Consider the following 143,612-nt stretch of genomic DNA (forward strand, 5'->3'; position numbering starts at 1 on the left):
TCCCACTTCCCAGCCGCATGAGCACACAACTGTATTCAGCATTTTGAGAAGACATCACTGTTTTGACATCTGCTATTTGTTGGACACTCGTAAATTGAAATATCTATGGTATAGAATTAGACTGAGATCAAAAAACTGAAAATCAATGTTAAATTTATTTATTACAAGGGACAGGTTAAATATCCTAAATGGAATGATGATGGAATCAAAGCGTAAGTTCCGAAGAATGACTCTGTTGACAGTTCCAAAGAATCCTCCCACTGTCCAAAGGAGGAAACAGAGGAAGGCCAAAAAAGACCCACAGTGAGCAACACCTGCAGGCAGAGCAGGCATTTCCCATTCACCACCCAGTGCCTAAGCAGGGTTGGGACAAATCAGGATGCTTCCAGACTGGGGCAACTCACCCTGTCTAGACATCAGTGTGTTCCTCAGATCTGACAGGGAAAGACAGGAACAAGTGTTTTATGAACCACTTCCACCAATTAAACCCAAGTTTGAGCCAAAGGAAGTTATTAACATTCCTGAGACCACTGAACTTGGACCATACGAAACACTGGCCATGCTGGGACAAAGGTTTAAAAAGGCATTAATCAAGCTAGGGCCCATCAAATCTAGCAAGACTGACCCTGACACAGACATCAAGCTCTTCTGCAAGGCATATGCGAAGAAGAAAACTGTCTGTGTAAACACCTCTTGCCTCTAAAGTAACTCAGGTCAAATGAGGCTGCATCGAAACGAGTCCTGAGTCTGAGGAGAAATTCAGTGGCTTCAAAGACAAAATGATTTGAAGGCTCTGAGATGGAGATGGAGGAAGCCTGAGGATAAGCACACACACACAGAGGCAGAGAGAGAGTAAGAATAGTTTGATAAAAAAAAAATATTGAACTCTATTTCACTGTCCTCCTGTTTTAATTTCGTCACAACTTTATATAATTTGATAATGACATTGGCAAAAGAATGGCATTAATCCTGATACCTTGGTCCTGTAAGAACTGCTATTAGTAAGCACAGCAGTAGGCCTATCATACTATGAAACTGACTGATCATCAAATTGTATCAACACAACTTGACTTGTGTGTAGTTTGTTTCAGTTTTAGCATGAGCCTGTCACCTGGTCACAGGGACAAGATGAAGTTCTATTCACAGAATAAATATCTGCTTCATCAATTTTGAACCCTGAAGAACTTATGTTCCTTGTCAGTGTCTGCAAATCATCCCACACTTGCAAGCTGACAAGTGAACTCCTCTCAATCATGACAGTTTGTAGTAATTTGAAATATCAGTTGATGAAAGTTGATACTTTTGGAAGAAAATGCAGAAGGCCCTTGTATTGTGATTGTAGATATGGCTTTTAGTTTCCAAAACATGACAGGTCACTCAACAGAGGTGAAATAGTAAATGAATAGTGACATTTGTGAGCTTGTAAGACATAAAGTTATTTTTTTAAGTGTTTAGTGAACATGAACACACCAGGCAGTAATGCAGCATCTGCAGTGAAAGATAGTATCTTTATTTTTTGTTCTCACAAAAATAAACATTCATGTAACAAATAAAGTATGCACAATGACTTCATGAAATACAGCCTACTGTACATACTGTACAAAAGTAACAACATAACATTTAGTAACTTAACCAACAAAATCTAGTGAAGAGTATTAGGACCGTTAATAAAAATATGTCCTCTTGTTGCATGAGATTTTTATGGAAGCTTGTTATTGCCACCACTTTAAAAAGACAACCACAAACCGCAAAACCACAAAAGTAAAAATTCTTAGATAGATCTAAGCCAAGATTTTGATCAGTCAGAATTTTGAGATGTAAAGTGAAAATGTTAAGATACAAAATCAATATTTTGCATCTCAAATTTCAATAAAATGTTGACGTATAGGCCTACTAAGTCAACATTTTGAAATACAAAGTCAAACATTTGAAAGAGTGCTATAATAAACATTTAAATCTTCAAAATGATTAGGACTGCCCTTCAAAGGAACGCCTCTTCATCAACCTTCAAGCCATCAATAGGTCTGAGGTGAGTAATCTGAGGAGTCTGAATGATCATTTTGGCCTGTGGTGAAATCAAAATGATAGTTTTTAAATTTAGTACAGTAGGGGAATTATGCAGTGTTGATTACTCTCTAGTCTGTGATGTGACACTGACAACCTTTGGCCTGCTATTCTGCCCTATATTCTTTATAAATGTCATCCATAACAGAATCTAAAATTACTGTAGTAAAAGTAAAAGCACTTCTTTATTTGTAGGTGACTATATTATCACTGTTCATATGATCTCAGTATAGAGGAGATAGCTACTGGGTTATTATATGATATTTACCTCAATGGTCTTATTCTCTAGATCCCAAAAGAGTAACCCTGGACTGATGGTATTCCTTTTGGTTGGCCCTGTGAAATGTAACAAATTACCAAGATTAGAATTCTTCGCAATAAACTTGTAGGCAATGTTATGTTGGATTTATGATCAGTGCTACAGTATGTCTAAGACCAAAGTGAGAGTTCTCATAGTGCTTATAGTTTATATCCTCCTCTATGGCAGTGTGACCTCACCTGTTGCGTAGCTAACTGCAACTCCAACCAAAACAACAACAGTTGTTGCCAAGGCCCCAAAATATAGGTAGGACATTGAATAGAAGTCGTGCACACCTCCAGAACTGTGAACAGACACACAGATTGAATTTGCACACATAACCTAATATCCTTAGGCTATATGACCTTCTTTGAAGTTCTTTAAACTAATGTTATTTTGAAGGGGAAAAAAATAAATTAACAGAGCCTTCTTGAAGAAATAAAGAGCCGATTTGGAAGATATATGGACCTATTTTGTAATCAATTTTGGACTGAATATCTTTTTTTTGACTATCATGCGCTGCTGTTATATCCAGATTGTATGACAGTCGGTACCTCGACTCACTGTGCTGTTGCTTGCTCTGGTGCCTTACCCATAAGGTTCAGAGTAGAGTGGTGGCCTGGTGTAGTAAATGCCTCCTGTCAGGCTGTTATTGTCTGTTGTATTAATGGACAAACAGTGTTCTGCGGAGGCTGGCAGAACTCCCATCATTTGTGGTGTAGGGGGATAAAGAGTAGATCCAATTGCAAGCCATACAGAAATGCCGAATCCCACAGCTACACCAGCAAATACTCCCTGTGTAAAGCATCACAGGGGCATTAAGTGAAAGTAGGAGTACATTTGGAGAAAACATGATGGAGGCCCAGCTTTGTGTGTTAACAAACACATCAAATCAGGTTTGAACTGTGTATTTAGCAGAAAACCTTGGGGTGTCAATGGGTTTCAGTCAGCGGATACTCACTGTCCTGTTTGTTGCTGGTACAAACATTCCCAGTATAAATGCACCGAGTAGGGGACCACTGACCACCCCCATGATGGTAAAAGACCCCTACAGCAGAATAGAATAAAAGTGAAGACAGGGATCAAGAAGAGAAAGAAATTATTTACAAATGCTCTCGATATACAAAGCTGCAGGCAAACTTGAAGGCAAATATACAAGGCGCAAATATTAATCTTCATGAGAACGAACTAACATACCTGAAGAACTCCCCATTCAAGTAGAGAAGAAAGTGCAGCAACAGTGATGCAGGCAAGGCCATAGAATAGAGCTGCAACACGCAACGATGAACGTTTATTTAACTGAAAACAAACAATATTAAGATGGCTCATGTGACACTGGACATTTTATCGTATTACAAGCTTAAAGCATTTACAACATGTGTGTTTTGATGACAGAGGCTCAAAGCAAACCCACACAATGCCTTGGAGATCAAAACCAGTCCTCTCTGGGATGTGTTGGCCAAACGTGACTTCAGCAAGTCCTCCATAGTCACAGCAGCCATGGCATTTATGCTGGTTGAGACAGTACTAAGGGAAATGAAAGCAAGCAACATCCTTACGATGTACTGTACTGCCAACATCATGTGATGGACCTGTCTATGTGATGCATGCATGGATTAGGCAAATACCTGAGTGTCCCGCTGTATGCACATGCTAAGAAGAGGCCAGGAAAGCCAGGAAGGTCTCTAAAAATATCCAGGACTAAATAGGGCATGTACTGTTCCAAAACAGAAAAGAGCATCCATGACTTGATTATGATAGGGATAATACACATAGGCTACACCGTCCCAGATCTGTCAACTGGTTGCATGATGCAGGCAAACATGGTGATGAAGTTTATAAATCAATAATAATATTCTCTTATGCCAATAATCAATCTCGCTATCATGTATCCTGGAGATATTAATTAGAATAACCATCATTAGATTGATTACCTGATCAGGTGTGGATATGTGACCAGCTTCCAGAGGGTCACAGGTTGAATAGAGAGCAAACATGGTAATTCCACAAAGGGCAGCAGTACCCACCACCAACCACAGGCCCAGCTGGTTGACGAACAAGGCCCTGCAGACACAGACGAAGAAACATGCAAGATGCAGGAGAAGTGATGCAGCCATTATAGAAAAGTCCTTTTAATAACATGAGTTGTAATTGGTCATTTAAATCATTTAACAGGTCAGTGATATGACCTCATAGTGCTTAAGACATACCATTGTGCTTCCCGTTCACTTTTGCATGAGATATAGCGCTGCACCTGTGCTTGGTTCACTCCATACATGGAGAGCCACACCAGTGTACCCCCAACCAAGAAACTCCAGATGGTGTAGCGCTTCCGTGGGTCTACATCAAAACTTAAAAGAACACACTATTAGCCATTTTCTTTAAGGTACCTGCAAATTACTGTATACATGTCTTTACTGGTAGCATGGCAACTCATTTAATTTAAGGTGGTACAGTTTGTGTGTATCGAACATATTCAAATCGCTTTGATTGGGTCAACCCTCACTTTGTTGATACGCTCACTCTCGTGTCTTTAGTCTTATTAATGATTCAAATGTATACTCACAGCTGTAAGTTTGGGTGACACAAATAAACACACGTCATCCCATTTGCTATGACTGTGGATGGAGGAAACCCTACTCTTTTCTCTAAAATGTAGAAAACACTCAAAAAAGTTTAAAGTGAAGTTAGTCGAAAGAGCTTACTCATTAAAGATGAGCCGTGAGCCATTGTTGGCAATCTCAAACACTTTGGCAGGTCCTCCCACAAGAATAGTCCCCTGGATAAAGATGGCGATGAAACCAGACAGCATGACCACAATTTGGAACACATCTGTCCAGATAACTGCCTTCATCCCACCCTGTTTCATAGAAGTACATTTTAATTAACATGTTATTGTATAAAACACCGCCATTAGATTATTGCACTTGTGCTGATACAAAACTATTCACCAGAGATTATAGCACATGGCATGGCTTGTTTATCTAACAGTGACTTCTCTAACTATGTAGATATCAACAATGTGGACAGATAACACGCTATCATAGAGACTGTTCACCCATAACAAACTGCATGAATCACTTGTTGTCACAGTATTGCCTGCATACAGTACAAGGTTGCATATTGTGTATACAATCTTCAGACTGGCGAAGAGCCTTTAGCAATGGCATCCAGGCCTGACTGCCTCTATCTCTTGTCATGAAACTCCTTCCAGAAGCTACAGTAGATGCATCTAAAAAATTTGAATTTCGTGGAAAAGTCTAAATTTTCCTGTAATTTCTAAGACTGAAACTCTCGTATAATCATAGATTCAAAATACATGAAGTGAAATATGTCAAGCTTTTTTGTTGTCATTTTAGTCTTGATTATTCTAATCTTGATGAAAATCTAGAATCAAAATATTTGAATAAAAATATATTATACAACTGACCTGATACGAGCTCTTATCAGCTAATTTAGTCAAAACACTATGGTTTCCTCAGCCTTTAATCTCTCTGTCTGGGCAGGTCAATTGACTTTTCCATGATATTCTCTGAGATATATTTTTAGATGCACATACATTACTGTCAGGATACAGGCAACGCATCTCACCTCATTCTAACTGAATTACAGTAACATAAACATTAGTCTGAGACATATCCAGTGATATTTCATAAGTGATACACGTGTGATTCTTGTGAGTGGATTTACTATGGTGGTGTAGGCAGTGCAGACGAATCCAGTAGAGAACAGGGAAGCCCACATGTTTAACCCAGTGGCTGAAACAAAAAAAGAGTTATCAGCCTGTCATTGACCAATAAAAAATAGGTGTTATTTATTAACCATTCGAAAAGGAAATAGACATCCTTTTCTTTTAAAAAAAATGAGTCAGACTTTCCCCACATCATTTTGAACAATGTTGCATGACTTGATTCTGTCTATTACCTTGATTCAAAATAAGGGCAGGTGCGTAGATAACAACACCTGTGTAGAGAAGCTGGAAAAAAGGGGACTATGATTAATACATTTTTACTCATGCCATTAACTACTTTTACTCATGGCATGGGTAATTTCGAATCAAACAGTTTGCTTCCTGTTTACTGTTAACTCGACTGTGTGAAGGACAGCATGACATGTAAACCCATTTTTCCTTTATCCTGTAGGAGTATGCTATATTGTGACCAACTTGAGTGTTACATCCAACTTTAGAATCCCCTCTGGACACGTCTGAAGTTGAAAAAAAATAGGGAATGAGGGAGCCAAAATTATTAAAACCATTTGACATGAGGATTCATGTAAGGGATAATATTCACTGAGGTGTCTTGATATGCGGAGATGGCGGAGGAGACGGAGGCAAAGGCCTCCCCAATGCAAAACAGACTGGAGTTTTTTCAAGTTCATTAATTCCATTTATTCCACTGCTCGGTTGAGTTCCCCATTGTTCTGCGTTCTATAAGGGTGTGCATTAACTTTGAATAACCGCACGGCTATGAAGTAGTTCCATTGTTTTTGACCGTATTACACTTGAATATTAATTCGCCAAACTTGTTGTGAAGTTTAAATGCACTGTCACGTTACATACAAGCTGTAAAATACAGACGTTCAGATCATAGTAACGTTTAGCATATGACAGAGGTGTCATTTAGCTAGTTAGGTGGCAGTAGGCTAAGAAAAATAGCAATCTTTCAAAGTTAACGTTGATCAGAATCTTGGGATATGCCAGCTTGACAACACCGCCGTCATGTCATCCGGCACAAGCTTCCTTGGTACACTGCTGTCATAGGTATTACGGTTCCCCATTGACTCCCATTGATTCTGACTGACCATTTCGAAGGAAAACGTCAACTATGTGCTGAAACAAACGCCGCTGACATATGATAGTAACCATTTCACTTTGATAATAACCTACATATTTGTCCGACATAATACAGCAAGAATTGCGAAATTTTATCGACGCAACGTGGAGAAACTTAAGGGAGAACAAAAACATTCCACCCGTGACGCATGTTCAATGTAATTCCCCATTGACCCTCGGTCACGAAAAATGGCAGCCGTTATTTCTTCAATGTCAGAGTAATGACATTCAAAATGGTACCTTAAGAATACACCACCATTCATAAAGTAACGAAGTATGAAAAAAAAAACACAATTTATCACATGGATCACCCAAACGACTTTAAGCAGATTGTCAAGGCGCAGCTCAAAAAACGGTAAGAAATGGGTGTTAAATATTCCATGACCACTAGATGGCAGCATGACACAACAAATAAAGCGCGCTGCCAAATGAAGGACGGTGCTCCTGCACTTCGGGCCTAAAAGCGGGTGTATTGTATGACCACCAGATGACGCAATTTCACCGAACCTCGGCCCTCATAGCTGAAGCACAGGTTCTTATATATATGTATTATATATATATATATATATATATATATATATATATATACACGTGTGTGTGTGTGTGTGTGTGTGTTATCTCTCTCTCTCTCTCTCTCTCTCTCTCTCTCTCTCTCTCTCTCTCTCTCTCTCTCTCTCTCTCTCTCTCTCTCTCTCTATATATATATATATATATATATATGTATGTGTAGCAATACAGAAATAAACATAAAGATCAGGTGTATTCGTCTTTACTGAACTGATTATATATATATATATATATATATATATATATATATATATCTCAATACATAAATAAACATCAGGTTTCTTCATCTTTACTGATCTGATGTTATTGCTGTATGTAAACACACTTGTGGTGCTACAGTCATATGTCTGTGTGTGTGTGTGTGTGTGTGTGTGTGTGTGTGTGTGTGTGTGTGTATTATATATATATATATATATATATATACATAAATAAACATATCAGGTTTCTTCATCTTTACTGAACTGATGTTATTGCTGTATGTAAACACACTTGTGGTGCTACAGTCATATGTCTCTGTGTGTGTGTGTGTGTGTGTGTGTATTATATATATATATATATATATATATATATATATATATATATATATATATATATATATAATACACACACACACACAAAATACATAAATAAACATATCAGGTTTCTTCATCTTTACTGAACTGATGTTATTGCTGTATGTAAACACACTTGTGGTGCTACAGTCATATATATGTATGTGTGTGTGTGTGTGTGTGTGTGTGTGTGTGTGTGTGTGTGTGTGTGTGTGTGTGTGTGTTCAGGTTTCTTCATCCTTACTGAATTGATGTTATTGCTGTATGTAACTTCGTCCAATAATACAGACTTCGGCCAATACTACAGACACTACTACAGACATACATACTACAGACAATACTAGTGTAATACTTGTGAAATCCACTAGCCTACTATGTATACATAGTTTCAAAAGGCAATGGATAAACTTACTCAGATTGTGTGGGTCTTGCTACAAGGTCACACCTCCTGGGATTGTTCTGTTGGAGATTGTGGTCACATCTGGCAAAAAATGTGGGGCTGGACCTCTGACATCTCTTGTAGGCTATAAGTAATAACTACACTGTTGGCTCACAGAATTGCAGACGTGGTGAATCTTACATGATCTATTTCTCTCTTCATGGTGTGACTACCCTACTTCAACGGAATTCAGCCAAATGCTACTACCTATAGCTTAAAGGTATGCTTATTTGCATGTATAGGCTTGAACATAATTTGAGCCTTTTTATTATGCAATGCCATATTGGCATGATAGTGTTTGGAATAGTAGCCTAATTGTGTGCAAAGTTGTCAGATGTAAACCGTCAACAGTATGATGCATGATGCTTGCATGACAAATACTTCACAAAGCAACAGTAATGATTTGAGTGACATTATGAGTGATGAGAATGAGTTTTCCATTTACTCTTGTAGGCTATTTGTATGATGCTTGCATGAGGTGAACATCTTCGCGTCGGGCCGTATCACCGTCTAGAACGTGCATTAACTTTGAATAACCGCACGGCGTGTCGTCCATTATCCCGTACTTATCTCCCTCAACCTGCTACCTTTGAAGTAGTTCCCGTAGCACACTTGAATATTAATTCGCCAAACTCGTTGCGAAGTTTAAATTAACTGTCACGTTGCATCCAAGCTGAAATACAGACGTGCAGAACCATAGTAACATTGTAGCATATGACGGAGGTGGATTGTAGCTAGTTGGATGTCATGTAGGATATAAAAGTAGCGATCTTTCAAAGTTAAAGTTAATCAGAATCCTGGGATATGGCCGCTTGACAACGGTAGAGATAGAACTAACGACTGGCTTTTGGCCGTAGCAACCAGCCATTTAGAACTAACGACTGGCCTTTGGCCATAGCAACCATCCATTTTAGAACTAGTGACGGCAGTTTTGTCCTGCAAGTAGAAAGTTGATATGTGGCGGAAAGTAGTCCCACAGTCAAGACAGTTTTAGCGATGTTAACGGACGCAACGGTGGAATAAATGTATGTTCTAAATATACAGGTTATGAATACAAACGGGAGATAAGCGGGATAACGGCCTTCGAGGTCGACCGGTTCGATGGAAATAATGGCACGGCGGAGGTAACTCCGTCTCCGTGCTTCGCACGTCGCCGGAGTTCTAGACCTCCACCTAGCCATTATTTCCATCGAACCGGTCACCTCGTCGGCCGTTATCCCTTACATATCGGGACACCTTCCAGAATGTTATTCTGTTTCTCCCTGGCTATGATGCTGATCTTGCAGGCAATAGGAATGCATTTACAGCACAAAAAGGGAAATAGTTCAATTGAGGAGGCTGATCTGTCCAATTTGTTGTACTTTCATTGGTTACAGAAAATGATGGTGGGTAGTTTGTTTCTTTTAAAAGTTGGAATGGCACCAACATTGTGTGGGTATTTTTGTATTTTCAAATGAGTAATTACTTTATTTTTATTAAATACAGTTTTTTTTCACATCAGTGTTTTGTGAGCCAACATTTGTAGTTCGTCTCAAAATCATTTTTGATGTATTTGTGCCCATCTCTGCTTGTAAGTAATCCCTTTATACCACATTGTCATAAAACTCGCTCTGTGGATTACCATGAATTCACTATGGAGCTTAAAACATAATAAAACATACAATACAATAAAGTGTATTAACCTGTTCTCTAGAGGGTCATGTTAATGTGTAACGCAAGTGTGAAGACGTGTGCTGTTTGGCAAGAGTGTCTTACTGTCGCAATAAGAAACTGCACACTCCCCAGCAGCTGCATGCCTCTGCCAAATCTCTGTCGGAGATACTGTGACAGGAACAGATGGTCAGAACACAAGGAATGTGTAGGACTTCTCCACATTTTCATCACATGAAAGAGCCTCTTTGTCACTGGTCACTCTTCACCTCCACATTACGCCTGTTGCAGCGGTGATAATCGGACCCTATGTTTGATATAAAAGACCTCCGCAAACATTTGTGAGGAATTTTCTCACACATGCCCTCCGCACCTGTCTCTCTGGAGGGGCTATTTTTAATGCTTTAATGCTACACATGTTTCTTTTGTTGTTGTTTTTTTTCTGGCGAGATGGAAACAAACCTGATTGGTGCTGGTGATCTTGAGACGGTAGAGGACAGGGACGAAGAAGAGGGCAGTGATGATGGAGTTGATGCTTTGCCCAACGCACATGTAGAGGAACTTCAGTCCATGCCGGTAGGCCTCGGACGGCACGCCTAACACTTGGACAGCTGACATGAAGCTAGCGCACAGCGAGAGCCCAACCGGCACCGCGCTCATGCCCCTTCCACCTGTGAAGAAGTCGTCCACGTTGGTCTGACGGGGGGCCTTCTTCAGGGCTTGGTAGAGCCCGACACTCAGTGAGACGGCCAGCATGGCAGCAAAAACAGCATAATCGGCAATGGAGAAGCCAGGCCTCTTCATACCACTGCCAACTGAACTTTCCATCATAAGCCTCTTTGAAAGAGCCTTGGTATATAACAGCCCTTCGGTTCCGGCTTATACCTGATGCAAAATAAACAAGTTGCAACATTCCATTAATGGTTGGCCAATTGCTATTTGCGAGAAACATATCTTCATGTGTGCTTCAACTGAAAATATGAAAAACACAAATTGTGAAAAAATACACCATGCATCATTTGCCAGAGCAGAGAGAAACATACACCACCATCCCTATTTTACAGTGTGTGTGTGTGTGTGTGTGTGTGTGTGTGTGTGTGTGTGTGTGTGTGTTAGTGCGTGCATGTGTGCACGTGTGTGTGTGAGTGAAATGCATATGTACTTTCTTTTAAATGTTTGAGATGTGTGCCTTGCTCAGTGCAGCTTGTTTGTCTGGGGGGATAGCAGTGTATTCACCGCTTGCTAGTATGAAGTTAGAACTCGTCACCTTTACAATGGCACTTGACCATAATAATCAGGCCATGTTTGATATGAAAGACTTCAACAAGAACAGAATAAACACCTCTTTAGTGGCATTTGCTTGTTGCTCTGGCAAGGTGACCCAGAGAAAACCTTAAGTTTAAAATAGCGCATAATGCTCAGTCAATCTTCCCTGAAAAACATTATAGAACAGTTCATTCCTATGGATATGAAGTATGTAATTCAAGGTTATTTAACCATGTAGAAACCTAAATGAAAGAGATTCATGATAACCAGTTTATTTATTAATTAATGTAGGCTATTTTTTTCCTAAATGACACTTATCCTATAGTCTATGTAATGTAAAAGAACCCCAATATTAACATGGGCAGAGCAGTCAAAGCCTATTTAACATGTTTAATACAATTATCTTCACTCCAGGCCTATACCAGGTTGGGACATTTCTTACAGATAATGAGCATCTATTTTAACGAATGTAGTCACGCATGTGCAAGTTACAAACAAATCTCAAGCCTTAAACATAAAGTCTCAAGTCACTGTGGTGAAAATCAATCAAGTGGAATCCTTGATATAAGTCAAGTATTTCAAGTCAACTGTTCAAGGTAAGCAAGTCACAAGTCAAGTCGTGCAAAAATATTGATGATCTACAGTTTCTAAAACCGAAGATTCACGCACGTCACTCACAGACGTCAAGTGTTTTCTTCATCAATTGGTCGTCTTTCTTTCCTGATTTATGTAGATTTTGCTTTCCAATAGTCTCAATAGTCTGGTTTTTTTTTCAGTTTGCTTGAACGCATACTGTAGGCCTATTTTGTTAAGCAATAGCCTAATAGCATAAAAAAAGCTGTAGCTTCAAGTGATTTCAGAACAGGGACTTTACAGTGGCAGTACACGAAGCAGAGAAAACGGAATTATCGCACTAAAATTCACACTGTGTAAGTCCTGTTTTCTTTTGTTTTTACCTCAGCACACACTATTATAGGCTAAGTATAATAACTAACAGGGTTCGATTATGAATGTAGATCCACTTTGAACGAGTCCCATTTAAACTGCTTGGCTTCCCTCTTCGTGTCATACTGTAGCCTAAATGCCAGGTTTTCGCGTATATTGCATGAATCACTCTGCCACTTTTCAAAAACAAAAAAAAAGACTCGAATCCACAACCTTTGCCGAATGATGCCTTCAATTTCACAAACAAGGCATCTCAGTGTTGCTTTCCAAATTGCGCAAATTCGAACTGCTGTGGAAGTGCTGCTGCTGATAGCCTCAAGTACCCTCCCTCGCAATGCTGAATGATCACACGCGCACAGCGTGCGTAAATTAGAAATGGTTTCATTGAGGTATGCTAACGAGTGACCTGTCTTTTTACAGGATGCTCACTCTGACACATACTCATACTCATACTTATACACATACACATACACACACAACCAATACTAATGCTAAAATGTTACACATTTGAACAGAATTTGTACTTGCCACGGAGACGTTTTCAACTTCTGATTTTTGATTTTCAGGTGAATATTTACCATTTTAAACCTCATAACTGGCTACAGGCCTGAATTTACCTTGTCAGAGAGATGTTGGCTCCTCACTCAGTCTCCTGTATCAAAAGGAGCTGTGAGTTCCGCAGGCTGTCCCCTGAAGTTCAAATCCACTTATGGCAAAATGGCAATTTTTGAAAATACTTAGGGCCCACTGCCATAGAATTATTAAAGAACCAAGCAGCGAAATTGGATTGGATTGCATTGGAAACTATAAGACAAAGGGAGAGCAGTGAGAGTAGGACAGACCAGATGAAACCAAGAAAAAGTGAAGAGGGAATGAGTGCTTCTCCAGGTGTAAGTGCCCATAGAGAATCAAATCAGCTGCAAGAGCATAGAGTAAATAGCTAAGCTCCACCCCACCACCCCCCACCCAAGCTCTCTCTACAAGGATGTCCAACAGTAAGTAAGACTTTCAACTGTGTCAGTCTGCAAGGCTCTTGACGCTTGGCTGCAAGAAAAAGTTATTATGTTTGTGATAATCACAATGGTGAGTTCCACGAGGTTAGCGTGTTTAAGGTACAACAGGACAGTTTCCAGAATTCCAGAACAGCACCTGCATTAGCATGTTGAGGAGGAATCAGAGGAAGTATGCTGATTAGTCAGAGGGACATCATACAGGAAATACTATCATTACTTTTTATATTGATAAATAATTGACAAAGCTCTGGGTTGTGACATACACATGTTTACACCCCCCATTTCCCTCTGAAAATAGAAAAACAGAAAAGACTTACTGTAGCTATGTGTGTTGTGTGTCTCCTACATCCTGGTGATTGTTTGATCAGCATTTCCACTGGCAATAGATATGTTTTTATCTTGTTTCAAAGTGAGAGATCTGAGATAATAGAGCAAAGAATTCATCTCTCACCATTTTCTCATGAGGAAGCAGAGCGAGGTTTAGTTGGAAGGAACCAAAGCATTCTTTCTAATACCGGTGAATAAAAATTAGCCATAGTTTTCCCAGTCATTAGATTTCAACCTTTGACCTTAAGCTTTGGTCTTTAATGTATGGGAGGAGGTTATTTCAGTTATTCTACCTGACATACATTAGGATATATAAGAATGAGTCATAGTTTTCCCAGTGATTAGATTTCAACCTTCGACCTTAAGCTTTGGTCTTTAGTGTATGGGATAGATTGGGGAGGAGGTTTTTTCAGTTATTATACCTGACATACATTAGGATATATCAATTTGAAGCAAGGGGAGAAATCCTGCGTCCTGATGATTGGACCAAGATATGATGACCCCTCTACCTTGTATAAATCTGATCAATACAGTGGACAACACATAGACAGACAGACAGACAATTGGATCGAATTGCAACACTCTCTTTCCCCTACTGGGGCTGTGGATTAAAGGAACCGTATGTAAGATTGTGGCCAAACTGGTACTGCAGTCGCTTTCAAATTACTGTAGAGCGTTGACTCGAGGTTGCCAGCTAGGCTGCAAGTCAAGATCCAGCAGGAACGTAGACTGCTACAAGGAGCTTCCAATGGCAAGCGCTAAAATGTTGTTTTCGTCAGCATCTCAGCATAATGACAGAGAAACAGGCTCTGATAATGTACTGATAATGTTAGCAATGACGACTCGCTGTTTTTATTTCCCAAACAATTCCTTACCTTTTAAAATGGATGACCCACCTCCTCCATATACGCTAATGTAACGTAACTTTACACAAACATGCAGAACTTTGTCTGACTGTCATGAATATTTGAAATGTCCATTTACAATAAGTAAGTTAGCCAAACATATGAATCTTACAGGAGAGAATTAGCAACATTGGCGTCTATCTTCGAATTCTTCTCCGTTTTCAGCCGTCTCCATCTTTCCAAGGCATCTCCTATACAAATCCTTGTTTTATTTTGGACATTGTCACGACATATTTCGGATTCATAACGAGGTCTTTTGGGTTTCATAGCATTAAAATTGTTTTATCCGACACGTTTGTAGCTGCAGGCAGCTGGTGGAGCAGAGCTGGCAACCCAAATGCCAAAATACTACTGACTTGGTGATTAGGTAGATAGGTGGAGGGTGGCGCATCAGTCCAAAACAGACAACATCAACATCAGTTGAGGGCTGCAACTTTACTTTTAAATGTGACCCTACAAGGCAAAACCAGTCGCTTTGTGCTTAATGCTGTATTGAGAAAATTCACAATAAACAAACATACGGGCTAAAATGTTGAATTTCACGTTTTCACTTAATTTGACAGTATACGGTCTTCAGTCTACTCTTTCATATCATGAACAAATTTCACGGAAAAACATACCTTTTGACTCTTAAACTCGGTTAAGATTCAACACATTAGTCATTACCGTTATCCACGCCGTTTAAAGAGGTGATTTTCTCCTCTTCTGGTATGTCGTGACGGGAGCTTTGAATGTGGTTATCTTAGTGATAGTTTTTGCAATACCCTCGATATACACAGTGTTGGGGAGTAACGCATTACATGTAATTGAGTTACGTAATTTAATTACAAAATAAATGTAACAGTAATATATTACAGTTACTGTAGAAAAAATTGTAATTCAATTACAGGTACTTTTGAAATGTTTCAAAATTACAATTTGAATTACATCTCAATATTGTCAGCAAAACCTTGCAAAGAATATTGTATGTAAAAATAACTGTTTCCCTCCACAGCCATAGTTTGATACTGGACCTTCTGATAGGCTCTATCACGTCTACAGCGCCATCAGCGTAGGCCTACATGCCTGCCTGTAAACGTGTTATGATTATCATTATATTATCCTCAGAAAAAAATTGATGCTAATTCATGCATTGAATGCCCTTGCTGCCTTGTGCGCTTGTACAGAACTGCTCGACAGCCTGTAGACCAAGGCCGAAATCTTCGCATGGATTTGGGGACTATATATATCATTAAAAAATCGGAAAAGTAATCAAAAAGTAATCAAAAGTAATTAGTTACGTTACTCAGAAAAAGTAATTCAAATAGTTACACTACTATTACATTTTAAACAGAGTAACTTGTAACTGTAACACATTACATTTCTAAAGTAACCTTCCCAACACTCGATATGCATATCATTGGAAAGCTTAGTTTATGGCCGCTCATGTGAGCACAATAACTTCATTTGGTAAATTTTACCAAAGCGACTGGTTTCGCCTTGCAGGGTCGCAAGTGACAATATCCTGCATGCCGGACTACAGTTGTCACTTATGTTTTGAAATTAGCATGATATCTTAATGTCTATGACATATCATGAATATGCATATCTGTCTCCTAAACAGGGTCATTGCTTGAGATTACAGTAACACATCTTTCACATCCAGATGTGTTCCTCAATGCCCCTCATGCTCCATCGTTTGTGGCCAGCTGAAACTAACTAACATGGAGGCACTATTATGTCCACTGATTGAGTCCAAATACAAATTTCAATCTGCATAGCTGCTGTGCTTCGCTGTTTGGAAAAACGGACTGTTTGGTCTCCAACGGCTGAGAGTGTTCATAAAGGCCAGGGCTCTTAGGTTTTTTGGATCATTGTTTTTATACTTTTGCAGCTGGCTTATGTCTCCTGCAGTGCTGGCTCATTTCACACAGGGCTTGTTTCAAATGGTGAGCCTTGTCCATCCCAAAACAAACAATGTTGACAGTGGGCCCAGCAGTTTGCAGGCTGTCACATGTACAGTATGTTTTCATCATCAGCTTGTGCTTGGGATGGGACTTATCAAATGATTGTCCACAGCTATGGGGGTCAGTTCAGTTTGGCCATCGTTTTGTGTTGTAGTTTTTTGTTTCAATACCTCATGATCAATACAAGGGATTAATGAAGTACAATAAATGCATTTATCTGCACTGTCATCAACATTTTTGCTTTGAGCCATTACATTGATTATGACATCAGACAGTACCTTTTTTAAGATGGAGGTGCCACACGTGCACAAGATATATTAGTATTGTAGTAGTAGCCTACAGTTAAATTTGTTGGTGTTGATTGCAAAAATGATTAAGGACATGTGTAATATACATGTGTATGAGTAATACACATGTAATGTGTAATATAATGACTATAAATAAAATAGGATTCTACAATAATATGCAAGTGACTGAGAAGCCTATTTGGAAGCACCTGAGACGTAATATCAAAAACCAACAGAGGAGGGAGCTCACATCCCATCTGATGTATTCTCCATTGCATTCCGATTTATTGAATTGGTATGAGCGTATGACATATAACAGATGTATATGACAGATATAAAAGACCTGACCAGAAAGATTGAAAATGTTAGCAGGTCTTACACAGTGTGCTAAATATATTAAAACAACAATAATGCACATCAGTTCTTACAGTTAATAGCCAAGCATCAGTCAATAGCCATTTCTATCAGGCCAGTGAAAGTTAGGGTGATATTCTTGTTAGTTGGGGCCAATAGCCTTGGTCTTGAAACCATATTAATGAAATAGAATTGCATATCCATCACTGGGCATCTGAAACCTGCCCAAAATATGCTGTCTTCGTGCAAACAGCTCTCACAAAAAAAGAGAGGCAGGCTAGAACAGTTAGACTCTTGCCCTCTTGCATTTAACATTTCTGACTTTACCATTATTTTGAAAATCTCATGTCTCTATTATTTCTACGCAAATTATCAGATTTTTTTTTTTTTTTTGTCTGATATTTTACTTTTGTCTTCATTACAGGGCTCTCAAGTTGCTTAGCGATAGTTTTACCCGTTGTTCTACAGGAACTGGTGTTAAACCACAGAATGCAACATGCCACACTACACAAGAAACCACAATTTCAGCACAGAGCTATAACCTGCAGTAGTTTCACAGATCTATTACTACTTCTATAGGTCTGTGTATTTAGAAAGTACGTCAATGCGTGTTTGGGGAGGGGATTTTATGTATGTGTGAATGTGTGCAGAACAAACCACAACCTTTTACCATCACTCAGAGGAAGGGGAAATGATAACTGATGACGCCATAATGAATTGAAGAGGAACAGGCATTGTAGATACAGGAAGCCTGGTGTCAAGTAGTCTTCACAGACACATGCACGCAAATACACACAGACACAGGATATACAGAGACAAACAGAAACATGAGCATATGACGGTAAGACATCACCATTTAAACAACAGCCAATTAAAATATCAAACATATCAAATATAGCTGTTACACCAAAATGATTTCATTGTAAGATATGGGCAAAATGGTGTATTTCCGGCAGTATGTGGTGTATTTGTATGAAGAATAAACTACTTTGTTAGATCAAGCTAAATCACTTGTGTTACACTTTAATCCAGAAAAAATTCTGGTAATTGAAACAGACAAATTAATAAGTGTGTGTGTGTGAGAGAGAGAGAGAGAGAGAGAGAGAAAGAGAGAGTGTGTGTGCGTGTGTGTGTGTGCGTGTGTGTGTGTGTGTGTGTGTACTGTATGTGTGTATGTGTGTACTGTATGTGTGTGTGTGTGTGTGTGTGTGTACATACTCATGTTGTTCCCTGAGTGTATTTCCCACCATACATTTGATAAAAATCCTTTATAAATTAGAAATGTTTATTTGATGTATTGCCAAGAACGACAGTATGTCTTGGAAAGTCCCTGAGCAGGAAGTATTAAGCCTGAGACGTACTTGCACAGTATCGTAACTCCAATTTAAACAGCAATAGGGAAGGATTAATCTCATGCTGTAGGCCTAAGCAAAAAAGTGTTATTATAGAATATACATTTATACAAATTGAGACACTGAACACATATTTACATAAGCAAGATGACGCCATGTTATTGTTTACAAGACAGGAAAAGCAGGATGGTCTCTTCCTGCCTTTTCTAGCATGTACAGTATGTAACTTCTGAATGCTATGTGTTCTGAGATGTTGCAGGAAGAAGCTTTTGTTTTGTTTTGTTTACAGTGTTTCAGTTTTTTTTAATTATTATTATAATCCCTTTGACGTCTCTACATGGCTGAAAACTGTCTCCATGTGAACTTCTGAATGCTATGTGTTCTGAGATGTTGCAGGAAGAAGCTTATTTAAAAAATAAAAAAAAAGTCACCTTAAGATTCTTTATCTTTATCGTTTTTTTTTCTCTCTCTTTAATTATAATCCCTTGACATCTCTACATGGCTAAAAACTGTCTCCGTATTAGGCTTTCTAGTCTCTCTGTTACTGACTTTTTCCTGTTATTGTCCTGTTCACTGACTTAGGCCAGCGCTTCAGCTATGGACTTGAGTGAGGAGGAAACGACCCCCCTGGTGTACAGGGACAGGGGTGGCAGCCACAGGTCCAGCTGCAGGTCCGGTCTACAGGTCAACCTCCACTTCTTCCCGGTCACCAAAGCAGAGTCAACCTTCTGCATCCCCGGCGGGCAGATCTCAGCCGAGAATGTGTGCATCCAGGCAGCAAAGACATGCGGTGAGACGTGCCTGCCTTGTCCACCCCTGCTCGTTTATTTACTACTGTAGATGTCTCTTCACTGCTGAGTACACTCAATGCAAACCAATGGAAACCAAAACAGGAAGGGAAGTCTGTGATGCTGAAATGGACAGCAATGATCAGCAAACTCCCCTGCTGGTCAGAGTTATGGAAGTACATTAGGAGCTGGAAGTGTTCCTATGACTGCAACTGTGTTTGTAGTGGACAGGCAGTATTTGGCCAATTATGATTTCACCTAATATCTATACAATGCATTTGTTACATAGTGCCATTTCGCTTGCATATAGGTGAACGTATGAGTTGTTGCCAGTTAGTGTTTGTCACTAAATGTGCATCTGTCTGTGTCTTTGTCCACATTAGGCATTCTCCCTGTGTTTCACAGTCTGTTTGGCCTGGCCTCTGAGGATCTCTCTTTCTGGTACCCACCCACACATGTCTTTAATGCTGAAGAGAGCACCGTGGTGAACTACAGAGTAAGGTAAGGTTAATGTCAATTAAACATACCTGTCATTCATCAGAGACCTGATGGATTCTGTTAAAATAACAGCACATTTAAATACATGTTGACAAAACAACTAACAATGACTACAAGTTGTCTCAGTGAACAGATTCTTGTCATTTGTCAAAATTGTCGAGTCCGAAGGTGTATGGTTTGCTCTTTTAGGTAATGCATGAAAACACTGATTAACTATGTTCAAGAAAGTCTGGTGTAAAATTATCTTCTGACAGGATTGTGTACATTCATATCTATTCAGTTGTCATCCATTACTGTGTAGACATTGCAGACATGTATTTGCCAATTTTGTTTTGCTGTTTTTGGCTCTTAAGGTATTTCTTCTCAAACTGGTTTGGCCAAGGCACAAAGACATCGTATCGCTATAGCCTTGCAAGGGGAAAAGTCAGTGCAGTACTGGACTACTGTGTCATCGATTATCTCTTTGCCCAGGTAAAAGACAACACAATAAAATTTGACAATAAAAGTTCCTCCACAGTAAGCGTACAATTATATGATCATTATCTATATGTGCAGGTGATGCATCCACCATAAATCTTAATGGCCAGTTAGACATTAGTGACAAGTATACAGTGGAAAAGCACTCAGAGAGTGCAAACCTCCGCCAAGCGAAAACATAACCGCCTCCTGGATCCAGACAGTGATACAGATCACTCCCAAAATGTAATCTTCCTTGGATCATTTCTGACCTTCCCTGAAAATCTATCCATAACCTTTTGAGTTATCTTGTGAATAAACAAACAGACAAACAAACAAACAAACAGACAGACAGACAGAGAAACAAACAAACCCCGATGAAAATCGAACCTTCTTATAATTTTATTATAATTTTAATATGCATGTATTGCAATTTGAATACATTTTTTTTTTTATAAAGTGGCTTGTGACCTGCAATTCCATTAATGCGAGAGAATCAGACCATTTCTGCAATGAGACCTAAGGGGCTGTAGTTCACAGTGATTTTAGAACAGCTTAGGAGTGTTGCTATATAGCCTTTGTCACAGAATTCTGCTTTTATTCGTATTCAATGGTTTGTACTTTCCACACCTTTCATTTCAGTTTCAGCAGTCTGAATCTAGAGGTAACTCTGTTTTTGTTTTGCGTGTCTTCTTAACATTCCTTGGTTGCCTTCCTGGATGGACTGCAGTCACGTAGTGACTTTGTGAACGGTCAGGCAGGAGTGAGACCTTCCCTCGGTGTCCAAGAAGAGTGTTTGGGTTTAGCTGTACTTGACCTTTGGTGTCATGCCAAGGAACAAGTCCTGAGCTTGAAGGACATCTGCAAAAGAGTTGGGTATGTCACGAAGCCTTGTTTAGACAGGGATAATAGATAACAAAAAAAATGGCTGAATCATCGGTTCAGTTTCGGGAGCATGTATTTAATGTAAACAGTATCTCTATAGGCACAGAAAAGTCAAAGCCAAGGCTTTCATTCTTTCAAGGGATCTTGGAGAATTTCATGTGAATCTCCCAGGTCACCACGCAGGAATTAAGAAGAAATAATATATATAGATACAAGTTACAACAAAGTAACCTGCATGCTGGGTGGTTGTGACGTCAAAACTGGTGCATTCCCAGAAATTTCATGACAGACAAACTGTTAAGTTGTTTAGATATATGTTTCGATATTTACAGTATATGGGCACCACACCTTTTGCCTTCTCCCTCAGGTATAAGTCTTGCCTGCCGGAGGCCCATCGGCAGAAGATCCAGGGCCTGAGTCGGCTGGCCCGCTATCAAATCCGCAAGACGGTCAAGCGCTTCCTCAAGCGGCTGGGCCACTGCCAGGCCAGCGAATGCAACCTAAAGCTCAAGTACCTGATGGAGCTGGCAGCCATCGAGCCCATGCTTGGCACCGAGACGTTCCAGGGCCAGGATGCCGGCTACAGGCAGGGTCAGCAGGCCACCACCAGGCTGATCCGCGTGTCCGGGGAGACAGGTGTCCAGACCAGGACAGATGAGGCTGCGGTATGTAAATGTTTTACTTGCCCTAGCCGTGGCGCGACCGGCTGGGGCACCTGCACCGCACTCCGGCTACCCGGGTTCAATTCCCGCCCCGTGGTCTTTTCCGGATCCCACCCCAGCTCTCTCTCCCACTCACTTCCTGTCATTCTCTTTCTGCTCTCTTGTCCAATTAAAGGCATAAAAAGCCCAAAAAATAATAATAGTAAATGTTCTACTTTATATTTAGGAGATATTGTGTGGAATAAATAACTGGCGATGACAATAGACTCGAAACTAACATTTTAAACTAACTGTGAAGCTGTGTGCTAATTAGGGCATCAGCACCTGTTCTGTTTGAGGAAACTCGCTGAGGAGTCACTTCCACGTTGACAGATACACTGGCAATGAGCAATGATGCACGTTACTTTTACCCAAAGCATCGGGGGAAACCAATCACATTGTGTATCTGATATAGGCGGGCCAGAGGCGAGCTAAACTGATGATGACAGCGCTGCAACTTTCAGTACACATTGGTCGTAGTACTATCCAATTGCGTCGAAGTACGGAATCAGTCAGAGTAACCATTGGTCGCAGTGTTATCCAATTGCGTGCAGTGAAATCTTCAAATGCATGCTTGGTGCTGCCCCTCGAGTTGGGCCATTACATTATTCCTGGACAGACCCTTAACCTGAAAGATTACCAGGGTCTGGATTTTCCAGGCTATAGGTTTACAATCCCCAGGTAAAGAACAAAAAGACACAAAACAGTTTTGTCCCTGCAGCCATTACACTGAGGAATAAGTCATCTATACTTTGGTGTTTATTTATTGTTGCTATTATGCTATTAACAATGTAATATTTTTCATTGTTCAAACTTTATGTATGTTTTTACAACCTAAACTATTTTTACTGATTGATGATTTAGATAGTTGACTGATGATTTAGTCATTTGTTTTTCCCATGTATGAGGACTGTAATACAAACAAAATATACCTCTTCATGAAAATAAAGTAACTTGAACTTGATTGGATTCAATAGATTATATTCAAGTTGAGAGATGAGATTACATTAGTGTACTCTCCCAAAGCCACACACAACTGGGGCACTTCATGATAACAGTAGAATTCGGTTGAAATTCAATGACATTGTGGGTCAAATCTGCAGAAGCTCTGCATTATGTTTCTTTAAACATCGGTCATTTCATGCCATTTGTGCTCCTCAGGAGTGGCATACATTTTGTGACTTCCCCAAGATCACGGACATCAGCATCAAGCAGGTTTGCCACGAGCAGGTGCCACAGGAGGGCCGTGTGGTCACTCTCACACGGCAGGACGACAGGTTTGTGGTGAGTCGAGCAGAGTAAAGAGTAGATAGATCCTAAGACGTGTGTGCATGTCAACATAATAATATGTCTTTCGGTTTGGTGGTTGCATAAAGGAGATGTATGTTCTTTTCACTCCAGGAAGTTGAGTTCCCCAGTCTGACAGAAGCCCTGTCCTTCGTTTCACTTGTTGACGGCTACTTCAGACTCACCACCGACTCAAGTCATTACTTCTGTCAGGAAGTCGCACCCCCCAGCCTGCTGGAAGACCTTCAGAACTACTGCCATGGCCCAATCACGTGAGTAGATGTAGAGGTGTCATCCTCACTTTCCTTTTAAACTCACCTTCGGCCCACTGATGCTGGACAAGATCCATAATCACTCCACCCCCTCTTTGTTAAAACATCCATGGCCACATCAAATATGGCAAAGATAATAATATTCCAGCATCAATCAGGTCATGCTTATTCAACAGTGTTGGTGGTTCAGTGAGCCCATAAGCAGTAGGATGTGGCTTTTCTACAACGGAAGCAGAGTCCTGCAGCAGACATGTGTGTGTGACGGCATGAACTTGTTATCTGTTAACATACTGTAGGCCTGAGTTTGCCGTGCACAAGCTGAAGAAGGCTGGAGCGAAACATGGCACATTTTTGCTGAGACACAGCACTCGGGAATTCAACAAGTACTTCCTTACTGTGTGTGTTCAGGTAGGGCATCATAAATGTATGCTTGCGTACGGTCACAAAGTCTGCTTTGTGACTGATGTTGGTTTTGGCTGCTTGGGTTCTTTGGTTGGCTATTCAGGCTAATGGCAGGGCCATGTTGTGATGAAGGAGGGCTTTGATGGATCCCAGGTACAACATGCAGTGTGTTTGCAAGTTGCAACTGCCAGCCAATTATGCATTGGTGTTGTATTCTATATCATGTGCAATGCATACTAATCATATACTCATGGTGAACACCGCCCTCTGTGCAGACATCTCTGGGAAAGGACTACAAAGACTGCCTCGTCGTGAGCAATGAACAAGTCACACTGGCTGGTGTCCACAATTCCTTTGTAAACCTGAAGTCTCTTGTTGAGTTCTACCAGAAAAATAAGTTTTACCTCGGAGACGATGCCATCAAGCTCGAGACAGTATGTCCTCCTCGCCCCAAAGGTACAGTATGTCTGTGTGTGTCTTGTCATTCTGTCATGTTTAACATGTGTAATTCTGTTCACAGTAGTTACAAAAAGGTAGGGATGAGTCTGACTCGTACATTCTTCAGTTGTCACGTTATCCTTAGAAACACATGACTTTGGCACTGCGACCCCGACAGAAGATGAACATTACTTGGGCAACTAAAGGCAATATTACATTCAGTTGTTTCTAGAGCTAACCAACCTGATGACCATGTGCTGTTTTTCCTTGATGTTTCTAGAGCTAACCAACCTGATGACCATGTGCTGTTTTCCTTGATGTTTCTAGAGCTAACCAACCTGATGACCATGTGCTGTTTTCCTTGATGTTTCTAGAGCTAACCAACCTGATGACCATGTGCTGTTTTCCTTGATGTTTCTAGAGCTAACCAACCTGATGACCATGTGCTGTTTTCCTTGATGTTTCTAGAGCTAACCAACCTGATCATCGTTCGTCAGAGCACCTCTGTAGAGCTGCAGGGGTCTCCGCCTCTGGAGTGTCACAAGCCCAGTCACATCCAGTTCCAGATGATCCGCTATGAGGAGCTGGAGCTGGTGCGTGTGTTTGTGTGTATATGTGCGTGTGTGTGTGTGTGTATACTGTCTATGTGTGTATGTGTGTATGTGTGTGTGTGCGTGTGTGCGTGCGTGCGTGCGTGCGTGCGTGCGTGCGTGCGTGCGTGTGTATGTGTGTGTGTTCTGTATGTGTGTGTGTGTGTGTCCAGACACACTCAGGGATCAAACCCAACACTTGCGTGTCTTGCGTTCCAGATCTTTTACAGCTGTAGCAGCATCCTCTCTGTAGGGCACACCAGAAGCCAAATATGAAGCCCATTCAAATATTATGGACGTGTGCCAAAGCAATAGCAGTCCGTTGTCATGAAAACTATCCTCATGCCACAGTGTAAACATTGTTTGCTTATACTTGCTACAGTCAATATTGACCAAATACATCAGCCTAGTTGACCGTTGACAAAGTACTTAATCGTTACCATCATCACTCGTATAAAATATAGTTTCAAAGGCTTTACCCACTAAACTTGTTTGTTTTTGTTCCACTGGCAGGGTGAAAGTTTAGGTCAAGGCTCTTTCACAAGGATTCATATGGGCCGCAAGATAGGCACCCGGGATGGGGAGAAATACGTCACAGATATTTTACTCAAAATCCTTAATGCCGATGCTAAAACCTACTGGGAGGTAAGGCACAGTTCCTTCCCCATCATTCATCACAATGAATACACCCACAAACTCAAGGCAACTGGAAGGCTGGTGGTGGTCATTCTCACGGCATGCTTTGTGTCCTCTCTTATGCCGGCTGCAGTCTTTCTTTGAGGCTGCCAGCATGATGAGCCAGGTCTCCCATAAGCACCTCCTCCATGTCTACGGCATCAGCGTCAACCAGAACAACAGTGAGTCACCGATGCACCTCAAGGAGTTAGCGGTGTGACGCAAATGTTGATAGACACACACACACACACACACACACACACTCACACACACTCGCACACATACACATACACACTCGCAGACAGCAGTGTATATACAAACAGACATAAGCATGCGCCCCTGTATCCTCTCATGCATGCAATGCAATGCAATGCAAGGCAAAACAAAGACAAAACCTGACCAAGCAATACTTGATGACTCTCAGCTGAGGACCACTAAGGTAAACACACCTCAGATGAACCGCAGTCGAGCCAGCTGACAACCTCCCCAAGCTCAGATGTGTTCTCAAGCTAACCTTCAGCTGTAAGTGCTGCTGACTCGACTGAATGTCCCGTGGCTCGTTGTCTCAAGGCGCTTGTGCATCTCAAAGTGTGTGTGTCTGTCCTCACATCACCCTGCAGATATCATGGTGCAGGAGTTTGTGAAGAGTGGTGCCCTTGATCTGTACCTGAGGAGAACTCCGTCTGTGTCCGTGAGCTGGAAACTAGAGGTGGCCAAGCAACTCGCCTGTGCCCTAAATTTTCTGGTGAGACGTCTGCGAACTCAGTGAAGTTTGCACTTTGATATTGTTCTGTGTAGAGTGAAAGGTGAAAGACTAGGGTGACCAGACGTCCCCAGTTTTGGTTACCTTTTGGTTACTCACCTTAAAGAGTGTGGTGTTCGATGTGAAAGGGTGTAAGGTGTAGCATGCCGTGTTCATTAAGTAGGTGTTTTGACATGTCTCCTGTCATGTCATGTCCTGTCCTGTGTGTAGGAGGAGAAAAACCTTGTCCACGGGAATATCTGCGCCAGAAATGTACTGCTGGCCCGGGGAGAGCCCAGCCCATTCATTAAACTGAGTGACCCAGGGATCAGTGTGACAGCGTTTGGGACAGATGGTGAGGGGGTTGAAAACAGCGTGTGTGATTTTGTGTGTGTGTGAGTGTGTGTGCGTGTGTGTGTGTGTGTGTGTGTGTGTGTGTGTGTTTATTTGTGTAGAAGAGAGAGAGAGAGAGAGAGAGAGAGAGAGAATCTGTGTGTTTACAGTATGTATGAGTGTGTGTTTGTGTGTGTGTAAAACTCAGAAAAACTGGGCAGAATCCCTTGGGTGGCACCTGAGCTGCTTGCTGGGTTGGACTCACTAGAGCTGGAGAGTGACAAGTGGAGCTTTGGGACGACTCTCTGGGAAGTCTTCAACGGAGGAAAGGTGCCCCTACAAGGCTTTGACCCCCACCAGGTAGAGCAGTAGAAATCAGCTACTGAAAAAAGGCAACTTCCCTATGTAGAATTTCAGCCATTTTGGATCCTGCATTACCAGTTAAATAAATCTCATTGGAGTTCAACGTAATTTCTAGAAACTGCACTTCTATGAGAACAACCACCGGCTGCCATCCCCAGAGTGGACAGAGCTAGCTGACCTTATCAGCCACTGCATGAACTACCAGCCCGCTCTGCGCCCATCCAGTCGAAGCATCATCCGCCACCTCAACAGTCTCATAACGTCAGGTAACCCTGACAAACAAACCTGTCATATGCTACTGGAAGACACATCAGTAACAGAGAGATGTTTTAAAATCAGGAAGAAACAAAACACAGGTCCTCCTGTGTGGAGTTTCATGTCTGACTAGGTCACCCACTGCTAAATTTCCTACGCAGATTATGAGATTCTGCATGCAGCTGGCACAACCAACAACAGCGACACCTTCTGGAGAGATCTGAGCCTGCAGTCGTACCACCCGGAGCAGACAGTGTATGAGGAGAGGCACTTGCGCTACATCTCTCCCCTGGGAAAGGTAAGGGAAGGGGGGGATGGAGAGGGCTGAGAGGCTGGTGGAGCTATGAGATGAGTTTATACGAGAGCAGGTTATTTTTATGTATTTATCAAATAAGTCTTTTATGTAGAACGTTCCTTTATTCAGAACAAAGTACAGTGTAGTGGACGGTATTTCTGCCTGTCAAAATCGAAAGATAAATTGGTGAAAGCAAAATAAGGATGAGAAAAAGGACAAATACTTCCTGGATAGGGGAAAAAGCTAACATTCCATCTGTCCAGTGCAAGGTAGAAAGGTAGAAGTATGATAAAAGGACACCATGAATGCGAGGCTTATTTATATAGCACAGGTCATACACAAAAGCCATTCAATGTTCAAAAGAATGGAGGAAACAGGAGGAAATGATGGAAGAGAATTGTGCCTCTGACACATTGTTTCCCAACCTTGGGGTCGAGACCCCATGTGAGGTTGCCTCAAATTCAAATGGAGTCGACAGAGATATTGGGTATCTTACAATTGACCCCATTATATCCAAGCCAATGTTTTGTGACAAAATAGGGTCACCTGCCAAAAAAAGGTTGGGAGCCCCTGCCCTTAGAGGAAGCACCTGTGCTTTTAAATAACCTCACTGCAGACAGTGAGACAACTACAGGCCCTAACCACTAGATGGCACTAAGCTTCTGTCTGTCCAGCAGCACTTGTTGCCTCCCATCATCTATGGCCTCCCATGAGTTGTACGAGTACGATCAAAGATTATAAATAGATAGATCCTGCCCCAAATCCACATTCCTAACTCTATAACCAATTCTGAGCTATGGCCATAAACTTCAATGGAACAATTGCTGCCTCTGCTCTGCATAAAGGGGGATTTTGACCCCTCCTCGGGTTCCCGGAAGTGGCTCCTGATGAAATATCTTGCTCAGCCATTTTGGTAGAGATGTTCACCTATCTTTGCAGATCCAGGTGTTAATTGAAGCTAATTACCTATGGCAAATTGCATTGCAAGTTAGCTCTGGGGTAGCAAAAATCAAAGTTAATGTATTGAGGGTCAAAAACAAGCGAACAAAACATCTGCATTTCTGATGTCTTTGTCCCCGCGAGAGTTAAACAGGTGCGATAATTCAAAATCCCCCTGTTTTTTTCCCATAGGTAAGATACCAGACTTCCTTGGACAAAGATAGATAAGTAAGATACTGTAGGTTTTTTTGTAGCCCTACTTCAGAGGTCTATTAGCGAGAGGGAAGATGGTTTGGAATAACACATGGGAGGATATATTATTTGGGAGAAAAAAAGATGCACACAGTACATGAAAATATCAATAAAGTATCAAAGACTAAGACACTCTCCATATATCTATGGAGGACTGGTGTGGGAGCTGGGTCTGTTGCTGGGTTTTGTAATGAGCTGTGTTCCTGTAGGGGAATTTTGTCGGCATGGAGCCTACTAAAAAGTAGTCTACCGGTAATAAATCTGTATCAGGTGAAGTTGTAGTTCTTCAAAGCTTTATTTTTATGACCCCTGCTGTCTGTTCATTACATACACTGTGATCACGTTTACCACTGCTACCTCAAGATCCATTAAACTATCTGTCTATCAACAACTTTTAAACTACAGTATCTGTCTAACACTCATTAAACAATCTGCCTAACAACAGCTATTTAAAACAATACCAATATACATTCATTAAACTACTGCCTATCAGCATGCATTAAACTACTCTATCAACAACTTTTTTTGTACCCACTTTTTATTGTATTGGTGGGTTAAAGGGACACTTCACCGATTAGCATTGCGCTTGGACTTCCTGCTTTCAATGATGTAAAAATCATCATTTTACATCATTGAAAGCAGGAAGTATATTCATGGGTTTCATTGAAATCCGTATTTCTCCCATCTCAAGGCAAACTGAGGGAATGATGCATGACCATTCAAAAACATGACTGGTTTTCTAAAGATACAAAGCTTAATGCCAATCGGTTAAGTGTCCCTTTAACAACATATACTGTATGAGGCATTGTAAGAATAGAGATACACCTACCCATACATAGTTCAAGAGAAAGAATCTATCGACACCTTATGGATGTTAATAGGTAGATTGTTTTAAATGGCTGTTGATAGGCAGATTGTTTAAGGAATGTTCAGTTTAAAAGTTGTTGATAGACAGATAAATGAATGTTTATACTTTAAAAGTAGTTCGTTTAAAAGTTGAATGTGGATAGTAGGCCTACATACTGATGGGTGCACACATAGCCTACTGTGAAAACCTAAATCTACAAGCCTACCTTCTTCCTTCATCCCCTAATAGTCTTCAGCACAATGAGTGCGAGCGCGAGCTCATCAGATTCAGCAGTCAGCTATCTATTCCTCTTCAGGCTTGCAAGAATGTCTGTGTGGTCGTGTCATCCTCCATCTGAAATAACTGAAATACAGTAACAGCAAAACCATATGAATATAATCCTTAACTTAAAAAAAAAATTAAAAAAAACTCAAATCACAAAACTACTGACACACAGAAGAAGAGGAAACCTAAACTATTGAAGCATGAAAAGTCATTCTATTACACAAGGGTTACCCTAAATCTGATTGACTCGCCTGCATCAAGAAATATACAGATTACAAATTAGAACGATCGGGCACATGAGGCACATCTACAGTAGACTTTTAAACGGTCTACTTTTACACTAACTTTCATTAAACTATGCAACCACAATATAGACCTAGCATAGCAACACCATCTCTGCATTATCTGTTTTAACTATACATGATATTTTGCATCACAATGTTTGCATTTTCATGTAGGCCTACTCGTAATTCGCCAAACAACAAATTCATAGCAAATTTTACATTTGTCTAAGGCTCGTTTGGGTATTCCCAGGCTAAATTATCTGCGTTCAAACAGGGAAATTTCGGTAGCGTGGAGCTGTGCCGCTACGATCCATTGGGAGACAACACTGGAGAGCTCATCGCGATCAAGAGGCTGCAGTCCAACAAGCAGGGCAACCTGGCAGACTTCCGCAGAGAGATCGAGACCATTAGTTCCCTGCACTGCGACTTCATCGTCAAGTACCGGGGAGTCTGCTACAGCATGGGTAAGGACACATGACACATCTCCATTCGCTTACTTGAGCACTGCTGGTGCTGATGGGGTTTTGATTGAATTTGTTGGAAACTTTGAAAGTTTCACAGAGCAAGGCCCGGGGGTAGGCCTATCACAAAACAGATGCTCCAGACAGTGCCGCCACTTGTGCGTGGGGCAGCAAGGGGCGTTGAGGCATCATTTGGTCAATAAACTTGACTTCAAACTGCTTTTCATTCTTCCGAACGTTACAATATTAAGATACAGCAACAACATGGTACATGTAATGATTATATGGATCTTCTTCTCAATCTACACTATGCAGCAAATATAATTTCAACGTTATGCTAGGCCTACTCCATTTAATTTGGAACGCATCTTGAGTGCACACGAGATGGAGAGAGACAAAGCTGCCTCGTCACTGTTGATAATTTATATCTCCTTTTGGATATAAGAAACTTTTTTAGTCCTCTGTGTCTTTCTTCAAGTTCCGTTTGGTTTACCAAGTAAAACTAGCTGAGGAGACAATTATCGTTGCTGCAACACACCGTCAGGTGTCATGTACAGTAGTTGCAGTCACATAGCCGTATCTACCACAGAGGTCTCCGACTCCGACATTTTTTTCTTCATTTTCATTTTCTTCAAGTTTCGTTTCATTAATTAAGTGAAAAATGCCGACGAGACCATTATCCTTGCAAGAATGCATCGTCAGGTGACACGTAGGCTCTGACATGTCAAAACGAATGAGAAAGCTAATGGTTAAAGATGCAATAGGGTCAACTGGTGCTTATCTGTTCTGGATATGTTATACTGAAATTCAGTGGAGGTGCACCTAGCTAACCTGCACTGAAAATTACGCTATATTACTGTTATATGATGGATATTTCATGTTGTGAGGGATATTATCTAAGCATGGCCCAAACATTGTCAAATGATATCAGCTATTGGTTATTTAGACAAAGGAGGCAGGAGAGATACATTGACACCCTGACACTGGTACAGCCTTGATTGTGAGAAGGCACTTAAACAGGCTGCACTCACTGTGATTTGGAAAATGGACTATAACATAAAGAGTGGCCTTAGCCTTTGTGAAATGGAATTGGTGAGTCCTCAATAATTAATTTCCTTAATTCACTTTTAATTACAAACAGAAAATGTCTAGAGAGCAGCTTAATAGACTGGATGGATATGGATCAGAGTGTGCCTTCAGGGGGCATAAGTGATAGCGGTGTGGTGGTACAGGCTCTTGTGCCATTTTAGACAGTTCAATAGCTGTTTCACACACACACACACACACACACAAAGAAAAAACAGCCACTGCTTTAAAGCCAGATGGGCTGAAAGAGGTGACATATTTGTGAACCACCGCTCCCCAAGAAGTTTTTTTTTCTACATTAAAACTCATAATGAATCATTAATTATGAGACATTACATTGTATGCCCATAAGTAGACCTGCACAGCATTCAATAATGAATATGATATTCAATAATGAAATCATTATATTGGATAATAAACGTGCAGTAAGCACAATTTAAGCAGTAAGCAGGATAAAAAGTATCCTAGCAATTTTATGCTTTACATGGAGTCTAAAGTCAGAGATACACTTAAGTGTAGCATGGGGCAATGGATTTGCCAAATCTGAAAAACACTTCACATTCCTGCCTCCCAGTAATAATCAGTCTGCTGTCACCCATGCACATATCAAATATGCATTTCTTGGTTTGCTTATATCTAGTTAGCCAGTTTGTTGTAGCCATGTAGACCAAACTTTGTTTGTAGTCAGATGTCATGCTGTTCAGATAACCTGAAATATATGTGTAATGGATAATCGTATGTCCACTGTTGTACTTTGTAGCCAAGTATGTACTATTAGAAGAACACCAGACAGAAGAGGAGATTAAAGCATACACTTTGTTCCATAAACTGACCTTAGACCACAATCAGTATACCCAGATGGCAAAACTGCACAGGGACGGAACTGGGCCACATGTACTGTACCACAACATTCGGCACGGATCTTTATAATGGACCTGATCCGGCGTCCAAACGCACATCGGTCCAAAATTGTTTTGGATCTGTTTGACGGATTTGCGGCAGATATGAACTTGCACTCGTCCAGGTCCGTCCCAGATAGCAAAACACACCTACCACGCCATCCGGCACGGATCTGAATAGTGGACCTGATCCGACGTCCAAACGCACATCGGTCCAAAATTGTTTTGGATCCGTTTAACTGATCTGGTGGCAATAAGGGCTGAGACTGCTCCCAACAAACAAGATAACGTCCCGGCGATGATTCAGAGCTTTTTAAAAAACGTATTTTGTCACTGCGACGTAAAAAGAGGAAAAATCGAATTTCACCCAACTACCCAAGTCAATCTATCACGAAGCGTGTGGCGTTAGGATTCTATTTATGTGAGTGAAATAGCTATCAACGTTGTTAAGCAGTAATCGGCATGCAGTAATGATATACAATTAAGCCTATCGTCTACTATTTCAATTCACGCACTTCTTACCTGAGGGTGCGGCTTGGAGATTGATGATCACGTCCAGATGATTATTCAGCTGATTAGTTAGCTGGATATTTATACCCGGTTAGGTCTAATACTTTCACGACTACGGTGTATTTCCCCCCTAATAAATTACTAAGTCAATGGTCATATCTGGTAATGTTGTTGTTCAAAACATCAGTGGAGTAGGTTAGCCTATAAGCTAAAATATCCCAACCACATTGTTTCAAAATTCAAAACTAATATTTGCAATGCATGCTGGGAAGCAGACAAAGCAAACAAACAAGCAAACAAAGTAGGCCTACACAAAATATAATTAAAGTTATCAGAGACTGTCTAGGTTATATTTTATATCTAAACCATGAGGTTTATAAAGTCATAAAATTGTGATAAGCATCCTTAATTCTTCTGCAAAGTTTTTTATAGTGGTGACCAGTTGGGGATGTTGTGAATGTCTGCTTAAAGTCATATGTGATATGGGACCTGCATTGCAGATCCGTACCACACACAAGAAGCGGACCCGTACCACACATAAGAGGCGGAACCGCATTGCAGATCCGTACCACACACAATAGGGCTCGGGCACACGACTTGCATTCTAGGAATATTGCCGCCATGTTGGTAGCGCACTGAACGTGATGTCCATTCATTCAGATGCAGAAGACAAGAAGCAGAAATATAGTATTAGCTGTGCTGTGCCCGCAAAGTTTTCACGTCATGATCCCAAGCCCTATAAGCGGACCCGTACCACACATAAGAGGCGGAACTGTATTGCAGATCCGTACCACACACAGTAAGCGAACCCGTACAGGTCCGCTTCTTGTGTGTTGTACGGATCTGCAATACGGGTCCGCTTATTGTGTGTGGTACGGGTCTGCTTCTTGTGTGTGGCAGAGCCATAGAGAGAGCAGAGTGAGTTGCGACACGCTTTGATGTCGCCGCCACGCGATCAAAAGTTCCAAAAAACCTGCGCTGAATGGCTGAATTCCAGGAGGGTGGGATGTACTTCTAGATGCTGGAAGGTGTAATAAATTAACTCATTAACTACTGACCAAGAGATTGGCTGTAAATAGTTCCAAAAGTCCTATAACGAGGAAATAGCCTGGAAAAAGCACTGCCATTTTTTCCTACGGAGGTCTATGGGAGTGTCGCCACTCTGTTTTATCTACCGCTCTGTTGTGTGGTATACGGATCTGCAATTCATGGGTTTCATCAGGTCCCTTTCCACAGGTGTATAAAGTGAAGCACCTTGATTATCAATTCAGACTGCATGGTGATTGATACACCTGTGCAAAGGGACCTGATGAAACCCATGAATACGGGTCTGCCTCTTGTGTGTGGTACGGGTCTGCTTCTTGTGTGTGGTACGGATCTGCAATACGGGTCCTTTTATTGTGTGTGTGTGGCACGGGTCCTCTTATTCTGTGTTGTACGGATCTGCAATACGGGTCCGCCTCTTGTGTGTGGTACGGGTCCACTTCTTGTGTGTGGTACGGATCTGCAATATGGTTCCGTTTATTGTGTGTGACACGGGTCCGCTTATTCTGTGTTGTACGGATCTGCAACACGGGTCCGCTTATTGTGTGTGGGCCACATCTGGCCCACAGTCAGATACCGTAGGTCCGCTACATACGGATCTAAAGGCTTTCATGCGGATCCGGCCCAAAGGAAATTGCTATCTGGGGTGTCATTACTAGAACTAGCACTGTTAGAATGCACTATTCTTTGCTTCTCAAGACCCCTGCTTCTCCAAACCTCTGTCTCTGACTCAGTCTCTGTAGAGACTAAAACATTGTTTCAGTTTGATGTACAGTACGCTGTTGTTACAGTAATTCTTGAGTTTGGTTTCCTTTTTGTCTTTGTTTTTAAAACATATTTCACAAACAACTAGTGGTTTCCGCTGTCTGAGTCTGCATGGTAGAACATGTGATAGATGAGGAACATGGCAGATTCAGTTGCCTTTTGGTTCTGTGCAAAGGGGAGGATACAATTATTTTTCATTATAAAATCATCCAGTTCTTACAGAGAGACAGTAACTAGTTCTGATATATTTCTACAGGTCATTATTCTGTCTTTGTTGCATTTCATTACCTATTAGCATAATCATTTCACTTTCAGGAATCACAATTTCCCCCTCAATGAATGACTTATTAGCATGAACAATGCTGCAGTGTAACCGGTGACCGTCAAATGTTCCGTTGAGTGTTCCATTCGGTTAATTTTAAAAAGAAAATAAGCAAAAAGAAAACAAGTCTACTTCTCTAACCATTGGCAGTACTATGAAATTATTCAGGTAGCCTACTTAAAATATAAGCTTTTTCAAAAAAAAAAAACTCTCCGAAGTCCGAGGAGAAGTGCAAACATCAGTTGAGCAGCCGCAAGCCGCACGAGAGGAAGCAAAGAACTGCATGCATAAGATAAGAGATTAAAGATAGTAAAATTACACTGAAAAAAGTTTTTGGCTCCGGTTAAAAGAAGAATCAACATTTAATTTGTTGATTTTCAAGGTAGAAAGAAAGGCCTATCATAAAGGCCACAGCCTGCTGAAAACACATGGGTCTATTATTTTGTCTGTGTGATGGTAGCCTAATTGGATGGATTTTATTTTTTACTTGGCTATTCTAGATATTCAAAAAGGCTTATGTACTACTGTGCCGCAGAGATCATGTAGTGTGTGAAGGTTGGTACATGAATGCTACAGAACATCTGAATGAGTCTAATTAGTAACCTATTATAATCAAAAAATAATATAAACAGAGGGCACAGTGTTGTGCTCTCAGTAGAGAATGGTCACATGGGCATGGTAAATGTTGCGGTCAGAGTTTGTCTGTCCTTCAACTACTGTAGGTTATTGGTTTTCCATAACTCTGGTTTTTGCTAACCAGCAGTTTGTCAGTCAGCTCTTTATTTTGCTTATAACTCTCACTGGTCTATGCTTCAATAGCCAATGTCTTGGGATACATATTCAAACTTCATGACATTTGATATTAGTGTCACATTCTTTGGACAGATGAAACACAGGAGGAGATGCTCAATCAGCAATGAAATAGCCATTGATGTGCAATGCATGCAGTGTGGCATTAGTTGGAGTGGTTGGCATGTGTCTTTGTATGGTACTTTGATGTGGGCTCTACAGAACTCACATTACTAAACTGTTTTTTACAAGGCTAGTGTGATTTATAAAAGTCTCTATCTGAGGTCCAGGCTTTGTATAACATTATGATTCCCTGTTGTTTATAACTTAGAAACAGTTGGGTATCATGCATTGCATTGGTCGTTATGAGAAGTCACCCACCAGTAGAACAAAGAATTGAAGAGTTTGGTTCCAAAACTCTATATCCAGTGCCGCTGCTGGCCATTTCAGTACCCTAAGCATAATTCTCAAAAACCCAAAGTTAAATCAAAGACCTATAATTTACACACCGTTACTGTGTGTTTTTAAAAAATGATTTGAATTTGAAATGTTGCTGATATCTGAATAGAATGCATTTCAGTCAGCTCGGCATATCATGTGTTTCATGTAAATGCTTGGAAGACGAATGATTGAAGACTCACCGATTCCATGTGCGTAGTGGTGGGAGCAGCAGCACTGATTTGAATGACTTTGGAAATCATTTTTTTACATTTTGTTTTCCAGTAATTTCAGTAGCCTAACCTAAAACTATTCGGCTGTTGTTCTTTGAGTCATCTTCACTCAATCAAAACTACACTTTCAGGTAATGTCAACTAATTTGACATTAACTGAAATACACAACTAAATGACATGACTTTTTAATGTTTTTCAAAAAAATGGAGATACATGCAGTGTAGTGTTTTGGAACCAAAATGTTTGATTTAACATTGGAAAAACTGTGCAGTACATGTAGTTCGTTCTGCTTTGACCAAAATACTCACTGTCAGTGTGTGAAAGGCAAGTAGCACTTCTCTGTGCACCAGACCTAGCCTATAATTACTTCAGTGAACAGTACAAGGGGCTCTGCCTCCTTTTCAGCTGTTCACACCCATGTACTGAAGAAATGAAGCTTGATTCTCTACAGACTTGGTGGGCCAGACAAACCTGCAGAGCAAAATCAAATAAAGGTTCTCTCAGATGTATAAAAACAACAGTGTGTGCCTAAATTCAGACAAGCGTTCAGCCACTCACACACACACACACACACATTCTCTCACACACACACACACACACATACACACACACACTCACTACTACATCAGACACAGTTGGCTGCTTAAAAATGCTAACCCTGTGTCTTACTCTGTACCACAATTATTTGATATTATTAGGCTATTTTAAGGCAGAATTGTTCTTCAAGCTTGTACGTTTGTATACAGCTCAAATTAAATTAAGTGCTGAATTCTGCCTTGTAGACATACTATCCTATCTTGAACAGCTTTTGATTGGCCAGAATAAAATTCCTGTCTCATTCGATTTTTGCCATTGCATGTGAAGTGTTTGTCGGGATAAGCAAACACACACTTTGTATGCTTTTCAACGAGGCGCAGGTCATAGAGAGGTTATTAAAAAGGAAGGAACTGCACATTCTGTTTGTTGATGCAATGGACATTTTTAATTTGACAATCACTGTGTCTCAATTGGTGCATTTCTGCACTTAAAATACTTAATTTCAGTGCGTGAGGGCGTTCACACTGAAACTTCGAAAACTTCGAACGACATGAAGGGCACTGCAAGTCCCCAGATGGTGCACTCATAACGGTCAAAAAGTTGAGTGTGGAACGATGGACACTTTTCGCCCTTAACGGACGCCATCTTGGGTATATAACGGAAGGGGAGGGAGTATTTTCAAACTCGAATAAATCACGGTAGAGAAATCTGATTCAGCAGCAGTGGAAAACACAATTTACAGAGGTACAAGCAAGTTACAACATAAACTGTTCATGTTTTGACACAGTATGACCATGTCACGGTCGAATTGAGGACACCAATAAAATCATATTTAAACGTTACGATCGTCATTTCCGTGAAGTGCACGGAGGTTAGCGTTTGATATGAGACGACACTATTCTGTTAAAATGTGCACACTATGCCAGTAAGCACACAGGGCACATAGGGTGCTGCACGAAAGTGTACTCACGGAAGTAGTCGGTTTGAGATAGAGTGAATGTTCCGGTTGTGCAGCCATGTTGAAACTGTGTGCGGTCTTTGTAGAAACAGAGTGTGCGATTTCTTCACTTTCTTTTTCACTTCTTGTTATGTGAAATGACACAGTTGGCCTGAGATTGCCAGTGGGAGGGGGAAAGTGGGGAGTGATGAACAAACTGAACACCAACATGATCTTATTGCTTGTATTTTACTCCATGATTTTAGGGAGCATTTAACCCCAAAAGCTACATACATGTAGGCTATTAACAAACATAAAACATAAAGAACTAGATCAGGGGTGGTCACACAAGGGCCAAACAGGGTAAGACAGGGTAGGGGGGCCCAGGATTCCCCTCAGGCTTCCAGTTTGGCGACAGTTGATGGCCTGTCTGTGACATATATGGAGCTTGGCCTTAAGTTTAGAGAGGTTACTAGGGTTCACTCCAAATAATGCCGCAACTTCGTTTTGCGGAACACCAGCTTGAAGTTGCCCTATCACAAGGGCCCTGTCCAGATCAGTCATGGAATGGCAAATGGCATGGCCATTCTTGGAGTAGACAGTTGCTGCGTTTACATGAGAGCTTTAATTCCGAATAAAACCAAGTTAAATCGGAATAAAAGTTAATTCCGCTTTAAAAGAGACCATGTAAACGCTTATTCCGCTTGAAAATGATTATTCGGAATCAAACTTAATTCCGATTTAAGTGGTTGGTTTATTCCGATGTTAAAGCGGAATTAACTCCCCTCCTTGATCATGTAAACCTTTATTCCGATTAAAAGTTTATTCCGTTTGTTTGGCGCATGCTCGTACAAGGAGGAAGAAGAAGCGCATGCTCGTTTCATCACTAATTCGGCTCCGTCTTCTTCCCCCCTTCTCCGACAGTCTTCTCCTCCTCAGCTAGCAAACGTGAAGCTTGACAATATTCTCGAGCTGCTGGTTAAATAGTAGGCCTATTATCAGAATTACTGTGAAACCCGTTTTCATTATGTTATTGTCCATGCTGTTACGTTAACCCGAGATGACAAAAAAGTTGCTAGCCAGCTAAAGTTTGTTTTCTTCCGGTAGACCTTATTAGGCCACGTTCATGCGCCGCCTGTCCAATCGGAACCCTTCCCGACCCCCAGACGTTCAGCGGAATACAATAAAGCATAATTAACGTATGTTCCATGTAAACGCCAATTCGGAATTATTATTTCCATGTAAACTCGAAGGAGAATATTTTAATTCCGATCTATTTAATTCTGAATAAACTAATTCGGAATTAAAAACATCATGTAAAGGTGGCCACTGTCTGTAGCTGTACTTACAGTAGGGCCCATGCAGGTGTTTCCAATCAGGTGTCAATCAGGCACCTGATTGGCAGCATCTGGGGTTACCAGAAGCTCATGTTGAATGCTTTGCGACGACTTGCAACAGCTCGCAGTGAGATGCAACATTTCATTCACACTGCTGCAACTCCTTCTGCCACCAACTGGATTTTCATGGACTTTTGTGTTTTGATCACCAATTGAAATACATAAATGAAAATAAATTCTGTTGCAATTAGTTTTGGGTCAGACCTTACTTCACCTGGACTACCGTAATTTCCTGACTATTAGCCGCGGCTTATACACTGATTTTGCAAGATTTCTTTAGCCAAGAGGTTAATACACAGGGACAGTAGATATGGTATCAATATGGTTTTATTTCTTTTAACTTGCATAAAACACTGTCCTGCGGCTTATACACAATGCGGCCTATATGCGGGAAATTACATAAGCTGTTAGCTAAGTTCAAAAATCCTTATACATTTATGCTATAATGGAGAGGATATTCTGCTCTGCTCTTTTTAAGTTTAAAGAAAGGAATCATAATTTTAATCCCAAGAAGACAGTATGTTGGTGAACGTTTGCAAATAATGGAAATGCATGCACTAACATTTATCCCTACATCTGCTTTATCCTCTCAGGGCGTTGCAGCGTGAGCCTGGTGATGGAGTATCTGCCCCATGGAAGTCTGATAGGTTATCTTGAGAACAGACCCTCGAATGTCAACCACAGGAGACTCCTACTATTTGCATCTCAGATCTGCAAAGTAGCTCATAAATCCACACACATCCTCACAATCTTGTAAGCTTTAGTTGTTTAATAACTGAAGCCTTTGAAAACAATTAGAATAATTACACTATCTCTGCTTTCACAGGGAATGGAGTACCTTCAGAGTATGCGACTGATACACCGGGATTTGGCTGCTAGGAATGTGCTGGTGGCCAGTGACATACTTGTGAAAATAGCTGATTTTGGCCTGACCAAGATCATACCTTATGACAAGGAGTATTACAAAGTGTCCCAGCCGGGCCAGAGTCCCATTTTCTGGTGAATATCTTTCAAGAATTAAATGTCATACCATGTATCTGTTTAACTAGTTCTACCTGTAAACGTGAAAAAAGTCCTGAGGGTTTGAAATGCAGCACAGCAGGAAAAGATAGACTAGTTCTGGAGACAAAATGACATAAAACTGGAGACAGTGAGATGGGGCATATCACCTATCCTTTGCTAAAATGCAGGTATGCACCCGAGTCCATTAGCGAGTCCAAGTTTTCACACAAATCAGACGTGTGGAGCTTTGGGGTCGTTCTACATGAGCTGTTCTCCTACTGCGAGCTCAGTTTGAATCCCAAAAAGGTACTGCAATTTCTCTAAACTCCCTTTATCTTTAATATTCAATTGTTTCCTCAATGGCCAAATCCATAAAGCATTATACAGTACAGATTGGTGCAGAGACGTCCGAGTAATTTCCCATGTGTTGTAAAGCTTTGCATGCAGGGAATTGGCAGTGACATACAAGGGCATTGCACCTCGATGCATCTTTTCAACATACTCAAAGACAAATGGAGGTTGCCAGCTCCACCATTTTGCCCACCAAAAGTGAGTAAACGCTCAAACACATGTGTCTACATGACACAATCAACTACATGACAAGCACTTCATCTGTATAATTTAGAGTAAATGTATTGCACCAGTTGAATGTGTTCTTGAATGTATTCATGTCTGCAACATGTAGGAGTACTAAAAAACTGAAAGGGCCACTCACTCATGATTGTTTTTTATTTTAATTTAGGCTTATTATTAATTAGTATCAGTAATCCTGCATGTCATCCACTTTCCAAATTCAGTCAATCATTAAGCGCAGGATTTAGTGTTCTGATATTGAATCATCAGCCGCAATTTTCCATTTTAAGTCAGTGAGTTTCTATTGCATTAATATGGAAGCAAGAATATTGGATGGTTTATGGCTGAAGTCAAGCCAGGTCAAGGCCACCCATGCTTACTATTTATCTAGCTTTATTATTACAGTGCATGCAAATGCACTGTACTGTTTTTCCTAGGCTTCTTATAGTTACAGTGCATGCAAATGCACTGTACTGTTCTTCCTAGGCTTCTTATTATTATTCCGCTGATCGATTTTTCTAACCGCAATTTCTCTTCAACCGTTTAACTTAGAAACTTCATTCAAACTCTGTAACGTAGGTATTCTAATGGATCGGGTTGCTATGACTTTTCAACTTTGTAACTTTTATACTTTTTGAACTATTAAATAAAAACTATTCAACATTTCCCCATAGACTTAACATTGGCCTCTAAGACATCACAATCAGGTCGTTGAGCAATTAGAATCTTATGCCAGGTGGCCAGCACCACCTGCAGCAGCCCTCTCTCTCTCAGGCTTTAAGCATACAATCTCTCTGTGAAGACTACATATCCTGTTAACTGTTTCCTCTTTCCACAACTGTTTCAAAATAAAAGTCCTCACTGCAATAATACACTATTAAATCATTTAACCACTGAAACTACTCAACTATTTAACTGTTCAACCATTCCAACTGTCAGTTATCATCAACTATGCCTCCAGTCAACTAAATGAAACCTCCATGTACCTAGCAACCAACATAGCAACCATTAAAACTAAGCGTTTTTGACAGTTTCCATAGCAACCAACATGATTATACTACAGTAACTTCTTTATTCCTGATAGTGGGCACCATGGATACCCTAGCAACTACTGTTTCAAAACAAAAGTCCTCAATAGCAAGTTAGCATTGTTAGCATGGTTAGCATTGTTAGCATTGTTAGCATTGTTAGCATAGTTAGCATTTTTAGCATAACTGCTAAAAATGATTAGCTAAGTTAGCTAATCAACCTGGTTAGCATTGTTAAGATAGTTAGCAATGTTAGCATAGTTAGCATTTTTAACATTACTGCTAGAAATCATCAGCTAAGTTAACTTATCAACCTGGTTAGCATTGATAGCATAGTCAACATTTTAGAATACCTGTTAGAAATCATTAGTTAAGTTAGAACAGGAATGTTTAAGCTTTAAAATGTCTACCTTAACACCATCAACTCTCTTTAAACTATGCAACCACCATGTTTACCCTAGCTACACCTTAGTAGCCATATCTACATTTTTTTGCATTTTCATGCACTGGTAATTCCTTGGAATTGCATTTCTAGTTTATATTAGTAGCTTATCAGTAATCCATCATTTATCACAGTCAATTAATGAGTTTCTATTGACGTCAAGCCATGCTGAATCCATTGTATTTGAATAAACTGCATGGTGTTTCCTTCCCAGGTTTACAGCATAATGATGAAATGCTGGGCTTGGGAGTCGGAGGAGAGGCCATCGTTCTCCAGCCTAGCGGAACTGGTTGAGGACACCCTGCAGGAGGACAGGGATGGCTTCAAAGGTTAATAGTCCTTTGGAGTGCCATTGCCTTTGGTGTTGGTGGCAAATTCCATCACCTGTACATTCATGCATTCAATTTTAACGCATGAGAATCACAAAGAATATATATGCTATTTTTGTATTTTTGTGTCCAACTGACAAATTTTCTGATAATTGCCTTCGAAATACAGAGATTTTTGACATGAGAAAGTGTTCAGACCTTGCCTCTGTTTCTGCATGGTCTGAAACTGACTGAACAACAGTGCTAGTGCATTTACACATAGCGGACTGCCACGCCATGCTTACATATCAACTGGTCTTCTGTAGAATATATCACTGATTTATACATGGGTGGAATTGTAAAAGAGAAAAGCATTTGCAATAAAGTGTGGAATGTGAACTGTGGCTCAAGCAAACTTGTTACTCCTACATGATTTATTAGCAGGAAACCTCAGTGAATTAATTCTAAAGTTACTCCCAACACTTGATCAGTATCTTCAGCAAGACAAAATGTTACTTTGGACACAGACACATACGTAAATCCATAAAGACAAAGACAAAATCAACAGACATACAAGCCCACTATCGTTCTAATTATATTTATGATGACACTGTGTCCACACTGTGTTAAGATTTCCACGGCAACCTTGGAATGCACGCTCACATTTGTTATACATTACGTTCGACTGGTTGATAAGTCCCATGGGGAGATAAGCATGTTTTATTTGTACGGGGCAAACACATACCAGACTGGAAGGACAGATCCAGCCTTAGAACATACAAGCTAGAAAGTGTAGCCTAATCCACCAACAAAGGAAGACAAATCCTCAGGCTTTGTGGGTGCTATGATTTAATGTATTTACTCTCCTCCTACAGATTGCTGCTACTTAGTCAAAGTATATGTTGAGCAACCTTGAATGAATCACTATGTTGATTAGAATGAGTAATTCCTAGATGCTCATAATCTGACTGCAGTTGACAAAAAGCTTTTATTGGTCAAACGAACATTCCACATTGTGTGGCCCTACCCAGAACCACTGTTCTTGATCAACCAGTTAAAATAAACAGACGTAAAAACACTTAAAATGACATAAAAACATACATTAGCAATCTCTACCATTCATAATAACAAAAAAAATCAGTTCTGTGGAAAATGTCTTTAGGCACCCATTAGTCTTGATAAGCCATGACATTGCACTCTGGATGGGGATTGTGCTGCAGCGTAGAGTGTGTCTTCACAGCCAATGTGGGAGTGACCATTCCTCTCACACTACACAGACGTGATTTATCTGTCTTGCTTTGGGCCTTCCTCCCATGTCTTCTCGACTCATTCAAAAATATCATTTACTGTATATCTAAGATTTGCTGAGAATTATAGTTAGCCTGAATGACAAGTAGTATTATATCTGAATTCTTCACATATGATATTTTATGTTAAAACCTGAAAATGAATGGGAATTATAAACAGCAGTCAACTACATACTGTATACAAAGATCCAGGAAGGGAGGATAGTGTGAGACTTATAAGGTTTCTATGTGAAAGCAGAAGAGCATTGCATGTGTTATTCTCAAGTGTGCACATACTGTATACAGTTCAATGGAGCAACTGCAAACATGTGGCCTAACCTCAAAAAATCAAAAACAGGTTTTGAATTGCAATGCAATAGACGTTCGAGTTTTTCAAGCCTGCATCACATCTGACAACCTTGTCACCTGTGTGAGCACACAATTCACACAATCGTCACATGCCTGCCTATCCCACCTACAGTATCTGACAACAATAGAAGAGATTTTTCAAGCACAGAAAAGTCCAGACAAGACTGATTCATTTGCTGCGACTGCAGCTGAAAAAAGGAACACCAAAAATGTGTGACTGACCAGTGATGAACCTGCTCAGATAACACAGCAATACAAGAATGCAACAGAAAGGCAGACAGAGGATAAACTCATGGAGTCACGTATGCCGGAATACAGAAACGCACACAATCTCTTAAACATTATCTGATGTATGTATTACTGTGTCTACTCTAAAGTGCAAAGAGTATGCTATTCATAATGATGATTATGGATGTATCAGCTGTAGAGCATTAAAGCTATCCAACTAAAGTTTTTTTTTATTTTACACAACTGTCTAAATACCATTTATCGCTCATGGCTTGCTCCCTTACCCCTAGCCATGTCAGCTGACAGGGCAATATTTCACAATTTCATAAAACATAGGCTATTGTATTATTAAGTAATTCATGATTCTTTGGGTCAGGGGAGAGCAAAGTTGCAAGGCTGGTTCTCTGTAGATGGATAGGCTAGGGCTGGGAAGGTGTGCCATTCTCCCTACTATAGTTTACCATCAAAATGAACCAGCATAAGATGGCTTTAACAGAAAAACATACACCTAGTAACATCTCTGCTGTTTAATGATAAAATGAAAACAGCATCCATAAGGATGGGAGAGGGAGCTGTAAAGTAAAACTTTATTTCACTGTTAACATCTTTCAAAGCTGATAACTTAGGAAACAAGAGGCAAGAACCCATTATTTTGTATTTACATTTCAAATTTAATTTTAAAAAAGAGATCTTCACATTATCAGAAAACACCCTTCCAGTCTTAACACCCTGTCATTTATAATATAATATATTGTCATTCATTATTTTAATAGGGCATGAAAGAAGAGGCCTCATCAAGTTGTCATAGCTACCACAATACCTGCGCCAGACCAAATCTGATTTCTCAATTGCCAGGAGAATAGCAGAGAGAAAATTGATGATCAATTGTTAACTTGAGCTTCCCAGTGACAACGTCTCTGTAAAAGTGAGGCCACAGTGAAAACATATCTCAGCTCAGTTTGTTTCCGTTTGATGGTGTATGCAATCGACCATCCAACAATACAGTTTGTCATATCCACTCAAATCAGGACTAATATCCATTGCCTTTCTTTTTTTTTTTTTTTTTTTTTAGATTATTTTTTTGGGCTTTTTATGCCTTTATTTGGACAGGACAGTAGAGAGAATGACAGGAAGTGAGTGGGAGAGAGAATCGGGGTGGGATCTGGAAAGGACCACGGGGCGGGAATCGAACCCGGGTCGCCAGCATACGGTGCAGGTGCCCCAGCCAGTTGCGCCACTGCCGGGGCCATATCCATTGCCTTTCTAATGGCAATAGCCATCGTCCCAGACAATCATTACTGATTTATTAATGACATTTAGTTCAATCAAATATCATTGTGTTCCCAGGGAGATAGAAACGGAGAAAATAAATTAAATGTTGGTTTCTGCTAAAGTTTCGAGACCTGCGAACCGTCACATTTCAAATTGGGTTCATTTATCCTGTTCCACATGAGGTATATTTGGTGTGGCAGGAATCTATGGACCAGAAGAATCTCCCGGTAGTAGCAGGGGTGGTAGGAGTCCACCTTGGACGAGGGGACAGGGAGCCCTGCCGTTCTGACCCCAAAATGAGACACGGGCTCCAGTCCGGCCTTCTGCAGACACATGCCCATGTAGACGTCGTCGATGGGCAGCAGGGTGATGGACTGAGACATCTTGTATATAATGCGCCCCGTGGAGCCGGAGAGAAGGAAGCCCCCGCCTCCGCAGTACGGCGGGTAGGACTCGGACTCCTGCACCTGCACGGGCACGTAGTACTTGCTCCACTTCTCGCGGATGGGGCCCACCCAGCGGATCAGGTGGCCCACGTACAGGTGCTTGCTGCCGTCGTTGCCGTCGGGCAGGCCGCTCAGGTAGTCCACCATGTTGTCGGTGTTGGCGAAGATGTCGTCGTCGCCGTTGAGCAGGAATCGGACGCCGGGGCAGCGCTGCTCCATCCACTCCAGGAAGAGCATCTGCTTGAGCGTCAGGTTGAAGAAGGTGTCGATGAAATCCCACTGGATCACGTCGCCGTACTCCTGGCTCTCCAGCTTCAGCATCTTATTGAGCCGCTGCCGCTCGAAGCCGGCGTCTACCGTCACGCCCGAGATGAAGACGCGGCGGATCCACTTGCCGCTGTGCTGCCGCTCCTGTGCCCACGTCTTGCGCAGTACCTCCCGCCGGTCGTAGTTGTGCGGCGAGCTCTTGATGACCAGCAGCAGGAACACGTCGGACGAGGCCTCCGGCCCACCGCACTTGTCCGGCGCGTCCAGAATCTTGGGGAAGTGCCGGCAGTGGCGGTAGAACAGGAAGTCCTGGATGTGGGGCGGCAGCGTGGCAAAGTCTGACACGTTGGCCATGGAGTAATTACGCTCGCAGTATGGCTGTGGCGGGAGCTCTGTCTGGGCAGGGTACTGGACGTCATCATCAGGGGAATGAATCATGTCTTCCTTTGGTACACTAGGGAGCTCTCTCTGGGAGATGCCTTGACTGAGGTCATAGGAGGAGTTGTCCTTGTTCAAAATTACAACCAGGCAAAGGGTGGCGACCACTAAAGCCGCAGCACTTATGTTGCGCAAAGATATCCTCATTGCTCTGTAAGAAAGAAAATAAATAAGTTAAGTCAAACAGTCCTCATGCCAAGTCTCTTCGCAACATAAACAGGAAATGTGTGATACATTATTTATATGGTTCTGATGAACCACCTAGGAGAAGTGTGTAAAGAAAATTGATCATGTGCCATGACTGGCCATTTTATCTGTTGCCAGATGATTGTGCTCTGCAAAATATGCATTGTGGGGATGTGAACATCATTGCCATACCATTTATAACTTGTTACGTTTGAGTCATGACAAGCAGTGAATGGAAAATGTATTATGCATTTCCTGGTTATCTGGTGAATTATGCAAATTCTTCATATCCCCACTTCAGCACATTACAATCTAGGTCTAGAAGTAATTCAAATTTGTTCAATGTGCTCATAATGGCTCACTGCTCTGGGATTGGAGTAAGAACATTCATTCCTACATTTGGGCTTTATTAAAGATAAATTTGCCTTTACATCGCTGCTAAATCACGAATATTGCCAATATGGCAGCAGATCCAACTGACTCGCAAGGTCCACTAACAAAGATTACTGGAGCCAGAGCATCAGTGCATAGAAACAAGATCATAACTAGGCTTATATGCAAAAATCATATCATGAATCATCAAAATACAAATCATATCATTATACTCAAAACAGAAGCTCACATCAAGTTAAACGCAAACAAAGATTTCAACAAAGCACTAATCTGTACAGGAAGTTCTTGGAATAATCATCTACAGCCTTCTGAGAAAAACTGACTTAAAATGTCATCATCTACATACTAAATATAGGCATACACTTTAAGAAGAGATGTGTCATTTTGACACATTATGTGTGAGCTCAGGGACGACACGATTTTGTGTTAATTTCGTGTAGCAACAAAACAATAAGCAAACAAACAAACAAAAATGTACATATTTTTGTAGATACGCATTCTGTTTGTTTTGAGATAGCTAAACTCTGGTTTTTACCAAGCTAGCCACACAATTGCTGTGTTGAAATTGACACAAAATGTGTCCTCCCTGAGCACACACATAAATGTGTCAAAATGTGTCACATCTCTTCTTAGAGTGTAGAGAGAGAGAGAGAGAGAGAGAAACTATGACACATCAACAATCAATTTACAATTTCTTGTTTACCCTAAAATCTAAGCTTATATGTTATTTTGCACAATGTACCACTTCCTGTAAGCAGGAAGCATACCAAGTGGGGAAAGCTGTGGGGGGAAATCTGTCTGGCAGTCCAGTGCAACATGCAACAGTGAAGTCAGTGATGAAACTGGTGTCGGCAAAAAAGTAACACACTGTCACCACATTAAGAGTTAGTTAGCCTACTATTTAATGTTGCCTTTTAGGCCTAATGACCATGAAATTCATACCGTTGTCTTGAGGTAGGCTGCCCGTGGACAACACGTTGCTCGATCGCATGCTAAACCACAGCAATGACCTGTATCGATAGTGTCGTTCGTTACATGATCGTACCGGTGTGTGCATATTAAACATATTGGCTATACATATATTGGCGTAACATACAATTACTGTAACGTGTGTTGATACATGTCGGTATATGTAGCATATGGTGTTTAACACACGCATTAGAAATAATATTATTTGAAACAGGAGAGCCGCTGGGTCGGATCAGAAAAGTGACTAATGGAAAGTTATTCCATTTCTCTGGCCAGATGGAGTAATGTCTGGCTACAGTGCGCACAAGAGAGCTGTGAACACCGGCGCTGCCCAACATCAAACATTTAAGAAAAGTTAATTTAAATATGTCTAAAGGGGCAAACGACCAAGCAATTAAACAGGACTGAAGTAGCCCATACATCGCCAACCGCGTCGGTGCCGGTCAACAAGACACAGAAATTGTTGGGGGTCCTCAAATGAATAAAATGTGCTCTAGGCCTATTTCCTTTATTACATTTAGCCATGTCTTTACAACTCTACAGCCGTTACGATTCCGGCTTGTGAGCTAGGCTATTTTTCTGTCAACCAATTCAGAAACTAATTGTTCAAACAGAAATAACTGTTTTGTTAGGCTATATGACTTGGATATTTTGTTTGTGCTTTCATGTAGTTAGCCTATTTGAAATGGTCAGACACATCTTAATTTAAATGACTCAGACCAACAACACTGGTCAATTACAGGTCTGATCATTTCATATGAAAGGCAACAGGATATAGCACTGGAAACCCCTTATTTCCTGTAAAAAAAAAAAAAAAAAAGTCTATATCGCCTGTTCGCTTGCACTTCACTTCATTAGTCTGCCTTTTGCTATCTGATAGCCCTATCTTATCCAATACTTTTCTGGGGTTCCCCCCCCAAACAGATTTGTCTTTTTATGGAAACTATTTAGGCTACATTGCATTGATGTAACTAGCCAGGGTAGGCATATCATATGCACTGACTAATAATTTAACCAAATATTACTTCAGTAAAAATATAACTTCATTTGTTTAAAACAGGCTAAAAAAATATATTTTTGTCTTACTGATTTCAGAGATGTCAGTTACCTGTTTTGTCAACGGTGAGACCACCTCCAAGCAGTTCCGCTATAAAATATTCCCTGATAGTTCCCTAATAGTCCGTTAAATGTCCATTAAATCAGTGCTAAAAAAATGCTTATGACTTCGTTTGATCCGTCATATTCCATGTCTAACCATACTATACGAGTACCATCCCTGTAGCCTAATCCCCGTTGCCAACGAAGTTGTCATGTTCCTGGTCGAAGCACCAACCCAAATCCCCAAGTGCGCGTTGTTACGCCTATGCGCTCAAACACCAAACACGCTCAGGGGGCGGGAGTCCATTGCGTGCGATGTGTGAACAAGATCACACCTCGTGAGTTAACAAGCTCGAGTGACATTTTAGACACTTCCATATTCCCCTCCATTGCAGACGATGCCATATAAGTATTTACACAGTATTTAGTTTAACATAGAGGCGATGTTGGCTAACGGTCTAACGTAGCCTTGTTAACACCAGACTGCCCCGGCAAACGTAACATTTAAACATTTAAGGGAAGGTTCAGTGAAGGTTACCGGTACACAACATTAAACCTTTATCTTACGTCCCCTTAAAGTTGTGCAGCATGAAGACAGGACTCCGGGTTGAAAATATGGTTGGGCCGATCGACGATGCCATTCATCGTGATGAATGACACACACACACACACACACACACACACACACACACACACACACACACACACGGCAGACATGCACTAACTCCAAAGGCCCCGCTGTAACAGCCTGCAACATGGACTAAAAAATCTTTCCCTGGAAATGAAAACGAGCCTAGCACTGATGCATATGCAGGGTAGGGGAGAGTGGGGTAAAGTGAGACATTTTTTACATTTGCTCCCCTCCAAGCGAGCTTAAATGATATATCGGTGAAATTGACACATTTCCCATTAATTCAGGATGTTTCCTTGCAATGGTAATGATCAGAATGTATTTAGGATGAAAGGCAGTGACAATATAATGTTTTTTAAAAAAGTGGTCTTGTGTCTCACTTTACCCCAGCTTCGGGGTAAAATGAGACAGACCAGAAAAGTCAATGGTGTAAAGTGAACCAGCTTGGGGTAAACTGATTCACATAGTTTTTCCACTCTGAAACAACAACAGATGTTGTAACAGTTAGAATCCTGACTAGTAATAGAATCATGGGGATTGGTCAATTAAGCATTTTATTTCCTAAGCACTTGAAAGTGATTCTAAACAAAATCAAATACAACATAATGTAATTCAAAATGTTTAATTAACATTCAATTGAGAGATAGAAATCACCTTGCTGTAATTCAACTTATACACTACAAAATATCCTGTAGGCTGTATAAAAGTCTTAATATAAAAATATTATTGAACACAGCCCACACTCACACACATATAATAATAATAATAATAAAAAACAATTTCAGCCAACAGAACACAGTCTGTGGGTCAGAACACAGGACCCTTAGAGCCAGAACAGCCTGGGACTCAACAGGACTAGATCCTAAATTAGAGCATCAGTCATTCTCTACTCTTGCAGGTGAAGATGAACAATTGCTCTCTACGGGTGGTTCCACCACGCCTCTTAGGTTCAGGCATCTTCTTCACCACATCTGCTTTGGAAACATATGCCACATCTTTTTTTAATCTAATCCAATTCACAGAGCATTGTACATGTACCAACACTTTACTGTGCACAGCATTTTAATGTGTAGCCTACTAGAGCCATACTCTTAACCTAATATGTACCAGAATTTTTAATATGTAGCCTACTAGCACTTTAAAGGAATACGCCACCCAAAAATGAAATTAAGCTAGTCTCGGTCACCCCCAGAGTTAGAACAGTGAAAAAAACCCGGTTAAAATCCGTCCGGGCATTCTCCTGCTTTGGGAGCAGCGATGTTAGCTTTAGCTTAGAACAGTTGCTGTAGTTGAAGGGTGTCAGTGAGCACGTCCTCCAAAAAGTGACCGAGACGTCTACATTTTTTTCTAAATATATCTTGGGAGCCGTGTGTTCAAAACGAGTACAAATCATAATGCAAAATCGAACGAGACTTACCTGGGCAGATCTTTACTTGGAACTATTTTCAGCCTCATCGCCGACGAAGCACCGCTAGCTAGGCGCAAAGTTCTCACGTAGCACCACTTGTGAAGTTCCAGTCGAATCTAGTTGGGAGTTTACAAGACTGCTACGTGAGAACTTTGCGCCTAGCTAGCGGTGCTTCGTCGGCGATGAGGCTGAAAATAGTTCCAAGTAAAGATCTGCCCAGGTAATAGTCTCGTTCGATTTTGCATTATGATTTGTACTCGTTTTGAACACACGGCTCCCAAAATATATTTAGAAAAAAATGTAGACGTCTCGGTCACTTTTTTGGAGGACGTGCTCACTGACACCCTTCATCTACAGCAACTGTTCTAAGCTAAAGCTAACATCGCTGCTCCCAAAGCAGGAGAATGCCCGGACGGATTTTAACCGGGTTTTTTTCACTGTTCTAACTCTGGGGGTGACCGAGACTAGCTTAATTTCATTTTTGGGTGGCGTATTCCTTTAAAGGAACACTTCACCGTACGTTATTCGCTTAATTAAGACAAGTTGATACATACCTCTCACGCTTCAATGCGTGCACTCACTGGCTCTGGCGCGCGGCACAACTTTGATAGCACTTAGCTAGCCCAATGCATTCATTAGGATCCAAACAGAGTTAGAAGTGACCAAACACCTCCATGTGAAACGTGACAGGTATGTATCAACTCGTCTTAATTAGGGAAATAACACAGTTTAATATGAAAAAAACGGTGAAGTGTTCCTTTAATTTGCCCTCTAGTGTCCATGCGTAGCTTACCTGCTGTGGCTTTTGTGCTGTAAAGACACCTGACTCATCCACATTATAAATCATGTGTGGAGGGTATGCATGCCTGTTAAAGATGAGAGGCATAGTAAGAACCATATCAGAATCAAAGATCTCACAGGTAAAGCCTCCGTAAAGCATTTGCAACTAAATGATTAATTCTGTCATCTGTCCATCACTACAGCCAGATTGTCAAAGAACTCCCTGACTGTGGTTTTATTGAAGGCTGTAGCCCTTCCCAGGGATGTTGCCTCTGGAGTTCGTACTAGGCGACGTGCTAGGAAGCTGCGAAACCAATCTTCACTTAGAGTAGATAATTCATTATTATTATAAGATTAAGATAGCTTTAGTAGTTAGGCCTTAATTAACCTATATAATCATGTGATCTCTTGCACCCTAGCTACCTGCACATTGTGTCTTTGACCAATTGGCAGGGACAGGGATATTGTTTCTCTCTGCATATTCAAATGCAAGTTGACGGCACTCAAGTGGAGTCAATATTTCTGTCCCTTGCAGCTGTTCTGATAGACTTCTTTCCTTCCTTGACCTCAGCAGCTGCACTCTCCATCTCCTCGAGGGGTGTTTTGCCCCAGGTTGTCTTCCTGGTGTATTGCCTTGGCATGATGGCTTTTCTACAATGTTCATCACATTTAAAATAAAAATGTAACATTACATATGAATTCATATGTAATAAATTATAATAATAATGATGTATTATTGATAATTAATACATTATATAAATATTATAATATATTATAATATATAAATAATAAAAATAATAATGATTAATTACATTAAAATATGTTTAAAACTCAACTTAACTTGTGCCTCATGGTGGGGTAAAGTGAGTCACTGTATCACTTTACCCCACACCATTTGTCTCATTTTACCCCACCTCCACCATTTTAGAAAAAATGACCTCTCTAAGCAATTCAGGCTAACCTTCAGCTAGCATCATCACATGATTGTATATGTTGTTAGTTCATCAACAGGTATGATATACGTTTTTCTACCTGAATCAATTCGTTTTGGCACAGCAGCTGATTAAGTTGACAGCAAGAAAATTTACTTTTACATGCACAAAAACATTTTTTGGGAAAAAACATGCTTACCTCAGCAAAACGAGCTTCTCTCCTTCATGGCCAAGGGGAAATGGGAAGGGCTTGAAAACAAAATGGTCACATGGGCACCAATGTGTTCTGTTGCCTAGATACAGGGTGTGTCTCACATTACCCAGTGTCTCACATTACCCCACTCTCCCCTACTGGCCGTCGAGAGTGAAAAATGAAGGATTTAGGCCTATATGGGGAACTACTTAGGCCTATTCAAATAATTCCTGACATTGTTATTGTCGTTGGACGAAATATTTAATGTTTTAGCAGATAATAGTCATAATGATTTATTAATATTGTTTTGCCTACGAAATGCTTGCCGATTGTGTGGTAAACCCTGCCTGATCTGCCAGCAATTTGTATTTCACCCTGCAGCTCAGGCTGGAAACCTGCACATCTATCTCTCCTGCTTCCTGTCCACATCTTCTGGTTCCAGTCACAAACTATAGCTTATCCAAAAGGCGCACACGGATCATTGGTCTGATTGGTTGAAGGACTGTCCAAAAGCTTATAGGGTCATTTGAACTATGCTCATTGATCACGCCTCTTGTAGAAATAAAGCGCAGACTCCCCAGACTTGTTCAATCTTTAAAAAAAAATGGTGTGCCTCAATAGCCTCAATAACATCGATATCGAAACAATAATTTTGGTATTGAAACGACACATAGGCCTACACACATTTCTTCTCAATAGAAGTCAATGTCACTTCACATGCTTGGAGAAAATGAATCTCCCTTCCATGTATGGAGTAGACTGGGTGAACCCTGCTTGACCTTCCGGGGAATTTGAATTTCGCCCGGCAGCTCAGGCTGGAAACCAGCAGATCTATTTTCGCTGTTTACTGCCAGAACTTTGGCTCCAATCAGAAACGCCCATACTAGTCCTGGCATGCTATTGGCCGGTGACGCAACAATAACAAAACTTAAGGGAATCCAGTGATTTTTCACATTTTTCATATTTCCAGTGATTTCACAAAAAAATAACCGGTTTTACAGACCTTGAGTTGCTTCCAACAGCGAAAGCAGCAAAGCAACTACAGCTATTCACCAGCATTTAAGCCTGGTCTTTCTGGAATTTCTTTGTCCACTTTACTGGGGCTGTGGCAGGTAACGCTGACTGGAAGAGCAAGCCACACAAGAAATACCAGACATGAATAAGGTGGCAAATTCAAATGGATGTCATTCAGGGTTGGGCGTTTTTACTTTTATTTTCATTAGCAGCCTCAAAAGCTCTAAACAATGAGAATAAATGTGGAATAAATGTGTATGCAAGCAGCCCTGACCATCCCCTGCACCGGTTCTTCACCCTACTCCCATCTGGCCGCAGATACGGAGCCCTGGACTGGAAAAAAGCGCACTTCAAGAAAAGTTTTGCACCCTCAGCCAGCACTGCACTAAACAAACTTCAGTCATCCATCCCCCATTCTTTTGTGTTTATGTTGTCTGCACTGTCCACCTTTGCTATCACTATGTTGAGGAGGGAGGGAAACTGGGGGGGGGGGGGGGGGTGGTGTGTGTTATGTTAAATGTTATATGTTATGTGTTATGTGTTATGTGTTATGTGTTATGTGTTATGCTATATGTATGAGCCTGTGACATTAACATCAGATGCTGCTGTCTTTTTGTGCAATATAAATGACATGTGGAACAGAATATCCTTCAAGGACAATAAAGACTATCTATCTATCCAACCCTCATAACTCATTGCCCTACAGTACTGTGACATTATCCCCATCCTCACGTCTGATGACACTTCCCTGCCACAGCCAGACAGAATATGACGTGTCTAGATATTCGCTTTGGACAAAGGCGTCTGCCAAATAGCCATAACAATAACCATAACCATATAAAATAATGTAATATGTAAATAATGATAAAATAAATCATTATGTTATATTGGTGGTTTACCCTTCTGGCTGGCTGTCTTGCTAGCTACTCTTGGTTTCGGCTGTGGATTCTATAGCAGCAAGGTGACATTATTTTAAGATAACTCTTATTTCCTCCTTCCTCCTTTCATCACTCAGCCATGCTACCCTCTATTGCTCCAACGGAAGGCCACCTGTAAATAAGCCTGCAAAACAGATCTATCTTTGTTTAGGTTACTTTCAGTCAGTCTCTGATAGGCAGTGATCTGGCTGTGTGAATTAAAGTGCAATACATCAGGCAGAAAGCAATGTGTGTGCTGGTTGATAACTTTATTCATTGACAAATGAGTTATGCGTGTCATGTGTGAATTTGACATTTGCGCTCATTTTAATGCAGAGCATGGCATCTTCAAATGCCACGCGTAACCTGCAAACTTTTCAACTGACCAGGTTCCATTGCTAGTCTAACTCACATTTAACAGTCAGAATGAAACCTGAGATCCCTGCACTGATAGGACAGCTGAACGTCATGCAGGATACACCGGGGCTCAACAGTATGGTATGCCAGACCCAACCCGCTCCACACTCATGATGGGTTCTCTTCTCTGCCAACAAATACCAACAAATTGCACAAGTTGCTGTGGCCATTGTGCATGAACAAAAGACCAATGAACATGAAAGGATAAAAAGAACGAAACCTGTTTTAACCACCTTGCCATTTGAATTAAGTGTTAGTACCGGTATTAGCACAGAGTGTATCAAAAGAAAGGTTTTGAACAACTCACTTGGTTGGTGAGGAGTAACTTGTCCTTTTTAGTAAACTATGTGCACACAAACTATGTTCTCAATGCTTGAGTTCATGTTTAAAGTCACTGATGACTTTGGGCCTCAAAGTATATTATGATAACAGGCTTGAATCCCAAAGTGACTGCTCATTGCCATATGACAAATGGGGTAGCCCTTTTTGCTAGTCTGTTTATCCAACTATTGTGAAGTATGCCCATCACCAAGGACACCAGAAAGTTCACTATATATACACACGTTGTTCATACTGTCAGAAAATGTATACAACTAGATGTACCGCAAAGCGGTACAAAATATAACCGCTGTCACATTGCACATTCTCTTCGCAACAATAAATCACGTTTGTCAATTTGTTTCCATCTTCTTAGTTTAGTTTAGTTTATTGGTTTTGTTTGACAGGGACCATGCATAGAATAACTTCTATACCAGGGTTAGCTAAATAGCTAATTTGCACCTGTAGTCCCTGGGCAGGATGTTCAAGCACAGTAAAAACACAGACAGATGAAAAGACAATAGAATTAACATTACAAGTAAAAGAAAAGCTAAATGAAAAACAAAGGTCAATGATCACAAGCTTGATTGTCTTTGAGCCATGTCTTCAAAGACTTTTTAAAACCCCTAAAACTTGAAGAGTCTCTGATATGGAGTGGGATTGAGTTCCATTTTCTAGTTGCTTGATATGAAAATGCTGATTGGCCAAAAGTGGTCTTTTTGAATGTAGTGTAACATGTCACCTCTCATTGCTGCCCTAGATACCCTAACATTGTCTCTACAGAATGACACACATTGCTTAAGTGGTGGTGGTGCAAGATCATGGGTTAATTTGTACATCAGACACATGTCAGAGAAACAAATAAAACTGTCAAATGTTAACAGGCTATGTTTTTTATGATAGTACAGTGGTGATACTTTCTTGGTTTCTTATCAAACACTTTCACAGCCTGTTTGTATAGAGAGTACAAGGGTTTCAGAGTGGTCACCCCTGCCTGAGACCAACTTGTAGCACAATAAGACAAATGGCAGAAAATCATTGAATGCATAAACAGTTTAGCAGCATGCAAGGGTAATTGATGTCTTATATGTCTAAAAGTAATCAAACTCACTCTGACATTTCTGGATATCTTCTTAATATGCTTTTTAAAATTTAGATTAGAATCAATAATTATGCCCAGGTATTTGAAATGGTCAACTATTTTAATCACCTCTCCTTTGACCAGTATGTCAGGTTGTTGCTGTGCATTTATCTTTCTAGAGAAATACATAGCAACTGTTTTACTAACATTGAGAGTCAGACAGCTACTAGTTAGCCAATCTGATACTTTATTTAGGACTGCAGTAAGTTTTAGAGCAGCCTGTTCTCTATTTTTAGCATGCGTAAATTGCTGTGTCGTCTGCATACATTTGAATATTGACGTCTGGGCAAATCAGAGGCAGGTCATTGATATATAAACTAAATAGAATTGGTCCTAAAATTGATCCCTGTGGGACTCCAATGGAACTGTTGGCAAAGGAAGAGCATACATCATTAATTCTGGTGGACTGCTTCCTTGAGTCCAGATAAGACTCCATCCATGTCAGAGCTTTAGTGGAAAAATTAAACTTGGATAACTTTGACAACAGAACATTATGATTCACAGTGTCAAAGGCTTTTCTGAAATCAAGGAAAACGGCACCAACAACACCCCCATTATCAAGGCTGGATTTGATTTGTTCAATAAAGTAACAGTTTGCGGTCTCAGTTGAATGGTTCTTTCTAAAACCAAATTGCATAGGGTGCAGTGGAAAATGGCCCTGATTTAAATGGTCCATCAACTGGTCGCACACTATTCTTTCACTCACTTTAGAAATGACAGGGAGTATACTGATAGGTCTGTAGTTGGTAACATCAGTTACATCACCAGCCTTGTAAACAGGAGTTATTGCTGCTGTCTTCCAGGCCATAGGAAAACAACTATGTTTAAAAGACAAGTTAACCAGATGAGTAATTGGAGTGGAGAGGATACATTTATACTTCTTCACAAATGCACAATCACAACCAAAAACATCTTTAGCCTTTGAGTTCTTAAGGTGGCCTATGGTTTTAACTATAGAGGATTCTGTGACCTCAGGTATGTTAAAATGATATGTTCTATCCCCTACTACACCTTTTATGTGTGTAAATGAGCGTGTGCATGTGTGCACTTGCTTTTGTGTATGCGTGCTTCTCTGTCTGTGAGTTTTCGCTTGTTAGTGTGGGGTGGTGGGGTTGTAATGTCAGTGTCACTGTCAGTGTCCCAGGAATCCTTGACGGAAAATTGCTGAAGAAAAAAACGGAAGAAAAAATAACTGGCTAAACCTGTATGACCGCCGCTTCACTGTGAGGCAATCATGATAATCTTCTACTTCCCCATCAGCCTCTGTTTGGCTGGAAGATGTGATGTGTTTTCTAAAGCTAGAGAAAATAATATTACATTGAGAGGATCTGTGGAAAGGTACTATTTCAAGTGTGGACCGTTTTTGTTATATTTTGCAAGTCTGAAACAGTTGCCCACTGGGTAAGTGTCTCTAATTGTAATTGAGACCCCCTTATCCTTCCCACTGTTTATTCATTGCCTTTGATTTATCTCTCTTTTTTTCAGTTGGTATTTGATCACCTCACAGAATGGTTGACACATTGTAAATAATTACTGTATTTGAGCCACCTAACAAGTTATAGACATATGTGGGTCTATGTTTTGTAAGAATATTGATGCATAGCTGTGAGAATGTAGGCCTACATTTGTAATTGAGAAATGTTTTGTGAACATACTAGCTGCCAAGAGGTGTATGGGGAGGGTGGGTGAGGGTAATCTTGTTCCTGTTTTAAAAAAAGAAAGATAGAAAACCTGGAGGAAAGCACATGTTTGATGTTTGATGTTTCCTTCAATAATACAATATACAAACTACATTTAAAATGATTTATTCCTAAGTGTTGAAACAAGACAAAAACGATGATATATACATAACTCATTTGTACAGGATGATATGTAGTTATATCAAAGCATGAGTCTTTGTACTGCATATGGAACTGAATGTATGGAAGAAACGGCAGTCAAGCATAATCTATTTACAGGATATAAGCCTGGACTTCTGGAGAGTAATGTAAAACCTGAAAATCATGTTTAACTCTAAACCTGTTTGACAGAGACTGTCATTTATCCATCAGCTTTTGCACACCAATCCTTGAGCAAAAAATTGACCAAATCATATTAAAGGACAGCTGATGCAGCAAGAGACCAAGAAATGATTGTCTTCCTCAGGCAGTTACGGCAACAAGGAGGATAAACTGTACATATTACTGATATTAAAAGGGATAAGGATTAACAGACAATATATGAACAATATTGCAATGATATTAAGACAACTGTTACTTTGTAATGCTGTGTAAAACTGCACCTACAGTACATTTAGGTATTGTGTAAATGCATAGATATCAAGACACTTATTAGGGAAGCGAAATCTCATGAGATAGATGAGCCAACATTACAGCACTTTGAGTAAAAATGCCTCATTCAAACACAAGGGGTATAGGTTTTCAGGTCTTCTGGATGGGCTCAGCATTCTGTTTTTTATTCAGAACTTCTTGTATCATTACATCTTTATTAAGATGGGGTTGGTTGAAAGTAGGCTGGCGTGCAAGGGTAGGCCTATATATTTTTTTCAATTCTTTTGGTTCTGTGATAGCCTTTTTCCACCAACAGAGAACCGGTGTCGACAGTTGGGAGCATTTTTACCTCACAAAAAGAAAACGGTTCAGAATGTGGCACTTTGGTTCGGAGCTTGAAACAAAAGAAAAAGAGTGGACGTAACATTCCATTTAAAGGGAGAAGACTAAAAGTATGAGTTTTCTGTCTACATCAACTTTTGCCATGAGTGAACAAAACTATACACCGCAGACATTGAACAGCATTTTACACAGATAATCGTTTTTGTTATACAACTGTTATATTATCCTCCTGTTTATGCATATGATGAACTAATACCGTCATTAACTTGTTTATCCATACAACACCCTCTGTTGGTGACACATCCTGGGTTCTGTTCAAAACTGGTGGAAATGCTGGCTGGTTCACTAGGTAGCACTTGGTTCAAGCAATTCTGAACCAGTTCAAGAACACATTTTCTGTTGGTCGACAAACACCCTGGTGGTCACACTGACAAGTCTGTGTGCTTCTCTTGAAGTTTACTAAAAGTCGAAATGTGTTCTAATTTCTGTCTAATTGTGTTCCCTTCCTTTTCACCCAGGAATCACTTTGCTTTGAACTGTCTATTACTAAATACCCTGCTTTTTCAAGGCTTGTGCCACAGTGGAAGAACAGGGAGACAGAACGAAGGTTGACAGAAAAAAGGAGAAGATAAAAGGAAGATTATGGAGACAAGGCAGGAGAGGAGAAAAAGAAACAGAAAAATGAAGAGAAAGAAAAAGAATATGGTAAAAGAATGGTATTGTGACAAGGAAAAACCGCACTGTGGAGAAAAAAGAGGCAAGTCAATCCAAACTCAGCTGGGGCCACCGCTCTCGTCTGGCTCGGGGTGGAAGCATAGGTCGAGCCGACGGCGAAGCCGCACCTTCAGCTGCAGGCCGCGCTTCACACTCGCCTGCGTGTACTCCTGCGCCTTCAGCTTGGCGTAGTAGTCCGAGAACTTGTTGAAGAGGATGGAGATGGGCATGCCGTTGAGGATGATGCCGAAGGAGATGCAAGCGAACGCCACCAGCCGTCCCAGCACAGACACAGGCACCACGTCACCATAGCCCACTGTGGAGATGCTGACCTGTGATTAGGCACAAAACCACCAGTCTGAATCATCATTCAGATAAACAGAGTAAACTGCTAACTAAATAGCTATGGACATAACTTGTTCAAACACCTGCAGCTACACAAAGATAGAGACGGACCTCATGTTGAAATGTGTATTTCATTGTAATTGCACTCTAGCCTTTATTTGTGTCAACATGATTTACAATTATGGTGGTTGAGATTAGGTTATTCATCTCAACCACTGATTAGTTCATTGTCACTTCTCCCTGAAATTGGGGCGGTGGTTGTGCAGCAGATAAATAACTCATTCAATATAAGTCAGGGGTGTGTCGATGGGCTGGGCTGGGGTGGGCATAGTCCACAGTCCATAGCACGGCTGAAGTGCCCTTGAGCAAGGCACCTAACCCCTCACTGCTCCCCAACCGCCGCTGTTGGGCAGGCAGTTCACTGTTTTGGGTTAGTGTGTGCTTCACCTCACTGAGTATTCACTGCGTGCTGAGTGTGTTCACTAATTCACAAATTGGGATAAATGCAGAGGCCGAATTTCCCTCACAGGATCAAAAAAGTAGATATACTTATACACCCAGATAGGCATGTGCACACCTAAACCAAACCTCGCCAGTAGCTTGCTCAGGGCCTCTACACATAAAAAGAAGCACCAAGCATGTACTTAGCTAACTCAGAGTTTATTACAGAAGACTGTTAAGAACACTTACCAAGAGTCCCCCAGTTCCTCTCGAAGGAAAGTCCATATAAGACGATTATGTCACATGAGATCTTGACTTTCCTTTCTAAGTTCAGTTGGTAAGTGTTCTTAACGGTCATCTGTAATAAACTCTGTTCACTAAGTATGTTGTTGGTGCTTCATTTTATGTGTAGAGACCTTGAGATGAGATCTGCCCTAATCCAAATATTACATCAGCTAATCATAATGAACCAAGACTGTTCTGCCCTAGCCAGTTCATCATACGAATTTTCATTATAAAGAGACTCTTAAATCAGTGCATTCTACTGTAGCCTATAAAGAAAACAGAAGCTTTCATGCAAAGAGTTTAATGCTAATTAAATGCTAATGTAATGCTTTTTCACAGGTAGGATAATGGCCCTGTAATTGTATTCCTTTTGCCCCTTTCTTATGGCCTTGTTTATGTAAAAAAAGTGACTTTTGTTGTTTCTCACCCAAACAATCCAAATGTCAACAATCAAATGCCCACCCAAAGATGCACGCACGCACACACACACGCACACATGCACGCACTTCCAGGCGGCCATTATGTTTCCCACAGAAGACCTGGCTGCAGTGTACAGTGACTGAGGCGGTAAGGATTTCCACAGGGGACACTATTTTGATATTGTTAGAATAAGCTCATTCTCATTACAAGCACATTATTATTTCCAAAAGAAAGAAAACAGGAAAATGAAATGCGTGTGTGAGAGGCCAATCCAACAAGCAGTTTGTGAAATATGCAAATGATAGCCACAGGCACTTCATGTACGCTGTACCATGTCACAAGAAGTTTTATTGTCCTTACAAGTTCATCCAGATTGTATCTAGACGCAGGAGGATATGCAGAATGTGGATGGACAGGGACTACTTGTGACATCAATGGAATACCTGAGACCAAGCTTAACAGGTTTACAGTTTTTGTCACTGCACACTACACACTAAAAAGGAATGCTTAGACCAAAGCCTCAAACCTAAACCAACCAAACCTAAGGCATTCCCTTTACAGACACATTATTATTGTCAGAAGAAAGAAAGAGAAATGGCCATGTTATATGTGGCGTATTCAATGCTTCCTCCCAATGTTCTGACAGAGAGGAGCATTGTCAACGGCCCGGAGATGGGAAGCACAGTATTTGCACAATCTGTGAGAGCCGGGAGTTGGGCAATCAAGTTTACAGTCCCCTCCAAAAGTATTGGAACATGCTAAAGTTGACTATATACTGTAAAATCATCTTTGTGAATGAATAGCCTAATGTATCGTAAATAAATAAATGTTTTCCTTAAAATACAGGGGTCATAAGTAACTATGCCTATACGCCTATGTTAACCCTATGTGTTAAAATTCCCATAGAGGCTAGCATATTTGTATTTGTTTTATTTTTTAAATGCCAGTTATTTCATTTATCCAGGACACTATGCACCCTGATCAAGTCCCTTTGTCCTTTGGAATTAAAATAAACCCACATCAACACATTTGAAATGTCTTAGTTTTTCTAAGCAAAACAATATGTTAATTGAACAATCACATGTTTTTGAGCCATCAAAGTCTGATGTTGTTTGAATAAGAAATGCAAAATATATTGGTAATAATCATACTGGTAAATACATTGGCTTTCGCCACTCTGTAGCCACTCCCCCAATTGTATGTGTGTGTTAACTGCATATCTTTTATGGGATTGATTTCAGAGTTGTGTCTTGCTGCAGGCACCAGTGAGTGCAGTGTCAAGTTTGATGTGTGGGTAAGAAAATTGGTATATTAAGTGCACATATAGCTGCTGACCACTCCCCCTCTCACACAGCACAGCCATAGACAGTAAAATCAATTCACTCACCCATCTAAATAGTCATCAACACACTTCACTCCCTAACTCACACACACCTCACATGGGCACCTCACCCCTCACTCAATTGAAGTTGTTTAGCATGACTGTTGGCATAAGATGACATAAGATTGGCAGTTAGTAGTAAACTTATATTGAAAACCAGAATTCACTCTTACTTTTACTTTGTAAGAGAACAAAGGATACTTTTTTTGTCTTTGGGCTCATAATTATAAGCTTTTACAATATGTAAAGTATGCTATAGGCTATTGATAATAATTATATCGAAAGCATGTTGATATCAATATGCAGTTGCATATGAGTGTCTTGTTTAGGATTAAAATAATAATAATAATAATAACTAGAAAATGTAATTCCATGGAAGGAATTACCATTGCATGTAAATGCAAAAAGGTTGCGCAGCAGTGGCATTTGGATCAAAGATCTTTGATTACTGACAGCTGAGCACTGACGTAACAATTAATCTTTGCTGCCAAAGGGTCTCAACGTTAACTCTATGGGAATTTTAAAATCTTTTATCGTAAATATCTCTACAAGTATAAAGTTCACAAATGTGAAAAATACATTGGACAAATCTCCGTTACAAGACCTTTGTACGAGTGTTTGAATGACGTCAAACGGTTAAGTAGTTTTAGCGTTATAAAACGTGGATTTTGGTCGGAGGAAGAATAATAACTATATTAAGAAGAATAGGGATAACAGTACATTGCATTCACATGCAATGTAAATAATAAAAATAATAATAAGGACTTGGATCGACTTGGCCTTGGTAAGACTTACTTTGGACCTCTGACCTGGGACTTACTTGGACTTCAGTGTTAAGACTGGAGACTTACGTGTTATCTGCCAAACAGTGACTTGGTCACCTCTGCAACAAAGTGCAATTTCGTTTACTGATCAGCACATCATGGTCTCCTTTTCACATCACTGAATTCATCATTATAGGCCAACCTGAATCTGAACATTATGATGTTATACTATACATGAGATCAATGTAGTCCTTGACCATGAAAACATGGGTGTAGACATTACCTCTTCTGAATGTTTGGTTCATATCATATCAACATATAGGATGCAAAGTACATAAATTGGCTAAAGCAAAAAGGCCAGCAGGAGGAATGCATGATATTGTATTATGACTGTAATCCTTGTCTACCAAAATATAGAGGAAGACGTAATCCTTTCTGTGCGATCATGTTCTGTTCAGGACAGATGATGCCAAATACATTATTTGGTTATGGCAAAAAGCAAAGTGACTACAACAATCAGTCATTCTTGCTGTGCTATCATATTCTGTTCAAGAGAGATGATGCAAAATACATGATTTGGTTGTACAGAGGGCAGAAAGCACAGTGGCTGCCACTTTTTTTAAACAAAAGGCATCAGACCAATAATCATACCAAATGCGGTGCTTGTATCCATTTCTGAATGATTATAGCACTTTATTTGCTCTACTATGGTGTGGTACAAACAGTGTCCATACCACATTCGGAGACAAGTGAGGTGCCAACAGGAACCTGGGTTTGAATCAGCCATGGTAATTTCCCAATCCCATCCAATCATATTGCTGTCACTCCTCAGTGTCCTATCTGAACTGTTGCCTGTGATTGTGTGCTCATAATCCATTCTTTCAGTGCAAGTAAGACTGGATCAGCACGGCACTCGGAAGTTCATGCTTACTGCTGCGAAACAGTATTGTGGTGGCCATATAGAGAGGGAACCAAATGAAGAAGGAAGTGTCAGAACAAGAGGAGGAACAGAAGTGTAAAACTTAGGTTAAGGTTAAACAAGTCTAGGGTTAAACTTTAATAACTGTCTGATCAGTCACCCGCATTAACAAACAAGGAACAATCTAATAAAAGAGGTCAGCATCATGAATGATTTCATTTTACCATCTTGACATCATTGGAACAACAGCAAATAGTTGTTGTTGGAAAATGTGAGGATATCAACACCATGTAATTGTTGACAGTATTCATGTTGCTTGTTATTAAACGAAAACGAATATACAGTTAAAAAAAGAGGGTATTCATGTCAGAATCCCCTTTGATATCTGCAGCGGCATAAAACTTGGAAAACCTTCTCTTTGTAAAAAACATTACTAAGATGAAAGGAGGACATCTGTGCTCATAATTATCATTGAAGCACTTAATCTGGGTCTTTCCATATGGTATGCAACCTTTACCACAACATAATATCATCCACAAAAGGATTAATAAACATGTAATCAGATTACAGGCATTACAAACTAAAGGAGGCTTCAAGGGATCAACATGCATCTTTGGAGTAAAATGTGACTTCTTCCAATCTGCCCCCTCTCACACTCACTCAAGGAGCCTTTCCTGTTATTATGGTAGAACTAGAATGTAAACATCAAGTGCATACATACAGTGTGGAGCACATGTATTTGATACCATGCTAAAACAGGAATATATAAAATCATCATTTGACAATTGATCTTAATGCCTTCATTCAAAAAAATGAGTAAAAATCAAACCACCAAGAACACTAATTTTCTTTGTGATTGGAGAATGTATCGTAAATAAATAAATGTTTTCCTTAAATGCTAAGGGAAGGAAGTATTTGACCGCCTATATAACCCTATGGGAATTTAACAAATAGGGTTAACATAGGGGCAGGCAGATTTTTATTTTTAAAGGCCAGCTATTTCATGGATCCAGGATATTATGCATCCTGATAAAGTTCCCTTGGCCTTTGGAATTAAAATAGCCCCACATCATCACATACCCTTCACCATAGTTAGAGATTGGCATGGTGCTTTTTCCAGTAGGCCTATTAGCCTGTTTGATGCTCATTGAGCTCAATGCAAATCAAACAGGCTAATAGGCCTACTGGAAAAAGTGGTTAGTGGCCTACTTAGTGGTTTTATTTTTACTCATGCAAGACATTAAGATCAATTGTCAAATGATGATTTTCTATTCCTCTTTTTAGGCAACTTTAGCATGGTATCAAATACATTTTCTCCTCACTGTATACACAGGAAAAATTAAGAGACCACTGCATATTTTCTAATGTCAGCCTACAGTTGCTGAGTGACATTCAAATGAGTTGACAGTCATATTTCTAAATTAAGACAAAACTGCCAATTTGAATATGAATGTCAACCTAATTTGAATGTCACTCAGCAACCATAGGATGACATCAGACAAATGAGCAGAGGTCTTTAATTTAAAATGTTCCAGATCTGTATAGTATATTTCTGAGAACTTGGGATTATCAACTACAAAGACGGCCCAAGCACACAATGGGAATTATAATTTTAGAGCAATCTAGCGCTACTCACCGTCGCCCACCACCAGGCATCAGGTATGCTGCTGAAGGGCGTGCCAACCACCTCCCGCTCTACCGAGTGCAGAAGGGCTGAGAATGTAAAGATTCCCATGGCAATAAAGAGGAAGAGGCAGCACACTTGCTGGTAGCACTGCCGCAGCGTGAACCCAAACGCCTGCATGCCTGTGGAGTGACGTGCCAGCTTGAGAATGCGAAAGATGCGCATCAGTTTGACGACCTTCAGGATCTTGCTGACCTTGCTGACGCGCGCCATGGTTTTCAGGTCGTCCTGGGCGCTCAGGTCCTCCGGATTGCTGAAGGCCTCGAAGATCAGCTGAATGAAGTAGGGCATGACAGCTACCAGGTCCACAAAGTTCAGGGCGCTCATCAGGAAATGCTTGATTTCGCAGGTGGTGAGCAATTGAAGGAAGTACTCAAAGGTAAAGAAGATGATCGAGAGGATCTCAATGCACTCAAAGTAGGTCTTCCCATATATGGCCTCGCACTTCAATTCCTTGACTGTGTTGAGGGTCATGGCAACTATGGAGATGAGCACAAACAGGCTGGAGAACACAGCAAAGGCCTTGGCTGACAGAGAGGAGTAAGGGTTCTCCATCAGGTCCCAAAGGGACTTCCGAACACCCCCCAGGAACATGTCCTTGAAGCCATCCTCGCTGTGCTTGGGCTCGATCTGAGCCATGAGCTCCTTCTCCACCTTGAGGTAGTCCCTCAGCTCGTCCACCTTCTCCTCAAAGAGGATGCGGCAGCAGCGCTGGGTGTCCTTCAGGCTGACGCCCCAGTACTGCATCTCCTCTTCGAAGTTGATGGGACACAGCTCCTCCATGACCCAGAGCACGCCACTGTGGTAGAACTGGAAGATGTAGTTGAAGAAGACAGGGTCCCGGTCGAAGAAGAACTCGTCCCTCCTGACGCAATAGTCATCACAGAATGTGAGCTGCTTGATGCGGTCCGTGCAAAGGGCCAAAGAGCCAATGCGTGTGTATTGGTACCTGGCAGCCAAATGTTTGGATAGGAGGAAAATCCTGCCCCCAACATTGATGTTCAGCAAATGTGTTGGTTTCCTCGACTTGGTTTTGACACCGGACTTTTTCGCCTTGGGTTGCGTACTCTCAGAAGTAGGGCTGTCCAGGTTCTCCATGGAATTCCATGCCTTAACCGACCTATCCTGGGAGAACGGGAATGTCTGTTCATCTACGGCGCATGAGAAACTATCTGTGAGCTTCAGGTTGGCAAATAAGGTGGAGCGCCTGTTTTTCAGCTTCTTTCCTGGCTCCTGAGGAGTAGCCATTAGTTATGTATCCAAAATCCAAAGTCTGTTTTTGCAAGCAGTCCAATGAATAACTATGAACTCTCGGATTCCTTTGCAAGGGCCGAGTTAACCGCTATGTCAGCTGGGGGCCAACCTCCAGGCCGAGCGCAACCCTCAGCATCAGCTCCATGAAAAAGAAGACCGTAGGGCTATCGGATGCGGAAGCTTCCCCCCTCTCCTTCTCCCGTTAACCTGTGCTTCCGTGGGAAGGAGAAGAAAAAGTCATTCTGGCTTTGCTGGCCCTGAGGATCAAGACTGCCTGTTCAGAGATTTTTTCCCTCCTTTCTCTCAAACTCCCTCCCTCCCTCTCCACTCACACTTAATCTTGTTGCCATCCTTCCTATCCCTGCTAAATACGGTCGGCAGGGATTAGTGCACAAGTTGATTTAGGGATTGCAACCTTGGATAATGTTGATGGCTTTAAAAACATTATTTCAATATTTACTCTTTTTTTTGTAATTTTTTGCTATTCTTATCCCTGAAGTTGAATGTATGTAGCTTTGCATACATTTTTGTTTGCTTTATCAATAATGGGGATATTCATTTTTCAACAGTTTATTTCATTCAAAAACTACAGTACAATTGCTTTATCTCACATTCTGATTTTAAGAGCTTTTAACAGAAAAAAATACTCATATACTACAGAATCTTTGATCAAAACCATTAAATAAACGATAAATATAACACTTTGTTTTCAAATAAAACAATCATATGATGCAACCTGAAAATCTGAAAGATCCAAACAATCTGACATTTCACAATTTCCAAGTGTTGTAGCTTTCAAACAATCATTCCCAATTGTACCACTGAGAATTACAATATAACAGATTTGTTTCTATTTCAGCATTAATAAGCAACCAAACAAGGAAAGCAGAAATCACCAACAGAAACAGAAGAAAGTGCAAATAAAATGATAGCTCTACGCAATGCATAATCATTGCTCATAACTTTTTCCAGCAGGAAGTACAGTATTCACACCAAAGTACTGAATATATTAATCATACTAGTGCAACCTATGATCATTACTTTCGATAAACCAGCTAATAAGCCATTCAGAATATCTGAATAGTAGAACTTGTATGGCCATCAACTTAACAGTGCCAGAGACAAACAAGTTACAGTTAAGGCCAGAAAAGCATGTGTTACAAATACTGAGAAAACAGTTAACTACTTAGCCAACTAAATAGGTTAGCACATAATACCGTAACATCATGGCCATGTTACAGTAATAGGCAGCTTGGTTCAAGTTTGATTAATCCTTAAATGAGGAAGTCACTCAAGCATGTGCCTAGGGTGACTCATCACAGCCTCTTTGTTAAGTAATGATATTGTTCATCTCTCTGATTCAATATAGATCACTGTTGTGCATCTCACAGACGCCAAAAGGTTAGCCAACATTGGAATTTCTTCCTGGAAAGTTTTCAGAAAAGGAGCAAGGAAGAAAAACCTCAGACACACAGAAAAAAAAAACAATTCAACAAACAAAATTCCTTAGTCCTATTGGATACCATCAAGCCAAACAAATTCTAAGTTTTTCTCTGTGAATAGAGACCTGCAGGCACACGAAATGAATGAGTGATTAGATCGGAAGCAGTCAATTCGCTGATAAAACTCTGTGACATTGAGTCAAACGACCTGTTCCAAATCCTCATTTATTTAATCCCCACCTTCCCTCCCCTCCCCCTCCCCCTCCCCTTCGGCCAGACCTCATCTCTCGTCTACAGGAGTTACAGGTTGTGCAGAGGGCTGGCACCAGCACCATCGCCCAATGCTGCTCACTGACCCGGCAGGCAGCAGCAGGAACTTGGAAGCCTTTAATAGTTGAGACGGAGAGGACATGGCAGGAGACAGGATGACAGGTTGACAGGATCACGCTGACTCTTCACAAATCACCCGACCCATCGTCTTCACGCAAGCACCGTCCGTCCCATCACCTCCGCCAGCTTAAGCAGTCTCCTAAGGGGGGGGGGGGGGGTCACACAGCACTATCTCTATCAGTTGTCTATTAAGCCAGCTGATTAAGGGCTGTGGTGTTAACTCAGGTGAGGAGCCAAGGCAGGTCAAGGCAGGTAGAGGACCATGCGCTGACCTGCCTGCTGGGATGCAGGTGCTGCTGTGGTATGTGTGCATGTTTGTGTTTGCGTTTGTGTGTGCGCGCGTGTGTGCGCGTGTACTGGGGGACGAGGCACTCACATTGAGGAGATGGCCGTTGAGGGGGGCAGCAGGCATCAGGGGGTCACGGGACTCTCCAAGAAAGTCATCAGCTTGGAGACTGGGGCTTCTTTGGGTGGAGCTGAGCTCCACCCTCCACCACCACAGCAGCCCCACCAGCAGCAGGCTGAGCAGCACTAGGAGAGAAGGGTGGAGGTTCAGGGGGAAGAAACTGAGTGTTATGCCCCAGCTGTGGCGCAACTTCACTTCCTGTCATTCTCCACAGTCCTATAACATTAAAGCAGAGAGGGTTAAAGCGGAGCGAGAGGCGCAAACGTTCGACCATTTCCGCGTTCTGTTTTCGCAAAGGGGAGGGGGGCCAAATCGCCCTTTAAGCAGACCTAGAAAGTGACGTTACATTTGAACTTAACTGCTTGCCGATCGATATCCCACTATGACGTTTTTGCGACACACCTCTTTAAGCAGACAAGAACTGTTCGAATTTTGCTTCCATAGAAATGCATTATGTTGCTCTATCTTGTCAGTAATAAAGGATCTTTGATTAAAGGCATAAAAGCCCAAACATTTTTTTAAAAAAAAATTTAAAAAAAAGAAACTGAGTGTTATTCCTCAGAAGACATGCAGAAGTCCCCAACCTAGTCACGGCATAACATAAAGTGACAAAAATCATTGAGTCCTTTTTCCCAAGGTTCCCTAAAACACATTAAAACACAGGTCTCAGGTTTCAACATAAACCTGAGTAAGAACATTTGTGTTTCCGTCAAATGGAAATTTTAAGCAATATGACACGAGTGGAAGTGGTGTTGGTAGAGGATATCCTTATGGCTGTAATGTGGCCACATGTATGCCTCATACACCTCAATTTTTATGGGCAATGCAGCCAGTGGGAAAATGACGCTGTCTATGTCCCTTGTAAACTTGCATGTTGCCATAGTGTGAGATATAAAGGATATGCACAGGTAACTACAGGAACTGGAAGCATGTTAGGCATACTTTTTCTGTCTGAAAATGCATATAGGGGACCAATCACAGAACAGGGGGGGAAAGCAAGACGATGATGAGCTATGCACAGACGCATTTGATAGACATCAATAAATCAATAAACCAATAGACGGATCTGGCCATTTTTTTCAAATGCGAGAAAATGAACGTTGGCTCCCAGACAACATCTCATTGAGAAGTGGTGGCGCAAGCCAGGCTATATTCAGCTGGCATTTCTTTTTGAATACTTCCTGGGAGTGACACCCCCAGAACCCCATTTTGGACTAAGTTCCTACAGTTTTAAACTCTTGGTGACACCCTTGTTTCCTGGTCACAATAAGTTAAAGCCAAGCATGTTGGTTTAAGGAAACAGTACATCCTATGATCGTATAGGTTAAACGTACGTTTACCTCCTGCTTAGATAACAAGAGGCATAAGCTCCCATAATTTGAGCAACACAACAAGCAGACTTACGGTATGTGCTTATTAATGTGCATAGCGTTATTGCAATGACCAATGTTCATCCCTACTGTGACCTTGGGTTAGTGACTATAATGTTGGCAGGCCTGCATGAGAGAGGTGGAGATAAGGCCAGGTTCTGACCTTAGGAGCATAACAAACTGCTGGAAGTCTATGTTATGTCCCTGAGTGTGATATCAGTGTCTGCTTGCTGTTCTGAGTTTTCGTGTTTGTTTCGTAAAGTCCCGTGGGCACACAACGCTTAATTGCTTGCCTGCATTTGCTTGCCGCGCGCCCTTTAAAAAGGGGCTTCCTACGTCACAGGGAAAGCACAGTTTCGCATTTTGGGTTGCCGCTACCATGTCACACTACACCGCTCCATGTTCATGTTCCACAACACCCCAGACTGGGACATGACAATCTGGCTGTATGCAAAACTCACCAATGAGTGACACTATCCATGCAAAGCTGGCCTCAGAAAGGTCTGACTTCAGCATAGGTTGGTATGATGAACTCCCTGGAACACAGTCAAAAGTAGCCCCCTCACTGATCTGGATGGCAGTGCATTACAGTGCTCTCTAGATAACATACTGAAACACTGACCCCAAACCTGTGAACAAAGCTTGATTCATACACTTGCTAATTGTCATATATTATACTACAACATTAAACATGTTCCCCATGTGTGAAGTGCATAATATGAAGTAGCTTGCATGCATGAGTACATCTCTGGTTATACAAAAAGGCTATTTTCCACTAAGACAAGCAATATTACTGCAGCTCTATCCAGAAGAGATTAAGTACAACTATTCTTCAATGTAATGTGTACCAGTTGGTGTGGTTGTAGATTGTTATTCTCTCCCTAATTAACAGAATGCTAAACCCTTTGTCAGCTTTCCATCTTTTTGTTAAGAACTGGTTCCAGGAAAACTATCGTCATTCACATTCCAAGAGATAAAAGAAAAGAGAAGGTTTGCTTTTTACTTGTAGGATCTGTAGGAGACAAACAAGTGAAACCAGGCATTCCCTTCTCAGAGAAGAATTCCTGCACACACCCAGATGGACACACCTTCCCTGGGAAGCCACACGCTGCTTGACCTACAAATTTATCAAAGCAGAACACAGAACCACACACAATGTACACAATCTGGCAGACAGAACAAATGTGAACACCATCAAAAGGTGCAACAGCAAAGAGGGCTGAATGCAAGTCAACAGACTTGTATGGAACACTGATCAAACACACACGCAACACACCTGTGGTACAACACATACACAGATGTGCACCAATGCTACCCTGGCCCACGCCTGACTACGTACTTCCGCTCATTATAGTGCATGAAAATCCACTATACTGTTCTTCCAAAGTGTTCTTATTCCACTACTTCTAACGCACGCAATTCAGCTTGAACCGTTTAACGTAGAAACTTCATTCAAACGTTGTTGCGTAGGTCTTGTTTATGCCATGTCTGCTTTGTATTTTTCAACTTTTTAACTTTTATACTTTTTAAACTATGAATTAAAAAACGATTTCCCCATAGATTTAACATTGAGCTATTTTCCCATAGACTTAACATTGCTCATTATGACATCACGGCAGCAATTAGAATGTTACGCCAGGTGGCCAGTCCAGGTGCAGCAGCTCCTCTCTCTCTCTCAGGCACACTGGCTCTCTTGAGACTACATTTTCTGTTCCCCTGTATCAACTGTATCAACATAAGTCTTCCTAATTCCATCCAACTTTCTATCCATTCATCTTCTTCAAACCATTCACTCATCCACCCATTCTAAACAGTCTGCCTATCAACATCAATTAGACGATCTACATTCAACTTTTAAACAATCTACTCTGTCTCAGGCTTTAAGAGCACACCCTGGCTCTCTTAAGACTAGCCAGTTAAATTGATTACACCTGTATCTGTATCCACTACTCTCAGTAGAGCTGTGTCTCTCCATTCTACAAGAATATAAGGCACATTCCATCCAACTTTCTATCCATTCATCTTCTTCAGACCATTCACTCATCCACCCATTAAACTGTCTATCAACATCCATTAAACTCTCTGTCTATCAACATTAATTAGACTACATTCAACTTTTAAATGATTTACTCTGTCTCAGGCTTCAAGCATATACACTCTGGCTCTCTTAAGACTAGCCAGTTAAATTGATTACACCTGTATCAACTGTCAGTTTCTCTGGCTATAAGCATACAATCTCTCTGAAGACTACATATCCTGTTAACTGTTTCCTCTGTCCACAACTGTTTCAAAATAAAAGTCCTCACTGCAATAATACACCATTAAATCATTTAACCATTGAAACTACTCAACTATTTAACTGTTCAACCATTCCAACTGTCAGTTATCATCAACTATGCCTCCAGTCAACTACATGAAACCTCCATGTACCTAGCAACCAACATAGCAACCATTAAAATTAAGCGTTTATGACCGTTTCCATAGCAACCAACATGATTACACTGCAGTAACTTCTTGTTTCCTGATAGTGGCCACATGAATACCCTTGCAACAAATGTTTAAAAATAAAAGTCCGCACTAGCAAGTTAGCTAGTTAGCATGGTTAGCATAGTTAGCATTTTTAGCATAACTGCTAGAAATGATTGGCTAAGTTAGCTAATCAACCTGGTTAGCATGTTTAGCATAGTTAGCATTTTTAGCATAACTGCAAAAAATCATCAACTAAGTTAGCTAATCAACCTGGTTAGCATTGTTAGCATTTTTAACATTGTTAGCATAGTTAGCATTTTTAGCATTATTGCTAGAAATCATCAGTTAAGTTAGCTAATCAACCTGGTTAGCAATGTTAGTTTGAGTTAGCATTGTTAACATTTTTACCATAACTGCATGAAATCAGTAGCTAAGTTAACCAATCAACCTGGTTATCATTGTTACCATAGTTAACATTTTAACATGAATAGAAATCATTAGTTAAATTAGAACTGGAATGTTTCAGCTTTAAACTGTCTACCTTCACACTATCAACTCTCTGTAAACTATGCAACTACCATGTTTACCCTAGCTACACCTTAGTAACCATATCTACATTATCTATCTATTTTTGCATTTTCATGCACTGGTAATTCCTTGGAATTGCATTTCTAGTTCTTCTTCTAACGCATTTAATGCAGCTTCAACCGTTTAACGTAGAAACTTCATTCAAACTTTGTAACGTAGGTCTTGCTTAGGACACCCGTGCTATTTATTTTTCAACTTTGTAACTTTTATACTTTTTAAACTATAAATTAAAAACTATTAAAATTTCCCCATAGACTTAACATTGTGATTATGACATCATAATAGGGCAATTAGAATCTTCTGCCAGGTGGCCAGGCCAGCTGCAGCAGCTCTCTCTCTCTCTCAGGCTTTAAGCATACATTCTCTGTGAAGACTACATATACCTGTTAAACTGTTTCCTCTGTCCACAACTGTTTCAAAATAAAAGTCCTCACTGCAATAATACACTATTAACTCATTCAACCATTGAAACTACTAATCTATTTAACTGTTCAACCATTCCCACTGTCAGTTATCATCAACTATGCCTCCAGTCAACTACATGAGACCTCCATGTACCTAGCAACCAACATAGCAACCATTAAAATTAAGCGTTTATGACCGTTTCCATAGCAACCAACATGATTTTACTACAGTAACTTCTTCATTCCTGATAGTGGCAGCCATGGATACCCTATTAACAAATGTTTCAAAATAAAAGTCCTCAGTAGCAAGTTAGCTAGTTAGCATGGTTAGCATAGTTAACATAGTTAAAATTTTTAGCATAACTGCTAAAAATGATTAGCTAAGTTAGCTAATCAACCTGGTTAGCATTGTTAGCATAGTTAGCATTGTTAGCATAGTTAGCATTTTGAACATTTCTGTTAGAAATCATTAGTTAAGTTAGCTGATCAATCTGGTTAGCATTGTTAACATAGTTAGCATTGTTAGCATTTTTACCATAACTGTTAGAAATCATTAGCTAAGTAAACCAATCAACCTGGTTATCATTGTTAACATAGTTAACATTTTAACATACCTTTTAGAAATCATTAGTTAAGTTACAACTGGAATGTTTAAGCTTTAAACTGTCTACCTTCACACATCAACTCTCGGTAAACTATACAATCACCATCTTTACCCTAGTTACACCCTAGTAGCCATATCTACATCATTTATCTATACATTTTTTCATTTTCATGCACTGGTAATTCCTTGGAATTACATTTCTAGTTTACATTTCTCTTCAACGTCCGTCTGTTAAAGCTTTATCCAGCTTTGTTTACTTCGTTTACAACTTTTAACTTCAACCTAGCATAGATCATTGAATCTCGCCTGCTAGCATCATGCTTAAAAGTGACTAAGATTTAAATTTAAAACGTATCTCTTCTCAAGTTAGAAAGTAGACCAACTGAAAATGAAACCTGATAGGCTGATTCGACATGGAACTACACCCTCATCTGGTGTAATAATCAAGGGAAGTTGCAAACATACCATGGGCGCAGCCTACAAAAACGTGATGTTTCATTTTCAGTTGGTCTTTTTGCATTTTCTAAAATTACCAGAAATCTTAGTCACTTTTAAGCATGATGCTAGCAGGCGAGATGCTAATGGTCTAATCCGATTCAATGATCTATGCTAGGCCGAAGCTAAAAGTTGTATCGCCAGACTCACAGAATGACTGGATAAACGGGAAAAAGGTATTACATTTGCTCGAGGGGAGGTGGAAAATTAGCTTACTTCCAAAAATGGCGGAATATCCCTTTAATGCATATTTAATGCAACGCGATTAAAAAACAATCAAATCATCATTCCACACACACAAACACACACACGCACACATAGGACAGCACTAAAACACCCACCATGCGGCTGCAGGACGGGGTGTACCACAGCTAACCCCCCCGGCGAGGGTGTCTGGTCTAGGAGCACCAGAGTCGAGCTGCCATCGTGCTTGCTGGCACGACTCACAGTGCCGCTGGCCTGGTCAGACCAGAACACATGGCCCTGTGATAGAACAGAACCAAACAGATCAGCACCTCCATCAGCAGCAGCAGCAGCAGCAGAACTCGACTCAGAGGCTTTACATGTTGTCTGCATCAGTGATTCTTAAACGTTATGAACATTGGCCGAGTCAATGACAAGCAGTCAATGAATCCATAACTGGCGCTCATGTGGCAAAACAAGGCTGCATTGTGCTTTGTCACTGGTAAGCTCACACGCAGTATCTTTAAAAAAAAAAAAAAAGAGGCACAGGTGAAGATTTGCATAAACAGATAATCCACTTCTGGAACATTATGGAAACACTGAGTTGTAAGCCTACATCTAGGGCTGCTGAATCTCCCAGTTCTTAAACATGTTTGTCTAAAAACTAAAAATGTTTTGTCTAGAATCATTTTGCAACCCATTCCATGTTTTTGCCCCACAGTTTGAGAACCACTTGTCTACTTCATACATATCTACAGTACATGCAAAACAAAAATGTAACTATAATACAATGCAATACAATGCAATCCAACAATAGTTTCCACAGCATTCTTTAACAATAGACATCTGAAGTTTGCTTACAAAAAAGCTGCCATCTTTGCCCATAAAATGAGATCTGGGTACTTGGGGAAAATAACGGGAATTTTGAATAATCTTCAGTCAACAGACTGAGTTGGTTTTGTGATCTTTGATACGCTAAGAATTTAGATTTTTGGTAGATAGGAGATAAGTTGCAGTACAAAAAAGTAGTTAGCTTTATAGACCAGGAGCCCAGAGGGGTCAGCCTAGTTGGGAAGGTTACCAATTTTTATTGATACTACGATGTCTGGCATGGTCCCCAGATAGAGGAACGGCACGTCTGCCGGGTTCCCTCTGGTGGGTGTGGCCAGGGGGGGTGTAAAACTAGCACCCCAAAAATGGGCTAGATTAGTTGGTGAGGTTACCACTTGAAACCTGTTGCAAATTGTTTGCCATGGTCCCCTGATTGAGGAATGGCCACTGCCAGATGTTTTTAGTGGTGGGCGGGGCTTGCCAGACATCATTAAGTGAGGGGTGGAAAATGGGCTAGATCAGTTGGTGAGGTTACCACTTGAAACCTGTTACAAATTGTTCATCATAGTCCCCTGATAGAGAAATGACCACTGCCAGACATTTTTAGTGGTGGGTTACCCCCGGCAGACGCCCCCGAATGATGACACCCCCAAAAATGGGCTAGATCAGTTGGTGAGGTTACCACTTGAAACCTGTTGTAAATTGTTCATCATAGTCCCCTGATAGAGAAATGACCATTGCCAGACATTTTTTGTGGTGGGTTACCCCCGGCAGACACCCCCATATGATGACACCCCCAAAAATGGGCTGGATCAGTTGGTGAGGTTACCTATTCAAACCTGTTTAAAAAAATGTCAATATGGTCCTCTGACAGAAAAATTACCACAGCCAGACATTTTTGTTGGTGGGTTACACCAGCAGATGCCCCTGTATGATGGCACCTCAAAAATGGACTAGATCAGCTGGTGAGGCTACCAATTGTTAAACGCCTGCAACTGCCAGAGTTAGGCCTATTTCAGACCAGAATGGGGAATTGGGACGAGACGAAAGCGATTTTTACCGGCGGTGGCGAAAATGGAAACAGAACTTTGCTTTTATTTTTATTTTATTTCAAGTTATTTTATTTTACATCATGTTTATCTTACTTTACTGTACAGCACATTGAATTGCATTTATGTATGAAATGCACTATACAAATAAAATTGCCTTGCCTTGCCTTCCACACCAACACGATGGTAGACAGGCGGCAGCGGCGCGGGAGCTGCTCTGCATTTGGAAAATAGAGCTTGAGCAGAATTTTGACGGCAGTGGCAGGTAGTGTCCTGTTGAAATGAATGGCAAAGTAGCAAACTAGCATTGTATATGGGGAGATTTTGAACAGGACTGGCTGTGCTCGCCAACACTGTCGGTGCGAAAGGCCGAGTAGAACACACCGCCTGATACCCGGCTGTCTTCTCGCTGCTGACATGCCACGCTCTTGTGTGTATCTGGCCCTATATCCCAAAAACTTTGGCTTGCCACACAAAGCGACTTCATGTATTATAGAGTACAAACTCACAAGATTTATTGCAAAAAAGGTTGACCATCTAGACAGTGAAGGTCTCAAGGACTGGTGAAAATTCGAGCACTTCTTTAAATTTAATGAGCAAAACATAAAGTCGCCTGTATTAAAAGTCGGTCATTGTAGAAGCCTTGGCCTCCGAAATCAAATCTTTTTATGTACCAATTATAGACCATTAGCACACAAAATTTGGTGCAAATCTGTCCACTCTTTCAAAAGGTAAAGCATTTACACAAAATACCTTTCTGAGTGGCCAGCAAAAAATTATAATTTCAATCAAAAAGATCCATGTCACTTTTTTTCTAACACACTGTACGGGATAAAGGAGCTGATCCTTGCCACATGTACAGTAATATCCCATCATCTGAAGGCCTCAGATCACCACTCCAGATTTTTTTTTTTCAAATCTAAAGTGGTCAATTGATGGGATTGGACTGTCATTTGGATCGAGCTGAAGACTGCTGAAGGTTGGTTCAAACATTTTCTATTATCATTTAATATCATTTTATATCATTATATAGTCCTATCTTTCTTTGCCCCTTATTGTTGAGCTCTACATTTATGTATGTATGTATGTATGTATGTATGTATGTATGTATGTATACATGTATGTATGTACGTGTGTACTAGGGCCGTAATGATATTGTATCGAACCGAGAAATTGTGATACACAGATTCACAATACTGTATCGCGATACAAGGAGGCAGTATCATGATACGCCCTTTTAACGTTTTGATACCGATCAGGCCAGAAAACTACATGATATGAAGTGATAGTGCTTCCAAACAATCATTATTATATAGAAACTTTTAAAAAGTAACAGTAGCCTCTTGTAACCTGTTCTACCTATAAACTATCATAGTTTTTATTCATAAAGTTTATAATGTTGGCAAATGTGAAATAGTGTGGTGTATCGAACTGTAGCTCATGAATAGTGATTCAAACCGAATCGTGAGTTGAGTGTATCGTTACACTTCTAGTGTGTACATATCTCTGTATATCAGAAGGTTACAAAATCACTGCCTGAAAACCCATTCTTCCAGATGGCTTAGGATCTAAGAGACTAAGTATTTGAATTGATAGGCCTGAATATTTAATTGATAGGCCTAAGAATTATGTAAGTCTATAGCCTCCTACAATGAATTCTGTTGGTCATTTGATCATTATCTTATCATCATCATCAAGAATGGGTTTTCAGGCAGTGATTTTGTAACCTTCTGATATACAGAGATATGTACACACTAGAAGTGTAACGATACACTCAACTCACGATTCGGTTTGAATCACTATTCATGAGCTACAGTTCGATACACCACACTATTTCACATTTGCCAACATTATAAACTTTATGAATAAAAACTATGATAGTTTATAGGTAGAACAGGTTACAAGAGGCTACTGTTACTTTTTAAAAGTTTCTATATAATAATGATTGTTTGGAAGCACTATCACTTCATATCATGTAGTTTTCTGGCCTGATGGGTATCAAAACATTAAAAGGGCGTATCATGATACTGCCTCCTTGTATCGCGATACAGTATTGTGAATCTGTGTATCACAATTTCTCGGTTCGATACAATATCATTACGGCCCTAGTACACACGTACATACATACATGTATACATACATACATACATACATACATACATACATAAATGTAGAGCTCAACAATAAGGGGCAAAGAAAGATAGGACTATATAATGATATAAAATTATATTAAATGATAATAGAAAATGTTTGAACCAACCTTCAGCAGTCTTCAGTTCGATCCAAATGACAGTCCAATCCCATCAATTGACCACTTTAGATTTGAAAAAAAAAAATCTGGAGTGGTGATCTGAGGCCTTCAGATGATGGGATATTACTGTACATGTGGCAAGGATCAGCTCCTTTATCCCGTACAGTGTGTTAGAAAAAAAGTGACATGGATCTTTTTGATTGAAATTATAATTTTTTGCTGGCCACTCAGAAAGGTATTTTGTGTAAATGCTTTACCTTTTGAAAGAGTGGACAGATTTGCACCAAATTTTGTGTGCTAATGGTCTATAATTGGTACATAAAAAGATTTGATTTCGGAGGCCAAGGCTTCTACAATGACCGACTTTTAATACAGGCGACTTTATGTTTTGCTCATTAAATTTAAAGAAGTGCTCGAATTTTCACCAGTCCTTGAGACCTTCACTGTCTAGATGGTCAACCTTTTTTGCAATAAATCTTGTGAGTTTGTACTCTATAATACATGAAGTCGCTTTGTGTGGCAAGCCAAAGTTTTTGGGCAAGCTTTGTGGCCCGTTTTTGGGATATAGGGCCAGATACACACAAGAGCGTGGCGTGTCAGCAGCGAGAAGACAGCCGGGTATCAGGCGGTGTGTTCTACTCGGCCTTTCGCACCGACAGTGTTGGCGAGCACAGCCAGTCCTGTTCAAAATCTCCCCATATACAATGCTAGTTTGCTACTTTGCCATTCATTTCAACAGGACACTACCTGCCACTGCCGTCAAAATTCTGCTCAAGCTCTATTTTCCAAATGCAGAGCAGCTCCCGCACCGCTGCCGCCTGTCTACCATCGTGTTGGTGTGGAAGGCAAGGCAAGGCAATTTTATTTGTATAGTGCATTTCATACATAAATGCGATTCAATGTGCTGTACAGTAAAGTAAGATAAACATGATGTAAAATAAAATAACTTGAAATAAAATAAAAATAAAAGCAAAGTTCTGTTTCCATTTTCGCCACCGCCGGTAAAAATCGCTTTTGTCTCGTCCCAATTCCCCATTCTGGTCTGAAATAGGCCTAACTCTGGCAGTTGCAGGCGTTTAACAATTGGTAGCCTCACCAGCTGATCTAGTCCATTTTTGAGGTGCCATCATACAGGGGCATCTGCTGGTGTAACCCACCAACAAAAATGTCTGGCTGTGGTAATTTTTCTGTCAGAGGACCATATTGACATTTTTTTAAACAGGTTTGAATAGGTAACCTCACCAACTGATCCAGCCCATTTTTGGGGGTGTCATCATATGGGGGTGTCTGCCGGGGGTAACCCACCACAAAAAATGTCTGGCAATGGTCATTTCTCTATCAGGGGACTATGATGAACAATTTACAACAGGTTTCAAGTGGTAACCTCACCAACTGATCTAGCCCATTTTTGGGGGTGTCATCATTCGGGGGCGTCTGCCGGGGGTAACCCACCACTAAAAATGTCTGGCAGTGGTCATTTCTCTATCAGGGGACTATGATGAACAATTTGTAACAGGTTTCAAGTGGTAACCTCACCAACTGATCTAGCCCATTTTCCACCCCTCACTTAATGATGTCTGGCAAGCCCCGCCCACCACTAAAAACATCTGGCAGTGGCCATTCCTCAATCAGGGGACCATGGCAAACAATTTGCAACAGGTTTCAAGTGGTAACCTCACCAACTAATCTAGCCCATTTTTGGGGTGCTAGTTTTACACCCCCCCTGGCCACACCCACCAGAGGGAACCCGGCAGACGTGCCGTTCCTCTATCTGGGGACCATGCCAGACATCGTAGTATCAATAAAAATTGGTAACCTTCCCAACTAGGCTGACCCCTCTGGGCTCCTGGTCTATTAGTTAGCTCCAGGATCTCCTTACTGTATATGGGCAAAGATGCCAATTTTGGGCAGACGGCACTTTTTCTGTAACAACAGAAATATCATTGTATGTGTATTAGACTAGGTACACTGTTGGTATCTGTGCATTCTTCTATTTGAGTTGGTGAATGCTATAGAGGCACATTCATTCAGGTACATGCACCTAAGGGTGAGGGCCTCCTTCATTGGACCTTGTGTCCACCAATTGCATTTTCTGCGCTGACAGCAGCCTCAACCTCATTTTCAGAGTGCTTCAACAAGTGTTTATTGTTGCTAGGTTACAAAGTTTTTTGGTCATTGAGAGAGAAGTGACATTGTGAAGTGCCGCTGTAAACACTCAGCTTCACAGGATTTGTATAGCACACTGCACCTAGGTGCCAACATGAGAGCACTGACACTTACAGTCACCTGCCCAGGCACACAAGTGCTGCTATTTTTAATCGATAAACACTCACTAAATAATGGATTTTATGGAGCGCCGCTCCCAAAAATAGGACTGTAGTTTAAATCTACTCAGTAATGGTGAAAGGGTGTGCAAGGTTGTATTGAAAACAATGTAATCTGATGTAATGACTGAAAGCCACACTCGTCTTGTGCGCGGGGCTTTAGTCCAGTCCGTCAGTTTTAGCACAATGATGTCTGTCCCTGACATTTAGCTTGGGACATGAAAAACAATGGTAGCCCTGTTTGCCCTGTTATACCTGTTCCGGCTATAGTACTGCAGGGGTGATTTTTTTTTTACCACTGAGTAAGTGACAGAAGACAACTGGTAATGGTATTAAGGATTCAGGTCAGCTGCCCAATGTGTCTTCTGCTTAATTCTCATTCGCTGTTGCTAAAATGACTTTACTGTGACTATGCGAGACATGCGTAAAAAGGTGACCGAAGGCTATGCGACTGTACTCCATTGACTGGCAGTGCCACTTATATTCCCTCATTACCGAAATGCATATATTGGACGGTAAACATTTCAGTTTATTACTTGACGTTAACAATAATGTAAACAATACTACCGGTACTCCAATCTGACTGGAACTTCCCATTTTCATCATTAATTTTGCATCTTCGAGACAGAGATATGGATAACATTAGGCTTTAACATTATGATTAGGCCTACTGCCAACGCAGGAATTCTTGTGCAAGTTATGGGTGCGTTCTTAAATTGCCACTCTGAAACTTTTTAACCGTGCCTTATTCTATTTTCAGAGTGTCACATTGAATTTTACGAACGCACCCTGTAGCCTATCTGACAGCCCAATGTGACAGGTGAGAGCCACAGAACATTGTTTACTTTTACAGCCAATCACTGCTGTCATCTTACTTGATTGATTAAGTCCGTAGCATAGGCTAGTCATGAAAGCCGATCTGAAAAAAGTTTGCAGGTGGGTGATGTACAGTGTGGGTGGAGGACACATGGAGTACCTCGAACACAGTTAGTCCAAACGGCCGGTCCAGGTACCCGTTGGACTCCAGCACGGTCTTACGCTGCCGGCCGTCAAAGTTGACCCGTGATAATGAGCGCCTCCCAGCATCCGCCCAGTACAGGAGCTTGCGTGGGAGATCTATACACACACGCAAAAAAAAAACTCATCACACCTCTGACTACAGTCAACACCACAGTCTATGGTCAACACCCATAATAATAACTGCACTGAATAACATAATTGTAAAACAAACGTGGAAAATGAAGTACAGTCAACATCCTTAGCCAATCCTGATGAGTGACCGTATGATTATATGCAGTAACACAGAGAAAGAAGACATTGTTTTCACGGACCTAGAGCAATGGCTACTGGGCTTTGTAACACAGAGGTGACAAGGGTTGTTCTCCCACGTCCATCCAGCGATGCACGCTCAATCCTGGGTGTGGTACCGGCATCAGCCCAGAAAAGCAGCCTAGCAAACGTAAACAGCAGTGCGTAACGATACAGAGAGAGATAAAGAGGAGATTGATAGGAGGACAAAAGTGACGTGATGTTCAGGAGACAATGGCTTCTCATTCTGTTCACATTTGACCTGTGGTGCCGGTCTGTATATGACAGAGAAAATGGGGTGGGAGAAAGGCTGTGAGTTTGGTTGCAAATATAGAATAAAACAAACTTGGTCCAGGACCAGCAACCTAAAACAAACTTCCACAAATTCATTCCGACAGTGGTAATACCTCACTGTCATTGCTGCTATATCTGGATATTTACAGGACTACTACGTCATAGAAATAGACTGAGGGAAGCCAGAGAAGGATGCAAACGAGCGAGGAAATGAGTTAGCCTGGAAGTCAGCCCGAATTTAACCCCACCCACAACATTTGAGGTCGGGAAATTCTGTCTGGACTCACTTCATTGACAAGCCTCTATGAAATCTTGAGAATTGTGCAGAATTTGAGCATGGCTACGTCAGGCTAGAAATGAGTGGAAGGCAGGGAAACACAAAGAAAATCAACCCCTTGAGTAGGAGATATCAAAAGCCACTCATTTCAGAATGGGACAAATCAACAGGGTCAGCCGCACCAGAAAAATCACCCTGTGTTGAATACCTTTCTGAGGTGTATACAGTAGCAGTGTTCTAATGACATACAATCTTGCTCTCTTCTATTCATATATACCCTTCTATCTATAAAGCACTGGCGGCCTCATACCCACCCCTCCAGGGGCTCCACTGCTACCCCAGTGGGTTTGGACAGGCCTTTCACCAAAAGACGCCGCTGGGCTCCGTCCAGAGTGGCCACATTCACAGAATGTGTGTTGGTGTTGGTCCAGTAAAGCAGATGGTGGATCCAGTCCACAGCCAAACCCAGAATTGTGCCCTGGCTCCTTAACAGCAACACAGACTCATGAGTATTTCCCTCAAGTGATGTCCTGGAAGAGACCACACCCGGTGCTCACATTTTAATTTCAATGCATGAAAATTGACACAAAAATAAAAACATTTTGAAAAACTGACAAACTACACACACACACACACACACACACACACACACACACACACACACACACACACACACACACACACTGTGCAAAAAACATATCTACTGCATTATTTGGTTGTGTGATTTAAACCCAGGACAACAGGTATAATATGTAATGTACAGGAAAATTACAATTTGAAGGACACATATCTATCTCAACATATCGGTCTATGGATCTTTTAAGTAGATGTTTTATATGCTTCTCTCCCTCTGAACGGCTGGCTTGTATTAGCTCAGACCAACACGAGTGTGTTGAGCGCTTTGTTTGCATTCTGGTCCTGAGGAGGTCTCCATAAACAACAAACAGTGGCCAAGGCCAACAAATTCATACGCATTGAACAATGCCGCTGGAAAAGATGTCACAGGTCATGCATATTTGCAAAGAGCTTTTCCAAACGGGCAAAGACAGCGGGAGAGCTCTACGCCTTAGCACAAAGCGCAGAATCAAAACATACAAGCCCAGGGGTAATGAGTGGGTGCACCAGTTTTAATTAGCCACAGAGGGCCTGAGCTCCACATGCGAGTGGGAGTGGCAGGCTTTCGCCCCTCCCCATAATACACAAAGGAACTGCACAGAGAATCATCAAAAGTTTATCATTAACAGGTCATCCTTCCTTCATCAGATCATTAGAACACAGAAAAGAGACAATAGACAGTGTGTACACAGAAGTAGGCAAATACCTTACAGGGCCGGACACCCGCCTACGCAGGTCAACACAGGAAGATGGGTTGGAGGGGCAGGAGGGGATGAGTTCTGAGAGCTCTTGGCTTTGTCAGTGTCATACCTGTAAATGGTGCCTTGCTCGGAGCTGGCCCAGTAGATGGTGCGGTTTGAAACAAGTGTGGCCACTGGGCCCGGAGTGGTGGAGGATTCAGCAACCAGTCGGTACTCCTGACCCAACATGTCCACGGAACGCAGGCCAGTCAAACTGCTGAACACAATGACAGCCCGGTCTCCTGTACAAAAAATACAGACAGACAGTGATAAATGCTAAACACACAGTCAACTATTTGCTAACTCGTAGTAGACCAGGAACAACGGACGATGAACAGACAAACCATTTAAAAGAAGAGACCTAAACACACAAAATAATTGGCTAAATCCTGGTATAACAGGAACTACAGAAGACAAGGAAATCTTTTTGGACAATATTAGTTTTCTATTTCACTAAACAAATGCAGTCACTTCCCTTATGGCACTCTTACCAATGGCTAGGCATTCTCCTGTGTGGGGACCCATTGTGTAACCTTGATGGCACTCGCAGGTCAAGGTGCCATTCACACGGATACAAATCTGACTGCAGACATCGTTGCTAAGGCACTCATCAATTTCTGGGGAAAGGGATTTGCATTTAAATTCTCAAAGCCACAAAATGAATGAATAATATTCAAGCAACAATGTAGAGACCTTAGGTAATTTATATTATTATGTAGACCTTAATTGAAAGGTTAGGATTCAACTTTATTGTCATTGTGCAGAGTACAAGCATAAAGATAACAAAATGCAATTTGTGTCTAACCAGAAGTGCAAAAAAGCAGAAAAGTGCAATGTGATAAACAAAGACAGGTGGTGCATAGACAGGACAGGATGTATAGTGCCGTATAGACAGTAGCAGTATACAGTTGGTTTACAGAAGGTGGTTTACAGTAATATAAATGAAATGTAAATATGAGCAGTGTATTAGCAGTAACTAATACACAGTAGAGAAAAGCAGACTATAAATATGGCAAATAAACGCTACCATCTCCTGGACACATATATAATTATCTTCCACATAGAATGTGCAGAATGTAGAGTTCAACACTAGAACATGCTTGCTGCTAATACAGCATGCCCGTTTCTCTAATTGGAGAGACCAATAGTGGCGGAGAGGGGGCCTCACCTTCACACCGAGTGTCCCCCACTAGCATCATGCCTGGGGGGCAGGCACACAAGACACCCATGGGCTGGTCCAGGCACAGGTGAGAGCAGCCCCCGTTGTTTTCCTCACACTCGTTCTTATCTGAAGGACAGACAGAGATATGCATTTCCTGCAGGTCACTGGGCATGAGCACCTCAAGTGATTTTCCAATCAAATACCAGGACTTAGTCCTCAGTGAGTCACATTACCACAATAGCTGTCAATTCATCTATCACTAAAGTCAAAGGCCTCCAGTTTGATGGCATTGCGTCATCACCAGAATAAGACTATTTGAACTGTTTTTTTTTTTTTGTTCTGTTTAGAGTCATACAGCAGTTAAAGGTGCGATATGTAAAACATTTATTGTGATAAATCACAAAAGGACCATCAAAGAAGACGGAAACATGCTGTTTTCAAATATTGGCTTCACTGACAACAATGTACAGTAACAGCCAGGATATTCACAAATTCAGACTTTAATTTGTAGCCTGGCACTCTCCGCCAATTGACCAATCACACAGCTAGTAGCATTTCGACCTTTGAATAGCCAGATTAATTACTTAATGCTCTCAAATGTTTTGATTTTGCTGCAATGCCGGTTTAAAACACTACAGGTAATTCTTGCATATGGCACTTTTAACTATAATTACTCAATTCCTTCAGAAACAACTCTTTAAGAAAGACCAACTTTGTAGTTAAGTAAATTAGACACATAGGGCCTCTCTCAACATCCCTCCTCGATCCTCGATGCTTGGTCCTCCAGACTCATTCCCACTGATCTATAACTAGCACTTGATAGACTATCCTATTGTTAGCGCCCCATCATTCTTTATCTAGATCAGTGAGGACCGAGGAAGGAAGGGAGGATATATAAAACACGAATGAGAGGCACCCATAGACAAAGACAGACAGATTAAAGGTCATGTCCTACCACAGTCTTGCTCGTCACTCTTATCTGCACAGTCCTCCGAGTGGTCGCATCGGAAGGCATGTGGGATGCACTCTCCGTCCCCACATCTGAACTCCGAGGGGCCACAGGAGGTGTGAGAGGAAGGAGTGGGGGCTCCAGGGACCGTTAGGTACGGCCGGTCTGGATTACAGGAGGCCTCGTCGCTCCCATCACCACAATCATCCACCTTGTCACAGAGGAAGTCTGTGGATACACAGCGCCGGTTGGCGCAGGCATACTCGTCCCGCTTGCACTTCGGCAAACCTGTGCAGTTCAAGGCCAGAAGTGAGTGCTATCCTCTCAAGGGTGGAAGTGTCAACACCAATCATTTGTGAATGTCTTGATCCATAATTGCACATTAAATGATGCATTGATAATCAGTTTCACCAATCTACTACAGATAATGTCATTACTACATTGTGTTCCATCACACTTTGCCTTCAGCATTGCTCTTTTTTAGAAATACACTGCCTTTATACATATTTCAAATTGTACACTCATCATCATCATTTACCTTTATGACTTTGCATACTTAATTTGGCATCATTAAAGATCATTATTTTCATTTGAATTGAGTGGAAGAAAAACAGTCAAAAAGTGTTCAAACCATATGGGAATTCCTTAAAGGAATCCCATTTCAGGTGACTATATCAAGTTGAGACTGACCAAAAGGTACTAACAGGTACTGTAAATGGAAAGTAAATTAAAATTGGGCTTTGTTTGCACGTCCTTGCTTACAAAATCGTTTTATATGTGCTATGTGTGCTACTTAACTTAAGTGAAAAAAAAACAAAAAAGATAAACATTTCAATGTGTCCAAATGTTTTGACTGGCAGTGTATGTCAAGAAACCGTATAACTTGTATGCAAGTACCTGGACATCAACTAATGACAATTATGGGTATTTTCTCTTAAAGGTACACCATGCAAGGAAACTGCATAGTATACCTTTAACTACTTTGAGTCATTGTTTTGCTATATCCCCCTCTACCGGTCAACCGGTGAGCAGCTCACGTGTAGGAAAGACTGCACACAAAAGTTTGCAGAAGTAGAACCTCGGGTAAAGAGGAAAATATTAATAAAAAAGTGTCTTGCTTTTCAATTATGTGCACAGCTTGCATCATTTCACAAAATTTGTTCTGGCCACTTGGCTGCCAGCACTATAGACTTTATCTAACGCCAGCACCTGTATGGATTCAGGGTCGTCAACTTATCGCGTATTCGCCATCACCACCCATCGGTAATTTCGGATGCGCTAAATTACAAGCTTTATAAAACATATCATGAAAACAACATAATATGGCATTTGGCATAGCAGCTACGAGTCACGCCATTAAACATGTAACGTTAGGATGCAAGCACAGTGTGAGGTGGCACGTCATTCAAGGACATGCTACTGAGCTAGCTATCAGCTAAATTTTTACATTAAGTGTACATTCCTACCTGACACTAACTATCTTGATTTTACCATACGTTTAAACCAACCAGGGCAGTAAAGTTTTCTACGTGCAAGCGGTTTCTTTCAGCCGGTCAGTAAGTCTTAACGCTAACGCAGAATACGCTACTACCACTATGCTGTCATGATGATGAATGAATAATTGTGAAACGATACTCCTTTCACAATAGTGTGAAAGACATGCGCCAGTCTTTCCCTGAAGTGGATACCTTACCATTGCAAATAGTCCAAAATAAAATATGAATCAGGATGATTGTAGCGCCAAGGTGTCCCATGCTTCACTATACAAGTTTGGCACTTACGATGGCGCGTTTAAGTGACGTAATGTTGAGTTTGAGATCCGTTCATGCCACCTTCTGCAGTTTCTGACTGTTATTATTAGTAATGAATAATTTCTTAATAAAGACAAAGAGATTTTTTTCAGAATGCTTCATAGGTTTTACCAAACCTACCACTATTCACAAAAGCTAAAAAAAAAAAAAAAGACATTAATGTTAACTGTAAGGCCTGTAGCCTACATTTGTGGGAATCAAAGAGAAACTCTTGTGCATTGTTTTGGTTAGGCTAGCCTACTTGGAGTAAACTGTCTGCTTAACTATGACACAGATCTCACCTCTCAATTTTATTTTAACAACCTGATTTGAAATTTCACCATTTTTTACATCCAAATTCCAAAATAAAACACATAGTTTCGTAGAGATGTCCATTCACATTTAACTGTGTTTATATTAATATACCCTGTTGCAGCAATAAGAATAAGGCTGTTAGAACACACGCTTTTTAAATGCTTTATGTAAATTAAGCTGTTTTATTTATTTTTTATTTATATTCTCCTCTGGCGTAATTGACCTATATTGTATACACGTGTCTGTATACTTATTATGTGCTCAATAAAAATAAAAATAAAAGTCATGATGAAAATCGCCCAGGTGAATGTCTGTGATATTTTTATCTACCCTGTTCAACCTATTTGTTTTGGGTTCTGATAGTTCTAATGTGATTAAATGCCACATTATGAAATGTAGATTAGCCCCAAATATATGACAACCTAGAGCCTAGCATGAATCACACAGAATTGCAAACCTGTGCATTTAGCTGCACTCCAGTCTTTATTCCCGCAGTTCATTTGAGTGTTAAGCACATTTTTTTCCAAGATCACTAATCCTATGGAGAGGGGCGTAGACTAGAAGCTCCGAAATGACATTGGGGCCAAGGTCACACAACATCACCACATAGCTGAAAAGTGACATTTTAACCATTCAAAAAACTGAGTCCTTCACCATGGTCCAATGTCAAGTGTTGTGACACAGACACATGTTCATATGGGCAGATGGACCTGGCAGTCAAAGCTAAATGTAATTTTCATTCAATGGTCAACAAACATCAGCACAAAATCCAGTTTTTGAAGGAGTGAAATTCAGTTTGTTTGTTTGAATTGGTTCAAGTAGACTAGAGTATGGAGTAAAACACATTGTTAAAGGTGCACTATGAGATCCTGAATGATGTTACTTCTGTTGATGTTCCACGTAAACAAACAAAACAATACTTTCCAACACATGCTAGTAAATCAAGTTCTCACTGTCCCCAAACATAGCCTCCAACCCATATGTGCATGCTCACTAACCCCCAACCCCTCCCCTAAACATCTTGTTGGTGTTCGGCTAAAATATGGCTTGTTATGTTTTGGTACACAGCCTGTCCTGAAGTGTTTGTTCGCAATGTATAAAAAGCTTAGGTAGCTGGAATTAGTTCACCTTTGTACTAAGCAATATGCTCATGATTATGTCATACCTGGTACATTTTCAAAAGCGTACAATGTTATATTGAATTGATGCTATATCACATTCAAAAAGGTTGCCAATGAATGGAAAAATATACCTGAACACATTTATAGACTTTATTGGTATCTTACAGTGGAATAGGATAACTTTACAGGAACACAAACAACTAAAGGGTCAGGCCATGGCCATTACAGATATGGCTGATCTTTAGACAATTCCAATTCTTTAATTGGAGCTCCAGGCGTGACTGGCTGCTTTGTAGCCACAGCAGAGGCCTCCCTGCAAAAGTGCAAAAAGAGGAACATAGGAGCCGTTACATAAATTCAATATGATAATAAATTACTTACTTAAAGTAAGTTCAGGAAACTTGAATTGTGCTTAAGAGCAGTGATCGATGATCGACTTCAAACAATATCACAAAAAAAAAAACAGCAAACCACCTTAAGCTGGACAGGCTGTTTTATTTCAGCAGGGATGATATTTCATGGTATTTTTTGGTGAAAACTGTATAAAAGACGATATGAAAACAGTACTATTCACCACTGAAAACAGCACTATTCACCACCTTTATCAGTCACTCACATCATCTCACAGTTGTGGGCCGTGCCAACACATAACACACAACAGATAAAACTTGATCTTGACCATGAATCTTCTTCCGCACCTACAGTTTGAACTCCACAGTCAGACATATTTCTTCTTGTTCTTACATGCGATCTGCCCACCTTACAAGGCATCCGTAAATGCATACGTAAAACATTAATAAATTCTCATCATGGGTATAGTAACTACCGATATTTCTAAATCGATATGTTATGGCCCATCCCTACTTAACACGTATTTAAAAATAAGAAGTACTGACAATGAGCAACCAAGTAAGTTGTACTGAGGCCAATTTATGAAGGATGAGCCAGCTGGTGTCATTTTGGTTGGAATACTGTGGTTAATATTGTAATGTATATCTTCTTCTAGGAGAAAAAAGTGTCTCCTCTCTTAATAGTACCAACAAATCTATTTGTGTAGCTCCAGTTTTGTGATATTTTAACAGTCTAAGCACCAAATCTGAAGTGTGATATGCATGTTCATTGGGTTGTTCTAATCTTATGTGTCTTAATTAGTCATGGGTGTGTTTTGGTATATCTTTCATTCCCTTTAAGAGCAAGGAGTGCAACATTAAACAGCGTGTTTTGAGGACAAGCGAATGCATCTCTTTAGAAGGAATCGGCACGCCAGACTGATAACAGGATTACACTAAAGTTGCTATACTAAAACGTGCGTGTGACAAGCAGAGTAAAAGTCCCGATAAGAACCACTACTGGCTACTGAAAAATGTAAGACTAATTTATCAAATGTTAAACTGTTAAGCGTTTGGTTTAAAAATCCATCACTGCCTTGCGTCATGTTTGGTGCCACAATGCACCGGGTGTAAGATAGGGCCAAAAGGGTTACGATATGGCATAGGTGGAGATCAGTCGTAAACAAAGAAGTGTGTTCTTGGTTCAGAGATATAAAAAGTTGAAAGAATTTGAATCACATAGTGGGAGCATCCTGCTATACAACTTAATCACTGAGAACTACCATCACACATCATCATTTGCCAGAAGGCAAGCATAGTTACACACTTACGTGCCAGCTGCCAGTGCTGTATGTGGGGACATCACAACAGTAGGAGGAAGTGCCTCCCTGCGTCCATCTCTGCTACAATAGTAGTTGAATGCAAACTTATGGCTGGGGCCTACTGGCAGCTTGGGTGGTGGCTGAGTCCTGCAAAATATATGGTATTTATTTGTCAGTCAGCTCTTGGTTGCTTGCAACCTGCATAACTAATGATTAATGATTACAGCTGTTTGCCTACCACTGACACAATGATGACTTGAATGTTATCAACCCATAACCTTAGAGCCATAACGTTAGTGAAGTATGTGTGTGAGGGAAGTATTTGCACAAGGATGCTTTAGGAACCTACCTCTTCGCAATTTCACCGTAACGCAGCTGGAGCTTTCCTTGGAGGTCATGCTGTTGAAAGGATAGGATACACTTAGCATATAAGCACTTAGCATGTCAACTCTGAGTTGCAATACAAGGTGTTACAGTAAAAGTACTGTGTTTCAGAGTTAAGAACTGTGACAGACCCACGAGAAACGACAGGCCCATTCACACATTGGCTGATTAGCACTGTAGCCTATTCCATTCCAGTGAATAGAACACAGCAAGCTAAGGAATACTTAGCTGCTACAAAAGTATGACAATATATTAATCTACTAACCTCCACAAAGACACTCTATGGTGAGAAATTCAACAAGTGCAACTTACCCCCGCCAACCAGTTCCTAAGTCTCTGAATTATTCTAGTGTTCTGCGCCATTGCTGTAGGTGAAGGACAGCGTACAGTGAACTGAATATTATTCGACGGTCTGGTCTAAGATCAGGATGAAGCTTCAGTAATATATTGAAGTACACACGAACAACCACAAAGACTGATCCCAGTACAGGCCACAGACAGCAAACAGTCAACCTCCTTGTAGAAGAGTCAACAACTGCGCACGCGTGTTATTACGGAAAGGGAAATAGACCAATGGAATTATGGGAAATATATATTAAAATCTATATATTATCAAAACAACATAATAAATCAAGAAAGCAGTCAAAGGAGACCAGTTTTATACCATTTTCATTAATTAAAAAATGTTAAAATATAATTATAACACAGGTTTACTGAGCCTATATAAACCTTGCGACGTATCACGTGACCCTCTTTCTCTCTCGCTACGCCAACATGGATGCCAGTCGCGTGCAACCGATAAAACTCGCAAGAGTAAGTATTCATTGTAAATTTGATTTATTTTTGGTGTAATATCGTAGTGGGAACTAACATTGAACTCGTATGTAAACTTTCTAAGATGTTATAAGAAAATTGGCAAGACTGTCTTGAAATTGCTATTGCATTTCGCTGAGCTAACGTTAACCATGCAGTGTGACAAGAAAACACGTTGTGCCGTGGGCTCGACAAATTTCAATGTAACGTTGTAACATTTTTAAGAAAGAAATATAACCAGATAGTTCTGGCGAGTATGTTTGTATCCAGTGTCTTCACGTTTAAGGAATGCAATTCTGGTTATTGAAGGTAGTTCTTTGAAACTGAACTGTAACGTTAGCATTCCTACAGGCTAATTGACCAGCTAAGCTAATGGCTAGTTGGCCTCAGTTCTATGGACCAAGACTAATATGGATATAGACGCTCAAGGTGTCTTACGGATCCTGGAGCCCAAATGCTATTATGTATTGTATTCTATTTCTATTAATTATATCGGAATTGGGTGTGGTCTGCTTATTGTGAGTTAATTTAAGTCAGATAATTACAGTACATATATTCAGGAACGATGGAAAACATACTGAGTCCAAGAAATAGGCCCTCAGGTTGAAGTATGGACTTGAACTGGATCAGAGCAAATGTTATGTCCTTATTGTTATGGTTGAAATTTCCTCAGGTAACCAAGGTTCTGGGAAGAACTGGTTCCCAGGGACAGTGTACCCAGGTAAGAGTTGTGATCACATTAATATATTAAGTTTGCTATAGAAATACTATAGCGGCTAGAGGATATTATAGAGGTAGATCTATTGCAGAACAAAACAGAGGTCCGTGATGTCCTGTAATACCTCTATAATATCCTCTTGCCGCTATAGTATTTCTATAGCAATCTTGTAGTACTTCTGTAGTATGTCCCAATTTACTATAGTATTAAGATTCCTACAATATTTAGTCCCAAAATACTATAAGATTCTTATAGTACTTTTTCGTAAGGGTAAGAATGCTAGTGATGACTTGGAAACAATATTAAAATGTTTGGGATGTTTTTACTGCAGCTGAAAAATGCATATATTTCTATTGATTATTCTTAAGGTGCGGGTCGAGTTCATGGATGACAGCAACCGATCAATCATCCGCAACGTCAAGGGCCCAGTCAGAGAGGGTGACGTGCTGACCCTCCTTGAATCTGAGAGAGAAGCAAGGAGACTACGATAGAAGGTAAAAGTAAAAGCTTGTCATAAAGTCACTTGTACATTACCTTTACACATTCTGGACAGCAAGACTGGTTGTTGACTAATTTCTCTTAAACCACTTCATGATGTGAAAGAGAAGCCTCTTAACTTTTCAAATTTAGTCATTCCATTTAGATGCTCAGAGGTTTTGAGTATTAACAGGTTTTTATTTGTTTTGTTTCAGCTCCTGTTGGTATGGAGGCGATCTTGCAGTGGAAACGACAAGACTTCCCATGTCAACAAACCATCTGATCTGCACAGTTTGGGAATAAATTGTTGAAAAGAAATTCTGACTGAACATGTTCATTTTCTGTTAAGGCACTGCGTAAACATGAAGTGTTCAGAACAAAATAGGTCTTTTCTCTTTTGAGTTGGATACCCATTAGGTAAATGTGACTCATGCATATGTAATATTCTTAGTTTAGTGATGGGAATACTTCACTAATCCAAAAGCAAGACTGGTCACCAGAGAATGATGGGGAGAAGAATCCTTCAGTTTCAGATACAAACCTAATTCTGAAACAATATCTTGTGCATAGAAAATATGTCAAGCATGGTCGAGGCAATGTGATTGCTTGGGGATGCATTGATGGTGTGTTGGGAAATCTGCAGGATTGAAGCCATGAACCATTTGTTCAAAGAACACTTCTTATGAATAGTAAGATGACTGAAAAACATGAAATTATATGACGTGACGAAAACCTAGTTCACAGCAAGTTCTTATGACTAGGATGTTACGCGATTTGACAAGTTATGGGTTGTCCCCACATTCAACAGGATCGCAGTTTAAAGGGGTCTTGAAGGTTGCTGTAACTATTTTGTGACCCTTTTGTGTTACTTAATTGCTTCAGTATCTAAGTTATGAGGCTTATCTAGGTTTAATCATATATCATATCCCTGTATGCATGATTAATGTTAGTATCTCAATTACTAACAAAGTACTATTAGCACACCCTATGTCGTTTTTAATACAATTGTAGAATAAGATGTATCCATGAAACAGTATACTGTTTTCTGTCTATGATACGGTGTTTTCGTGTACAAATATAAAACCGGGATACTGAAGTGCATTGCTCCAACCATTAAATAAACCAGCTGAATGTAATCAGTACAACTCCTCAACCAGGTAGGTGAGCTCATTAGTGAACACCTGTGTTAAATGCACTGGTAGAAACAATACATGGTTGGACTTTTACTTTCTGAAGCTGGACTTTTACACCTCTGATGTAAATGCAGTCCATGCCATATCCTCAGAGTGGCACTAGTGACCCGTAGCAATGCCAAACTGCAGGAATTGCACTGCCTGGCCAGAAAAGGCATACATTAAAATTTCAAGAGGAAATATTATCTGGACTTACTCGTACATATCACATTTGCTTTGCCGTGTGCTTACAACATTTATTTCTATAGCTAGTTTCAATAATTTCTGGCTCAAAGTTAGGACTTGTGATTTATGTGTTTATGGAATTACATGGTGATGTCTCATACATCAGATGAAAAGCCATCAGATCTCAGGGAAAACCTCTGTGATTTATGACATTACATAGTAAAAAGGTGTCAGATAAAATAACATCAGGCAAAACGGCCTCCAATGAAAAGCGATCAGTCTGGCATCAGATCTCAGGAAAACCTCTCCATGAAACTATGAGAGGCGTGTACAGTAGTTACCATACATGATGAGTACACATCTTTCAAACCCTGACATAATCACTCTGAAATAGTAGAACCAAAGATCCTTCATTACTATCAAGATCATGTATGTCTATGATCAAGATACTGCAACACAATACGTTACTATGGGAGCAAAACGGGACAGTTCCGCTTTAACCCTCTCTGATAGTACATTTAGAGTGATGACCTTTTCCCATTGCTCCAAAGTCTAATCGTTATGCTCCTTAGCAAATTGTACCCTTTCTACTTAGCCTGATTAATACATGTTACACAGCTGTAAAGTTACAATACTAGAAGATCTTGTCACATTGTGAGTGCAAGTGTGTTGAAATCCACTCATACCCACTGTAGGAGCTTGTGGAGGCAGTGTTACAATCTGGGGTGGCTGCTTCCATTTTTCCTTCGTTGATTGAATGGGCACATTCCAGGATGACAATGGCAGGATTCATCTGCCTCAAGTTGTGAAAGAGTAGTTCAGGAAGGAAGAGGAACCATTTTCATAGATGAATTTGCCACCACAGTCCTGACATAAACCCCACTAAAAGTCTCTGGGATGTCGAAGACTACACAGATCGAAAGTTGGATAGTGTCAGAGAAGACAGCTAGTATGTCTTTAATGGAGAGGAATGGAAGTGACCCCAGTCTTTTGAATGGCAGTATATTTTGATGCATATTACAATTTTCATACGTAAATAAATGTTTATTTTTACATAAAATAAAGACAATGCCATATATTGCATAAGAAGTTAGTGCAGTTGCATTACTTTTCTTTTTGGTATGAAAAATTCAGGAGTGTAACAAGAACAAAACGCAAATCCGAGTGTGACCAGATTGACCACAACGGACAAGAGAATGACTTTAGTATCAGCGTGGTTAGTAGTGAATACTCTTACAACAGTTTATAGCTGATATTCTGTTTAGGTTGTAGTGCATAGATACACATCATAGTATAAATATATATATATATTTATATGTATTTTATAGACAGTGACAGTTTTCCAGTCGAGCAGGCCTGTACTAAACAAGCCAGAGTCCAGTTCTCTTCCGTCTTCAGCATCACAGGCCATTATTCTGCAGGCCAGGGTTTCTGTGGACTAGTTGGGCTTCTGTTGTTGGCTTTGTTCACCCCCTAAGGAGGAGATACATGTCAGATCAAAACAAATAGGCTCAACCTGAAATTACCAGACTTATTTCAGAGCACAAATTCTCTAATATGATCACTCTCAAGACAGAATAGAAACTTGAATTCATAATTCATTTATATTTGCATTTACAGTGTATTCATCATTGTAGAATCTACTTCCTCCATGTTCATAAACACTTAATACCAATAGAACATGTCACATAATAGTTTCATAACCATTCACACTGTTCTACCTCCCTAAAATGGAGTGAATAACGTAGTTCATCATTTTCTCCCAATAAGTAGTCTGTGCACTAGAGGTCACTATGTCCACAATAGAGAGTCCATAGGAGCTCTGGACAAACATCTGCAAAGAGGCACCACACCCTAGCTCTCATACACTAGCACTGGGGGGGAGGTTTGAGTGTGCACACACTCTCTTGATCAGGAAATTGGCTATTCTGAAATCTGTATGGGACGCCGCTATCAGTGACGCACAACTTTGGCAGCCGGCGAGTGCCGTATCCGAGCAGTTGCTTCCGCCTCCAGATCACTTACAGCTGCTTGGGTCTTGGAGTAGTTCATGTGGGCGTAGAGTAGCACTGCTATGTCATTATGGGATGCCTCCAGGGCGATGGAGAGCGCGTTGCTGCCATCCTGCAGAGGGGGGAGTGAGAAAAGGGAGGATCGTTCATTAAGTTAGAAGAAAACAGTGAGGGGGAAAAGACATTACAGTTGAAAAGAGAAGATATTCACTAAGGACACTGCACGACAACACACATCCACTAGGATCACCAGGCGGCACAGAGTGATTTCAGAGACTGGTGTGAGGAGTACCCAACACTGGTACTGGCAGAAAGGGGGAAGGTTGGGAGGGACTCTCCCCACATAGTTTCCCATGCACACCAGCTCGAACCAGCTGTGTGCTGTCAAGCCAAATCCCTGTGAAATGGCAGAAGAGTGGTTTGTCGAAGACGTGAGCATGAGCCTGGCTTTGGCGGTCATGAAAATAAATATGACTGATCGTGATCTTTACCCTTCATAACTTCACTCAACATAGAGTACCCATTGTGGCTCAGTGGCTTTCCCTAAGTGGCTGGTTCATTTTGTGGTTTGTTGTACAGAGGTACATCCGTTTTTCATATACTGTTTGTAATCTGAGTTTGCTATAAAACCATTCTGAATGGCTTTGGGGAATCAGTGAGCTTCAGATGGTAAATCCCATCATGTCACTGGGAAAAAATACAAATGAGATCTTTCTGTTTATTTTATTTTCATGTGGCTGTTATTCTTTCCACAGTCCAAACAGAAAGTGCGGCAAACCTAATACAGAACTTCCGTTGCAGGCAATACCCCCAACAGAAAATATTTGCTATGGTGTGCAAAAGATGATGTCATTGTTGGTCCAATTCCTGGCAAATGAATGTTTGATGGAAAAGGAGTGCCACTGTTCCATCCCGGTCACATAGCAATGCACTACGGTGAGGACCTTAACGCTGTCCAGCAGAAAGTAACCACTAGACTACTAATGCTTTTTCATCACTGTAATGAGATATCCTGTGGTTTCAGTTATTTTCTTACTATATTCTACCACAGAGGCTGCATGAATCTTACTAGAACCTGCCACAGCATAAAAATCTGTTTTTTTATTTTTATTGCAGACCCTAAAAATTCAGGCATGTGACACATCAGAGCATTTGTAATTTATAGTGTGCCAATAATAATAATAATGAGGGAATGACCAGGGACTCATTCTGTAGTGCAATGCAAAGTTGACTGTGATATAATGGAAACTGCACCAATTCTTTACTTGCATTTCAAAGGGAAAGGAATTCATCTAAAAAAGTGCCCGAGCTGGCCCTTGAATGCAATCTATGGAAGAGCATTCGGATCACTTAAAATGTGTGTGTTTTTTTGTTTTGTTTTGTTTTGTTTTGTTCTGTAAGAAACTGTAGAAAAATACATTCCTCCATAGGTGGGCACTCCAAAGGTGGCCCTAATACTCGTCCATACTCTTCCCACTCTTATATCACAGTGAGAAACTTGTGTTGCCCTGTGATGCTTGATCTTAGTTTATAATGTAATTTCTCGCCACTAAATTAGCACACAGGGTATGTATATATAAACGCTTCATGCTATGTGCTATTTACGGGCAGACCGTGTGAGTAGAGGACGAGTCGAGCACTCACGTTATCCACCACAGAAATGTCACAGTCCGTCTGGTCCAGAAGCAGAGCGACGATCTCGGCCCGGCCATGTTCACTGGCGCACATGAGGGCGGTGGATCCCTCGTCGTCCTGCACGTTCACACTGGCGCCACACTCCAGCAGTGCACGCACCATCTCCTGCCGCCCGTGGCTGACCGCCAGCATCAGCGCAGTCTGACCAGCCTGAACGCGCCACAAAGCAAGAAGAGCACATTGAAATGACCCGCAGTGATTACAGCGAGAGATCCCATGATGCGGTCAAATGAACTAACTGGCATAATTATCACCTTTAAGCCATTTAGGCAGTTCTGTACTCATGCTTCTCATCAAAATCATATGTTCATTTATCCCTGACACACACAACTGACTCACTTCTTTGTTTGAGTTTGAGTTGATATGTGTGAATATGTGTTTTACATACTGCAAGGTAGCTTGTGAACTTGTGGCCTTCACAAACTCTAATTTGCTCACCAAAAAAAAAGTGTACTGTAATTCGTAACAAGGTAAGGGATGAATAAAGCCTCCTTTACAGGAAAACCTGTTGACAACCACATGATGAAAAAAAATACTCAATAGAGCCCCTTTTACAAAAGGTCATTTTGGTTTAGAGAATGAAGACAGAGAAGGTAATCAGTCGTAAAATCTCTGTATGACATCCAACACACAAGCATGTGATGTGAATCAGCAGATGATTCGATCCAACAAGTTCATTGGCCAAGGCCTTTGATAATGACTTGATCAAGGTTTCCCAGAGCATTTCGTTACAATAGCCCATTCCTTTCCCAAATATGACCCCAAATTTACCTTTTCTACCATTAAAATAAAATTCAATCTGGGACCCAATCTTTTTCACTGTGATTATGTTAATTGTGCCATTTCAATGTAAAACCCAGTCAGCGTGTGTTTCCAAAACAACTACAGCTTCACAATAGCCGCTTGCAATCACGGCAAAAATGCATCTGACTGACTGTGTTTTGTACTTCACCCGTCACCAGCTCTCAAATGGCTGCACCACAGGCTCTATGGGGAGTAATGCGGATCGGCACGTCACCTGGCTGGCTTTGGCATTGACGTTGCCCTGGCTGAAGAGCTTCTTCACCACCTCCATGTCGTCCTCCTCCTTTACGGCAGACAGCGCGGCCAACATGATGGCGGTGTAGCCCGCTTTGTTCTGCTGATCCACACAGCAAACACCTGCACACACAATCACATGGCTTCAATAAATCTCCTCTGATATTCCCATAACTGTAATATCATGTCATGTTTAACACTGCAGGTAATAAGAGGAATCCTTTACATAATGTAATCAAGTCTAAACAAGGTCAAGTCGTATCAAGGATAATAAGGCCAAATTACAATAAATGCATGATGTAACTATTACATATGTATAACATGCTATCTTCAGACACTTTACAGGGGAGCTACACCAGACGCATAACTGAGGCGTTCCGTTCGCGAAGTATATGCTGCAGCAGTTAATAATCACCATAATCAATGGAAGTAGCTACACCAGACGTGACAAAAAAAAATAGACCCATCTTCTAAAATGGATTTTCCGCGTCGCGAACCGAACGCCTCAGTTCTGGTGTAGCTCCCCTGTAAGAGTGCACCAAGTGGAATGGAAGTCACCCCTCCCACACTGACCTGTGTCCAGCAACAGGCCCACCACACTGAAGTTGGAGTGTGACACGCTGTAGTGCAGGGCCGTGTTGCCGTTGCCGTCCGTCATGTTGACCACGTGCTCCAGCAGCACGGGGGACACCTCAGAGAAGGCCATGAGGTAGTTGGAGACCCGCGTGGGCTGCGCCGTCTTCGCACTGGACACTCGGAACCACTCCAGCTGCACTGTGTGAGTGCTGGACAGCTGCAGGACACAAGCAGAGAGAGAGAGATGAGAAGAGCAAGAAGTCAATAAGAATACCACAGATGCAAATTAGCTGTATAGCTAACTCTGCTACAGGAATTGTTCTCTACTGTACATGGCCCCTGTCAAATAAATGGTTAAAATAACGAATATGCGAGAAAACGCATAGAGCACAGAGGGAAAATAATCTGGTATCCAAGAACGTTGTTCTTCACATAAAGTCTGTACAGTCAACCATAAACATGTCGACCTGCTGTGGCTCCTTGGCAGGCCTGTATCTGATGGATGGGTCACAGTTAAAGTAAAGTCAGATGAAGTATAGCCTCTCACCACTTCTTTGCTTTTCATAGCTTTAGCATCATCGTTGAGGTGATTCTTCAGAATGAGACAAGCTTCTCGCATCTTCATAGTCAGTTCAAACCTGTGACAGAAAAACATAATGGCCATCACAGTGTTGCTGTAAACAAACAGACAGACAGACACATCAGGATAAGAGTGTGCCGGGTGCAGCGGCATTCTGCTTGGGTCAGCATGTGGAGTCAGCAGGCCCGTCGGTCAGCCTTACTTCTCCTTGACCGTCTCCTGCTGTCCCCCCGAGCCGGTCGGCCCCTCGTCGCTGTCGCTCTCGTCCAGGTTGATGTTCCTCTCCTCGTCCGAGGTCTCCTGAAGTGCGGCCTCCTCTTCCCCGCTGCTCGAGCAATCCTCCGCTCCGCTCCCGTCGGACGAACTCCCGTCCTCATCATCCTCGTCTTCCTCATCCTCCTCACTTGACGTTGACTCATATCTTTGAAGAGAGCACAGTTACTTTTTTTGTAACATTCTGATGCTAATTTAAAAATGAGAGAATTTACTTAAATCTAATCCACATGAAACAATGATAGTCATAGCCTGGTTTTCCCCACAATGTCAGTTGAAACAAAGAGGCTAGTCTCATCAAGCTGGACCAGCACAGTAGCCTGTGTTTGGCTAACGCTAACCTAAGCATTTTCCCCATTCTCAGACCATTATGAAATGCATAATGAAAAGATTCATTCATTCAAGACTCAAAGATGCTTAAACTGGCTAAATTAATCGGCACAAATATTTCAAACAGCCTCATTTAGCAGACACTTTTATAGCTGTTGGTCTTAAAACTCACAGTAAAGTCATAGCACTGTGATAACATAGTCCCCATGAAGAGTAGGATGAAAACACCGTCCTCAGTTTGCTCAAAAGTTGATGAAACATTCAACAGGGAAAATATGAACTATGATCCATAACATGTCAAGATGATACTACACAGAAGTCAAGATGAGAGGCGTGTGCTGCTAATGGTGTGTGAAAGTAACGCTTGTTTACACTGAAGGCTTTCACAGCTGTGGCATGTCAGAAAGCGTTTGTCAGCCGAAGCCAGCTGTTCACCCTCCATCCGTGTGCGTTTGATGGGAAGGTTTGATCTCGCTGGCCACATCAAAACAAGATGATGAAGGATTCCTTCAGCTCTACGGTGAAAATCTCCACTTCTGCTGCTCTTGGCTACGGTTGCTCTTATTGTACTCTCACTTTGTGGTTTTCTCTCCCCCACTGACAGCTGCAGACAGCCTTCACCGCAACACTCCTCTCCTACTTGTGGCAGGCACTTTCTGTTATCTCATCTCTGGAGTCACTCTTTTGACTATCTTAGAGCAGAAAACAACAACCTAGTGGAAGGTTTGACAACGGATTTGACCATTTTGACCCCAAACACTATCAGTTCCTACAACCTACTGTTACTGGTACTGTTACTGGTACTATTCATTCTTGGAGCAGTTGAGGTGTCAAATGAATGACATTATTTGTCAGTCACACTGAAATAAAATGGCAGCCAAGTGAAAAGCCGTTACATAATTCTGAGATTGCTGTTTAGCAGTGCTAGCCTAGACCTCTGTTTTGATTGTGTGCATCAGTCTAGTCTATTATTAACTGAGCGTAATCTCCACTGACAGCACTGCTGAGGTGCGCTAAAGTCAGCCCAGGGCATCATATCCTGAGTGGTGTGTGCCCATTCTGGTTCTCACCCTCCGTTCAGAATGCCCACAAACTGCAGGCTCTTCTTCCCCGTGCTGCGGGTCTCGCTCGAGCTACTCCCATCCTTCCTCTTCATGATAGATTTGAGAGTGCCTGGGACCACCAATGACAAAAGGACATTCGTTCATGCACACACACACACACACACACACACACACACACACACACACACACACACACACACACACACACACACACACACACACACACACACACACACACACACACACACACACACACACACACACACACACACACACACACACACACACACACACACACACACACACACACACACACACACACACACACACACACACACACACACACACACACACACACACACACACACACACACATTAATGACCAATCCCATAGAGCCTTGTGCAGCTGTTCATGCAAAATAAGAATCTTTGAATGGTATTTGAGTTCTAAGCCTGACATGTAAGCAGACACACCTCAGATAATGAAGCAGTTTGAATATATATATAAGAAAAGAATGACTAGCTTGTAAAAGCATGGGTGTGGACCCACTCATGAATGAGTAATATTTGGTTGCTCAGATAAAAGCTTTCAAACTACAGACGGCTAATTCTTCAATTACACGCAAATAGTGTACAAGTCATCCTAGCCATTCTGGTGTCATCTTGGCACACATGAAAACTCCACACAGTATGTGGCCAACTTTTACAATGAACCCTGGAAAACTGACATCCTAAATTTCCTCTAGACGAACACATGACTAAGCGGCTGTCCACTCCTGAGAAACTCACCCACAGGGCTGGGAGCGGCCGGCACAGCGTCCACTTCCTCGGCCACTCTCCTCTCTGCCTCGCTGACGCCCAGGCCCTCGGCGATGGCCACCTGTCTCCTCTTTTGGGGCTCCTCCTTCCGCTTCTCCTCGCCCTCCTCTGGACTCGGACTCTCCCACTGGCATCCAGTGCTCACCATCTCCGCCTTAGCCACCTCCTCCTTCACCTCCTTAACCTCTACCACCTCCTCCTCCTCCACCTTCACCTCCTCCTCAGTCTGAACGCTCTGGTGAGTGTGCGCGGGGGGTCCCTCCCCCCCCACGCCTGCCTCGGCCACCTCCGGGCGGCAGCTCACCCCGACGCTGAGCAGCGTCTTCGGGGGCTCGGCGGGCGGCGCGTCGGTGCCGGCGTGGGCGGTCTGCGGCCGTGCCTGGACGCCGCGCTCCAGCGTGACCCGCGAGAGGCGCTCGCGTTCGCCGGCGCGCAACGCCTCCAGCTCCCGGTCGGCCAGGCTCAGCCGCTCCTCCAGCACGCGCAGCGACTCCTGCTGGAGCTTGACCGTGTCCTGCAGGGTGTCCATCTCGCGCTCCGCCTCGCTGCTCAGCCCCAGCAGGGACTCCATCACCCACACCGACGCCTCCTCGGTGGCCGGCGACGCTTGGACCCCTTCGTCGCGCGTGGCGCTCAGTGGCGGTGTTCCCACGCCCTTGTCGGTGACCTCGCACCTGGCGTCCACCGCCACGTCTTTCACGGCCTGTCTGTAATAAAACACGCCCTCGCTCAGGGGCACGTCACTGCCCACGGCCACCGACACCGTCTGCACGGGCACGGGAACGGGAACGGACGCTGTTTTCTCCGGCGTCGGCTGCCGGCCCGCCTCCTCCTTGCTGGCCTTCTCGATGGCTTTGCGGAGCTCGGACACCTTGGAGGGCCGGCCGTGGGTCGGCGAGAGCGGCGGGAGTCCTTGGTCCGGCGCGGCGGCTGTGGCGGAAGAGGCCTCGGCGGGAGCGGTCTGCACGGCGGCCGCTGCTGTGGTGGTAGTGACCGGGGCCTCGCTCTTCTTCCGGAGCGCCTGCAGCAGCTGGTCCTTCTCGGCGCGCAGCTTGGCCACCTCGCGCTCCAGCGCGGGCACCCCCTTCACCCGCTCCTCCATCTCCTTGAGCTGCCGCAGGGCCGCCGCCATCTGCTCGCGCACCGTCTGCAGCTGGAGGGGGGGCACGGGGCCCGAGGACGAGGCCGCCGCGGAGGCCGGGGTGCTGCGGCCGGAGGTGTGAGGGCTGGCGCGCGGCCAGCCGCTGGGGCACGGGCTCGGCGAGGCCGAGGAGAAGGGGTTCTGCTGGACGCCGCCGCCGTCCGATGACGGGGCCGACGAGGCCGGAGGGGGTACAGTCGGCGTGGCCGTCTGGGAGCCCAGGGAGCTGGACGAGCCGGCCCAGCCTGCCTCTCTCGGGGTCCCCTTCGGGGGGTCGGCCAGCTGGAGGACCCTGGCGCCGTTGTGGAGCTGGCTCTGCTCCTGCTGCAGCCGCAGGCTGGTCTCCAGGAGGGTGCGCTCCACGCGGGGGTTGCGGGTGGGGGGCGGAGGGGGCACCTTGGCGCCGGCCGACAGCGGCGGGCAGAGGAGCGACACGGGCGAGAGGACGTGCGACAAGGACTCGGCCGGCGCCGAGCCGATGCGGTTGCGCGGCGGAGGGGGCGGCGGCACGCGGCCGCTGCAGTCGTCGCTGGCCGAGGACGACAGCGACTCGGTGGACGTCCAGCCGCTGGCGCGACCCCCGACCCCGGGGCTGCGCTGGGAGAGCTTCCCGGCGCGCGGCCCTCCGCGCCGGCCACTCACGGGCGTCCGCCGAAAGCTGTGGCCGCTCTCGATCTCCTCCACATACTTGAGGAAGTCCAAGTCCAGCTGGAAGCCATACGGCGTCTGGACGGAGTAGGAGCCGGCCTGGTCACTCTCCTCCTGGGACCCATACAGAAAAGGTGCACCCAGATCTACAGGGGAGAAGGAGTTGGGGTCAGCACAACTCATAAGCAACACGCCAGTAATATCCCCTGTGGTCCAATATGGAAAAGAGCTATAACAGTGGACTTTAACCCCACTCCCCAAGGCCACCTAGCAGGGCCAAATTCAGTCCAGCTCTGCACTCGGTGCTTCCAGATGTAGTGAGTGGAAAAATCTGTTTTCTCTGGAACTCTGTATGAAACTGCTGTGACACTCCAACTGGATGTATTAACTAGAGCAGAACTAGAATCATAACAGAATCACAATAGCCCTTCAGCTACATACTGAATCAGACACTTTAAACATGTAATAACACATATTAGCATTGTGCCAGTGGTCGTCTTACATGACTTTTACAATGTCAAACAACAATTTGACCTTTACTGTACTAAATGAAATCCTGGTAAGTACATGACATAGTTATCATAAGGTAGTTAGATACACTCACCAGGCAGCTTTGAGTTGACCTGCACAGACTGAGTCATCTTGGCCTGACAGGGTCCTCCACTGCAGCCTCAGGAGTCAACTCACCACCTGCACACAGGGAGACAAGTCCAAGACGACGTGCACTCGTGAGATGGGACTTTCCACTCAACATTCCCAGAGCTCAGAGAGAGCACAAAGCCTGCAATAAGCTGCTCACATGTGGAGCAACACATATATTTTTGTGCCCTTATGTGAGGAGTGATCCGATGACAGAGCGCGAGGGAACGCATCCATTTCCTTGGTGGTCGTCTTGTTTTTGGATGGGATTCAAGGGGATTAACCATGACATCACATACATGTCCTGTGTGCGCTTGAACGCTCCACAGAGGACAAAGAGCAGCCGCAGTCCCACGGAAAACAAGACAAGGAAATGAGGCATCAAAACAAGCACGCTCCACAATATGGACCCCATCCTACAGCCGTTCCAAAACAGATATCCGTTTCTGTGTCATCAGGCCAGGTCATACCCTATATCTTTTTTTTTTTTTTTTTTTTAAAGCTCCATGAAAGGGGCAAAAAAAGAGAGAGACAGAGAGAGCATGAAAGAGAAAGACTAATAGACACATATGGAGTTATGAAGATCTGTTTTCACAGAGCCTTGGGCACATTCCATCCTTCTCCTCTCGTGAATATCCTACTAGCATGACCAGACAAGGACTTGCTTATGATTCAGTGGAAGTGTCTAACAAAGCAACATCTAACTCCTGTCAGCAAGTCCTGCACTCAATACCTTGAATACACAGACTGTCAAGGAAAAGAGAAAGAAAAAAAAACAAACAAGGGAAGGAATTTGGACAGATCTCAGATCAGATTATCAATGCTAAAGGAAGACGTCCATCTTATAAACCCCACCACCTTACCCCCACTCACTCCCCCGACTGCTTCCCCAAAAACTGCTCCAGGCTGCATTGCTCACCATCATTCCCCCTGTCACAGACAGATGCAAACCAAACCACTGACCTGCGCTGGCCGTCAGATATGCAGAGCTCAGGGCAGAGTGATCGGGGGGCCTGGCAAGTGTCAGGGCCTGCCAGAGAGTGAACAACAGGCCTCACTTCCCGTCGCTAACCCCCTTGGGAGCTAAATATAAAAAGAGGTCCTCCTTCCCAGATCGCAGCCACAGCTCCGGGTGGTAAACGTCGCTCACCACATGGGCGCCAACAACTTTTTGGGACCCGGCCCAAGCATACCCTTCCAGCAGCCTCCGGTTTCCCAACACCCGCTTTACAGCTCACACCTTTGATTAGAGGAGAGGGAGCAGCAGCAAGTCGCACATCCCTCCTCTCCCTCTTTAACACCACAGAGGCGCAGAGTATAGGGAGGTGGGGGGGGGGGGTGTGCGAGGGGAGAGGAGCGGGGGTTTCGGGGGAGAGAAAATGAAAACATAGGCTCAATGTTTTTTCCAGAACCTGATGACAAGCACCAAATTACAGGGAGGCAGGGAGTGAGAGGTGGGAGTGTGTGTATGGGGGGGGGGGGGGTACATTCCTCTGTGCCCCTTCTACTTGTACTTAGCAGAGCCACAGGGATGCGAGGAGCACAGAAAAAAAACAAACAGACAGCTCTCTGTCGTCCAGCCACGGCATCACAAGTTCTTGTTGTCCCAGGAGGCAGTAGCTAGTAGACGAGTGGGGGGGGGGGGGGCTTCCCTCTTTACTTCTGTTAACAAGACAATTTATTTCCCAAAATTCAATTAGCCTACTAAGCGTCTTTTTCTTTCATTGACTGATCACGGCAGTCTCCGGTTTAATAAAAGTCTGGAGTCTGGGGACTGGGTCGGCCGAGCGGGTCTGTCTGTCGTCAGGAGGCAGTTCTGTCCAGCCGCTGGCTTGGAGCGATAGCCATGTTTTGGAAATAGGACCTCCATCCTCCACCTCCCATTTCCCTTCAAGGGAAACAGAGGGGGTCCATGATTCACAACGCAGACGACACCCCATTCACAGGTTACTGAGGGTCAATCTGCACCGAGTTGCATTGCAATTGCAACACATTGCAAATCTCCCCAAACATCCCCCTCCCCCTGCCTTGCATGGCTGTAAAAGCAGTCATGGCGTGAGGCATGTTGTTTGCACAAGTCCTCCACCAGTAAACTGGCAAACTAGCAAAACAAAAACTTGGGGACGAAAGCAAAGACACGTTCGTCTAAGCCAACAGAAGAAAGACAGCCAGTCTGAACATGTCAGGACTCAGGAGTCCAGCTTGTGTGTGTGTGTGTGTGTGTGTGTGTGTGTGTGTGTGTGTGTGTGTGTGTGTGTGTGCATGTGTGTGTGTGTGTGCGTGTGTGTGTGTCCTGTCCCTCTCTCTCCCCCCAACCAACACACATTCTATCAGCTGGAAGGACAAATCTGTTGTTTCCTGAGGGGAAACCGACTGTGCACAGCCCTGCTCCCCCAGGGAGACCTCCCATTGTCTCGCATTAGGAAGCCCCTGGCCACTCCAGAAGGAAGAAGCCATCACCCCGCCAAAGCTGCTTCCTGCAGCCCGCAGGAAAGGCAACACAAGCGGCCGAAGAGCTGAGCAAACACACTCGCCACCCCCCGCACGTATAAACACTCCCATCAACACACACTCATGCACAAGCACAAAGGCACCAAGTGGGTGAGAAGAAACCACCGGAAAAACGTAGGCCATCTAGATTTATTGATGACCTTACTGCCACAAAAACATCCACAATGCCCATACACACACACACACACACACACACACACACAAAGCCATTTAAAACATAAAATTAGACACTAAGTAAAAGCATAAACTCATACAAACAACTTCATGGACATTTGCTCAGCCACTGAATAAGCATCTGTTCCTGAATGCAAAAAGAAGCCCAACAGCCGAAGAAAAGAATGCGGCAGAAACATCCTTGAAAACAACTTTAAGGACAACTTAAGACAGTCACGATCACATGCATCTGTGCAATTCCCCTGGGTCTCGTCACAACAATGGAACACATTGAGAGGCCTATAATGAGCCTTTATGCCACATCTATGGTTACGCCGTCCACAAGTCCTCTGGAGCCTCCTTGTTTCGGCCGCCCCCCCCCCCCCCACACACACACCCACCTCCTACCCCCGTCCTCTGTCCCCAGTTCAACATGCGACAGTTTGGAGTGAATGAAAGGAGAAGTGTGTGGGGGGGTGGCCATATGCTTCAGTGGTGTCAGAGGCACACGGTTACAAAACGCTCTTTGATATGACTTCCCAGGCATCAGAGGCAGTGACGGGAATCCCAGCAGCCCTCACACTGGGCACGAACATGGAAATGAGCCTGATGAATGAATGCCCCCCCCCCCCCACTCGGTTTCGGGCGAGAACATCGAAATGAAGAGAAGTCGTTCATCAAGTCATTTTAGCTAAGAACTTGAGAGTTCAATCTCAAAGAGCAAAATAGAATCTATTTATTTATTTATTCATTGGTATCACCATGGGCCAGGGTTGTTTTTGTTTAGATAGCACAGAGGCCCGCCAAACAAACAAAAGACAAGAGCAAATCTGCTTCCTGGGGGCAACATGGACTGGTAACTGAGCCAGGAGACTTCTGATTAGCATCCATTTCTCAGCAGGGTGATGATGGGCCCCATAGCTGTCACAACTCCATCAACTGCGATGAGAAAAATTACAGACCCAGGTACAGAATGCATCCTTGGAGAAATGTAACAACCTGATGGTGGACCCCAACAGATGTTTAAGCCATTTAAACACATGGATGGGCCACATGGCTGGCATACCTCTGTTAAAAGTAACCAGTGATCCCCTTACATCTGGATATGTACTTCAAAAAGCAGCAGGGCAGGCACTGCGCATTTCCTGACAAAGGCCTCCATCAAGACAAGCAAGCAAACGCGGAACAAACTGCATACCAGACGAAATATACACAGCGAGCGCCTGTGTCCTGTGTGCTAAAACGTTACACATCAACTCAAGGATCAGCTCATGTTTGATTAGCCCGCCCCTCTGTCAAGATACCAGGTGTCAGCTGTGTGGCCCACCATCTTAATCTCCAATTCCCAACATTTTGTCCAATTCTTAAGTCAGAGGAACGTTCCAGTCAGAGACCACTCTGATTCATTATCCGTCCGCAATGGGAGCCGGAATAGAAATGGCAATGACGACTGTTTGGAGTTATAGAATATTCTTGTGGACTTTTTGGAGTTATATAAATATTCTTGGGGACTTTTCTTTTCTTCCTCTCGACCGTCAGCTGCACTCAACGCCTGATCCAGTTTTATTTTTTATATGCAGACAAAAAAGGAGAAAAGGGCTATTTTAAAAAGCCAACCAGCAGAGCTTTATATGGTTTACAAAAACAGTGACAAGCTGGTAAAAACATCCTCAGAGTCTATGCAAACAGTTACACAGCAGCACACTGAATGGCAAATATGGCTAAAAAAAATAACACTGAAGGTTACCAAGTAGCCAAAGCATCTGAGCTCCATGCTTATACCAAGGAATTCGGGTGAGATAGTATTAAAGTGCACTGAGCGTTTCTAAAAGTAGCCCGACAAGATTGTCTCTTCCTGTGAGAACCAGCTGATTACACTTTAAGGGTACATAAACAGCATCCCGAGGCGAGGATTCAATTAGTAGCTACTCCTTTGTGAGATGTGTTTGGCTGGGCATTCTGGTGTGTGGGTATTTTCGGGTTTATCATCTCTCATTTAGCGAAGGCATTTATCTCCTCTTGTTTCATACACACAGCAGTCATTCCACGGAGTAAAATTAGAGAGTGACGGAGACGGTTTCTATATCAAACGCATCCTGCCACTAAAGATCGCCCCCACCCCCACCACCACATATACACATTACAGCACTTTATTTCAGACAAATGTGTGCTGTCAAAGGTAAATAAAGGAATTGCTTCAACAACTCTCTTCTAAAAAAATATGTACTAGTCAAACAAGCAGATTGTTTTATCACCCAATACAACCACTAGCCTAATCTAGCTGAGAGGACTGTAAAACCTTTACCTCCACATCTGCGCTTTGGACGGGGAGAGAGAGCTGATACCAGTGCATCTGATCCACTTTGAGTGAGTTGACAACAGCTGTGCGAGGCTCAGGAAGTCTACCTGCGTCTGGTCTTCCTGCTGCCCCCCTATTCCCTGGTGTGTGTCTCTCTCTCTGTCTGTCTCTGGAGCAAACCCCCTTACCTAAATATATGTTATCTATTTTTGAATTTACCCAACACGGGTAGCCATACCAATGTCTAAAGTTGCAGTGGCTGACCCCATCCTCCTGGTGATTTCTGTCCATTTGTTGCGTAATTCTCCGCGGCCAGAAAGGTCAGACTTCTTTAGGGCCAGTGCTTTTATACTTTTCTTTGGGGCAACTCTTTTGTCTTTGACCTCGCATTGTTGCTGATCCGCAGCGAGCTGAGAGCGGGGGTCATGGCGACAACCAGATGGAGAGGCAAGAGTTCAAGTGTGATGATGCAATCCTCAAAAGTGCCAAGGAAGAATCAGTGACAGCAGAGATAATACTGCAGAGACAACTTCATCTATGACCATATGTTCTGAGTACATTTGAAACATTTATTCAAGTCTTTTTAAAACTCTACCAGTTTAAAAACCCTACATTTTGAAATGTATTTTTTTAATCTTCAACAAGCGGTCATAAATGCACAGTAGCACACAAGAAGAATAGTCCTGTTTTATTTGCATTTCTTAACTTAATTTTGTTCCTGTGCAAATGCCTATGCACAGATACTTGACCAATACCAAGGAATGCAATCACATGATTGCCATTATCCACCCCCTGCAAAAAACAACAACATCAACAGTAAACATCCAAACCGCTGCAGAGGCCTAACTAAACACAGTCACGCTGGGCCTTAATAGTGGGCAAATGTAATGTGCTCTTTGTTCTAGCCAACAGGTTGTATTACAGTAATGTTCCATATCTTAATCGATACACACTACAATCCATAACATAACTTCTATCCTGTCCACCCGTCTCCGGCTCACTTCAGCTACTGTTGTCTCAAAATGCAGCTCTTACAGTGATAATCTGTGAGCCCCAACAATTACCCTGCACTCCAATAAACAACAAAAATGCCCGTAAATTCCACCCTCTGGTTTAGGGGAAATTTCATTATGTTAACATGCCCCCATTGTTGTTTGTGTGGCACTGTGGTAAAAACCCCTATTCTTTGTTGAGAACTCTTTTCGCCCTCAGTTTTCAGAGATACAGGAACCAAAGAGTCGTGGATAATGTGGAGAAGCTCAAGAGCTAATGAGCCATAAATAGAATCACAAGACAAGAAGCATGTGAATGTTTGGAGAGGGAGTGAAGGTGATGCCCAGATGCTTATGCCCAGACGTGTAAACAACAAGGCAGGCCAGTCAATCTGGGTGAGCTTTTAACACCCCAGTACAAGTTCGTTTGAGGCGTTTGTTTGTTTGTTTGTTTGTGGTTTCTTGTGAGGAGGACTTTCTGAAGATATGACTTCAGCACAGGAAATCAGAAAAAAGGGAAAGTGAGTGCATAAAGGAGATAACAGAATTAGCCAATTCCGGAAGGCAAATCAAATTCCAGAAATGTTGTCAGGCAATCCCGATTGAACAATGCCACTGCACAGCGCACATTGCAACTGAAGTTTACTGTTATATTATTGTATAATGATAATTTCTTTGAGAAAGTTTTGCTCTTGATCATAATCCGAGTTGAAGGCAATTCTTCCTCGTGGAATGGGGGAGGGGCTTGGAGAAGGTGACTTGGCCAGGTAGACTATTGATCTTTTTGCATGGATGTGTCCACTGAAGCTGTTTTTGCTTTCACTTTGAATTAAAGTATTCATGGTGAAATCACTGGTTGACAAAAGACTGCGCAATTTGAGTAATGGAAATAACATACAGTAGGTTTAAATAGGAGAGACGCTATTCCCAGAAGAACACTGACTAATCCGTGTTCGATCTCTTGCAGGATGCAAAATGTGCGCTACGTGGATGTAGGCTATCACATCATAGTAGATCTCAAAATGACAAACAGAAATGTGTCCAAGATAGTCTGACTAAAATACCAATAAACACATGGGGATTACTTCACAAAACCAAAGAAAATTATCCATTAACAGCAAAGAGATGGCATGAAAGGATTTAAAAACTGAAAACATATTTTATGTCCTTAGGGCGGTATTCTGGAAACTTGCCCGACAGAAAAGTCAAGCCTGCTAATCCTTGTCCAAAGCACAGAACAAACTATCTAGTTATAAGTCAAGATCAAAGTAACAACTGATGTCAGCCATATATTTCTCACTTCATTTTCGATGTGATATTAAGTATTTTAAAGGTGTTGAAATGAAATGAAATTAGTGTCACCCCGCATTTTTCGACATTAGTTTTCAGCAGGCACGCCTTCTTACGCGACAAAGTAATAACCCGATTTACAGCAAACTATTATTTGAAAGACTAAAATAATAAAGAGTAGCCTAACTTTAACTATGTGTCATTTTCTCAATTTGGTTAAGCCTGATGGCTCGGTAGTAACAGATAGCTAAAAACGAAGTGAAGTCCCCATGTCTGAGACTGATTTCAAAAAGCGCAAGATGGATAGGCTAGTCTATGTACATGGTAAGTGATATTGCTGCGTTGCAAGTTTAGTGTCAGTTGTGACAGCTACATTCAATGCACTTCTACCGCAGAATAGTAAGTTAAGTTAACAGATCCAAGTCTTTTACATCGTAAATGCAGGCTAAATTTTTCTGTCGCTAAAACCTGTTATATGTTATCGTTTTCTTATAACCTAATGTAGCCTAGAGCTGCGCAGAACGGTGATCTGACCTTACCTTTGCTGGACTGATGCTGAACTTCAGGACACCAGAAACTTCTTCCACAAGAAAAAAACGTCTTTTAGAGGCAAAAGAGAAGAGAGTGGAAGAAAACACCAACACTGGCGCTTTCTCATTCATCAAACGTATATGATGGTATAACAGACAGTTGGATTATCCAATCAACAAGCGTACGCTGCAACCAATAAATATCGAGAGCTCGAGGAGATGGTCCGCCCATTTAAAGGATTTGTCACTCTCAGATAAAGAAGGTGTCATGCCAAGTAAACAGTGGCAGGGCTTACACTTACCTTTCGTTTTAACCAAATCTGTAGAATAAACTAGCGTTTATCTGAAATGTCACTTTGCTGCCTAATTTCAGATTGCGCAATTAATTGCATATTAAGTAGGCCTAGCCTAATTGAAATACGCTATTAATGTGACTGCCTACTTTTGTCACAGACCACAAAATTGGTATGAACCATAGACCTAAAAGAAAGTATGAACTCTTCAAACGCCCTCAGCAATGTGACAAACGAATGTCAAAAAAATACACAGGAACAGAGGAATAACAATCCCTTATTAACTAGAACAAGACTTGCCACACATTTAGGCCTACTCAGTTTTCCATGCAGACATTTTTCCTGCATAAAATGGGTAACGGGAGGCCTATATCTTTTAGACATTTTATAATTATGCCAAGTGCAACTTCTGCTGTTCAGTGCGTGTGGACACACGTTGGCTATAAGAGGGTTTTACAAGCTTCTATGTTTGGAAAACAAAGTAGGCTATGACTGGTTTTGTTTTAGCCGTGTTGGTTGTTTATTTAAAGATTATGATGTCCTTGTTGTCAGATGTTGATAATAGCCTACAACAACACTGTTTTTCTAATCTTTTTTTTTTTTTTACATGAAACCAAAATTTGTTTTCTCCATGCCCAAGTCATTACAACCAAAAACCGTGGAGTTTTTAGGAACAGCTACAGTATTTACATGAACAGCAGAGGGTGCCACTGCAATAAGAATCAGACCATCACCAAAGTCACACGTGCAGATTGGCAACAGTGTTTCTTGTTTCCCACCAAGAATTTCATTGAATTTGTTGAAGGGTAAACGTTAAAGGGTTCTTTAGAGTACAAATGCAAAACTGTAGGCTATATTAATACATAATTAATCTTTATCCTTCTTATAGTTGTATTATAGGCTATTAGGTTATACCTAATAGGCCTACATATTGTAGCATATTGCCTATGTGTCAGTTACATGCTAAAAGGTTAACAGCTATGTCCTTAAAATGGCCATGATATGGTGTGGATGCTGCACACTGCAGGTCTACAGATTGCATGTGATATCCACTTAGTTGAGAAGTGACCAGCCTCTATGTACATAGGATGAAGGTCAAGTCTAGGACTTTGCTTGATTGCTGGTTTGATTTATATATATATATATATATATATATATATATATATATATATATATATATATATATATACTGTGTGTATATACTGTATATATATATATATATATATATATATATATATATATATATACAGTATATATCAGATTTTGATAGTACAGATGTAAACTATCAAAACATGTTTTGTCTTCAAACTTTTAGTCAATGGATGTTTCAGATTGGAGTAAGTTACTTCTGCTATGACAACAAAACTGATCTATGCCGTCTTCTCATAAGCAATAATAAACAATGATAATAATAATAACTAATAAATATTCACTATCTATGAATTATTTATCATTTTATTATTATTATTATTATTATCATGATTAATGATAATAATAATAATAATAATAATAACATCCTTACAACAAACAAATCTGTTTAGGTATTGTAAAGGTAGGTCAATAAACACAACAGATATCAACAATAATAATAATAATAATAATAATAATAATAATAAAGTTATCATACCAGTGGTCTAGCTATTGAACCTTTATATTATTGACATGTGAGTTAATTTGCAAAAGCACATGAACTCTACTTGATTAAGTGTTCAGAAATTATTCTTAATTGTAAATGTATGGTTTATTACATGTAATTAACTTAATTAATATATAATAATAATATAATATAATAATATCAAATATTTAATTGTACTTTCAATAAAACTTAGGTTCTCTTTATTAGGCTACATGTACTTTTACCTAATCTAAAGAACCCAAATGCAGTTTGATTGATATGATTTGAACTGCACAATAAATTATATGTTTGATGTGTAAACAACAGACCATGAGCATGAATTTGTTTTCCTTCACAGGGAGAATGAAGCAAGAGAAGAGCATCAGCTCCACATCTCAGCCCCATTACACTTTCCTTTGAAACTAATGCCATACCTCCCTATTCCCCAGTACACATTGTCCTCCTGACTTGCACAGTAGTGGAAGGGTACATTATACTGTGACCCTTTGTTATATTCTTTAGCTCATTCACTTCATGGTGCTTGAAAACTAAAGACATGCATGTGACACATGCGTGTCTTCAGACGTTTCTCTCTTGCATCATATTAGTGCACGAACTTGGACGTGGTCAAAAAGTGCACCTGAACACAGGCAATGTTTGTAATGAAACTGTTCAGATTTGGTATAGGCTATAGGTCTAATCATATCAGACAAAGTTCACTTGTCTTACTCTTACTGTGTTGGATGAAATGAGATTTCCATGTGTTTTGAGGGGCTCGGTTGAAAACGTGTGTCTTCAGACACAATTTATTGCCTATTTCGAGGGCTGAGAACCAAATGGGCAGAAGTGACATTTTGGTCAAAATTGAGTTATCACCTGAAAGCTCTTGATGAGCTCTTTCTAGCTGACAAAATTATAGAAGGAAAATACTTATAAAAAGTTATTGCACAAAAACCAAAGGTCTTTAACTGTGAACATATAGAAGCAGTTAGATTTGTTTTGGCTCTTCTGTAAAGTTGGTGAAATGTCACTTACGCCCCTTTGGTTCTCAGCCCTCGATTTGATGTACGATTCAAAGACATGCCTCATCAGCTCCACAGTGCCCCCATGGTGTGCACATTGCTATTGCAATATGATGTATAAGAAAGTATCTAGGACATTTAATTTTTAGGTGATCACAATTAATTAAAATGATTGTTGTTTCTTGACTTTAAACATGAAATAGGCTTTTTGAGTGTGCCTGGTATGCAAATCATGCAACACCTTTATGACGTCACAAAATTGTGAAGATGGAAGGTAGACATTTCATGATGAAGTAGAATGTCGATATCTATCCAAAATCAGTAAAGCAAAAACAAAATTTTAACATTAAAATCCAGCGAGACACAAAGCACTTGACTATGAGATGATGTGTTGCCCACAAACAAAGATTTGGCTGAGCACCACATACTCCACAGGCAGTGTATTTAAGTAGGGAAGGAGACACCATGGTAAACACGGCACATGCTTTCAATTGCACCTCTACCGCCATACTCACACTTCAACAATTCATTGGGTGTCATGAGGGTGTCAACAAATCATTTTCAGCAACTTGCTATTCATACTGGGGACCCCCGACACTTTCACACAGCAACAAAATTCTTGCTTCTCTTCCAACACCAAGCAAGTGACTGCATGTCTTTAGTCTTCTACCTATGATCTTTGTTGGAAAACTGTTTTACCATTAACTCTCAATTTTATCCATCCCATGGTATGTCAGGTAGATCATATTTGTGCAAAATCAGGGTCTATTCTAAACTGACCTATCTGTTTTTGAGAGTATAGTGAACTTGATATACTACACTCATGGTAAACACTGAATATAGTGTTCATATGGCAGACTTTAACAAACACAGCTGCAGCATGACTAGAAAAAAAGTCACCCCCCTGGTGTCACAGTATGGACCATATGGGGGCAGGGTCGTGCCAAGACACACCCCTGCTGAGACCCCCACTGAAGGTGCTCTCCAGGATGTAAACAAGTCCTGTTCCTTCCCAGCACCTATCGATTTCAAAGTCACAGTTACTCATTTAGAGATGACATAGTTTAAGTAACGCGCTGCTATACCACACAGATGTGCAAAAGACATATTCGGCTACCCTCTGACAAGTGAAAGGGTTCAATGAACAGGGTCATATTTCTGTTACTTCTAGTGAACCTCTTGCAAAGTGTTTCCAAGAAATCTGTAATTAGGGAGTTGGTACCGTAAATTTCAGAGACCTAAGCTTGGTAACTAAACCTATAGAGGAATCTGGGGCACGAATAGATGGACTGTCTGGAGCGCAGTGGCCAGCCACATCCACGAGGGCCAGCACGGCCATAACACCCAGCCCACCCACCCAACCCATGCAGTGAACAGTTGAGTAGGAGTTTTGTGAGGCCAGTGGTGTATACCTGCCAAGATTGCCAAGCGTGAGCTAGAGGCTCGTGACACACAACCTTATGGGTTAGGTGGCTACATACTGTAGTGTGATGATTGTTTTTAAAAAGCTGGGCTTCATTGACGTACCCTATTTCATTCACACCACCCTTCTACTATTATGTTCTCTGCGTAGATGGAGCATAGGTGATAATTAATCTGTTTGCACAGACAGAGTTATCACTGTGAGGGATAATGGGTAACTTTGACAGTCGGGTGCTGGTCGGCACCTTTTATTTGCTGTCTGGAGATCAAGGGAGAGGACACAGTGAATAAGAAGAATTTCAGAGCCAACAGTTGGGTGTTGTCCAGACCTCTCAAGGACTGTTTTTATTCTACTAATGCACAAAAATATTTTGAAAGATTTTTTTCTTTCTTGTTATTCAGATGCAGAAGGCCAACAACAAACACAGTTCATGCTGTGAGCTGCCAAAAGGCAGAAGGTCTTGATTTTGAAAGGACGTTGTTTTGGACACGGTCCCTGGCCTCTAAGGTTTCTTATTTCTAAATTTAAAATGCTTCTTCCATTTTCTGATTCCATAAAAAGTGGGTCAGTTGTGCAGTTGACAATTGGGTCATGGTGTGTGTGTGTGTGTGTGTGTGTGTGTGTGTGTGTGTGTGTGTGTGTGTGTGTGTGTGTGTGTGTGTGTGTGTGTGTGTGCGTGCGCATTCAATTCAATTCAATTCAATCATTCAATGCCACAACAAAACCTTTGACCTGCATAGAAATCAGGATATCTAAAGTGAGTCGTTGAACACAAATCATGTCTTTTATTTTTAGGCTACAGTGGCGATAACAGCCTATGAATAAACGGGGAAGGCCATATACAAACATAACACAACAGTGCTCTCTCCATCATGAACTAACCTAAAAGCCAACAGACCTGATGACTCTGCAGACAACTTTGACTATGATGTACACAATGACACAAAAATGCTGCAACAACAGAAATAGTAATCCCTCAATGTATCTAACTCCACAATGACATACTATCATAACTGACTCATGCTGTTTTTCTTCTTGCAAATAGAAAACGTGACTTTTATATATAAAAGGAGTGATGTGTGAGTGTGTAGGGATCGTCATAGCTATGGCAACAACAAAAGTCCTGAATTTCAGTTGAGGCACGAGAAAAGACCCTCAATATTTCAGAACTTCTTTTTGGCATGAGGGTTATTTGGTAAATTTGGCTTAATAAGACGCACCGTTCCATCCACAAAAAAAATGAAATAGGGGTGTGTCCCGAAAGGGTTCATCTTCAAAATAAATTGTCTGCACACCTCAGTCCTTTATGCAATTTTAATAGGTAGCCTAGCTTTCGGTCAACATGACCATCCTCAGATGCCCTGAGGAAGTGTGCAGAGAGTTTATTTTGATTAAGATTTTCAGTTTTCGTTTGTCTGGCACCTTTTTATGTGAGTGCGGTGTAACTCCTCCAAAATTGTAAATTTGGTTTAAGAAAATAAGCAGTGAAACGTGGTGAGCCTCCTCATAGTTCTCACGAGGCAGCCTCTGCAGTTTGTTAGTTGTAGTGTTCTGTTGCAGTAACAGGAAGAGACGTTTTTACATAAATGTTTAATACTTTCAACAACTGGTCCCCAGCACAGTATACAGTGCCTTAGCCAAAAACAAACACCTCAGAAACAGCATGGAAGACCAAATCAAACTAATCAGGAGGATGCGCCCAAGGACATAGTCAGTCCCAACCTCTTGGGATATTGAGCGATCTCAGAGTCAGACAGAGTGTCTCCTATCATGAAAAGAAATCAATATCTAACCTTGGGGATGTCCGGCCAAGGATCTATTATTTCATAGTGTACAAAAGGGCTTTTTTAGTGTTCAGGACTGCAGAGGAATATAAATGACACGTGTGTGTGTCTGCAGATGAGTCTAGGTATTAAGTAACTATATGGAATGTGTTTACACTACAGGGGAATCAACAGGCAGGAATGAGCTCTTAATATGACACCAGGCCACCATGCATAGTTCTGCAGTCAGGCCTCTTCCTGTGGCCCTGGCATGATGCCCCTTACATAACAGTATTCAGATTAATCACTAGTGGTAAAGTCAGTTGTGATGTCTTTCCAATGAAATCTCTAAAACCGTGTGTGGTTGTTCCCGGACCGTTCCCCCTGACCAAATATTCCTGTTCTCATGTTTGACTCATTAAACAAGAATGTTCTACAGAAATGTAACAATGATTTGGGTGTAACTGAGATGGAAGTGTCGACTATAACTAAGCTCAATATGCTAGGAAACCACCCATGCACAAACAATTTAGTATTCAATTCAAATCCTCAGTAGTGATCAAATCTAACAAGCCTGGGCTTCATTTGCATCAGACATACACAGAGGTGCATCTCACAAAATGAGACTATTGTGGAAAAGTTGATTTTTGGGGAGGTGCTGAGTGCTGCTGGAAAAGGAAATCAGCATCTCCATAAAGTTAGCTGGTTCAGGACTGGCATGGCGTGACACTAGGAATGTGGCACTTGCAGTCCATTTCCTGGACAAGTCTGCGTATGGTGGCTCTTGATACATTGACTCCAGCCTCAGTCCTTGTGAAGTTCCTCCAAGTTCTTGAATCGGCTTTGCCTGACAATCCTCTCAAGGCTGCGGTCATCCTTATTGCTTGTGCACCTTTTCCTATCAATTCTTTTCCTACCATGATTACCCTTTGATACAGCGCTCTGTGAACAGCTGGCCCTTTCAGCGATGACTTTCTGTGGTCTATTCTGTCGATGAGTGTCTTCTGGACAAAGTCAGCTGTCTTTCCCATGATTATGGTCGTGTCCACCGAACCAGACTGAGAGATTAAAGGCACTCCTGTATTAACCTCTTTATTGTAATATTTTGGGATACCATTTTTTGTCATGAACTGTAAGCCATAATCATTGGGATTCAAACAAAAACATGTTTTAATATCTGAGTCTAGAATATATGATTCACAGTTTTAACTTTTCCACAATATTCTAATTGTTTGAGATGCACTGATAGGTGATATTAGCCTTACCTTGACATCATTTCATAATTAGTTTAAATACCCCTGCTATCTACAGTATGTGGATGACAGCACTGAAGCTTGTTACTGGCAAAAGATGTTTACAGTTTTACAACTGACCCCTGTTAGAATTGACCCCTAATTTTCCTATTTATCCTCATTGTGTACAACCCTGTCAATCATGTAAGAATTAACAAGCAACAGCCCATGTGCTTGGTCAAACATGCATTTGTTTTCTGAAAGACATCTAACATACAGACACTGTCATTCTTCAACAGTCATGAAGGACTATTCACACAGAGTGAAGATGTCTCCAGTGACGCTAACTACTTATTAAGAGCTGGTGGAATCCACTACATCTCTACTACATTAACCTATATTCAGATGTTGCTATGGTTACATTAGTGTGGTCCTTCCTCTAGTGCCCTGTGTATATGGAGTAATGAGCACCATCTGTAAACAGTGGAAAATTCTCGAGTAACTTCAAAACCCCATACCCGACGACATGCACCACAAAATGATTATCACCATCAGAACCCAAAAGCTCAGTACACAAACATGCCAGCCGAATGTATACACAGGTGGACGGGCAATGTGGGAACATTCTGGAACAAGAAACAAAAGAAAAGTCACTCCGTATGACACCAGGCCAATGGCACTCCAGGGGCTGCCTGCAAACCAGCAGGGCCATGAGCTATGGGGTCAGTCACATTATGCAATGAATCAGTCACAAGTCTTAAATAGGATACTTTCTATTTCTCTTCTGAGTCAAGTTCATTAAACTCTAAAATAGCTTGTTTCATCTATTACAGGATGGCAGCATGACTGCCTGTCCAGGGTCCACCATAAACCGAAATCTTCCGGAAGGTACCTACTGTAGGTTCCCTTTCACCCACATCCAAGAGCAGTCAATAGAGCTTGGGAGACAGCCAGGCCAGCTGCTGGCCACAATGCCCTCACTCATACGATGTTTGCTCCAAAGCCAGTCAGACTGAGTGAAATCAGTGGCGTCCCGTAAAAAGCCATTTACATACCTCGAACGCTCTACCTACAGTTACAGTTTTTGTTATAAAACTACAGCAGTTAGGACAAGTTTGAACTTAAACCTAAACACCTAAAAACTATGAAAAGAATGCGGTCTGGACACAAAGAGTAGTAGGGAATGTGTCTAGGAAAGTAGGACACCTATATCATATAGTTGTTAGCCGTTTATTGTTATTTGTTTTCACTCGCGACCTTAGCAATTCAGAGAAAAGTTCATGGATGGGTTTTTAAATAGCAGGCACTCCACTCTCTTCCGGTCATCTGCACATCTCTAAGGATGTTGTGAATACTGACCAAGGCATCAGCACAGTCCAAGCAACATTAATCACTCTCTCATTGCAATAACTGTGTTACTATTTAGGCTTCCAAAAGCTGCATGCTTCAGCACTGATCCAAGAATGCACATTCTTCACTCTCTCAGCAAAGGCAGATATAAATGCAAATCTTTGCATGCCAGTCTTTGAGATTGTTATCTGAACAGATGAAAGGCGATCATTTTGGAATTCAACATTCACTCATACTGTGTGTAAGGTTCTGTTGTTCAGCTCACAACTTCTATTATTGGTCTGGCATAATCTTGCTATCTAATCTGTAGAAATAGCAAAAAAAAGAACAAAGAAATACTGTACATTGGCCTACATTTCTGCAAGAATCCCAGACAGACATAGACGGACAAAACGTCCACTGGTGTTCCACACCGAAAATAGTTTTTCTCCTTCAGATTGCGGTACCAGGCATTAGTCACTCGCTCTCTCTCAATTTACCCTTGTCTCCAAAAACAAAGCCCTTTACAGGAACCGAGGAGGGAAGTCCAGCTGAGTCCAACCGTAATTACTTTAACACAGAGGCTTTTGTGAGCCTCCGCCTCAGACAGGCCCTGCATGGAGTCTCAAAGTCATTATGGAGCACAAACTTCATATAAACAAACATGTACTGTATTGTAGGTTTGCACTGTTCACTGTGTGAATGGCAAGGACTAAGTTTTTTTATTCAAAATAAATGTACAAGTTGGAAGGGTAACGCTCTTCAAAGTACTGAGGTTACTCCTCACTTCTACTGGAAGGTTAAAGTGGAGATAATGATGGGGAAAAGTGTGTTTATTTGCCGATTGACTCAGACTTTCCATGACTTTGCGAAGACATGAAACATAGGCCTGTCATCAGATTATTCAATCAGTGTTTCAGTGGGGAACACGCTGTGACTGCAGTGGCGTGGTAAAGACCACTTTCCTGCAGCCCTTGGTGACCATTTTACCACACAAGCTCATCACATGCAAAAGTTTTGCAAACTGCAATGTAGAAGCTTGCTTCATGAATAGTTATATTCAGTTAATGTCTATACAATACAATATGTACATGCAACATACAATTGCATTCCAGCTGCCAACCCCTAACACACATGACACAACCCCTAAAGCAAGAACAACACTCAAATAGGAAATATATTACATATCAAAGCAAAAGATAAGAATGTAATGAGGTCTCAAAAATGTGTTTTATGCTGATCTTTATTATGGCAGAGCTAACCAGTACTGTGTTGAAGAACTCAGACTGACCCTGTCCACAGCATTCGGTTTCACACAGAAACCCACACAGAACAAACATCATCTCAAAGCTCACTGCAGCATCATCTCACAGAATGCCCACAGATCCAAATCTCTCCCAGACACTCGGCCACAAAGCTGCATCCGCAATCAACCCCTTAGCCATTGTTTTTGACAAGCACCACCAGTCTGCTGAGAAGTCCCTGTCTTTCTGTTTGCGCACTAGCAAGTGCAGCATGGGCTGGCATGTATGCAGGGTATAGCCGCATGTACAGCTGCTGGTGAACCCCAGCATGCCCTCCCCTGCCCTCCCCTGCCCTGCCTGGTTCAGCCCACACGACACAACCCCAGGCCAGCTCCAGCGCACCCCCTGCCCACTCGTCAGCCACTAGCCAGCCCACAGTGGAATTTGACCGGAGCAAATTCCATACATCAGCTCCAGTGACAAGACAGGATGGGACCAGGGGAGAGAGAGAGAGAGAGAGACAGAGAGAGAGAGAGAGAGAGAGGAGAGGGAGAGAAATGAGACAGACAGAAAGAGTGATAGAGTGAGAGAGGAGACAGACAGAAAGAGAAAGTGGAGACAGACAGAAAGAGAGAGGGAAACAGCAGACTACCAAGCACCCTAAAAGCATTCAGGTCAACACCACACTGTCAATCACGTCTTCTGGACAGACCACGGTCCTGTTTACTCCACATAGACTGGGTTGGCCATGCATGCACCTGAAAATAGGGTGAGGTGCCCTGAGGGTCTTTTGTTCTGAACAGTGTTGGTTTGGACAGTTTGACGTATAGTGTGTGTGCATTGTCATTTAATGTGATCTTGTTTTCGCTTTGTGTTTCTGTGCTTTGTGAATATGTGTGTACTTTTAGTTAAGCTTATTTGATATTTCTGTGTCCAATAAATGAGCTTTTATACAGCGCTTAAAGAAAGAAATTCTAATGCACACATCATCAAAACAAAGACAGTTAGAGTATTGTTGAGTTGAGCACACACATGACATCAACACCTGGCCTTTGTACCTATCCCCTCCTCTCCGATTGAGGGCCTTGAGCGGAGAAATGTGCCAGAGCAGCCAACGCCCCTGACAAACACTCACTCGAGAACAGACACATTGACAGAGGGCAGGCGTCTTGACAGATACGCCCCTTTTGCACGCTGAGGTAAACACTGCTTGCCAGGCTTGCTCCGTGGAAAAACAAGCCTGTTGTGAAGCAATGGAGAACAAAGACCACTTGGATGGAGTGAAGAAGGACGAGGGGTGGCAGGGAGTCACCGCAATCACTCACCTCCCGTGGGATTCATGTGTGACTTATCAGTGCGTGCAGCAAATGACCAGGCAGGGGAGGAGGGTTTAACTGGGTCAAAATGGCATGTTTTCAAACACACACTGGAGCAACAACAACAGCCTCGGCCATAGGGAAAGGCACTGATGTTTATGCTATGCTACAGGCTATGATTATGCTATTTGGCAGACGCCTTTGACCAAAGCATATGATGTATCATTGATAATGTAATGGGCTGTTGTAGGATTATGAAAGGTGTGCAGTGTGTAATCGTGGGCCACGGGTAGGATACGTTTGCACTGGACATCAGTCCGATCGCATGACATGTCACCAAATTGGACTCCTGTTCGGCAAACACATGAGCAAATAGGGAGTTCATTAGCACAAAATGGGAGCAAAGAGTGAACCATTGAGCGAGAGAGAGAGAGTACAAATTCCTTAAATAGACTGAAAGAGACTGGGAATTGTTTGAATTTCATTTTGAGGTTTACCAGTTTCAAAGTTCATCAAATGCAAATGGGGAAAACTGTGCCAAGTAAAGGTCACTATGTTACAAGCGAAGGTTGTGAAAGATGGCCTTCAGAGACCCCAGTCTCAGGTCAACAGACAAGACTTATAGTCCTTTGTTCTAACAGTGGAGAGGAAATGCGTCTTTTATGACAAATATTTAGTGACTATTATTAGAAGCTATTAAAATAGGATCGGATAAAACCGAATCAAATCAACAACAGTTGTTATTACCTGGACACCAGGTGTAACAACCAGCTCGTTCGCATTTGTCTATAGGGGGAAATGAGTGCTGGCTGGCATGCATGTATGCATGAATGTGATAGCAGTGTCAGTATGTAAGATGGCCGAATGAAAGACAGAGAAAGAAAGCTAGAGAGATACACAGGGAGAGAAATAATAAAGTGCGTGTACAGAGGGAAATCAAAATGGATGCCAGCAAGAGAGAAGAAAAGTGAGGCAAGGCAAGGCAAGGAGAGGAGAACCTTTTATATACTAACACCCTGCTGCAGGTGAACACAGTCAACTAGTTAACCTCATCTTGCCCTACCTGCCCATGCACTGCCCTGCCCTGACACTGACACTGGCCTGAGGATCTGGCACAGGGGGTCATGAGACAGGTAGGGTGACCATACGTCCGGATTTCGGAAGGACAGTCCGGTATTCGAGCCCTTTGTCCGGACCTCTCTCATGCGTCTTTTTTTTTTACCTGAAATGAGGACAAAAGGGCAAAAATGAGGACACGCGAGAGAAGTCCGGACAAAGGGCTCGAAAACGGAACTGTCCTCCCGAAATCCGGACGTATGGTCACCCTAGAGACAGGTGAGCGAATGTAGAATACAGTGAGGCACCAGCAGAAGTCAAAACAATCCCTGGAAGAGTACATGACGGACGTTTGTTTTCTTGTACCGTGTGTTCACAAACACATGATAAGATTGCATCCTGCCTCCACCACTGACAATATGACTTCCTTGGTAGTGGAGCACCAACACCAGCTTGACTGAAATGAGGTGTCTCAAGGGATATCTTGATGTGATCAAAATGTTTTGTGTTAGAATTAAATAGGGCTGTGGGTATCTAATGGCTGGCCTGGGTGCTCTGCAACTGAACATGGCCACATCAGAAGTTCGGTGGCTTACTGCATGGGGGAGTCTGCCCACTACATACCTGGTATTGCTGTTCCATACATTTCACTGACTGCCTGCCTGCTAGAGGCCTTCACCTACAGAGACAAACACACACACACACACACACACACACACCACACACACACACACACACACACACACACACACACACACACACACACACACACACAGGGGGGTTGCTCAGGTTGCTCGGGCAACTGCCCATATGCCCTTCTCGACTCATGTTGCCCTTCCGAGGGCAAAAAAATAATAATAAATCGTAGGCTACAATGGATGCAGAATTTATGGAATCCCATTTCCGCCAGGGAGATTAAAAAAGAAGTTTATGCAAGTCAAAATTTTGAGATATAAAAGTCAAAATGTTGAGATAAAAAGTCAAAATTTTGAGATATAGAGTCGAAATTTTGACTTTTTATCTCAAAATTTTGACTTTTATATCTCAACATTTTAGCATAAAATTATTTTTTTATTTCCCTGGCGGAAATGGGCGTCCATAGGTAGCTGCAGCGCTGCACGCGACCGGCACCTGAGTTGAGCCTGCATGAGTCTATCGCGGCCCTAGACGAAAGATATTGTCGTGGTTGTCTGGTGAGACCGACTGCCTCCTCAACGTTGTCGGAAAAGGTTAGTTTGTGATGTATAAAAAACGAACAATGATCATCATTAAGTTGTATGATATTACAGTAATTACAATCTCCATAAATCCAGGCGAGTTTGTTTAGCCTAAATAATCAGACAGATAGCTTGCAAGCGACAAGCCCGTTGTCCCATAGCAGGCTACTATTTTTTTTGGTAGGCAGAATAGTTCGTTTCTCACATTTCGTTGTAGTAAGAAGAATGAATGATGGAAGTAGCCTAATGCATCACACTCATTATTTCATTCAAAATGGTTGAATGCCTAAATCCCTATGCCCCTTTTTCAGGTCCGAGCAACTGCCCCTCAAAATTCCTGTGCACGTCCCTGCACACACACACACACACACACACACACACACACAAACACACACACACACACACACACACACACACACACACACACACACACACACACACACACACACACACTCACACGTGCACACACAAACGTGTACACGCACCACACACAAAGGCCTACACTCATACACGCACACACGCACACACACACACTCAGGCCCACAATACACACATACACACAAACACACACATGTACAGACAAAGGCTGAAAGCCTGTATAGCCCCCGGTACTGCAAAATATTGTAAATATTTTTCAGTCTTGTATATGCTTGCATGAGGCAATTTGAATGCTATGTTTTTTTAGTGGTTACAGAGATACAACCAACGTAGCAGATTGTAGCCAACATCAGATACATGTTGTTAAGCCAGTGAAAACATGCCCAATGACACCAGACACCACTCTGAATTTCATAAACTCCTGATCAGCATCCCCCATTCCAATAATTTCTGGAACGTTTTATGGAGGTTACGGAAACAATGAGCTTTTCAGGACAGTGAGATACAGTACGTGCCCAGCGAAGCCTGCCTTTGGATGCCGGCCTGATCACCAGCCTCATCTCTCCTTGCTGCCTGAGCCAAGTCTGGCTTAATTAGAGCACATGAACGCGCAGGAAAGAAGGGGACAGTGGACCCTCAAAAACGCTCCCCATGGCAGTCAGGGTCTCTGGATCGTGTTAGTGAGGGGAGGCGCCACATGTGCAGCCACGCACGTTCGTGCTGGATGCAGATGTTACACGTGAGGAATCTAGGTGAGGGGTCAGACGCTGCTCTGGCGGGCTGGCAGTTCAGACTCAACATGCATGAGAGTCAACAACTGCCGGCGGTTTTGGGTCAATCTCCCTCTTTAATCAGGAGAAGTGTTCAGCCCAATGATTTTGAAGCTAAGACTATAGACCCCACACTCCCCATACCCTATCACACACCATTCCCCCACCCACCCCCAAGTCTTGACATCTTGACATCTCTGACATTGAATTAGTTCTATGATTGACTCACTGCATAAAGGATGAACATATACGACATTAGGACCTGATGTCACTGACATGTCATAAGACAAGCTTTCATAATTGCACATAGACGTGCTTTTTTTCACGTCAAGGTTCTCTGCTCTGCGTGACTCTGATATCCAGGCAAGAGTCCAGACTTAGTCAGTATGTGCCAATACACAGCATGGGATCTCTGTTTTTTTTCCTGCTTCTTCTGTTTCTTTTTTTTTCATGGATCAACCTTTCACACAGTAACCCCTCCACAAGTGCACAGCTGAGAGGCATGTTGCTTCTCGCGTCAGACTAAGCAGGAAGCCACACAGTCCTCACGACGGGGAACTGCCTCTACCCCCTATCTGCCTTATCACCACTGATGATGAATGGACACACTGAGGAGAAATCCAACATATACTGACCATCAGAACTGGGCTATTCCATAAAAATATCTTCATGCCCTTCTGAATCTACTGAATCCACTGATATGATACATATATTTTGCAGATAATGCAGATAAACGCATACAACTTTGCTGATGTACAGGTCAGGATATGACTCATAGAACTGAGTCATCCCTATCTGTGAATGTTATGTAAAGAGTACCATGCTAAACACTTTGATGGGGTCACATACACGCATGAATCTCGTATAAATCTCTTAAGTGCCGGTTCCCTGACACAACACGTTGGACGGGTATTAATCAGCCATCTGTGTTCTTTTGAATAATTCTAGGCTTCCCCATCTATTCAGAGCTTATGTATCCATCTGTGGGGACTGAAATGATTACATTATGCATTTAGGGAGCGATTTATGACACTGAGATAATGGGTGATGTAAGAACTCTTGTCAGTGCTTGCACCGTAGACCTGCTCAAGAAACCATGATGGGACTGACTTGACATTTTATCAGGGAGTGCTATTTCCACCGAACGAGGCCAAAGACAACATGTAGTCCATTAAAAAAACAACTGTCCAACAATGATAGTACTCCCCCCCTCCTCCCTGTTCTGTTCTGAAGTGTGTATTCTGAAATCAACACCCATGTTGAAGGAGTGATCTCTGAAGCCGGGCCTACCACAGATGTCAGCAGTCCCTCTATGACGACTTAGGGGATGGGATGGGCAGAGATGGACGCTGGGGACGTGCTCCAGAACAGAAGACCCAGCTCAACTGCTCTCCTATTTTCTTACCAGTAACAACCAGTTTCCTTTGTCATCATCAGCCACTGAGCAGTTCCCTTTTAGTGTGTTTATCAGCATTTCCAGGAAGTGACAATAGGTATTCAAAGCCTACTCATTTTAGCTTAAGAGTACAGAACTTAAAGATGGATTTTCCCTGTGAGGAATTCGAGGACAGTCTACATAGACAAACTTATAACAGCTATCTAATGGAAGTATCATGGTGTTTATAGCTGATGCCGATTGTTTATCATTTGCACTTATCACTTATCACATTTGAGAAAAAATCAATCAGTTTTGGGAGTTTTTAACTGGTTCACTGTTCTGCCCTCTTTCAGTAGTCTTTAATCTGGATTTGTCGGATCACTTTGTGTTATTTCCACCTTGAACTATGAGATGAAAGTAGATGAAATTAACAGACAAAGCCGTGACTTATTTAACATTCTTTATTCCAAATGTAGAAAAGCTTTCATCACAAATGATTGAAGTGACACAGCTGTGTCTGTGCCTGTGTCTCTTTTTTTCTCGTAATCAAGCATATCAGGTATGTTTGCAAAGAACTGATGTTTGTGAGCAGGGGTGTGGTGGTGGAGGTGGTGGAGGAGGTGGGGGGATCTGCGTGTCCCGCCAACGTTCTCGGGGTTGAACTTTCCCCTACTTCTCACACAGCTCTCCAGCCTGGAATCACTGTTTTACGGCATTCCAAGCCACAGCCTCTCATTCTGTCCAACAGACCCATTCAAAAGTTCATTAATGCCAAAAGACATCTTTGCCTGATTGAATGATTCTCACAGTGAACACTCAATTTGAAAAGGAGCCCTTAATCATGCAGTTAAGCCTGCTTTTCTTTAATATCAGAATTAAAGGGGGGATTTGAATGCTTGCCCTTGTGCCTATGGTACAATGTGGGCATTTAGAGGAAAACAAAACTGAAAGCGTTCCGTTTCAAAGAGGTGAATGAGAGATTTACATGCCCCACAGAATAACATCTGTATGGGTTCTTCACTGGAAGAATAAACACAAACGTGCACGTAAAACCCCACAGCAAACCACTGCATGCCTTCACAGTCAGACAGTGTTGCATCAGGATCCCAGTCCTCTGCCGAATGAGGGACCAGTTTTGACAGAGCAGAGAAATCTGAGAGGCTATGGCCACACCTCCAGGCAAGCCCTCTCCACCAATTGCAGCGGCCACATTCACATGCCTGCAAGAGCATGGGCATATATACCTCTCATGCTGTTCCAGAGAGGCATCACTGATCGCAAGATTGCACTGCAACCTCCCTGGGAGACAGCAAGAGGGATATTAATCCAAGCAACAAACAAACAAGCACTACGGAACGAGAGGAGAAGCCGAAATGACTCCAGTCAAGTTACTGCTTCTGGTGGCCATCCTGGTCCACGTCGGGTCAACCTTCCCGTTCGAGAGAAAGCCGGTGGGCGCCGGGGGTCCAGGGGGCCGGGAGAAGGTGCAGTACGCCTCGTGGGACGACGTGAACGTGCTGGCCCACGGGCTGCTGCAGCTGGGCCACGGGCTCAAGGACCACGTCGACAAGACCAAGGGTCAGATGAGGGACATCACCGCCAAGCTCAAGGCCTTCAACGGCACCGTGGCCGAGCTGGGCAAGCTGACCCGCCGCCTGCAAGAGGAAGGGGACACGCTGAGGGAGAAAGCCAAGCGCCTGGGCCAGGCTGGGGAGGACCCCGTGCACAACGCTTCAGCCGAGCTGCAGGCCCTGGCCAAGGATATGGGGACGGAAAAGGAGCGCATCCGGGACAGGGTGGGCAGTCTGGAGACCAAGGTGGACATCCTCCTGAAGGCAGCGGGCTCCGATGACGACAGCAACCGCAGCACCAGTGACACACACACACTCCAGGTACGTTCCCTTTTTCCTATTAGATGAAGCCAGCATTGGAAAGGGATATGTGTCATGTATGAAGGATTCATTGTCTAGAAATCCAAGTGTCTTTCTGTCTGTTCTGTACTAATTGTACCCAGTGGTGTGAGCACCAGTGAAATAATCTGTTAGAAGTATTATGTTTGGGTCAGAGGAAAGAACAGATGGTCTAAATCGTAATTAAGGATACTACCACAAAGCGGGCAAGGATAGACCAGATTATGTGTATTATCGAGCCAAAGGGCTTATGAGAGAGGCACCCCTAATTAGCCTCTGACCCTTTTAAAGATTGTGAAGACAAGTTAAAATTTGGGAATAATTGCAGAATTGTTAGATGTTTGACACGTTTGCTGTTAATTACTTATAGAGGTGAGTTGTACTGCAGTCTTGTTAATGTTTATGTTTTTCATGGTTTTGTTTAGTGGATGCTGGAGACTCAAGGCAGACGCATTGATGATCTGGTGGAGAGAATCCGCCAACAGCAGGACAAGCTGGACAAACAGAATGTGCGCTTGCAATCTCTACAGGCAGAGGTACAAAATAGCCCCGTTATACATACTCTCAAGTCAATTTGCTCTTTTAACATTTTCTGAAATGTTGAATTGAAGTGAAGCATTACTTACCATTCATCTTGCTTGATGTCCCTGATTTAGGTGAAGCAAAGGAAGCTAAAGTCTGTGGTCACAAGGAAGGTGGATGATCTCCCAGTGGAAACAACGATGGAACAGGCTGGCGCCTCAAACGGTAATTGTTTGATGACATAATTTGTTTTTAACACCAGTTATAACTGAATCTAAGTGAACTAGACCCCAAAGTGTGACGTAAAATCAATCGGATCTACCCAATCTGTTGATGATCAATTATGTGAGGATTAAATGTAATCTTTAAATGAAGCCTTATTTGTCACAATGCCAGAAACAGTCATTAGAGTAGTACAGGAGGCCAGTTAGTTCACAATACCCCTGAAAACAAGTAAACAGGGCAGCAGATACTATTCATGTATATATTTTTCATGCATAACAGTGGCCTAATTCCCATTAATGTAGGTCACCCCATAGACACTGCATAGCCTAATTGAGTCTCCCCAAAAATGTGATTCCTTAACCCCTTGGAAGGTACAGGGATGTATCAGAATGAGCATTTTGTAACTGCCTTGGGAAGCAATTTGTACCATTTGTGGCTCACCTATTGTTCAATTATGCATCAGCATTATTTGAGATTTGGTTCACTGGCTTGAGTTTTGCCATTACTGTCAAATCAGAGGGAGGCTCACAACCCTTTTTCGATTTCAACTTGCACTGTAGGGCATTTAAACGGCATTGGTCGTGTTTACAGACATGCTCCAATTAGAATAGAATGTACAATCTCTTGAGAAAAGGGAAGTGTATAGCTGCTCACAGGTGCCAGATATCAGCAACTAGCTGCCGTCTCATACGTCATGTGCTTAGACGAGAGGTGTAAAACCACCAGTCTACGGTGTTGTTAAGAAGGACTTTTACCTAGGAGGTAGCAAACACCCTGTGTTGGCAGTGTGTTCCATCCACAGAGCAAAGTACAAAGCAGTACAGCCAATCAGCTGTCTCAATGAGCCATGTCTGTAATCTTACATGGGGCAACTGCATTCCTTCGATAACTGTCAGCTGTGGCCTAATATTGATTCGCCTGGTACTAACTAAACTGTTTGACTCAATTAAAAATGACACTTTTTCTCTTGTTATTCAGCAAAATGTTAGTCATGCGAGGTCAAACTAGCGTAGGAAAGATGATAAGGTTGCTCTGTTTGCAACAAACCAAACCCACATCTAATGTGACAACCTTTTCTTTTTTAGAGGCTCCTTCCGACTGCCATGAGTTGTTTCTCAGAGGGGAAAGACAGAGTGGAGTATACACCATCAAGCCTCTCAATGCAAAGCCATTTGATGTCTTCTGTGAAATGACTTCTGGTAAGCAATACCATATCCTGCAGTAGGCAAAATACAAAAATTTACAATGATAACAGCGGAATCTAAGAACAAAATCTTTTAAGCTCCCAACACATTAAATGTATCATCTAACCTTTTCTACTTTCTGTCTGTTTTCAAAAAAATAGAACAAGGATGGACAGTCATCCAGAATCGTGAAGATGGTTCCCAGGACTTTAACAAGTTGTGGAGCGACTATAAAACTGGCTTTGGCAGCCTGAAAGGTAAGCATGGGCACAGCTCATTTGGCACTGTCATTAACACATTCCAAACAGGAAAGGAATCCAAAAACAGTCCTGTTGTTAACACTATTGCTTTGATTCTCTCCTTTCAGGTGAATTTTGGCTGGGACTGGAGAAGATGCTCTTGGTCGCCAAACAGAGGCCGCATGTCCTGCAAATGGACTTCTCTGACTGGAGGGGTGAAGTTCAGTCCGTCAGCTACACCTTCCAACTGGATGGAGAGGAGAGTAACTACGCCCTGCATCTGCAACCAACCACACCGGGCCTCCTGGAGAATGCCTTGACCACAGGCCACGACGGCCTGCCGTTCTCCACTGCAGACAGAGACCATGACCTCAAGGACGATGCTAACTGTGCTTCGCAGCTATCAGGTAACTTAGATCTTTGGTGTCCACACTGAATTTCATCACTGTACCATGGCACCTATTGCAGTAATGTCCTTTGTGGGTAAATGTCACTAAGTCGAATGTTGTGGTTTTCTGTTCATTGCAGGTGGCTGGTGGTTCAGCAACTGTGGCCACTCAAACCTGAACGGTCGGTACCAAAGCGGCCCCACTCTAGCACAGAGGCATAACCGGAAGCAGGTGGTCTTTTGGAAGACATGGCATGGTCGTTACTACCCTCTGAAGACAACTACAATTAAGATCGCTCCAGCTATCAAGTCCTAAGCTATATTAGAAAAACTGACTGATTGAAGTTGGCGGCGAAGTTGATATCAAGTAGAAGTTCAGTTCATGCTCCCAAATCTGCTTTAATGGGGCTGAGATGTTATGTAAATAATGCAGTATGCAGATACATTGAAGATGAGGTGTAGGTCTAATTTGTTTTAAAGGACTATCATTTGAACACTACATTCAAATGGATTTCTCAAACACTTCACAAGAGATATTTTAGGGATAAGAGTATCATTTTGATGTTATATTTTTCCACAGTTTAACACTGACAGGTTACGACAATGTTCTTTTGTAAAGATGTAGCATAGCACCAAGCCAGTTTTCTTGCCAATATGTTTGCCTATTGAATGAGGGAAGTTATGCTATCACAATCCACAGTTGAGTGGAGATGTATTATTTTGGTCACATTGACTTCACTATGGGACTCAGTCAACTGTTGTACATATCTAAGATACTGTACATAATACTGCTGTATGATTATTTTTGTTACTGTTCTGTCATCTCTTAATTTAATGACTGTGAAAAGCACTTACATGTTTTTTTATACTTGTAATTTATTGAATCTACTATTAAGGTTTAAGCTATGTGAACTAAACAGGAAACAAAGATTTCCTATAAAAGAATGTCAATTCTGTACAATAAACCAGTCTCAAAAACTTACTACATTGCATCATCTGGGTGAATGATCTTGTTTTTGAACCTGATATGTGCAACCACAACATCAGTTTGAAGGTCTTCCTGAGAATGTACTATGCCCCCTTCTTAAAGACAACTACCGGTGTCCTTAACTTGTTGACCTGATGTTGCTATGATATGCGAGATAAGCGCTATGGAGTGCTTCTCGGGACATGCCAGCACAGTACAGTACATCAACACTCAGGGACACATCTGCTGAAGACTAGAGCACAGCTCCATCTACTGACAGCCATAAGAATGCTCGCATTCAAACACCCAACTTGTCTGAAATCTGCTCATCATTTTTTTTTTTTTTTAAAACTATGTATTTGAGTTCGTATTGTCCTACTCTTCTGAGCTCATTTTGAGTTAGAAGTATGATTTTAGAAGGTTGGTGTGACTGGACAAGGCAGGCTTAGAATAAGAAAGTCCCCAAATCTCCACCCTAGTTTGTTCAAGTCAAGAAGCGGGCCAAAACAGCTGGGCTTGTGGGAGTGGAGCAACCATTCTATCCTTCTCAGGACATCAGCGGTCTAGCAGTTAAAAAAGGGAGAAAAAAAACTCATACTCTCACACTTTTGCCTGCATGAATCATTCTCAACTTTATATCAGTTTCTCAGAAATTGCCCTCCTACCTTACAGTCACATGTTTCTAGGGAAATGTTTTATTGCGTGAACAAGTCCATTGTCATGGACGATGTGTCCCTTCTAAAGAAGTGGGCTAAGTAGGGTTGCTGCACTTAAATAAATTCATGATTAGACATGTCCAATTGAGGGCTACGATCAACATAACGTGTTGAGATCAGTCCATTAATCGCTCAATCTCACTGGTAATCCATCAGATGGCTTAAGTCCAGCTCATCCAATGAGCGCAGCTGTGACCGCCAGGACTTTTATTGCATAGGAGTAACCAATGAGGGGAAACGTCCCTGCTGAGGGAGATGGCTAAACACATCCTGTCTGTTTCTGGCTCATCTGCTCGCGTATGACATTAGAAGGCATTCCACCAGCATACATACGATTACAGCACCATTCAATGTAGCTCTTGTTCTGAGCCATATGTATGCATATATAACGCCACAGTTGTCTTCCACACTCCAGAGTAGCAACAGTTCCTCGGCAATTAGTTCAGACAGCAAGAGTTTGCAGTCCTTTAATGAGTTGCTACATTTTACACTCATTATAAAAGAATAAGAATTCATAAAAATATTTTCTTTTTAATAATACACACTTAAAATACGGATTGCAGGTAGTAGTGGAAGGAAAGGGGTGTCTTCAAGCAAAAGCCGAGAGATTGGCTGAGAGACAGAGAGACAGATAGAGAGAGATAAAAGGACACCATGTCAATCCATGTTGCACAAAAGCATAGCTCCGGAGGAGGGGCGGAGAAGCCAATGGTGTAAGTATGACTTAACAGCCAATCTCAGAGATAAGTGCAACTGTGTTTGTTTGTGTGCGTAGGTGTGAGTGGGTCAGAGTGCATGGATGTATGTGTGTATGTATGTGTGTGGGTGTGGGTGCGCGTGCGTGTGTGTGTGTGTGTGCAGGAGGGGTGGGAGACTTCTTGTGTTCAATTGTGTGCTGTTGTAAGCCACTGACGGAAAACATGAACAAAAAAAACAATGAAATCACGTTTGGCAAATTAAATTGGATCCCCAGAGGAGAAAAAAAGAGAGACAACGAAGAGAAAAAAATAGACTAGATGTGGCACGAAAAAAACAAACAAAATCCAAAAAATTCAAATGCAATATGATGATAGGCTAGCAAGCTAAACAAGTTCCATTTCCACTTGTGCGCGTCCTTTTTTTGTTTTCTAAACTTATGCGTTTTTTTTTCTCTCTCCTTGTTTTGTTTCTTTTTCTTCCTTCCGACCCAGGCACCTTCACACGGTCCTCGCGCGTGACGTTGCAGCGTCAGTCTGGCTCGGTACGGGCACAGGCATTCTTGAGATGCTGGTTTCAGACCATGGGGGAGAGACAAAGCAGTATATGCTGTTCCGGACTGGAATTTAAGACCCCCCCTCTGAAGTCTGAAGGAGGCATAAGCGAGCGCAGTGGGGGTTGGTTGTTGGGTGTGGACTGAGAGTGGGGTGCTGGTTTTACACCTGGGCATGGAGATGTGTTCACTTCCTGTGGGCATGGAGATGTGTTCACTTCCCGGCAGAGCCAAAGGAATAAGACGTGGGGTGGTGGGGTGGGACTGAAACTGGGTGCACGTACAGCCATTTCAAGATGGCGTAGAGATGAGATGATCCTGGGTATAGGTGGATTAGGGTGAGGTGAGGGATGAAGTGGGATGGGTGGAGGGGGGGGGGAGGAGCGTGGAGCGGGAGGAGCAGGGGAGCGTCAGTCCCAAAACCCAGCGGTGGGGCCCAGCAGGGGCGTCAGTGGGAGCCCCATCAGAGGTGCTGCTGCAGGAAGTGGAGCAGCATGATCTCGTAGTGCTCTCCTGACTCGGGGCAGCGGATGCTGTGCCTCTCGTTAGGATAGATCTGCAAGCACACGGCAAACCACGGTCAGAGTACTGTACGCAAACGCAGGACAAGGAGTTCTACAATCAAGTCAACGAGTGAGTTTCATGGTGTCATTTTGAGCACAACTTATAACGTAATATCCCTGCCCCAAAAAGTCCAAAATTACTTTTCATGTGAGAAATTTGGCTCTCAAATAAAAAAAAATGAATCCAATACAATCCAATCCAATACAATGTATTGTAGAAATGTAGTTAGCAAGCTAAAGTCTTAAACAGAAATATGTTTAAATGTGGCCTGTGATGTTCTAGACCTTTGGAAGGGGTCTCACCTGCAGTTGATATGGCTTGCCAGCTCGGATTAGCTGAGACACCAAGAAGTTGGTGTGGAAAAAGTGCACATTCTCATCGAGGAATCCATGTAAAATGAGCAACCGATTTGGCCTGGGTGGGTGGGAAAGGAGAGCAGAAGAATTATTTTCACACTGATAACGTACCACAATTAATGCCGGTCTTACACTGTATGTTTTTCGAGCAATTTCACTACTCGGCAACTATATTTTCAAAGTTGGAATGAAATCATGGGAGTTTTACTGGAGACACGACACGCTCCCGTCAACCACATCATTTAGTGTATGGTGCCAATCTTTGTGGTTTTTCAGTCCAAGTCAGTCTTTTTCTAGTCTTGGCATTGCGACAGTATCCTGCATGTTCATACTCATCCTTTACCCTTACAGTACATTCAATTCAGGAGTTAAACACAAGAGTAGAGTGTTGCTCAGTACAAGTGTGTGTGTGTGTGTGTTGCCCCAGGTGCTGCAACTCACTCGTTGGGCAGCTTATCCACGTGCAGGGCCACGGATCCGGCCTCGTAGCCCTGCTGGTTGTTCTCAGGCACGTCCATGTAGCGCTCGGTGTAGCCCGTGTCATACGCCATCCACACAGTCACAGGTGCACCTGCTATCGCCACCTGGTAGGGAACAGTGGAATAGGAACCCTTCATTCAGCTCTAGAAAACATTTTTTGTTTGTTTAATTGTTTGATTTCTTTAGCATTTCTTGACAATGCTGAAATGCTGTAGTGCCAAGATCAAAGGCCATTAAGGAGACTGCATGAGGGAAAAGTCATAGGCAGCATTTGATGGGAGCATGTGTGTAGACTTCGGGTTAAAGGGCTGTTCACACCAAGAACGATAACTGTAACAAAAACTATAAACAAATATCGTTCTCGTTAATATGAATGATAACGTTCACACATAAACTATAACGATAATGACATGAAGAACGATATCGTTCTTCTCTGCAGAGCTTCCCCTAGCTTTAGCGTGTATATTTATACATATACAGTGAGGAGCACATGTATTTGATACCATGCTAAAACAGGAATATAAAATCATCATTTGACAATTGATCTTAATGCCTTAATTTAAAAAATGAGTAAAAATCAAACCGCCAAGGACACCAATTTTCTTTGTGATTGAAGAATGTATCGTAAATAGATAAATGTTTTCCTTAAATGCTAGGGGAAGGAAGTATTTGACCCCCTATGTAACCCTATGGGAATTTAACACATAGGGTTAACATAGGGGCAGGCAGATTTTTATTTTTAAAGACCAGCTATTTCATGGATCTAGGATATTATGCATCCCGATAAATTTCCCTTGGCCTTTGGAATTAAAATAGCCCCACATCATCACATACCCTTGACCATAGCTAGAGATTGGCATGGTGCTTTTTCCAGTAGGCCTATTAGCCTGTTTGATTTGCATTGAGCTCAATGAGCATCAAACAGGCTAATAGGCCTACTGCAAAAAGCACCATGCCAATCTCTCGCTATGGTGAAAGGTATGTAATGACGTGGGGCTATTTTAATTCCAACGGCCAAGGGAACTTTATCAGGATGCATAATAACCTGAATCCATGAAATAGCTGGCCTTAAAAAATAAAAATCTGCCTGCCCCAATGTTAACCCTATGTGTTAAATTCCCATAGGGTTACATTGGGGGTCAAATACTTCCTTCCCCCTAGCATTTAGGAAGAACATTTATTTATTTACGAAACATTCTTCATTCACAAAGAAAATTGGGGTAGTTAGCGGTTTTATTTTTACTCAATTTTTGAATTAAGACATTAAGATCAATTGTCAAATGATGATTTTATATTCCTCTTTTTAGTCAACTTTAGCATGGTATCAAATACATGTTCTCCTCACTGTATAGGCTGTATATATATTTGTGGAGGATGCATCTGGGAGGTCGCTGCCCCACCTGCCCATATGGACGGCACGCGCCTGAATTTATATATATATATATATAAGGCGCGTGCCGTCCATATGGGCAGGTGGGGCAGCGACCTCCCAAATGCATCCTCCACAAAAACTAGTTCCTCAGTAAATCACTGCTCCAAGTCTATTTTCTAGTAATATTATTGTCACATTAACTATCTCTAGTTTCTATAGGCTTTCCAAATAATCTTGGTCTGTTGACATCAACTTTTGGATAATGGTGGCGATTCTAGTTGAGTTAACGTAGTCATGTATTCTTGGGGCGGGACACCTCGACGACCGCATTCCTCCGTATGTTTATAGCATAACCCTGGCGGCTTCAAAAAGGATTGTAACCCGCGCTAAAAGACGCCTGTATGGGCGTCAAGTAGTCTGCCCTATGGTCATATTCTAGAACGGTGGTCAAATTATTCTGCCAGTACAGGCTATCGTTTCATTTCCAGATGCATGGCCACTGGCCAGTTGCACCTGTGCATAACCGTGTTGAGTTTCTGTTAAAAACTATTTGAGAGGTTTAAATGAGAATATAAGTTAGCTAACCCTGGTGTCTTCCTTGGCTTAGCAGTTAGTGGATTTAGTAACGTTCATGGACAGCGCAAAAAACGAGAAAGCAACGTTCAAAGGTAAGCTAGAGCCACGTCAAAGATTGTTTAGTTGCTTTATGAACCGTCTGGCCACGTACTGCATTCAAACTGAGCTACAGCCTATAGTTCTGCAAAGTCAACGAGTTATCAGAAAATTATTCATGACACCCAACTGTATTGAGTTGCAGTCACAAAAACCAAACTAGGCTACTTAAAAACAATATTACATCAGTTAGCAAATTAAGCTAGTTCTAGACAGAGCACAGAAAACTAGCTTTGTTTACCCATAGCAACAACGTTGCTATGCTTTGCTGGTTTAACGTGATGAGAACGGTACCGAAAGAAATCTAATCTAGAACTAATCAACTGGGCTGATCTACAAAATATTCCACTTACATTTCTGGCTGTGACATGATTTAAGCATAGAACAAGCTCCTGTGAAATATGACATTTTTTAATTTTGTTTCTGCCCCACCAAAACGTACGGCCACCGCACGCTACTGTATAAATTGCAAGCGTGGTTGTTCTTGTTCTTTACGCGTCTCAGACTTCCAGATGTAAACAAGGAGCGATCGCCTCCTGGACAAACTGTAAGGCTGCAATAGCGGATAAAGACACTGGGGGCGGGAGGAAATATTACTGTTTTCGATAAAACTGGTCAGTCAAGCAAAACAGCGATTTCTAAGCGATTTTATGACTATGAAAAAGTTGCGTAGGGTCTCTTTAAC

General features: G+C 41.9%; 10 protein-coding genes across 15 annotated transcripts in view; 3 read left to right on the forward strand and 7 right to left on the reverse strand.

Moving 5' to 3' along the window:
- Window positions 1-1,499: 1,499 nt before the first annotated feature.
- On the reverse strand, window positions 1,500-13,354 carry slc5a5 (solute carrier family 5 member 5). Its single transcript, XM_062556077.1, has 16 exons — window positions 13,232-13,354; window positions 10,866-11,288; window positions 10,509-10,574; window positions 6,287-6,338; window positions 6,053-6,120; window positions 5,068-5,222; window positions 4,573-4,713; window positions 4,297-4,426; window positions 3,991-4,079; window positions 3,777-3,889; window positions 3,560-3,630; window positions 3,324-3,410; window positions 2,955-3,157; window positions 2,563-2,666; window positions 2,333-2,400; window positions 1,500-2,065 (listed from the first exon to the last, which is right to left on the reverse strand). Exons 2-16 carry the CDS (start codon window positions 11,232-11,234, stop codon window positions 1,982-1,984), a joined length of 1,800 nt encoding a protein of 599 aa, XP_062412061.1. The 5' UTR covers window positions 11,235-11,288; window positions 13,232-13,354; the 3' UTR covers window positions 1,500-1,981.
- A 4,816-nt stretch (window positions 13,355-18,170) lies between these two features.
- Window positions 18,171-43,556, forward strand: jak3 (Janus kinase 3 (a protein tyrosine kinase, leukocyte)). Of its 2 annotated transcripts, XM_062555818.1 has the most exons (25): window positions 18,171-18,287; window positions 19,381-19,588; window positions 19,970-20,087; window positions 20,438-20,555; window positions 21,271-21,416; window positions 21,793-22,090; window positions 23,288-23,410; window positions 23,528-23,685; window positions 23,982-24,093; window positions 24,363-24,543; window positions 24,671-24,721; window positions 24,994-25,118; window positions 25,629-25,760; window positions 25,885-25,972; window positions 26,411-26,535; window positions 26,764-26,887; window positions 27,074-27,225; window positions 27,344-27,494; window positions 27,645-27,781; window positions 30,660-30,849; window positions 40,398-40,522; window positions 40,631-40,803; window positions 40,995-41,112; window positions 41,242-41,355; window positions 43,064-43,556. In XM_062555818.1, the coding sequence occupies exons 1-25, from the start codon at window positions 18,225-18,227 to the stop codon at window positions 43,181-43,183; spliced, it is 3,450 nt and encodes a 1,149-aa protein (XP_062411802.1). In that variant the 5' UTR covers window positions 18,171-18,224; the 3' UTR covers window positions 43,184-43,556. The 2 variants fall into 2 exon arrangements, with proteins under 2 accessions (XP_062411802.1, XP_062411803.1); XM_062555819.1 differs by lacking the exon at window positions 24,671-24,721.
- Window positions 43,557-46,101: 2,545 nt separating this feature from the next.
- Window positions 46,102-50,343, reverse strand: LOC134102687 (N-acetyllactosaminide beta-1,3-N-acetylglucosaminyltransferase 3-like). 2 transcript variants are annotated; one of them, XM_062556875.1, is made up of 2 exons: window positions 50,098-50,343; window positions 46,102-47,614 (listed from the first exon to the last, which is right to left on the reverse strand). In XM_062556875.1, exon 2 carries the CDS (start codon window positions 47,608-47,610, stop codon window positions 46,429-46,431), a length of 1,182 nt encoding a protein of 393 aa, XP_062412859.1. In that variant the 5' UTR covers window positions 47,611-47,614; window positions 50,098-50,343; the 3' UTR covers window positions 46,102-46,428. The 2 variants fall into 2 exon arrangements, with proteins under 2 accessions (XP_062412859.1, XP_062412858.1); XM_062556874.1 differs by having other exon boundaries at window positions 46,104-47,614; window positions 50,120-50,343.
- Window positions 50,344-59,614: 9,271 nt separating this feature from the next.
- On the reverse strand, window positions 59,615-68,673 carry LOC134102377 (potassium voltage-gated channel subfamily V member 2-like). Its single transcript, XM_062556462.1, has 2 exons — window positions 67,378-68,673; window positions 59,615-61,518 (listed from the first exon to the last, which is right to left on the reverse strand). The coding sequence occupies exons 1-2, from the start codon at window positions 68,671-68,673 to the stop codon at window positions 61,246-61,248; spliced, it is 1,569 nt and encodes a 522-aa protein (XP_062412446.1). The 3' UTR covers window positions 59,615-61,245.
- A 560-nt stretch (window positions 68,674-69,233) lies between these two features.
- Window positions 69,234-90,654, reverse strand: LOC134101719 (very low-density lipoprotein receptor-like). Of its 2 annotated transcripts, XR_009941444.1 has the most exons (14): window positions 90,524-90,654; window positions 88,837-89,118; window positions 87,888-88,007; window positions 87,211-87,336; window positions 86,790-86,961; window positions 85,679-85,894; window positions 84,817-84,935; window positions 84,462-84,601; window positions 77,189-77,330; window positions 73,291-73,404; window positions 72,749-72,823; window positions 70,888-71,042; window positions 70,478-70,650; window positions 69,234-70,246 (listed from the first exon to the last, which is right to left on the reverse strand). XR_009941444.1 is itself a non-coding variant. In XM_062555473.1 (13 exons), the coding sequence occupies exons 1-13, from the start codon at window positions 90,582-90,584 to the stop codon at window positions 70,639-70,641; spliced, it is 1,734 nt and encodes a 577-aa protein (XP_062411457.1). In that variant the 5' UTR covers window positions 90,585-90,654; the 3' UTR covers window positions 70,388-70,638. The 2 variants fall into 2 exon arrangements, 1 of the variants encoding a protein (XP_062411457.1); XM_062555473.1 differs by lacking the exon at window positions 69,234-70,246 and having other exon boundaries at window positions 70,388-70,650.
- Window positions 90,655-92,192: 1,538 nt separating this feature from the next.
- Window positions 92,193-94,584, reverse strand: ndufa7 (NADH:ubiquinone oxidoreductase subunit A7). Its single transcript, XM_062555877.1, has 4 exons — window positions 94,404-94,584; window positions 94,057-94,106; window positions 93,717-93,854; window positions 92,193-92,369 (listed from the first exon to the last, which is right to left on the reverse strand). Exons 1-4 carry the CDS (start codon window positions 94,452-94,454, stop codon window positions 92,279-92,281), a joined length of 330 nt encoding a protein of 109 aa, XP_062411861.1. The 5' UTR covers window positions 94,455-94,584; the 3' UTR covers window positions 92,193-92,278.
- Window positions 94,585-94,802: 218 nt separating this feature from the next.
- On the forward strand, window positions 94,803-96,417 carry LOC134101720 (small ribosomal subunit protein eS28). Its single transcript, XM_062555475.1, has 4 exons — window positions 94,803-94,904; window positions 95,578-95,625; window positions 95,991-96,116; window positions 96,315-96,417. Exons 1-3 carry the CDS (start codon window positions 94,866-94,868, stop codon window positions 96,111-96,113), a joined length of 210 nt encoding a protein of 69 aa, XP_062411459.1. The 5' UTR covers window positions 94,803-94,865; the 3' UTR covers window positions 96,114-96,116; window positions 96,315-96,417.
- Window positions 96,418-98,474: 2,057 nt separating this feature from the next.
- kank3 (KN motif and ankyrin repeat domains 3) lies at window positions 98,475-116,184 on the reverse strand. 2 transcript variants are annotated; one of them, XM_062555476.1, is made up of 11 exons: window positions 116,057-116,184; window positions 108,238-108,323; window positions 105,815-107,779; window positions 105,032-105,134; window positions 103,561-103,779; window positions 103,326-103,416; window positions 102,776-102,995; window positions 102,183-102,325; window positions 101,114-101,314; window positions 99,483-99,581; window positions 98,475-98,930 (listed from the first exon to the last, which is right to left on the reverse strand). In XM_062555476.1, the coding sequence occupies exons 2-11, from the start codon at window positions 108,272-108,274 to the stop codon at window positions 98,868-98,870; spliced, it is 3,141 nt and encodes a 1,046-aa protein (XP_062411460.1). In that variant the 5' UTR covers window positions 108,275-108,323; window positions 116,057-116,184; the 3' UTR covers window positions 98,475-98,867. The 2 variants fall into 2 exon arrangements, with proteins under 2 accessions (XP_062411460.1, XP_062411461.1); XM_062555477.1 differs by lacking the exon at window positions 116,057-116,184 and adding an exon at window positions 113,242-113,383.
- Window positions 116,185-133,363: 17,179 nt separating this feature from the next.
- On the forward strand, window positions 133,364-137,533 carry LOC134102065 (angiopoietin-related protein 4-like). Its single transcript, XM_062556038.1, has 7 exons — window positions 133,364-133,975; window positions 134,419-134,529; window positions 134,650-134,740; window positions 135,826-135,939; window positions 136,086-136,181; window positions 136,292-136,570; window positions 136,692-137,533. The coding sequence occupies exons 1-7, from the start codon at window positions 133,457-133,459 to the stop codon at window positions 136,865-136,867; spliced, it is 1,386 nt and encodes a 461-aa protein (XP_062412022.1). The 5' UTR covers window positions 133,364-133,456; the 3' UTR covers window positions 136,868-137,533.
- Window positions 137,534-138,687: 1,154 nt separating this feature from the next.
- dpp9 (dipeptidyl-peptidase 9) overlaps window positions 138,688-143,612 on the reverse strand; it is a 19,660-nt gene continuing 14,735 nt past the window's right edge. For both annotated transcript variants that reach the window (XM_062555696.1, XM_062555697.1), the window contains exons 19-21: window positions 140,845-140,987; window positions 140,350-140,461; window positions 138,688-140,039 (exon numbers count right to left, since the gene is read on the reverse strand). In XM_062555696.1, the coding sequence (XP_062411680.1) occupies window positions 139,947-140,039; window positions 140,350-140,461; window positions 140,845-140,987 (348 nt within the window). In that variant the 3' untranslated portion in view covers window positions 138,688-139,946. The remainder of the gene's footprint in view (window positions 140,040-140,349; window positions 140,462-140,844; window positions 140,988-143,612) is intronic.

This window comes from Sardina pilchardus, chromosome 15 (genome assembly GCF_963854185.1).
Source record: "Sardina pilchardus chromosome 15, fSarPil1.1, whole genome shotgun sequence".
NCBI lineage: Eukaryota > Metazoa > Chordata > Actinopteri > Clupeiformes > Clupeidae > Sardina > Sardina pilchardus.

Coding starts and splice junctions, on each gene's coding strand:
- slc5a5 (XM_062556077.1), bottom strand. CDS start 11,234: ATGATGGAAAGTTCAGTTGGCAGTGGTATGAAGAGGCCTGGCTTCTCC. Junction 6,339..10,508: donor TGCAGTTTCTTATTGCGACA/GTAAGACACTCT, acceptor CCTTTTTTCCAG/CTTCTCTACACAGGTGTTGT. Junction 4,427..4,572: donor AGTGAACGGGAAGCACAATG/GTATGTCTTAAG, acceptor CTGTGTCTGCAG/GGCCTTGTTCGTCAACCAGC.
- jak3 (XM_062555818.1), top strand. CDS start 18,225: ATGCACGCAAATACACACAGACACAGGATATACAGAGACAAACAGAAA. Junction 24,722..24,993: donor AGAAGATGAACATTACTTGG/GCAACTAAAGGC, acceptor TGATGTTTCTAG/AGCTAACCAACCTGATCATC. Junction 25,973..26,410: donor CAGCGTCAACCAGAACAACA/GTGAGTCACCGA, acceptor ATCACCCTGCAG/ATATCATGGTGCAGGAGTTT.
- LOC134102687 (XM_062556875.1), bottom strand. CDS start 47,610: ATGAGGATATCTTTGCGCAACATAAGTGCTGCGGCTTTAGTGGTCGCC.
- LOC134102377 (XM_062556462.1), bottom strand. CDS start 68,673: ATGGCTACTCCTCAGGAGCCAGGAAAGAAGCTGAAAAACAGGCGCTCC. Junction 61,519..67,377: donor ATGCCTGGTGGTGGGCGACG/GTGAGTAGCGCT, acceptor GCCTAATCACAG/GTCAGCATCTCCACAGTGGG.
- LOC134101719 (XM_062555473.1), bottom strand. CDS start 90,584: ATGGGACACCTTGGCGCTACAATCATCCTGATTCATATTTTATTTTGG. Junction 86,962..87,210: donor AGGAGAATGCCTAGCCATTG/GTAAGAGTGCCA, acceptor TTTTTTGTACAG/GAGACCGGGCTGTCATTGTG. Junction 73,405..77,188: donor CCCCGTCCTGCAGCCGCATG/GTGGGTGTTTTA, acceptor ATAAATTTGTAG/GTCAAGCAGCGTGTGGCTTC.
- ndufa7 (XM_062555877.1), bottom strand. CDS start 94,454: ATGGCGCAGAACACTAGAATAATTCAGAGACTTAGGAACTGGTTGGCG. Junction 94,107..94,403: donor TTAGGAACTGGTTGGCGGGG/GTAAGTTGCACT, acceptor TCCTTTCAACAG/CATGACCTCCAAGGAAAGCT. Junction 93,855..94,056: donor TACGGTGAAATTGCGAAGAG/GTAGGTTCCTAA, acceptor TATATTTTGCAG/GACTCAGCCACCACCCAAGC.
- LOC134101720 (XM_062555475.1), top strand. CDS start 94,866: ATGGATGCCAGTCGCGTGCAACCGATAAAACTCGCAAGA. Junction 94,905..95,577: donor AACCGATAAAACTCGCAAGA/GTAAGTATTCAT, acceptor AAATTTCCTCAG/GTAACCAAGGTTCTGGGAAG. Junction 95,626..95,990: donor CCCAGGGACAGTGTACCCAG/GTAAGAGTTGTG, acceptor ATTATTCTTAAG/GTGCGGGTCGAGTTCATGGA.
- kank3 (XM_062555476.1), bottom strand. CDS start 108,274: ATGACTCAGTCTGTGCAGGTCAACTCAAAGCTGCCTG. Junction 105,135..105,814: donor GGCCGCTCCCAGCCCTGTGG/GTGAGTTTCTCA, acceptor TGGTGGTCCCAG/GCACTCTCAAATCTATCATG. Junction 98,931..99,482: donor ACTCCAAGACCCAAGCAGCT/GTAAGTGATCTG, acceptor TCTCCTCCTTAG/GGGGTGAACAAAGCCAACAA.
- LOC134102065 (XM_062556038.1), top strand. CDS start 133,457: ATGACTCCAGTCAAGTTACTGCTTCTGGTGGCCATCCTGGTCCACGTC. Junction 133,976..134,418: donor GTGACACACACACACTCCAG/GTACGTTCCCTT, acceptor GGTTTTGTTTAG/TGGATGCTGGAGACTCAAGG. Junction 136,571..136,691: donor CTGTGCTTCGCAGCTATCAG/GTAACTTAGATC, acceptor TGTTCATTGCAG/GTGGCTGGTGGTTCAGCAAC.